The 143,006-nt window shown below is 45.2% G+C and overlaps 3 protein-coding genes and 1 pseudogene across 9 annotated transcripts in view; 2 read left to right on the top strand and 2 right to left on the bottom strand.

The window, feature by feature from the left end:
* The first annotated feature begins 2,392 nt into the window (after positions 1-2,392).
* ATP2A2 (ATPase sarcoplasmic/endoplasmic reticulum Ca2+ transporting 2) lies at positions 2,393-73,109 on the top strand. 3 transcript variants are annotated; one of them, XM_050749668.1, is made up of 21 exons: positions 2,393-2,512; positions 3,214-3,231; positions 3,315-3,397; positions 12,623-12,727; positions 17,261-17,399; positions 43,601-43,681; positions 47,009-47,094; positions 48,193-48,657; positions 52,995-53,083; positions 53,574-53,676; positions 54,721-54,852; positions 60,342-60,464; positions 60,564-60,782; positions 62,044-62,379; positions 63,958-64,178; positions 64,968-65,170; positions 66,944-67,029; positions 67,305-67,438; positions 68,052-68,169; positions 68,255-68,375; positions 72,317-73,109. In XM_050749668.1, exons 1-21 carry the CDS (start codon positions 2,395-2,397, stop codon positions 72,328-72,330), a joined length of 2,994 nt encoding a protein of 997 aa, XP_050605625.1. In that variant the 5' UTR covers positions 2,393-2,394; the 3' UTR covers positions 72,331-73,109. The 3 variants fall into 3 exon arrangements, with proteins under 3 accessions (XP_050605625.1, XP_050605624.1, XP_050605623.1); XM_050749667.1 differs by lacking the exon at positions 72,317-73,109 and adding an exon at positions 69,462-69,688; XM_050749666.1 differs by having other exon boundaries at positions 68,255-73,109.
* Positions 73,110-93,153: 20,044 nt separating this feature from the next.
* LOC126931514 (uncharacterized) lies at positions 93,154-95,681 on the bottom strand (annotated as a pseudogene).
* A 476-nt stretch (positions 95,682-96,157) lies between these two features.
* Positions 96,158-143,006, bottom strand: part of ANAPC7 (anaphase promoting complex subunit 7) — a 95,997-nt gene continuing 49,148 nt past the window's right edge. The window contains exons 1-12 of one of the 5 annotated variants that reach the window (XM_050749739.1): positions 125,565-125,673; positions 123,763-123,817; positions 120,284-120,470; positions 119,347-119,466; positions 112,163-112,274; positions 111,392-111,545; positions 110,184-110,326; positions 105,797-105,914; positions 104,201-104,397; positions 99,875-100,099; positions 98,742-98,892; positions 96,158-97,011 (exon numbers count right to left, since the gene is read on the bottom strand). In XM_050749739.1, coding sequence (XP_050605696.1) covers positions 96,822-97,011; positions 98,742-98,892; positions 99,875-100,099; positions 104,201-104,397; positions 105,797-105,914; positions 110,184-110,326; positions 111,392-111,545; positions 112,163-112,274; positions 119,347-119,466; positions 120,284-120,370 — 1,497 coding nt within the window. In that variant the 5' untranslated portion in view covers positions 120,371-120,470; positions 123,763-123,817; positions 125,565-125,673 and the 3' untranslated portion in view covers positions 96,158-96,821. Of the gene's footprint in view, positions 97,012-98,741; positions 98,893-99,874; positions 100,100-104,200; positions 104,398-105,796; positions 105,915-110,183; positions 110,327-111,391; positions 111,546-112,162; positions 112,275-119,346; positions 119,467-120,283; positions 120,471-123,762; positions 123,928-125,564; positions 125,769-125,955; positions 126,044-143,006 lie in introns of those variants that run through there. The other 4 variants (XM_050749738.1, XM_050749740.1, XM_050749741.1 and 1 more) reach the window with 4 other exon arrangements.
* Positions 138,564-139,163, top strand: LOC126931532 (zinc finger protein 706-like). Its single transcript, XM_050749959.1, is given in 2 exon segments — positions 138,564-138,650; positions 138,652-139,163. Coding segments are annotated over 2 exon segments (231 nt in total). The 5' UTR covers positions 138,564-138,626; the 3' UTR covers positions 138,859-139,163.

A 143,006-nucleotide genomic window follows, 5' to 3' on the forward strand; every position in this document is an offset into this window, starting at 1 on the left:
CTCAGCCTCCCAAAATGCTGGGATTACAGACATAAGCCACTGTGCCTAGGTAGCCACTTTAGACAGCAAAGACATCTCTGAGGAGGGGACATGTAAGCTGCGATTTGAAAAGAAAGAATGACACAAGTGAAGATCTGTGGGAAGAGCATTCCATACAAAGGCTGGGGTCAGGAACTCCTCCAGAAGCTCATAATTGCACCAGAGGTGCTTACAACCCCAAGCAGTGACAGTGGCACAGAATATTCAACATCAAATGCCTAAGCTAATTTCCAGACTGAGTAAGGTAAACCATCCTTCTCTTGCCTGCAGTCTTCTATCGGTCCTGAAAGAGAGAGAGGTAAGGGAGAAGAATTGGTAGGAAATGGTGCAGAGCTGGTCTCAGAGGGCAACAACAACCAGCCCTCCATGACCACACCCCCACCGTGCAGTCATGTGCCCCTCTTGAAGCGGCTTTGATCCTGTGACCTAACCAGTTTCCACCTGGCTTCTCTCAGTGCGTTGCCATACAGGAGAATTTTTGTTTGTTTGTTTCGTGTAGGGTTTTGTTGCTTCTTTTCCAAGTATCAATCAAAACTACATGCCAACCTCCACTCCTTGGAAATAATTAAATGACATGACGTGCCTCATTTTTTTCAGCTGCTGATGCACTGTAATTTGCACCTGTTGAAGGAATTTATCTTAAGTCCTGAAGCCTAGCCACTTGAGACAACTGAGGTGATTTTTCTGCTCTGCTTTTGCTCATGTGGATGGTGTATTATTGCTAAACACAAAAGTGGACTAAATGCTTCATTCTGCAACCTACTCCCTGAAGAAAGCTGCTCATCTTTGTGAAGCGAATATATTAATGTTTTGTTCATGAATTCCATGCAATTTCCCATCCCCTTGTTAAGTAATGTAGCTAATTTATATTGGCAAAATTCCCTTTATCTCGCTGTGACCTGCGTTTCGTCCTTCCAAGCAGAGCAAATCATCCGTGGCTTAACAGCAGGCTTTGGATTCAAGTCCCCTTTTCTCCTGTCGAGGGAAGTGAGTCTATGAACCGGCCTTCATCTGAAAGCCACAGCGAAGCACCTCCTAGCCCAAGTCTAGCTGCTGTGTGGCAGCTCCAGCGGTGTGACCTGTGACTGCCCTGCAGACACCTAACAAGCGCTGCGTGAGCTATTAATAATAAAATCAACTCTTCTCCCTCCCCCCCCGCGAGGGGGGTTCCCTCGTCAGGGCCCAGAACCCGCTGGGGTAGAATCGGGGCTGGCGTGCGAAGGAGCTGGCGGCAGGGGGTGTGGGATGCGGTGTTCCCGAGGAGACAGATGAAGGATTTGGGTTGTGTGGGAAGGGAACTGCGGAATTCCTCCCCTTGGTTCCTGAGGGGGGATCCGAAGGAGACAGATTAGGATGCAGAGCGCAGCCCGGGCGACCGAGGGCGAGGAGGCGAGCCAAGGACACCAGCCCGAGCGCGCCTCGAGGACGCCCCGCGTGGACCGCGCTCCAAGCTCCTCGGCCTCGCCTTCCAACCATCCGCCCACCGGCCCCAAAGCAGCGAGCGCACTGTGAGCGCCCCACCCTGCGTCCGCAGGTGGGTGGGCCAGAGAACCGCACGCAGCTAGGAGGGACCCCGGCTCCCCCTCCGCCAACCCCGGGACCGCGGCGCGCGCGGCCTCGATCCGGGTTCCTAGGGGCGGCGCGCGGGAGGGGGCGGGGCCTGCGCGGCAGCGTGGGCGCCAGGCGCGCGGGAGGAGGGAGCCGGGGGGAGGGGGCGGGGCCGCGCCGCCCGCGCCGCGCTGGGCGCTCTCGGCCAATGAGCGGCGTCCACATGCCGCGGCGGCGGCGAGAGGGGAGGCAGCGGCCGATAAATGCTATTAGAGCAGCCGCCGCGGAGCCGTCCCCGACGCCACCTCCTTCTCCTTCGCCGCAGTTTCCTCCGCCGCTGTCGTGCGTGCGGAGCTGAGGGACCCGGTCGAGCGCTGCCGCGCACAGCCCCGCCGGCTCGCCTCCGTTGCCGCGTTCCGCCCTCGGAGGTCGGCCGGGCGCCCCCTCCTCCGGCCCGGGCGGGGCCTCTGATCGCCTCAAGAGAACGGGGAGGGGGCTCGGGGGCCGCGGCCTGCGCTCCCCGCGGGCGGCTGAGGGCGAGGGAGGCCCTCCCTTCTGCGAGGGGAGGGAGGGTCAGGAGCCCCCCACCCGCCCTGCGGAGCTCGGGGCCGCGCGAGGGGCGGTTGTCTGGGGGAGGGGGCGCGGGGTGATTCAGCGCCCGGCGAGGCGGAAGCGGCCGCAGGAGGAGGAGGGGAGCGCCCGTCCGCGCCTGGGCTCCCGGGGTGGCACGAGCCCGCGGCCGGAGTGCGAGGCGGAGGCGAGGAGGCCGCGGGGACGGGAGGCGAGGCTGGCCGGGCCTCCGAAGCCATGGAGAACGCGCACACAAAGACGGTAGAGGAGGTGCTGGGCCACTTCGGCGTCAACGAGAGTACGGGGCTGAGCCTGGAGCAGGTCAAGAAGCTCAAGGAGAGATGGGGCTCCAACGGTAGGTGCCGGGCGTTCGGCTACAGGGGCCCGGCGCGGCCCGGAGAGCCAGGGAAGATGGCTGACTGGGCTCCACCTCGTGGGCTTCGGCTCCGCGCCCGCCGACGGCTGCGGGCGGAGGGTCGGGCCGGCGCGGCGGCCCCGCAGGGGAGAAAGGGGCTGCGGGTCTCGCCTCGCCTCGCCTCCCTTGGACCTCCTCGCGTCTCGGGCCCTGGATCTTCTCGGCGCGCAAGGCTCGGAGGCTTCTCTCCAGCAGCAGCCGGTCCCGGTGGAGGGAGGGACGAGGCTCCTGCAGCTGGGTTGAGCCCGGCAAGACGTTTTCTCGTCCCCTGCCGATTTATGAGGCGTCGAGGTCGTTGGAAAGCCTCTGACCGTTCTTGTCCTACCCAGAGTTACACATCTGGCAGAAGTGATGACATCGCTGAAACCACTCCTCGGTTCAGGAGCCCTAAGTGATTTCACGCTTAGGGCTAGACCTCAGGCCATTGATTACAAAGAGTGCATGCTTTCTTGAGATATCTTTGTAGTATACCTTCTGCTAAAAAAAATTGGATATTCCTATAGCTAGGTCTGTGTTTTGAAGATACTGATGCTTAGAATTGTAGCAGTTCTTTTTAGAAAGACGGAGTGCTAAAATGTCTCTCTCTTTCTTTTTTAACCTCCCTCTTGACACATTGCCTGGCGAATTTCTACATTCTACAGAGTTACCGGCTGAAGAAGGTAATCTTAACATTTTTTTTTTCCCTCTCTTGGTGAGCTGATGGTAAGATGACAGCTACAACACATGTGTTTGTTTCTTACAGGAAAAACCTTGCTGGAACTTGTGATTGAGCAGTTTGAAGACTTGCTAGTTAGGATTTTATTACTGGCAGCATGTATATCTTTTGTAAGTATGAAAAAATTTATTTTCTTTCCCCCAGAAAGGTGAAAGTATTCCATAGATAAATCAGAAAACAAATGGTGTCCATTGGGTGAAAACATATTGGGAGTTACAAGCTGTGTCTCCATGTTTAAAAACAATCTGGGCATTTTAAAATTACGAACAAAACACTTGAAGCCATTGATATTCAGAAAATAGATGCCTGACATTTATAATGCAATTAGGAGTTGTCCCAGAGTGTGGCATGGTCTTACAAATTCTTGTGGTTTATCAGCTTTTAATATCAAAAAGTTCTTCACTGGGAAGCCTTTAATGTTTTGGGTTCTTCCATTGTTACCGTGTTGTAAGATCATACTAAGATGATGTTGGACTCTTTGTAGTCTGTAAATAGAACTTACAAAAGGAATATTCCAGTTGCTTTCCCTTCCTGGTAATGGCAAGGTGACAGTTGTTCCTGACGGTGACAAGAATGATGACGGCTGTGATGGCACCCTTGTTGACCAAATTTGGTCACTGACCTTTAGGGTGGTATATTTATCTAAATTGGACCCCTGTCTTAAGTGATTCTTAGGTTGGAAGAACAAGGTTTAGTACAGTTGGTTTTAGATCTTAAAGGAAAAAAACCAGCATGGTGTTTTTTCTTGTTCTGTGTGTGCTTACCCACTTGAGTGCTATACGGTTGCTAAGAAACTAGTGAAATGCAAAGAACTACAGCAGAAAAAAGGTGTTGGGGTGGCAAGTATATTTCTAGGTTTTTAACTTTTTTTTAAATGTTCGGTATTAATTTTTTGTTGCATTTTTTTTTCCTTGGGCAGTAGACTGCTTGGTAGTTTTCCTAAAAATAATCATGAATAGGACACAGATGTTCCTAATCCTAGTAGCATGAGATGCCTTTTATTCTTGAATTACAGTATTACAAAAACCACAATAAGTGAAATTCACCCAGTGTAGTACTTCTTTCTAGTTAAAACAAAATTGACAAAACTTCACGGTTTTGGTTTTGTACATACTTGTATATGCAGGTCCCAGGGATCAGCCTCAGTCTTTGTGACAACCATACCATAGAGGGCTATTTTGAGAACAAAATAAAGCAGTGGGCATTTATCTAGTTCAGATGAGGAAAAGATTAAATTTATACCCATCTTTTAAGTAGATAGTGGCAGCAGGAAATAAATTTTTGGAATAATTTTTATGTAAATCCTGCTGTGAGACTGTATTAGGCCATATTAGCCAAGTGGTGTGTAGCCATTAATAATTCAGTCCCCAAGAACCTTTTCTGTGGTTTTCATTGATTAAAATGGGGACTTACATAGCAAACCATTCAGCATTGTGAGTCAATCACAGTGTACCTCTGACATAATCTGTTTCTCCTTGATTAAAAAATGTTCCCCCAGAAAATGGCTGCTGTTTTACCAATTAAGGGAAATGAGTAGAGCTGTTTGATTAACTGTAGTTTATCAATACATTGTCATGGGGCAAAATAAATAATACATTTGGAGGTAGTGTAAGATTTGTATTTAACTGGGTACATAATTCTGAAATAGCATTGGCAGTTAAATAATGGGATCTGATAAGGTCATTGGGAACTTCTTAGAAGTTAATCAGCTGACATATACGAGCCAGAAGCAAAATACAGTTTTATTGAATTCTGTGTGTTACAAGTTGAAGCAGTATAGGAAACCACGCTACTGGTGTTACTATTGAGGTTGCATTGGGTCTCTCTTTTGAGTGGCCAGTTTGATTTTATATTAGCATTTTAAATTAATGATGTGTGTGGGTTTTGTTTTTTACTTTGAAGTAATTAGAGGCTTTTAGTTTGTAGGCATTTCAAGCAGGTTTTTAAATAAATGCTTTAATTTTTTTGATAAGGTAGGACCTTGGCTTTTTGGAGCATTATAGAGCTATATTTTGGAGTTGAAATTTGAGTTCCTTTTTGGTAACTGTGGAGTTACTGCTCAGGAAATGAACTATGTTACATTTTTATTTTATGAGTTGGTAAATAGCAAAAGAATAAGTGTTTCGGGAATACTTCTATAGAATTAATTTGCTTTGGTTTGTTTGATCAAGGAATTGCAGATATAAGACCTGTTGTGTTGATTTTCTTCATGTGGGGTTGGGTAGTGCCGCTACATTGTCTTTAGTGTTTCATTCCTCTAGTCTATCTTTTAAAAGAAAGAGCCCTGACTCTTTTTTGTATCAGTTTGTTTATTCCTATTGATGTAACAGAAAAAACATGGTAGACTATTCAGGTTTTTTTGGAGAAGTGACTAGGGATTCTTATATACATCATGCATCATCAAGTCATGCTCATATTAAAAAGAATATTGGTGATTTCAAATATCTAAGTAGTAAATTGTTAACTATAGTAATATTTTGCTGTGGCATAAAATAGGAAGCTGCATTAATGTTTTATGCTTGTGACCTGTAGGGATCTAGTTTAATTTGTAATATTGGCCAAAGTGTTTTTTTGAAACGGTCACTTGGATTGAAAGAAGTAAGCTTCATCTCCCAGTGCATAGGAACATTAGAAATTGCTTAATTTGACATGCAAGACCCCCCGCCATCATTCACTTTATCTTTTCATTCTCTTCTTGATTACCAACTTTGCTCTAAATGTAACACATCATATGGTTGCTTGACTGGAAAGCCTGCCCTTTTCTCTCTTCCTGCTTTGTTAAGATATTTATTGAGCACCTGTCACAGACACTGGGGGTACAGTAGTGAATAAAACGGAGAGGGAGCCCTAGCTGGAGGATAATACTGTTGAGAAAAATAAAACAAGGGGGTTCGGATTATCAGAGCATGTGAAAGGCGGTACAGTTTTCAAATTGGGTGGTCAGGGAAGTCCTTGAAGGTGACATTAGCGAAAAGACCTGAAGGAGGTAGGCATTAAGGCCATGGTGGTCTCACTCCCATCTGTTTAAATCATAAAGTCATAATTAATATGGTAATAACTGCATAGGTTTCTCTACCTTCCACCCTCATTTCCCATGTCAGCTACTTAGATTGACCCTAAAATGCTAATAAAACTTTCTAGGCTATGGCACTTCTCAGCCTTTACATTACATTTGACCATTTGCATGTGTGTGTCTTTTTTCTTCCTACTAGACCCCCTTGAAAAGTACCTTATTTTTTTAGAGTTAGTGCTTTTTTTTTTTTTTTTTTTTTTTTTTAAATACGTAGACAGAGTCTCACTCTTGTTGCCCGGGCTGGAGCACAGTGGCGCAATCTCGGCTCACTGCAACCTCCATCTCCTGGGTTGAAGTGAATCTCTTGCCTCAGCCTCCTGAGTAGCTGGGATTACAGGTGTCCACCACCATGCCCAGGTAATTTTTGTATTTTTAGTAGAGACAGGGTTTCCCCTTTGTTGGCCAGGCTGGTCTCGAACTCCTGACCTCAGGTGATCTGCCCCCCCTCAGCCTTCCAAAGTGCTGGGATGACAGGCATGAGCCACTGCGCCTGGCCTAAGTTAGTGCTTTTGATGTCACAAATATTTGGGTGAGTTTGTTTCAGTAGAATTTTCTGAAAATATATGAGACCTTTTTACTGTAATTTCTCAGAAGAAAATACTCAAAGTATTTGATATTGGATTTGTAGTGATTTTAATTTTCTTCTGTTTCTTTTAATTTTTGATTTTAAAAATGGGATAAGAAGGGCAAATTACTGATTGGTTTAACTAGTTTATTTAGAGCTTTTCTTAATGGTTTGAAAGGTGGATTTAATAGAGTACTTTTTTAAAAGAAGATTGTTTTCTCATGCCTGCAAACATTGAATGTTTTTACATAGCTTTATATCTGGATCAGAAGAGAATGAGTTCTAATTCATACTTTTTATTTTTTCGCATTTTATTAATGACTGAAAGAATTGTTTCCCCCCCAGAAATTATCGTAACATTTATTGGTAATTCTTTGTATCTTTTTTGAAATGTTTAATTTCCATTTCCTCTTTTTTTTTAAAAAAAAACTTGATGTAAATTTCTTTATTTATTGAGCAATTGTTTGAGGGCCCAAAGGCACAGTACAAGTTTCTGAGAATACTAGGAGCAAAATGTGCTTATGATTTTTTTAAGCACTTTTTTCCTTTCATTTTCTTTTTATGATGCTAAGAGCTCTTCCTGTTATCACAGTGTATAGATATCTGAGTCACAACATCATGACTGTCTTCCAGTTTACAGCAGAACGTGCTTTTTACCTTGGATTAAAATTTGCTTTATTTGGCCGGGTGCAGTGGCTCATGCCTGTAATCCCAGCGCTTTGGGAGGCCGAGGTGGGTGGATCATTTGAGGTCAGGAGTTCGAGACCAGCCTGGCCAACATGGTGAAACCCTGCCTGTACTAAAAATACAAAAATTAGCCAGGCATGGTGGTGGGTGCCTGTAGTCCCAGCTACTCAGGAGGCTGAGGCAGGAGAATCACTTGAGCCCGGGAGGCGGAGGTTGCAGTGAGCCGAGATTGCGCCACTGCACTCCAACCTGAGCAACAAAGTGAGACTCCATCTCAAAAAAAAAAAAATTGCTTTATTATAGTTATCAGAAGTATAATGCAGTACAGAGTGTTGTACAGTATTTCAGTGCTGTACAGAGATTAATCTTGTAGATAATAATTGGAGGATACTCTATCCCTACTCTATTTTAAGCAGTTTAAAGTGGTTGAGTGTTCATTAGCAAATGGTTACCTTGAATAATACTGGCATATTTGAAGCACTGAACTTGTTTGATGTAAGTCCCAGAAGACAGGTATTATTGTATTTAGCACAAAGCAAAGGGAAGAAGGAACACTGTTTATGTCTAAAACTATGGGGCAGTGGTCTTCTGTTTCACTTTTCTTTGCTGCTGTTCATGAAGCTTGTTACCTTTTTGCTGTCTTTTTTTTGAGACGGAGTCCCGCTCTGTCACCCAGACTGGAGTGCAGTGGTGCAATCTCAGCTCACTGCAACCTCTACCTCTCAGGTTCAAGTGATTCTCCTGCCTCAGCCTCCCGAGTAGCTGGGATTACAGGCATGCGCCACCATGTAGAGACGGAGTTTCTCCATGTTGACCAGGCTGGTCTCCAACTCTTGGCCTTAGATGATCCGCCTGCCTCAGCTTCCCAAAGTGCTGGGATTACAGACATGAGCCACCTCACCCAGCCCAGATAATCCTTTTTACACATTGCTTAAAATTTTCTGTTTTCCTGGAAATAGGGTCTTCTGTCACCCAGCGGAGGAATGCAGTGGAGTGATTATAGCTCACTGCAGCCTCAGACATATGGGCTGAAGCCTGATTCTTGAGCCTCCCAAATAGGTGGGACTATAGGTGTGAGCCATCATGCTTGCTTTGTCTTTTTTTTTTTTTTTTTTTTTTTTTGAGACGAAGTCTTACTCTCACCTAGGCTGGAATGTAGTAGTGGCACGATCATCGCCCATTATAACTGCAAACTCCTGGTTTCAAGCAATCTTCCCGAGTAGTGAGGACTTACAGGTATGCCCTGCCATGCCCAACTAATTAAAAAAAATTTTTTTTTATAGAGATAGGGTCTCGCTATGTTACTCAAGCTAGTCTCCAATTCCTGGCCTCTAAAGATTTTCCCAAAACATTGGGATTATAGGCATGAGCCACCTCACCCAGATGAAACAGATAATTCTTTTTTTTCCCCCTTTGAGATGGAGTTTTGCTCTTGTCGGCCAGGCTGGAGAGAAATGGTGTGATCTCGGCTCTCAGTAACCTCTGCCTCCCGGGTTCAAGCGATTCTCCTGTCTCAGCTTCCCCAGTAGCTGGGATTACAGGCGTCCGCCACAACACCTCGCTAATTTTTTGTGTTTTAGTAGAGATGGGGTTTTGCCCTGTTGGTCAGGCTGGTCTTGAACTCCTGACCTCAGGTAATCTGTCCACCTCAGCCTCCCAAAGTGCTGTGATTACAGGTGTGAGCCACCGCGCCTGGCTTGAAACAGATAATTCTTTATATTCAGCCTATTGTCAAGATTTTTAGAAACATTTTCCCAGTTCCTTGTATAAATATACTTTGTATAACTTCTGGCAAACCATAATTATGAACTAACATTACTCCAGTGCTATAATACTGCAGTAAGGGATCTTGCATTTCAGTAATGTCACTCATCCAGTTTTCCTCCCCTTTCTCTTAACCCATCTCCCTCCCAGTCTCGTGGATTCTTTTGTCAGCAGTCCTCTTTCTCCTTATACAAGGCAAGAGGTTTTCTTACCAATAGAACAGAACTGTTAAGGACTGCCCAACATAATCTGATACGCTTGTTCTTCATTTTGGCCTGTAATATTTTAAAGCAGAGTTTTGCTCTGACAGTCCCATCACTGCTTGCTATTGTCTTTCCCTTTGCTCTAGCTGACAGGGGATATTGCTTTAAGTTTGTTCCCCAGGCTTTACTGCCAAGAGGGAAATTCATACCCACTTTAACAAGGTGTGAAGCTTATCTTACAGTTGCTAATGCCTCACTGACCTTTTGGAAAGGTCATAGTTACTCTTCAAGTTGAGTGATTTTTCTCCCCCAAGAGCGAATTAAAGTTTCTTATTTCTGATATGCTCTCCTTGGCAAATGTTTGAAAGTCTAATATCAGAGCAGCTGTGATCCTGCATCTATCAAAATTTATAACTTCCTAGAGAAGTTTTCATTCTGGCATTATTCCTGGCCTTAACACTAGAACGCCCTGTTGAGAGTATACAGTAACATTTATCATACTCATTCTGTTTTTCTCTTGCCTTAGCTTAATGGACGTTGGTGGTGATTGGCATCTGTCAGGACTTGGTTGGTCCTGGTGCCTCCTGTTTTTGTTTTTGTTTTTTTGTCCTGCTCAGATATTTCTTATTCATGGTTACCTTCTTCTAATGAGTCATTTGGATTCATTATTGCCATAAATCATTTGGAGGAGTGCTTTCATGATTTACTGAGTAGATCTTTTAAAGAAGATTGTGAAATATGCAAACATTTTAAGCAATTTTTTTTAATTAAAAAATTCGACCTCCAAGATTAAATCATTAGATATGGTTAACATTGTTTCTGGATTGGTAAGTTTCCACAAAAAGAGGTTTTAAAATTTTTAACCACATAGACCACTCTTTACCATATTCATTATTCTTAGTATTCATTGTGGTGGGTTCTCTCTTTTTACCACATTTATAGTTGTTGGATTGAGAAGTGCAATGTGACTCTTACTCTGTGGTCTTTAACTCTTAACAAGGTTATAGTTGTGTGAGCTAAAAGTTTAATCGTCTGCCCCTTTTTCTTGGGGCAGTGCTCTGTGACCAGTTACATTTTTGGACTTAAGTTATCTCTGAAGTGCTGTGTTGCTGTATAGATGTCTTATGGAAGATAATCTACAAAATACACTTCGGATGTCACAACAGCTTTGTGGTTCTAAAACAGCCTTCAGTAGTACCACTAAAAATAAATAGGGAATTAACTGGTTTTTTGTTTCTTTTATAGAGATGAGGGTCTCAGTATGTTGCCCAGGCTGGTCTCAAGCTCCTGGCATGAAACGATCCTCCTGCCTTGACTTCCCAAAGTGCTGGGATTACAGACATAAGCCACTGTTCCTGGCCTAGAATTAACAGTTTATATATGCTCTAAATAAAGTCAATGATCAGGTTGTTTATACTGTGAATTTATGTCACATGGATATTACTTAATATGAATAATAACCAAATGAACATGACTTAGATGATCACCTTTTACTTTAATCAAGAATTGAAGTTTTATTTTTTCTAAATAGATACATATAAAATGAATGGAATTTATTCCCTCTCCCCAGATTTTATTTGGATTCTAAAATGGAATTATTACATCAGAAGATAAGGTATTTTTAAGAAATGTAGTTGTTTTTTTGAGACTGAGTCTTGCTCTGACACCCAGGCTGGTGTGCAGTGGTGCGATCTCAGCTCACTGCAACCTTTGCCTCCCAGGTTCAAGGGATTCTCCTGCCTCAACTTCCCAACTAGATAGGTCTACAAGTGTGCACCACCACACCTGGCTAATTTTTTGTGTTTCTAGTAGAGGTGGTTTCACCTTGTTGGCCAGGCTGGTCTTGAACTCCTGACCTCAGGTGATCTACTTGCCTCGGCCTCCCAAAGTGTTGGGATTACAGACTTGAGCCACCACACCCAGCTAAGAAGTATAGTTTTTTGTTTGTTTGTTTTTTGAGTTTCGCTCTTGTTGCCCAGGCTGGAGTGCAATGGTGCGATCTTGGCTCACCGCAACCTCTGCCTCCTGGATACAAGTGATTCTCCTGCCTCAGCCTTCTGAGTAACTGGGATTATAGGCATGCACCACCATACCCCGCTAATTTTGTAATTTTAGTATTGATAGGGTTTCTTCATGTTGATCAGGCTGGTCTCCAGCTCCTGACCCCAGGTGGATCCCCCTGGCTTGGCCTCCCAAAGTGCTGGGATTACAGGGGTGAACCACCGCACCCAGCTTTTTTCTGTTGTTTTTTGAGACCGAGTCTTGCTTTGTTGCCCAGGCTGGAGTGCAATGGCACGATCTCGGCTCACTGCCACCTCTGCCTCCTGGGTACAAGTGATTCTCTTGCCTCAGCCTCCCCAGTAGCTGGGATTACTGACACGCACCACCATGCCCAGGTAATTTTTTTGTGTTTTTAGTAGAGAAGGGGTTTTGCCATGTTGGCCAGGCTGGTCTGGAACTCCTGACCTTAGGTGATTGCCCGCCTCAGCCTCCCAGAGTGTTGGGATTACAGGTGTGAGCCACTGTGCCCAGCTGAAGTATAGTCTTGACTTCGAATAATTGTTATGAACAAGATATAGCCGGTTGTTTATATAATTGCATTTTGCTACCATTTGTTTCTAGAGAAAGAAAATAGATTTTGTCTATCATAATCCCTTTAGTGCTAGCCACTTTTTTTTTTTTTTTTTTGCGTTTTCGCTCTTGTTGCCCAGGCTGGAGTGCAATGGCATGACCTTGGCTCACTGCAGCCACCGCCTCCCCAGGTTCAAGTGATTCTCTTGCCTCAGCCTCCTCGGTAGCTGGGATTACAGGCACCCACCACCATGCCCGGCTAATTTTTTGTATTTTTAGTAGAGATGGGGTTTTGCCATGTTGGGCAGGTTGGTCTGAAACTCTTGACCTCAGGTGATCTGCCTGCCTCGGCCTCCCAATGTTCTGGGATTACAGGCCTGAGCCACCATGCTCGGCCAGTGCTAGCCACTTTTTAAAAAAATGACATTAAGCCTAAAAAGACACAAATTCTAATGTGCCGTTTCTCTTCTAGGTTTTGGCTTGGTTTGAAGAAGGTGAAGAAACAATTACAGCCTTTGTAGAACCTTTTGTAATTTTACTCATATTAGTAGCCAATGCAATTGTGGGTGTATGGCAGGTAAGCAAAAATTCCTGTACTGCAAAATTTCAGTAAGTTATATAAGTGATTAGGGCTGTATTAATCTTTGTTTTTCCTGATGTATTGAGTAAAAATATGTCTGCGGGAAGTTTACATGTATTTTCCCTTTATTCCATTAATTAATTAATATTTTCTGACACAGTCTCACCCTGTTGTCCAGGCTGGAATGCAGTGGTGTGGTCTCGGCTCACTGCAACCTCTGCTTCCCGGGTTCAAGTGGTTCTTGTGCCTCAGCCTCCCAAGTAGCTGGGACTACAGGCATGCACCACCACGTCCAGCTCATTTTTGTATTTTTTGGTAGAGACAGGGTTTCACCATGTTGGCCAGGCTGGTCTTGAGCTCCTGACCTCAAGTGATCCGCCCTCCTCAGCCTCCCAAAGTGGTGGGATTGCAGGCGTGAGCCACCATGCCCGGCCCATTAATTTAATTAATTGCAAATGTTTGACCTTATGCATATAAACTTTGCAGTTAAGATTGCTCATTCTTCGCCAAGTGTGGTGGCACCGGCCGGTAGTCTCTGCTACTCAAGAGGCTGAGATGGGAGGGTTTGCTTGAACCCAGGAGGTCAAGGCTACAGTGAGCCGTGATCATACCACTGCACTCCAGTCTGGGCAACAGAGCAGCACCGTGTCTCATAAAAAAAATTGTTCATTCTTTTTGGTAGCAAGGAATTAAAGTGGGTGAGAGAAGCTGCTTAAGGAAATGAGAATGTGAGAACCAGTATCTATCTTTATGTCTCCTAGTTGCTTCCTGTGACAAACTTTAAAAGCTCCATGTCATTTTTATTCTCCTTGGGTTTTTTGGTAGGTTTAGCTATAAAAATTGTTTCCCTTTCAGTGCTTACTACAGACTCTGAGACTGAAGATTCATGTTAATTGTTGATCTTTTAGGTATTTGATGGATATAATCACCCCTTTGAGGACTGAAGTAGACACTTTTTTTGTTTTGTTTTGAGACGGAGTCTGTCGCCCAGGCAGGAGTGCAATGGCACGATCTCGGCTCACTGCAACCTCCGCCTCCCAGGCTCAAGCAATTCTGCCTCAGCCTCCTGAATAGCTGGAATTACAGGCGCCCGACACCACGCCAGCTAATTTTTGTATTTTAAGTAGTTTCACCATGTTGGTTAGGCTAGTCTCGAACTCCTGACCAGATGATCCACCCACCTTGGCCTCCCAAAGTGTTAGGATTACAGGCGTCAGCCACCATGCCCGGCCTTTTTTTTTTTTTTTGACCGACTTTCACTCTTGTTGCCCAGGCTGTAGTGCAGTGGTGCAGTCTCACTGCAACCTCCACCTCCCGGATTCAAGTGATCCTCCTGTCTCACCCTCCCGAGTAGCTGGGATTATAGGCGCGTGCCACCATGCACAACTAATGTTTGTATTTTTAATAGAGACGGGGTTTCATTGTATTGGTCAGACTGGTCTCAAACTCCTGACCTCAGTTGATTATTCCTCCCGCCTTGGCCTCCCAGAGTGCTGGGATTACATGCGTGAGCCACCATGCCCGACACATCTTATAAACATACTTAGTCCTGTTGAAATTGTAAACTTCTAATCTTTACTAATAAATGTTAATGATCTTTATGTGGTAGACTCATAGAAAGATGGCCTACTTAGAAATTTATAATTGTGCTATATTCTTCTCTCTCTTTTTTTTTGTTTTTTTTTGTTTGTTTGTTTTTGAGATGGAGTCTCCCTCTATTGCCCAGGCTGGAGTGCAGTGGTGTGATACTGGCTCACTGCAACCTCCGGCTCCTGGGTTTGAGCAATTCTGTTGCCTCAGCTTCCCGAGTAACTGGGATTATAGGTGCCTGCCACCACGCCTGGCTCTTTTTTTTTTTTTTTTTTTTTTTTTTTTGAGACATAGTCTCTCTCTGTCACCCAGGCTGGAGTGCAGTGGTGTGATCTTGGCTCACTGCAAGCTCTACCTCCCGGGTTCACGCCATTCTCCTGCCTCAGCCTCCCAAGTAGCTGGGATTACAGGCACCCACCACCAGACCCAGCTAATTTTTTGTATTTTTAATAGAGACGGGGTTTCACTGTGTTAGCCAGGATGGTCTGGATCTCCTGACCTCGTGATCCGCCTGCCTCGGCCTCCCAAAGTGCTGGGATTACAGGCGTGAGCCACCACACCTGCCTTTTTTTTATTTTTAGTAGAGACACGTTTCACCATGTTAGCCAGGATGGTCTCGATCTCTTGACCTTGTGATCCGCCAGCCTCGGCCTCCCAAAGTGCCGGGATTTCAGGTGTGAGTCACCGCGCCCTGCCTTCTCATGTTTTTCTGAAAAAAAATTACATTTGGTCAGGGCCTGGTGGCTCATGCCTGTAGTATCAGCAGTTTGGGAAGCTGAGGGGTGGATCACTTGAGGTCAGGAGGTCGAGATCAGCCTGGCCAACATGGCGAATCCCGTCTCTACTAAAAATACAGAAAGTTAGCTGGGTGTGGTAGCATGTGCCCCCAGCTACTTGGGAGGCTGAGGCAGGGCTTGAACCTCGGGGACGGAGTTTGCTGTGAGCCGAGATCGTGCCACTGCACTCCAGCCTGGGTGACAGAGCTAGACTCTGTCTCAGAAAAAAAAGATTTGAGTTTTTAGAAAAAGAACATTCTTAAGTCTTTAGTATACTGAATGGTATGAGCAGCAATAGAGGGTTCTGGCCTTTGGAAAGTAAGGAAAATTATGACAGTGTGAGGTAGTATGGGGGGCATGTTATTTTTTTTCTGACCAGTGTCATCAAGGAAGGCTTTCTTTCTTTTTTTTTAAGACGGAGTCTCGCTTTGTCATCCAGGCTGGAGTGCAGTGGCATAATCTCGGCTCACTGCAGCCTCCGCCTCCCGGACTAAAGAGATTCTCCCACGTAGCTGGGATTACAGGCGCGCACCACCACGCCTGGTTAATTTTTTGTATTTTTAGTAGAAACAGGGTTTCACCATGTTGGCCAGGCTGGTCTCGCACTTCCAACCTCAGGCGATCCTCCCACCTCAGCCTCCCAAAGTGCTAGGATTATAGGCATGAGTCACCATGCCCGGCCTTTTCATTGATTGTAATTGTCATCTTTGTCCTCAGAGTCAGAGATAATTTATCTTTTTTCCCCCCCAAGACAGCTTCACTCTTGCCAAGGCTGGAGTGCAGTGTCATGATCGCAGCTCACTGAAATCTCTGTCTCAGGCTTAGAGATCCTCCTCCCACCTCAGCCTCCTGAGCAGCTGGGTCTACAGGTGCATGGCACCACACCAGGATAATTTTTGCATTTTTCGTAGAGGCACTGTCTCGTTACGTTCAGCCCAGGCTGGTCTGGAACTCTTGGGCTCAAGCGATCCTCTTACCTCTGCCTTTCAAAAGTGCTGGGATTACAGGCATGAGCTACTGTGCTCAGCTCATAATTTAAGCATATGCAAAATACAGTGCTCATGGGATATTTGTTTAACCTTGAGCAGTCCAGTTAAATTCTGCCCAACATGATCTTGAAGAGTAAGAATGTCTGATTTGAGATTGATTGAATTTCCCAAATTTAAGGTTTTTTAATACTTTTTCAGGGGTATATACGTCAAAACCAAGGTACACGTGTTACCAGCTTTCATCTTTGTGTCGTTTGATTTTCTTTAGGCTGGTTTGATTCTACAACTTCCATTTTGAAATCGGGAAGAAAATTACGGTGACTACTAATGGTTGATAGTTCATATATGATGTCATGAGAAATATATAACTTGTGACTGGCAGTGCTCTGATGAGAGTTCAGCCATTCATTGGTCTTTACAACTGGAGGGATAGTTCTTAGAATTTGTGAGAGAGATTCATCACTCATAGCGTTTACTGTGTGCCCAAACACAATCTAAGCATGTTACATATGACTTCTTATCCTCACAAACCTTGAGGTAGGAGCTGTTAGTGTTGTCATTTTATAGAAAGTAAACTTGTGTGTTGTGTAACCTCTATACAGTAATGTAACTGCTAAGAGCCTGTATTGAACCCAGGCAGCTTAGCTTAGAGTTGGGTGGTTTTTTGTTTTTTGTTTTTTTTTTGTTTTTGACAGAGTCTTGCTCTGTTGCCCAGGCTGGAGTGCAGTGGTAGGATCTCGTCTCACTGCAGCCTCTGCCTCTCGGATTCAAGCGATTCTTCTGCCTCAGCCTCCCGAGCCCAGACTGTTAGGCTGTACTGCTTCTCATGAGACAGAATTCATTTTAAATGGCAGGGGGATTTGGCTAAAGGTGAAAGCTGTGTTTTACAGTCTTAGGGACAGCACAGTCTATAATTGCTTTCCTTCGTTGTTTTATCCCCTTACCTTAATTGAGTGTACTTACATTTTGTTTTTAATACAAAATAATAAGTGTCCTTGTGTCTGTTGCCGTAGATGTGAATTGTTTAGTGCAAATGTTACTAGTGGGCTTCTTTTTTTTTTACTTTTTTTTAAAATTTTTTTAAAAGATGAGACCTCTAAAATTTTATTCCTTGGGTTAGAAATAATTGCAGTGTCAGGCAGGTCTTTACTACTATTCTGTTTTCTTTTATACAGGAAAGAAATGCTGAAAATGCCATTGAAGCCCTTAAGGAATATGAGCCTGAAATGGGCAAAGTGTATCGACAGGACAGAAAGAGTGTACAGCGGATTAAAGCTAAAGACATAGTTCCTGGTGATATTGTAGAAATTGCTGGTGAGTTGAGTTGGTCATTTTTCTTTTATTCTAGATTGTATTTCCGAATGTAGTCTTTTTCTCAAGGCTCATAATTATATTTAAAATAATTGTTTTCATGTATCAATTAACACATTTTAGTGCCATTCATACAAATCCTGCATTCTCTAAAATTATTTTGAAGTGTTTTAGCACCTCCCTTCCTGTCATTGATAAGGCTTTTGGTTTTTATTTTTAAACAAGGTATTTTGAATTCTACTTGTTTAAATACATTGTAGAACATAAGTGCTAGAGAGGTAAAACCTAATGTTGATTTGACAATTAATTATAGTGAGCAATTTGTTAGAATACTGGCTAATGACGACACTGTTTTTCCTATTTTGGTTCTTGGCACAAATGTTAAGTCATACCTACAACTATCTAATTGAGTTCCTGGTCAAGGGTAATTTCTAGACTCTAAAAGCTATGCTTGGCCCAGCGTGGTAGCTCACGCCTGTAATCCCAGCACTTTGGGTTGCCGAGGCAGGCAGATCACGAGGTCAATAGATTGAGACTACCCTGGCCAACGTGAAACCCCGTCTGTACTAAAAATGCAAAAATTAGTTGGGCGTGGTGGCGCATGTTTGTAGTCCCAACCACTTGTGAGGCTGCGGCAGGAAGAATCGCTTGAACCCGAAAGGCAGAGGTTGCAGTGAGCCGAGATTGCGTCACTGCACTCCAGCTTGATGACAGAGTGAGACTCCATCTCAAAAAAAAAAAAGAAAAAGATACGCTTAAAAATACTTATGTGTTACCCTGAGCCAGGAGTCTCTGCCTGAATTCCAGAGATCAGCTTCAAAGAGTCCATGAATTCACTGTGAGTCCAGAACTCTCCACAGACCTCCAAGGGGTCAGTATCCTCACTGCTCTAGATTAGTGCTGTTGTTTTTTTATTTTATTTTATTTTTTTGAGATGGGAGTCTCTCTCTGTTACCCAGGCTGGAGTGCAGTGGCATGATCTCAACGCACTGCAACCTCTACCTCCCAAGCTCAAGCAATCCTCCCACTTTGCCCCCCAAATAGCTGGGACCACAGGAGCATGCCACCACACTCAGCTAATTTTTATATTTTTTGTAGAGGGGGGGTTTTGCCATGTTGCTCAGGCTAGTCTCAAACTCCTGAGCTCAAGTGATCCTGCCTTGGTGTCCCAAAGTGCTGGGATTACAGGTGTGCCCAGCAGTCATATTTCTGACAGTCCAAAATCACAACACCCCTGGGACCAACCAGAGTAGTCTAGCTGGGTTGCTCGTTTTGGCTGTTTCACTTAGAGAGTCATTACATGCTATTATTCAGATTATCTGGCTTTTCATACCTTTCTGAGTTAAGTATACTATTTACTTTGTTGCTATTTGTGAATTATCTCATAGTAATGCTTTTATACTGACTTGGGAAGGGTGTGCTTTGTCTCTTATTGTCTTACTCATTTTAATGAAAAGAATTCAAAGAGCTGCATCCCTTAACCCATGCTCTACAACTTTGGCCTCTGAAAGGAAATTGCCTTGTCATATTCTCTCATCCAGAAATTTTTGTTGTTCTTCCAGAATAAAAGGATAGTGTTACATATATGCCAGTAAATAGATTATTTGGGACTGTGTAGTATTTGTGTGTAAATGGTGTGTGTAAATGATTTAACACCTTCCTTAAGTATAGTGTTAAGAAAAGTACAACTCAGAATGAAGTGTCTTGGCTATTGGATTTTTTAAAACTTCCTGTTTTGACTGGGCGCGGTGGCTCACACCTGTAATCCCAGCACTTTGGGAGGCTGAGGCAGGTGGATCATGAGGTCAGGAGATCAAAACCATCCTGGCCAAAGTGGTGAAACCCCATCTCTACTAAAAATACAGAAATCAGCTGGGCGTGGTGGCTCCCGCCTATAGTCCCAGCTACTTGGGAGGCTGAGGAGGAGAATTGCTTAAACCCAGGAGGCAGAGGTTGCAGTGAGCTGAGATTGCACCATTTCATTTCAGCCTGGGCGACAGAGCCAGACTCCATTTCAAAGCACAAAATTTTCTGTTTTGACACAAATGTTAACATTTTATCACAGGTGTATTATTCTTTCACTCTGTGTACACACATTTTCGTATGAACTGTTGGAGGGTATATTGCAGACATGATGCCCCTTTACTCCTAAATAACATTTGTTTTATAACATCAAGGATGTTCTCTTATATAACCTCAGTATGATTATCAGAATTAGGAAATTGATACAATAGTATGTAAGATCTTATTCAGAATTTACCAGTTGTCACTTTTTTTGATGAGGGGAAGACAGGGTCTCACTCTGCCACCCAGGCTGGAGTGCAGTGGCACCATCACAGCTCACTGCAGCGTTGACCTCCTGGGCTCAAGTGATTCTCCCACCTCATCCTCCTGAATAACAGATCACAGGCACGAGCCACCACGCACCTGGCTAAGATTTGTATTTTTTTGTAGAGACGGGTCTTGCCATGTTGCCCAGGCTGGTATCTCAAACTCCTGGGCTCAGGCAGTCCTGCCTCAGCCTCCCAAAGTGCTGGGATTACAGGCGTGAGCCCACTGCGCCTGGCCCACATTTTTTTTAATAACAAAAAAATATTTGAGTTAGGGAATTCTGATAGTGATGAAGAAAATAGGTCAGAATGGGGAAGGCTGGAGATACAGGGAGGCTATTTTAGTAGTCTAGACAAGAGATAATGAGGACAGTAACATTAAGAATAATGAAGGAAAGATTTTTGAGTTCATGAATAGTGGCTCTTAAGCAGGAGTGCACATCAGAATCATCTGGGGGCACTCTTTAAAAAAGTTTTTGTCAGGTCTCAACCTAGAATATTAACTCTGAATCTCCACTGGGTACAGAATTCTGATCATGAGTAGTTCAAAAAGTAAGCCTCTGACTTAGTTACAAAGCAGCAGATTTTTTTGTTTTGTTTTGAGATGGAGTTTTGCTCTCGTTGCCCAGGCTGGAGTGCAGTGGCACCATCACGGCTCTTTGCAGCATTGACCTCCTGGGCTCAAGTGATTCTCCCACCTCAGTCTCCTGAATAACTGGGATCACAGGCATGAGCCACCACACACCTGGCTAAGTTTTGTATTTTTTTGTAGAGATGGGTCTTGCCATGTTACTCATGCTGGTCTCTCAAACTCCTGGGCTCAGGCAGTCCTGCCTCAGCCTCCCAAGTAGCTGGGATTACAGGCATGCGCCACTATGCCCAGCTAATTTTGTATTTTTAGTAAATACGGGGTTTCTCCATGTTGATCAGGCTGGTCTCTAACACCTGACCTCAGGTGGTCTGCCCGCCTCAGCCTCCCAAAGTGCTGGGATTACAGGAGTGAGCCACCACGCCCTGACTAAAGCAGTTCCTTTCTCCCTCCCTCCTTCCCTTCCTTCCCTCCACTTCCTCCCCTCCTTTTCCTCCTCTCCCTCCCCTCCCTCTTTCTGTCCTCCCTGTTTTCTTTCTTTCTGTCTCTCTCTCTCTCTTTTTTTTTTTTTTTTTTTTTTTGAGACGGAGTCTCGCTCTGTCGCCCAGGCTGGAGTGCTGTGGCCGGATCTCAGCTCACTGCAAGCTCCGCCTCCCGGGTTCCCGCCATTCTCCTGCCTCAGCCTCCCGAGTAGCTGGGACCACAGGCGCCCGCCACCTCGCCCGGCTAGTTTTTTGTATTTTTTAGTAGAGACGGGGTTTCACCGTGTTAGCCAGGATGGTCTCGATCTCCTGACCTCGTGATCCGCCCGTCTCGGCCTCCCAAAGTGCTGGGATTACAGGCTTGAGCCACCGCGCCCGGCCTTTTTTTTTTTTTTAACTTAGAAACAGGAGCTTGCTCTCTTGTCCAGGCTAGAGTGGAGTAGTGTGATCACTGCAACCTCAAACTCCTTGGTTTCAGGGGTCCTCCTGCCTCAGCCTCCTGAGTGGCTGGTAATACAGACACATGACACCATGCCCAGCGTTTTTTTGAGACGGAGTCTCGCACTGTTGCCCAGGCTGGAGTACAGTGGCACCATCTTGGCTCACTGCAAGCTCTGCCTCCCAGATTTATGCCATTCTCCTACCTCAGCCTCTCAAGTAGCTGGAACTACAGGTGCCCACCACCACGCCCAGCTAATATTTTGTATTTTTAGTAGAGATGGGGTTTCACCGTGTCAGCCAGGATGGTCTCGATCTCCTGACCTTGTGATCCTCCTGCCTCGGCCTCCCAAAGTGCTGGGATTACAGGTGTGAGCCACTGTGCCTGGCTCAAAACAACAAATTTTGATAACTGAATAGATAGGAGAGTATGTAAATCAAAGATACTGACGAGATTTCTAGTTTACGTGACTGGGTGTGATGGTACTCTACTACCTGTAGAAGGAAACATTGGAAAGGAGATTGTTTTTCCACAAATACATGTGGTGGGGGAGATTGTAGATGACATCACCTAAATATGTGTATGAGATTCTGTTTGATTTTATGCTTACCATTTCTTCAGCTGCTTCTTGTTTAATTTTTTTTAAAAAATAGAGACAGGGTCTGTCTATGTTGCTTAGACTGTTCTCAAACTCCTGGCCTCAAGTGATCCTCCTGCCTTGGCCTCCCAGAGTTCTGGGATTTATAGGTGTGAGCCACTACGCTTTGCCTTGTTGGGCTATTTTAGTGTGTTGAGTCTACTTGAAGACTTAGAGAAATTACCACCAAAGCTATTATCCTCAGTTAGCATCAGTAGATGGCAATGGTAGACAGCTTCAGAGGAAACCATAACCGTGATACCTCAAAGCACCATCCTTTTTGAAGAAACAAACAAAAGCCAACTTCTCTTCAATTGGTGACTTTGATTTCTCTGTATCTCTGAATCCTGGTTCTTGCCAGTCCTTCCCGTCTCTTGTAAGACACTCTAACCTAGTTAACTGAGAAACTTGGAAGTCATCTTGATGTTTTTCCCCCCTCTCTTATCCTCTGATTTGTCCGTAAGACCACTGATTCTGTCTCCAGAACACACCCAAGTTCGTGAACTCTGTTTCCTCAGTCAGCGCACTAGTCTAGCCATCATCTCACACCGCAGCTGTCATCATCTCCTAACTAGGCTCTGGCTTCCTTTGTTGTCTTCCTCCAGTCCATTCTCCACACAAGTGCCAGAGTGGTTTCTTAAAGGTTGTGTTATTTATTCATCTGCTGAAAAACCCTTAAGGGACTTTCCCATTGCACTTAAAATACAAAATTCTCTGACCTGATAAACTTTCTTTTTTTTTTTTTTTTTTTTTTTTTTTTTGAGACAGAGTCTGGCTCTGCCGCCCAGGCTGGAGTGCAGTGGCCGGATCTCAGCTCACTGCAAGCTCCGCCTCCCGGGTTCATGCCATTCTCCTGCCTCAGCCTCCCGAGTAGTTGGGACTACAGGCGCCCGCCACCGCGCCCGGCTAGTTTTTTGTATTTTTTAGCAGAGACGGGGTTTCACCGTGTTAGCCAGGATGGTCTCGATCTCCTGACCTCGTGATCCGCCCGTCTCGGCCTCCCAAAGTGCTGGGATTACAGGCTTGAGCCACCGCGCCCGGCCGACCTGATAAACTTTCATTGTGTGTGTGTACCTCCTGCCTTCTTCTATGATTTCATCTTATGTTGCTCCTTCATGCTGCAAACATCCAGGCCTTTTTTGCAGTTTTCAGTACCACCAAAGCCACATTTTTTTTTGGAAGGTTAGGCAAATTTTTTAGAATTTATTAATAAATTTGCTATGTGCACAGATCTCATAGTGGTGAAGCTTTGGTTATTACCCTGACCTATCTCGCTTTTCACACTGAAATTTCATTCTGTATATTGTAGTATAGTTTTGTTGTTGCATTTGATAGTTTAGAAAGGTCAAATAATGTTTGATCTGTAGTGTATGTGACTTAAGATTTTCAGTCTAATGGGATTTTTCCTTATTTATATTGTGGTAAAATATACATATTATAAAATTAGCCATTTTAACCATTTTTAAGCATGTAGTTCTGTGGCATTAAGTACATTCACATTGTTTTGGGACTGTCACCATCCAGAACTTTTATCTTCCCTAACTGAAATGTACCTCTTAAACGCTAACTTCCTGTTACCCTCTTCCCTGGCCGCTGGCAACCATTCCCTGTATTTGAATATTCAAAAGACAATGAATTTAATATTCAAAAAAACCCTGAGTTTAAATCCCTTAGGTGAATATACTACTACTACCAAGCGGAGTACAAATTTAAATCCATTTTCCTTTCACCTGTTTCTGAATCCTTCAGGGATAGTGCTGATTCTGGTAGTTATTTACCACTTTTTTTGCCCCAGCTCTTCCCCCACAATATGGTAATTGTTTAAAAGCATATACATTGCTTGGATGTTGGGCTCTTTTTCTTTAATTATTATCATTATTATTATTATTTTTGAGACAGGGTCTCACTCTGCTGTGCAGGCTGGAATGCGGTGGCATGATCTCAGCTCACTGCAACCTCTGCCTCCCTGTTCAAGTGATTCTTGTGCCTCAGCCTCCCAAGTAGCTGGGCTCACAGGTGTGCACCACCACACCCAGCTAATTTTTGTAGTTGTAGTAGAGATGGGATTTTGCTATATTGGCTAGGCTGGTCTCAAACTCATGGCCTCAAGTGACCCACCCATCTCGGCCTCCCAAAGTGCTGGGGTTACAGGCATGAGCCACCATGCCTGACCTACTATTATTTTAGTTAAGCCCAGCTATGTGAGACATTGGGCTCCTAAGTGCTGCTTGCTTGCTTCTTAAATTGTGACCTTTCTAACAGGAATGCAAAACAGACATCTAGGTTTAGAATACATGTGGACATTTTATTAAATACTGTCATTATACTACTAGTAGGCAGTGAGCACCTTAAGGACAGAACTGTCATATTAACAGTTGTAATGTTATCGTAAGTTCTCTATGAATGAAATTTGAAATCAGAAGTATATGATAGGTTCACCTAATGGAAACATAGTTGCTGTGCAGAAGAAACAGTTGAAGTGTATGTGTGTGTTCAATACGATTATTATTATATTATTATTATTGAGACAGAATCTTGTTAGGTCACCCAGACTGGAGTGCAGTGGTGTGATCTCGGCTCACTGCAATCTGTGTACCTCCCAGGTTCAAGTGATTCTCCTGCCTCTGTCTCCCAAGTAGCTGGGATTACAGGCGTGGGCCATTACGCCTGGCTTGCTTGCTTGCTTGTTTTGTTTGTTTGTTTGTTTGTTTGTTTGAGATGAGTCTTGCTCTGTCACCAGGCTGGAGTGCAGGGCATGATCTTGGCTCACTGCAACCTCCAACTCCTGATTCAAGCGATTCTCCTGCCTCAGCCTCCTGAGTAGCTGGGATTACAGGCATGTACCACCTCACCCAGCTAATTTTTGTATTTTTTAGTAGAGACAGGGTTTCACCATGTTGGGCAGGATGGTCTCAAACTCCTGACCTTGTGATCCATCCTCCTCGGCCTCCCAAAGTGTTGGGATTACAGGCGTGAGCCACCGCTCCTGGCCATGCCTGGCTAATTTTTTTGTAATTTTAGTAGAGGCAGAGTTTCGCCATGTTGGCCAGGCAAGTCTTGAAATCCTGGCCTCAAGTGATCCACCTGCCTCAGCCTCCCAAAGTGCTGGCGTGAGCCACTGCACCTGGCCTTCAATGCAATTATTGAATGCCAGATTATTAGTATATTCAAGGTCTGTGTGATCTTCATTATCATCTTAATTCCAGAACATTTTCATCACCCTCAAAAAAACTCATACCCATCAGCAGTTGTTGCCCTGTTTTCCTCCCACCAGTTCCTGACAACCACAGTTTATTATCTGTTTGGTGGATTACTATCTGTTTTTCTGGATATTGCATATAAATGGAATCAGTCTTTGTGACTGGCTTTCTCTTAGCATAGTGTTATATTTCATTCATGAATATAGCATGTATTTCATTCCTTATTGCTGAATAATGTTTATTAGTTGATGGAACTAATTTAAAAATGCAAGAATTTATTTCTAGACTGTCTGTTCTTACTCCATTGGTCTCTGTCTTTAGGTCAGTACCATGTGTCTTGATAGCAAGTCTTTGGATCCATGAGCATAGGGATGTCTTTCCTTTTTTTTTTTTTTTTTTTTTTTTTTTTTTTAAGGTCTGTCATTTCTTTCAACACTAGTTGTCAGTGTACAAGTCTTGTGCTTCTTTTGTTAAGTTTATTAAGTATTGCATTGGTTTTTTGGGGGAAAATATTTGTAATTGGAATAATTTTTTGTAACTTGAAATTGGCCTATTGGTGGTATTTATTTATTTATTTATTTATTTATTTATTTTTTTTTTTTTTGAGACGGAGTCTCGCTCTGTCACCCAGGCTGGAGTGCAGTGGCCGGATCTCAGCTCACTGCAAGCTCCGCCTCCCGGGTTCACGCCATTCTCCTGCCTCAGCCTCCCGAGTAGCTGGGACTACAGGCGCCTGCCACCTCGCCCGGCTAAGTTTTTGTATTTTTAGTAGAGACGGGGTTTCACTGTGTTAGCCAGGATGGTCTCGATCTCCTGACCTCGTGATCCGCCCGTCTCGGCCTCCCAAAGTGCTGGGATTACAGGCTTGAGCCACCGCACCTGGCCGGTATTTATTTTTAATTAAAATTTTTAGATTCAAGGTACATGTGCAGGTTTGTTACGTGGATATAAAGTGTGATGCTGAGGTTTGGACTTCTGCTGATTCTGTCATCCAGATGATGAATATAGTATTTCACAGATGGTTTTTCAGCCCTTGCCCCTCTTTTCCTCCTACTTTTTGGAGTGCCCAGTGTTTATAGTTACCATCTTAATGACCATGTGTACCCAGTGTTTAGCTCCCACTTACAAGTGAGAACATACGGTATTTGGTTTTCTGTTTCTGGGTTAACTCACTTAAGATAATGGCCTCTGACTGCATCCATTTCACTGGAAAGGACATGATTTCATTCTTTTGCATGACTGTGTAGCATCCCATGGTGTATATATACCACATTTATTTTTGAGATAGGGTCTCACTCTGTCGCCCAGGCTGGAGTGCAGTGGTGTGATCTCGGCTCAGTGCAACCTCCCACCTCAGCCTCCTTGTAGGTGGAACTACAGGTGCCCACCACACCCTACTAATTTTTGTGTTTTTCATAGAGACAAGATCTCACCACGTTGCCCAGGCTGGTCTCGAATTCCTGGGCTCAAGTGATTTACCCGCCTCGGCCTCCGAAAGTGCTGAAATTATGGGTGTGAGCCACCACGCCTGGCCACAATTTCTTTTTCTTGGGATATATACCCAGTAATGGGATTGCTGGGTTGAATGGTCATTCTGTTTTTAGTTTATTGAGAAATCTCCAAACTCCTTTCCACGGGGGCTGAGCTAGTTTACATTCTTGCCAGCAGTGTATAAGTATTCTCCTCCCCTTGTTTTTTCTTCTTGTTTTCTTTTCCTTTTTTTTTTTTTTTTTTTGAGGCAGGGTCTCAGTCTGTTGACCAGGCTGGAACGCAGTGGCATGATTATAGCTCATTGCAGCCATGGCTTTCCAGGCTCTAGTGACCCTCCCACCTGAGCCTTCCAAGTTAACTGGGACTGTAGGCACACACCACTATGATGGGCTAATTTTTAATTTTTTTCATAGAGATGAGGTCTTACTATGTTGCCCTGGCTAGTCTTGAATTCCTGGGCTCCAGTGATCCTCCCACCTCAGCTTCCCAAAGTGCTGGGATTACAAGCGTGAGCCACCGTGCCTAGCAGTAATAGTCACTCTGACTGGTTTGAGATGCTATCTTATTGTGGTTTTGATTTGCATCTCTCTACTAGTGATGTTGAGCGTTTTTTCGTATGTTTGTTGACTACTCGATTGTTGTCTTTTGAGAAGTGTCTTTTCATACCCTTTGCCCAGTTTTCAACAGTGATATTTGGGTTTTTTTTTGTGGATTTAAGTTCCTTATAGATTCTGGATGTTAGTCCTTTCTTGAGTGCATAGTTTGCAATTATTTACTCCCATTCTGTAGATGGTCAGTTTAATCTGTTGATAGATTTCTTCTGCTGTGCAGAAACTCTTTTGTTTAACTAGGTCCCAATTGTCAAGTTATTTGTTGCATTTGCTTTTGAGGCTTAGTCATAAATTCTTTGCTTAGGGCAGTGTTGAGAAGAGTATTTCCTAGGTTTTCTTCTAGAATATTTACAGTTTGCAGCCTTACATTTAAGTCTTTAATCTTCCTTGAGTTAGGAATTCTTTTTTCAGTTTTTCAATTTCATTTTCAGATTGTTCTTTGCTAGCATGTAGCAATACAGTTGTTTTTTATGTACTGATCTTATACTTTGCAATCTTGCTGAACTCATTCGTTTTAATAGTTTTTATGGGTTCCTTAAGATTTTCTGAATACAAGATCATGCATTTGCAAATGAAAATATTTTTACTTCTTTCCAGTCTGGATGCCCTTTATTTCTTGCCTAATTGCCCTGCTTAGAATCTCCAGTACAACGTTGAAGTACCAAGAGCAGACATCCTTGTCTTACTGATCGTAGGGGGAAAGCGTCCAGTCCTTCACCATGAAGTATGACATAGGTGTGGGTCTCATACATGGGTGCCCTTTATCATGTTGAGGAAGCCTTGTTACAGTTGTAATATTTATTTATTTTTTTTTGAGACGGAGTTTCACTCTTGTTGCCTAGGCTGGAGTGCAATGGCACGATCTCGGCTCACTGCAACCTCCGCCTCCCAGGTTCAAGTGATTCTCCTGCCTCAGCCTCCCTAGTAGCTGGGATTATAGGCATGTGCCACCATGCCTGGCCAATTTTGTATTTTTAGTAAAGACAGGGTTTCTCCATATCGGTCAGGCTGGTCTCGAACCCCTGACCTCAGGTGATCCACCCACCTCGGCCTCCGAAAGTGCTAGGATTACAGGTGTGAGTCACTGCGCCCGGCCCAGTTGTAATATTTAGGTTGTCAGTATGCTCTGGTGACCTTTCGTGGTGTTTGTAAACTTATATCCAAATTAGACATGATAGTTGGCTGGGTTACTAGGACCAGCCAGGTCATTGAATTGGGTAAGATGTAATTCTAAGGCATTTACAACTAGTGTGTGGAACATTTTGGAAAAGCTTACTGTGACTATGTAACCTGGGCCAGATAAATAGGTATTTATTTTATGAAGACTATACATGTTGAGCCTTTTAAACTTCTATCTCTTTTAGAATTAGTAATCAAATTGACCATGCAATCTAGCATTTAGCCTGATAATTCAGTTTTGTGAAAACTATAGAGTGAACTTCAATTCTGAATTTTTTCTTGTCAGTCGAAGTTATTATTTGCGTAGCCTGAAAGATTAAATGGCATAAATTGTGCTTTTAGACCTGGTAACTTTTATATTTTCATTTACATTATGAAATTGGATGTGAAGGGGTCTTTCAGATGTGTTGGAAAACTGGAGAAAGTTGTAAACTAATTTGAAGCTGAAAATAAAAAAGTACTGACTTAACTATTTTTATATTTGCAGAAAGGAACAGACCTTTTTGTAGTCACTGCTTGGAATGTAAGGGTCATCTTCTGACTTTAAAATTTCTTTGTCAGCTTTTGGAAGATATCTGGTAGGATGGTTCTGGCTGAATTTTTCAAAGACTAAGCTGGAATAGATGGTTTTTTGAGGGAGATATGGAAAGAGTTAAGGAAACTAAATTTTTTTTTTTTTTTTTTGAGACGGAATCTCACTCTGTCGCCCAGGCAGGAGTGCAAGGGCGTGACCGATTAGCTCACTGCAACCTCCATCTCCTGGGTTCAAGCGATTCTCCTTCCTCAGCCTCCCTAGTAGCTGGGATTGCAAGCACCCACCACCACACCCAGCTAATTTTTATGTATTTAGTAGAGACAGGGTTTCACCACGTTGGCCAGGCTGGTCTCTAACTCCTGGCCTCAAGTGATCCGCCCACCTCAGCCTCCCAAAGTGCTGGAATTACAGGCATGAGCCACCGTGCCTAACCGGGAAACTAAATTTTAGGTGTTGCTATACCAGTTAATCATTCCAAAGAGAAATCGGGTAAGCATACATAGCAAATGCTAACATGAATCTTAAGTATCTAGAACACAAGAGCCAAATGAAATTGATACGGCAAATAAAAACATGGAGAAAATAACCCACACACAGGCTGGGCTCAGTGGCTCACACTTGTAATCTCAGCACTTTTGCGGGAGGCCAAGGCATGTAGATCACTTGAGTCCAGGAGTTCGAGACCAGCCTGGGCAACATGGTAAAATCCCATCCCTACAAAAAATACAAAAATTTGCTAGATGTGGTGGTGCACACCGGTAGTCCCAACTACTCGGGAAGCTGAGGCCGGAGGATCACCGGAGCCCAGGAGGTCGAGGCTGCGGCAGTGAGCTGAAATTAAGCCACTGCACTCCAGCATGGGCAACAGAGTGAGACCCTGACTCAAAAAAAAAAAGAGAGAGAAAATGACCCACATGTTCACGTCTTATGAAGCCACAGTAATTCTGCGTTATCTTAAGGCCAAGAAAATATTTCTCTGGATGGATGGAAACCAAAAGTACATAATCTTGTGAGAAATGCACATCGTTTTTAAGCTTTCTGTATTGTCTGCTGACATTATGAAAGTGAATCAAGCTATAATAGCCTAAGTCGTTTCTGTTTTCTTTTTCCTTTTTTTTTTTTTTTTTTTTTTTTTTTTTTAAAGTAGAGACGGGATTTTACCATGTTGGCCAGGCTGGTCTCGAACTCCTGACCTCAAGTGATCTGCCTCCCTTGGCGTCCCAAAGTGCTGGGATTACAGGCATGAGCCACTGTGCCCGGCCATGGTTTTATGGGGTGTTTTTTTGAGACAAGGTCTCCCTGTATTACCCAGGCTAGTCTTAAACTCCTGGCTCAAGGGATCCTCTTGCCTCGGCCTCCCAAAGTGCTGGGATTACAGGCATGAGCCACCATTCCTGGCCAGAAGTCTTAGTTTTAGAATTTTGGGGCTTCTAGTATATGCCCCAGGGGTTATTTATTAACTTCTCAAGAACACTGTTTTCAGGGTTGTTTAAAACAAACTTTACGTATCTTGGTAACCCAGAGTTGATGAATAGCACTAGGAAATAATATCCTCAGATGACTTCTGTCTTGTAGTATATACTCTGGAGCGAATCATCTTGTAAGATTATGTAAGTAGTGGAAGTAACACGATCTTAACATAAAATTGCATTTGCTTAGCACTTGTACAGAAATTGATAATTTTATTTCCTAAAATGAAGACTTAATAGCCAACAGTGGTGCCAGCAATTTCAAGATTTACTTGGGAATAAAAATAATAATTCTTAAACTTGACAGCAATTTAAAGGAAGGAAAGTTTCACTTCAGACAGTCAACATGTAGTACTGAGATTTAGTAGCAAGTATAAACTGCATTTGAGACAGTTGAGTAAAAGGCAGAGTTGTGAAATAGATGACTGGATTCATATAAGAACCTGGATTATGATCCTAGTTCTGCATGACATTGGACTATGTACATTAACCTCTGCAGAATTAGTTAATTGGAGTAATGTTTTAAGGAGCTTTCTTGCTCTAAAAGTGTGATTTAGAGGCCGGGCGCGGTGGCTCAAGCCTGTAATCCCAGCACTTTGGGAGGCCGAGACGGGCGGATCACAAGGTCAGGAGATCGAGACCATCCTGGCTAACCCGGTGAAACCCCGTCTCTACTAAAAAATACAAAAAACTAGCCGGGCGAGGTGGCGGGCGCCTGTAGTCCCAGCTACTCCGGAGGCTGAGGCAGGAGAATGGCGTGAACCCGGGAGGCGGAGCTTGCAGTGAGCTGAAATCCGGCCACTGCACTCCAGCCTGGGTGACAGAGCGAGACTCCGTCTCAAAAAAAAAAAAAATGTGATTTAGATAGTATGTGGATTTTTTTTTCGCTTTTAGAAACCTGTTGGGATTGAAATTGATTGGCTTTAAACATTTAGCAAACATTAAATGCTCTTTAACACAAAATAGAGTATGCTGTAGAGCAGAGGAGTTGGCATACTATCTTTGTGGGTTGGTTGGTTTTTCGTTTGTTTATAGACACGAGATCTCACTGTGTCACTGAGTCTGGTCTTGAACTCCTGGCCTCAAGTGATCCTCCTGCCTTAGCCTGTAATCCCAGGACTTTGGCAGGCCAAGGCCGGTGGATCACGAGGTCAGGAGTTCAAGACCAGCCTGGCCAAGATGGTGAAACTCCCGTCTCTACTAAAAATACAAAAATTAGCCGGGTGCAGTGGCAGGCGCCCGTAATCCTAGCTACTTGGGAGGCTGAGGCAGGAGAATTGCTTGAACCCAGAGGGCGGAGGTTACAGTGAGCCGAGATCACACCACTGCACTCCAACCTGGGCGACAGAGTGAGACTTCATCTCCAAAAAAAAAATGCTGGGATTATAGGTGTGAGCTATAGCATCCAGCCAATATTTTGGGTTTTTTGGGCCACAACAATCTCTGTACCAAAGTCTTTTGTAAAACATGAAAATGAGATTTTTTTTTTTTAAGGGGATGTTGGCTGGGTGCAGTGGCTTATCCCTGCAATCCTAGCATTTTGGGAGGCTGTGGCAGGAGGATCACTTGAGCCCAGGAGTTTGAGACCAGCCTGGGCAACATACTGAGACCTTGTCTCTACAAAAAAGTTTTAAAAACTTGCGTAGGGAGGCTGGGCGCCATGGCTCGCGCCAGCACTTTGGGAGGCTGAGGCAGGAGGTTCACTTGAGCTCAGGAGTTTGAGACCAGCTTGGGCAACATGGAAAGACCCCATCTCTTAAAAAATAAAAAATGAAAATTTGCTGGGCATGGTGGCGCACTCCTGTAGTCCCCTCTTCTCGGAAGGCTGAGGTGAGAGGATCACTTGAGCCTGGGAGGTCAAGGCTGCAGTGAGTTAAGATTGTGCCAGTACACTCCAGCCTGGGTGACAGAATGAGACCCTGTCTCAAAAAAAATAAAAATAAAAATAAAAATTAGCAAGATGTGGTGGTGTGTACCTGTAGTCTAGCTACTCAGGAGGCCGAGGTAGAGGAAGATGGCTTGAGTCCAGGAGGCTGCAGTGAGCCGTGATCATCCCACTGCACTCCAGCCTGGGTGACAGAGTAAAACCCTGTCCCCCCAAAAAAGGGTGGGGGGTGGGGAGCCTTAAGATTTCACACACTGCTTAGATCAGTGTTTCTCTAACTTCATGTGTGTAGGAATTACCTGGGGATTTTGTTAAAATGTATGTTTTGATTGGTTCAGTCTGAAATGCGGTCTGCTTATTCTGCATTTCTAACACGCTCCCAGGTCAAGAATTAGAGTAGCAAAGCTCTAGAGCAGATCTTAATCATTTCTAGATCACAGTCCCTTTGAGAATTAATGAAATTTATGGACTTTCTTCCCCAAAAACATATATTGAAAATCTTATGTGCAACTTCAGGAGGTTCATTTGTCCTCCTCCTTAGAAAGTCCACCTCAGGATTCTAGCTATTTGGTTTTAAAAACTGAAGTACAGGCCGGGCGTGGTCGTTCATGCCTGTAGTCCCAGCACTTTAGGAGGCCAAGGCGGGCAGATCACTTGAGCCCAGGAGTTCGAGACCAGCCCGGCCAACATGGTGAAATCCCGTCTTCACTAAAAATACAAAAATTACCCGGGTGTGGTGGTGGGTGCCTGTAATCCCAGCTACTTGGGTGGCTGAGGCACAAGAATCGCTTGAACCCAGGAGATGGAAGCTGCAGTGAGCCAGGATTGCATGACTGCATTCCAGGACAGAGCGAGACTGTTTCAAAAGAAAAAAAAAAAAGAGAAATTGTTTCAGTTGTTCTGTAGATCCTGGAAGCCATACCTGTGTTTCCAAAGCCAGAGTATAACTTACTAGTCTAGAAAATGGATAAGCAGAAGAGCAAAATAGTCTAAAACGAAAATCAGCATAGATGAATTAGAAGCAGAGAGTTTTTGAGTTTGAGAGCTCCTGAGCACTGTCAGAATAGCTAAGACATTAAGAACTGTGAGAAATGAGAGATCTCAACCATCAGACCATGATAGGCCAGTTGATCTTGAAGCCTGACCTGGTTTTCATGGGGCTGGCATTTCCTTCCTGATTTCCTGTAATCACCTACTCTCCACTCCGCATGATTCAGTGGTAGTCACAGTACCAGGAAGTGCCAACCTTTTCATTCTTGCTACTGAGATGAAGATTTTGGACAAAGGAGAAGAAACCATGTGGTTTGGGAACCACCTTTTTTTTTTTTTTTTTTTTTTTTTTTTTTTTTTTTTTTTGAGACGGAATCGCTTTGTTACCCAGGCTGGAGTGCAGTGGCGTGATCTCGGCTCACTGCAAGTTCCGCCTCCTGGGTTCACGCCATTCTCCTGCCTCAGCCTCCCGAGTAGCTGGGACTACAGGTGCCCGCCACAATGCCCGGCTAATTTTTTGTATATTTTAGTAGAGACGGGGTTTCACCATGTTAGCCAGGATGGTCTCGATCTCCTGACCTCATGAACCACCTGCCTCCGCCTCCCAGAGTGGTGAGATTACAGGAGTGAGCCACCATGGCCGGCCATGGGAACCACCTTTCCTAAGCATTAATACTAGATGGCCAGATTTAACTATGACCAACTTTTATATTAAAAGATAATGGAACTTTTTTTTTTTTTTTTGAGACAGAGACTCTTGTCACCCAGGCTGGAGTGCAGTGGCACAATCTCAGACCACTGGAACCTCCACCTCCTGGGTTCAAGTGATTCTCCTGCCTCAGCTTTCTCATTAGCTGGGATTATAGGTGTGCACCACCCCACCTGGCTATTTTGTATTTTTTTAAATAGAGATGGGGGTTCACCATGTTGGCCAGGCTGGTCTCAAACTCCTGACCTCAAGTGATCCACCCACCCTCAGCCTCCCAAAGCGTTGGGGTTACAGGCATGAAAAACAAAGGGCTTGGTGGCCAGGTGCAGTGGCTTACACCTTGTAACCCCAGCACTTTGGGAGGCCGAGGCGGGCAGATCACCTGAGGTTGGGAGTTGGAGACTGGCCTGGCCAACATGGAGAAACCCTGTCTCTACTAAAAATACAAAATTAACTGGGCGTGGTGGTGCGTGCCTGTAATCCCAACTACTCGGGAGGCTGAGGCAGGAGAATTCGCTTGAACCCAGGAGGCAGAGGTTGTGGTGAGCCGCTATCGTGCCATTGCACTCCAGCCTGGGCAGCAAGAGTGAAACTCTGTCTCGAAAAAAAAAAAGGTAAAACAAAGGGCTTGGCATTACCAGTGCCAGAAAAATACAAGATTGAGAGAATGGGGAAATAGGAGGGACATAAACTTGGTGGGAGTATGTATTTGTATGCAAAAGTAAAAGATATGGGCAAAGATGTTAATCCTGTAACACTGTAAAAGGAAATGTTAGAAATAACTAGATAGCCATAAAAATGGAGGGTGATTCATTTAGTTCATGGTATGGGTGTGAAATACTGTGACCTTGAAGAGGTACACCTTTTAGTGCCTCATTTTCCTCATCTATAAACAGGGAGGGAGTAAAGATAATAGAGCCTTCCTTAGAGTTGTGAAGATTGAATTAGTAACCTATGAAGCTCTTCCAGCAGTACCTGGTCTAGAAATAATAGTCTCAAAATTTCACTGCTTATTATTACTATACAGCCACTTTTTAAAATGAGACAAGTGTGTATAAATATAAAGGATCTGATATTGGTTTTTTTTTTTTTTTTTTTTTTTTTTTTTTTTTTTTTGAGACAGAGTCTTGCTCTGTGCCCCAGGCTGGAGTGCAGTGGCTCGATCTCGGCTCACTGCAAGCTCTGCCCCCCGGGTTCACTCCATTCTCCTGCCTCAGCCTCCCGAGTAGCTGGGACTACAGGCGCCCGCCACCTCGCCCGGCTAATTTTCTTGTATTTTTAGTAGAGACGGGGTTTCACCGTGTTAGCCAGGATGGTCTCGATCTCCTGACCTCGTGATCCGCCCGTCTCGGCCTCCCAAAGTGCTGGGATTACAGGCTTGAGCCACCGCGCCCGGCCCTGATATTGTTTTAAGGACATTTTAGTAAATGTTACACATAAAGAGATGTTCAGAAGATATACTGTTAACTATATATATATTTGTTGAAAGAAGGGAAGAGGAATGGTGTTTGACCTTTTAAGTGCACATTTTTCTTTTGTGATAAAAATCTTGGTTGGTAGGTAGGCGGGAGTACTCTAACATTGCTTAGTGCATGGTTGCCTCTGCAACATCTAATGAATTGGTTACCTTTCTACCCCTTATAACTCTAGTAACTGGAAACTTGCTTGCTTAATGACCAATGTCATTTTTTTAGTCAGTTCATTATAAAATACTCCTTATGAGCTAAAGTATATTTTGTCTGTTTTGTATGTTAGCTTTTTAATTTGGGACCACATAGAAATCTTATTTATTACCAGTTTAGATCTGGAGGGGAGCTTATGAAACCTTATTTTAGGGGATGAGAAGACTAAAACTCAGAGTTTGTAACTTATCCAGGAGCATGTGGCAGTTTGTGGCAGTCCTAGGACTGTCAAATGTTAGCAGTATGTTGTATCCTAAAATTTTTATTTTTGGCCGGGTGCAGTGGCTCACGCCTGTAATCCCAGCACCCTGGGAGGCCGAGGCAGGCGGATCACTTGAGGTTGGGAGTTTGAGACCAGCCTGGCCAATGTGGTGAGACCCCATCTCTACTAAAAATACAAAAATTAGCCAGCCACATTGGCGCATGCCTGTAGTCCCAGGTACTTGGGAGGGAGGCAGGAGAATTCCTTGAACCCGGGAGGCAGGGGTTGCAGTGAGCCGAGATCTTGCCACTGCATTCCAGCCTGGGCGACAGAGTGAGACTTCATCTCAAACAAACAAAATTAGCTGGGTGTGGGGGTGAGCACCTGTAATCCCAGCTACTCGCGAGGCTGAGGCAGGAAAATCACTTGAACCTGGGAGGTGGAGGTTACAGCCAGCCAAGACCATGCCACTGCACTTCAGCCTAGGCAGCAAAGCTAGTCTCCATCTCAAAAAGTAAAATAAAATAAAATGTTTATTTCCAAGTTAGTCTTAGCGTTTGTTTCAAACCCTTTATCATCTTGGTAGTTCTCTTTGGTACCCAGATTGAATGCAGTTATGTAAATGGAGTCTGGTTGTCATTCTAGACATTTTTTGTCTTCTGACAGTCTATGGAAACTTCTTTGGCAGCCTTAATTACTCTACCAGCTAAAATCACAGTCTTTCTTGAGTGTTCTTCCCATCCCCCCATTCCTAAATTTCTAGACTTTTCCTGGCATGGATTATTTTGGTTTTAGTCTAACTGTAGAATTTAAACAACTACCATTATTGAACCTCATTTAGCTTAACCAAAGCTGTTATCTCTTTGGACCCTAATTTTTTATTGTTTCTAGCTTTGTGATGTTCTTCAACTTGGTAATTAGAAGTCTTTTGATACATGTATACTAAAGGAAATATGTGTACCAAGTACTTTATTCACTGACAAATATTTTATTCGACACCCACTGTGTGCCAGGTATAGTGGTAGGGCTAGGAAATCAGTGGTGTCTGAGTGACTCTGCCTTTATGGAGCTTTTGGTTTTAGTGGGGAAGATTCATGAAAACCATGTGAGTGTAAGGAAAGGACAGGATGCTCTGTGGGCACACAGTGAGGGATGCCAGCCTAATCTGGGAGTTAGAGGAAAGCCTTACTATTTATGGGAGAAGGAAGGGTATGTGAAGGCCCAGAAACAAGTTAGGGGAACTGAAGAGCATAGTGTGTGATGCTCAGAGGGAGGTGAGAGGGTGAGAGGCAAACAGCACTTGGGTCGTGGAGGCTGTTATAAGCCCGGGTTGGGATGCCAAAGAAGCTGTTGAAAGATTTTAGAACAGGAGGAGATCACATTTGCCATTTTAAAGACAGTACTGTCTAAGAAACAGATTGGAAGCAAACCATAGTAGTATACTATGGTATTGTGTAATGTTCCTTCCCTGTTCACCGTGAGGCCTGGAAGTAGTTTAAAGTAGTCAAGTAGAGCTTCTCAAATGAAGAATTTCATTCAGTCTGCTAAACTACAAAATTTATGACTCAAATTGGAAACACAGTGAAAATGTTTGAGTCACAAATGTTTAAGTAGTTTAGGATAATTCTGTTATGGCTTGCTTTTCCTAGGAGCCATTTAGATTCAAAAACAATAGTGGTATTTAGAAGGTAATTTCTGGTCTTACATAGTGTTTTTCATATAAAAGATTTTAATAACTCTGGTATTTGCCACAATAAATTAGGTTTTTTTAAATGCATAATACAATTGATTAGTAAAAAGAATTTTTAAAAAAAATAATGCTGGTTTTTGGTTTGTTTGTGTTTTTTTGAGATGGAGTCTCACAGTGTCACCCAGGCTGGAGTGCAGTGGCGCAATCTCAGCTCACTGCAACCTCAGCCTCCCGAGTAGCTACAATTATAGGCACCAGCCACCATGCCAGGCTAATTTTTATATTTTTAGTAGAGACAGAGTTTCACCATGTTGGCCAGGCTGGTCTCAAACTTCTGACCTCAAGTGCTTCGTCCCCCTTGGCCTCCCAAAGTACTGGGATTACAGGCATGAGCCACCATGCCCGGCCTGAATAATGCTAGTTTTAACCATCAGTATTTATATTTGACATAAGTGGTACACAAAATGTTTAAGTATCATGGCTTATAAACACTTCTTGTAAGGTTAAAAGAACGCTTGCATTGAGTTCTAAAATGTGGCAAACTGATAATTTAATGAACTCTTACTTGCACCCTTGGTAACCCAACTTCAAGTATACTGTGAGGATTTTGTTCAGATTGGAAATCTTTATTGTAATAGCAAATTAAAGAGCTGTGGATTTTCAAGAGCTGAATTTGAAAGGTGTCAGGTGTTAAACGGAAGGTAATTCAGAGTTTATTCTTTTATTATACCTGCCTCCATCCAAAGAGTCAGAGAAAAACTTTTGAAAGAAAAAATTGCGGAGCATCCCTTTGGCAAGAGTGAGAATTTTCCACTACCACTTGCCCTAAGGGCATTGACATGCCTCACTGGGGAAATGTTACAGGATGTGATCATCGGAACAGCCTTGCCTGCTCTTCATGTACAAAATCCTTTGTCTGAAATTCACAGAAGCCTCTCCAGACAAAGGGAGATTGTTGTGTCTTCACTTTAAAAGTATTCAGTGGACCTTTACTTTCATGGATCTTTTAACTCTAAGAGAACCTGTTTTCCTAATAGAGTCAACCCTAAATTGACTCTAATATCAACAAAAGGAATATAACAGTCACACAGCAAGTTAAACAAAGGTTTTCATTAATTGAGCTTCCTTAGAGAAGGCTCCTTTTACTTCCTAGCCTGAGTTCATGTGCATAAAATGAAGAGGACATTGATTGGTCAAGATGATGTGATGGTTCTTCTAGCTAAGAAAATACTAGAATATGGCAGGTTGGTTGGTTTGTTTTTGAGATGGAGTCCTCCACCCAGGCTGGAGTACAGTGGCACAACTTCGGCTCACTGCAACTTTCGCCTCGGGGCTCAAGCGATTCTCCTGCTTCAGCCTCCCACGTAGCTGGGATTGCAGGCACCCACCACCACGCCTGGCTAATTTTTGTATTTTTAGTAGAGACAGGGTTTCACCATGTTGGCCAAGCTGGTCTCGAACCCCTGACCTCAGGTGATCTGCCTGTTTCAGCTTCCCAAAGTGCTGGGATTACAGGCGTGAGCCACCGCGCCCAGTCTATGGCAGGTTTTTAAAACCGGTTTGGATTTACATTTCTTCAGTATCTTTCTACAAAGATCAGTTTCTAATAGAAGCCAATTAAACATAGAAACTCTAAGGTAGCACATTTCCCAAGTGTTGGGAGGCTTTGAAGCTTTTTAGCTTCGAGTTGGTGTGCCTGGTAGATGAGAAACAGCAAACAGAAAAGTGGTTCATAGGATCCATGACCCTAGTTACTACATTTTTCTGTTGTATTAATTTTTCTAGTATATTTGTAGAACTTTTTTAAAAATATGGATTCTTAATTTTAAAATTAGCCTGGTGCAGTGGCACATACCAGTAGTCCTAGCTACTTGGGAGGCTGAGGTAGGAAGATCACTTGAGCCCAGGAGTTCAAGGCTGCAGTTCACCGTGATCACGTCAGTGCACTCCAGCCTGGGTGACAGAGTGAGACCCTGTCTGTAAGAATAAAAAATGAAAAAAAAAATGTGGATTCCTAGACCCCACTCCAAATGCATTTAATCATACTCTTAAAGAATTTGTAAAAGACCCCCAGAAAACTCTTCTTGTTTTTTCTAAATATTTAATTGCCACTTAATTAGAATGCAAGTTGTAAGATGGAAACATTCACAACAGCTGTGGTCAGTATTTAAAGGCTTCCCAGGCATTTGACATTTGTTCCTCTGGCATTTGTTCCTCTAGCGTTGGCATTTAAGATGTTCCTCAGTATTTGGCCAACAGTTAAATGTGTATCAATACAATTTCTGCACAGCAAAGAAACACCTTTCATATATTTTAGTAGACCCTTAGGGAGAGAGTACATGTTGGTTTCCTTATAATGCCAGTATAAATATAATTTTTCATATACATAATATATAGTATATATTAATACTGAATATAATTTATTTATTTATTTTGAGATGGAGTCTCACTCTGTCGCCCAGGCTGGAGTGCAGTGGCGCGATCTCAGCTCAATGTAAGCTCCGCCTCCCGGGTTCACACCATTCCCCTGCCTCAGCCTCCCAAGTAGCTGGGACTACAGGTGCCCGCCACCACGCCCGGCTAATTTTTTTGTATTTTTAGTAGAGACGTGGTTTCACACTGTTAGCCAGGATGGTCTCGATCTCCTGACTTCGTGATCCACCTGCCCCGGGCTCCCAAAGTGCTGGGATTACAGGCTTGAGCCACCATGTCAGGCCTTACTGTATATAATAAATATATACTACACATACTGTATATTTATACTATACAACCAATAGGTAAGACCTATAGTCCTGTACTACCTGTTGGTCCTGTAGGTGTAACTATTAGTGTTAGGTAGGACCAATACTAAATATATATATAATAGTATATATGTACTATATTGTTAGATAACGATTGGATATCCCTAATCTGAAAAGCTTAAAGATCAGAAACTTTTTGAGCACCAACATATGATGCTCAAGGGAAATGCTTATTGGAGCATATCAGATTTTGGGCTTTTTGTTTAGAGATGTTCAATAGTAAGAATATAAATCAAACACTCCAAATTTCAATTTTAAAATTCTGGTTGCAAGCATTTTGGGTAAAGGATACTCAACCTGTAATATGTTGGCAGTGTTATCCGGGAAATTTAACCTTGGTATTTCTTACCTGAAAAATACATTTTCTATTTATTTCAAATCCTCTGAGCTTCCGCTGAAACACAGCAAAATACATGCCAAAACATTGCTTTTGCATCCTTTTGTAGGTTGTACTCAATTTAAATATTAGATTTGTTGGTCTTTTAAAATTTGTCAAGTATATGAGAGTATGAGCTAGGGTTTATATATTGAATTGTTTAAATCTGTGTTTATCAGTTACAGTGCAGAAATAAAATAGTGTTTATAGATTGACGACCACTATCTCACATTGGACAGAAGTCTTCTACTACTCCATAGGATCATGACATTGACATAAATCAGATCCTCAGACACCAAATGAACATTTGGAAATAAATTTTCCATTTAGGGTCATAATATTCATCATTGTACTTGTCCTCTTTTTGAAACGTTTGAGGGCATGTAAGATCAGGTTAATCATGACGGGCAGAAATAGTGCAGTATAGGGCGTGTTAGCTGTTAACACTAAAGACTACTAAAGTTTAGAATATAGTTACTTTGTTGTCGTAAATTATCTGTTAGATGTACTCTCGTCAGTGTAGTTAGAGCAGAATTATATTAAAATGAAAGGTTCTCATTGATTCAGTCTGAATATTGCTGTTCATTGCATAAGCATTTCCAGCAGGAATTTCACCTTAGCTTATGTGTCCCTGCAGTCAAATGCAAGGGTGATCTTTGCCTCTTGAGATTATATATTGACAAACTCTGTGCCACCTTGTGACCACATTGCTTACTTAGGCTATAGGGTTGTTTCTATGCACTCAGATTTAAAAAATAAATCATATTCTCCCAGAACTTAAGCTCCGAAGTGGAGAAAAATCAGAACTAATTTGAAGGTTTAAGAAGTTCAATGTTGGCCGGGTGTGGTGGCTCACACCTGTAATCTCAGCACTTTGGGGGGCCAAGGCGGGTGGATTGCCTGAGGTCAGGAGTTTGAGACCAGCCTGGCTAATGTAGTAAAACCCTGTCTCTACTGAAAATACAAAAATTAGGCCAGGTGTGGTGGCACACGCCTGTAGTCCCAGCTACTCAGGAGGATGACGCAAGGGAATTGCTTGAACCCGGGAGGTGGAGGTTGCAGTGAGCCGAGATCATGCCACTGCACTCCAGCCTGGGCGACAGAGCAAGGCTGTCTCTGAAAAGAAAATAAAAAATAAGAAGTTCAATGTTTACTTCTTGGACAGGAGTGTTATTTTGCCATTTTGTATATGACTGGTAACATGCAATTCAGTATGGAGAGTAAGTCTGAAAAATGATTTGACTTAAAAATGCCATCTGCAAGTATGGGAGAATTTGCTTATCTAATTTGTAGCTGCCCTTGCATAAGACTTAGAAAACCACATTAATTATCTTTCAGAAAATCACAGACAGCTGTTTTGTTGTTATTGTTGTTTTGAGACAAAGTCTCGCTCTGTCTCCAAAGCTAGAATGCAGTGGTGTGAACTCGGCTCACTGCAGCCGTCTGAGTAGCTGAGACTACAGGCACACCACCACTCCTCCCGGCTAATTTTTTATATTTTTAGTAGAGATGGGTTCTTGCCATGTTGGCCAGGCTGGTCTCAAACTCCTGGCCTTAAGTGATCCTCCTGCCTCAGCCTCCCAAAGTGTTGGGATTAGTGGACAGCTGTTTTATGTCCCAGCTGCTTCGTGTGATTGTGCACTCATTAAGCAATATTTGAATACCAGCAGAGGGCTGGGCACTATTCTCAAGGTGCATGGCTTTATCTGTTACTTGGGCTATGTTGTGGCATTTCACTTGATACACATCAAGGAAAGGGGCTGAGATTTGGGCCCTTTTAGAGCTATTAAAGGAACTTGTTGGCCTAGGAAAGAAGACTCAGTTGACTTAAAGATCTTCAGGTTATGCAAGAGGTTTATTATTCATTTAATTGATATTTCTTTTTCTTTTTTCTTTTTTTTTTTTTTTAATGAGACGGAGTCTCACTTTGTCGCCCAGGCTGGAGTGCAGGGGCGCGATCTCAGCTCACTGCAAGCTCTGCCTCCCGGGTTCATGCCATTCTCCTGCCTCAGCCTCCCATTAATTGATATTTCAAAAGGTATCAAAGGATATATGCCCCAGCTGCCCAGTGTTACTAGTTTGCTACACCTTCCCAGAGGTGTTTCTTTATACCTTGGGAAGTTGTCATTTTAGTATGATTAATTACGTGTTATACGAGCATATCAAAGGGTTTGAAACAGTGAAAGAGCTAAGACTAACTTGGAAATAAACATTTTATTTTATATTGCTTTTTGAGATGGAGAGTAGCTTTGTTGCCCAGGTGATGTGTATCTGTAGTCCTGCTTGGGAAGCTGAAGTGGGAGGTCAAGGGTGCGGTGAGCTGCGATTGCCCCACTGATCTCTACATCCTGGGTGACAGAGCAAGACCCTGTCTTTTAAAAAAAAAAAAAAGTGTTAGTGTATAGTTTGATTTTGCATTTGCTATGTGTTTCGTTGAGTATCTTTTTTAAAGGGGGCCATTTGCTTCCTGTTCGCAATAATTTAGCCTTTTTGATGGAATGAATCATGGCATACACAACTTTATTCTCTTTGCTGTGCCTTGTATATATGTAGTAAACCTAAGAAAATATGTCACTTCTTATTGCTAACTAGGAAAGTATTCTTTAAAGTGAAAGCTTAAAGGCCTCTCTGAAGATACAGAGCAAAACTTGTTAGAATAATGTATGTAGTTAGGTTTCCTTAAGCCTCATTCTCTTCCTTCCTAATTCAAATCTTGAATCCATCTAAAGCTTTTTATTACCCCAAGAAAGGCTGATCACATTGCTTGCTTTAACAGAATTTTATGTATTTGTATTATATGCAGATCATTTATTATCTTTAAAAATTGATTTGGAGACAAATTCATCTTTAGATAACATAGTTGTAAAAGTTGCTCATTTCAGCTGCCTTTTTTTTTCTCCTAATTAGTTGGTGACAAAGTTCCTGCTGATATAAGGTTAACTTCCATCAAATCTACCACACTAAGAGTTGACCAGTCGATTCTCACAGGTAAATATGATGTATTAGGTCATTGAATTTCTGAAGACCTTCTCATGTCCCATGCCAATAGAGTTGGCTCTTGCCTCACTGTCCCTTTATAGTATCCCATCTTAATCCTCTCTAAGATACTTATTTTGTCTCGCTCCGTTGCCCAGGCTGGAGTGCAGTGGCGTGATTGCGGCTCACTGCAACCTCCACCTCTCAGGTTCAGGATGTTCTCCAGTCTCAGCCTTCTGAGTAGCTGGAACTACAGGCTCCTGCCACCATGCCCAGCTAATTTTTGTATTTTTAGTAGAGACAGGGTTTCACCTTGTTGGTCAGGCTAGTCTTGAACTCCTGACCTCAGGTGATCCACCTGCCTCAGCCTTCCAAAGTGCTGGGATTTCAGGTGTGAACCACTGCACCTGGCTGCCAATATGGTTTTAAAGGCATGATTTAAAAACAAAATAAAATGGCTGGGCATGGTGGCTCACACTTGTAATTCCAACACTTTGGGAGACTGAAGCGGGCAGATGGCTTGAGCCCAGGAGTTAAAGACCGGCTTGGGCAGCATGGCAAAAGCCCATATCTACAAAAAATACAAAAATTAGCCAGGCCTGTAATCCCAGCTAGTCAGGAGGCTGGGTGAAAAGATCACTTGTGCCCGGGTCAGGGCTACAGTGAGCCACGCTTATGCCTCTGCACTCCGGCCTGGGCAACAGAGCAAGACTCTGTCTCCAAAAAAAAAAAAAAAAGTTGTAATTTGTTCATTACCATTGGTAATAATCTTAAGGTTGAATTGTCTGTTTTGTGGAAAGCAAATTACTTATTCGATGTCCTTTTTCCAGGCAAGAAAAATAGACTCCAGTGCTGTAATTTTTTTCATTGGAGGAGTGCTAATGTTGCGTCCGTCTTTACAATATCCAGATACACAGTTAACAAAAGTTAGCCCCATAAGAGATAAAAGTTGTACTACCTGGAGTTTGCACAATTGTTTGAAACATTTTCCCGTTTTTGTGTGATAAAAGTACAGTGTAGGGTGGAGGGTTCATATTAACTGGAAGTAAGTTTATCAGAAGAATTAACTTTAAATACAATGCTAACTTGGATTAAATAGTAAATATAAAGTCTAAAGGCTCTCAAGATTTATCTGATTATCGGTTTTGAAAAACAACTAATGTCGTGGAGACAGTGATGTGAGTAACCTGGGCTCTATTTTTTTTTTGGTATTGTTTCTTTATAAATAGCTTACTTATTAAAACTCTCATTAGCAACAACAAACTGGAGGCCAGTTAAGCCATAAAATGTTGGGGAAATGGTTGGGTTATATTTGTGAAATTCTCATAGTGTGCCCTAAAGACATAGTTGCCATTTAAAAACTTTTTTTTTGAGACGGAGTCTCGCTCTGTTGCCCAGGCTGTAGTGTAGTGTCGCGATCTCGGCTCACTGCAATCTCTGCCTCCTGGATTCAAGCTATTCTCCTGCCTCAGCCACCTGAGTGTCTGGGATTACAGGCGTGCGCCACCACGCCTAGCTAATTTTTGTATTTTTAGTAGAGACAGGGTTTCACTGTGTTGGTCAGGCTGGTCTCGAACTCCTGATCTTATGATCCGCCCGCCTTGGCCTCCCAAAGTGCTGGGATTACAGGCATTTAAAAACTTTTTAGGCTGGGCACGGTGGCTCATGCTTGTAATTTCAGGACTTTGGGACGCTGAGGCAGTAGGATCACTTGTGGCCAAGCGTTTGAGAGAGCAGTTATAGTCTCTATAATGAAAAACTTTTTTTTTTTTTTTTTTTTTTTTTTTAAATTAAGACAGAGTTGTACTCTGTCGCCCAGTGGCGCGATCTCAGCTCAGTGCAACCTCTGCTTCCGGGGTTCAAGTAATTTTCATGCCTTAGCCTCCCTAGTAGCTGGAATTATAGGCGCACACCACCGCACCTGGCTAATTGTATTTTTAGTAGAGATAGGGTTTTGCCCTGTTGGCCAGGCTGGTCTTTACCTCCTGACCTGAAGTGATCTGCCCGCCTCAACCTCCCAAAGTGCTGGGATTACAGACATAAGTGATCACACCCAGCCTATAATAAAAAACTTTAAAAGTTTAAAAAAAAAATTTTGAACTTCATAGAGGTTCTCGAATATTTTCTTTTGTTAAGTAATCATAATGTAGTTTTTGGCTAACTTGTGGAATCAATTTTTTTGGTCAAATATTGAGAGTGAAGTTTGCTACCTGTGACTTATTTAGAGACATATTTTACTCAGATTGACCCTAATTGTATATCTGTGACGTGATTTTTAAATTGAAATCAGCCGGGCATGGTAGCGCATGCCTGTAATCCTAGCACTTTGGGAGGTGGATGTGGGTAGATCACCTGAGGTCAGGAGTTTGAGACCAACCTGGCCAACATAGCAAAACCCGTCTCTACTGAAAATACAAAAATTAGCCGGGCATGGTGGCACATGCCTGTAATCCCAGCTACTCAGGAGGCTGAGGCTGGAGAATTGCCCGGGAGGCAGAGGTTTCAGTAAGCCGAGATTGTGCCACTGGACTCCAGCCTGGGCAACAAAGCAAGACTCTATCTCAAAAAAAAAAAAAAAAAAAAAAAAAAGAAGTAGTTCTTTATTTACCGTGTGATCTTTCCAGTACACTTGCTAATTGCTACTTCAGAGTATAGCCAGATGTGGTGGCCCACACCTGTAATTCCAGCACTTTGGGGAGGCCAAGATGAGCAAATTGTTTGAATCCACGAGTTGGAGACCACCCTGGGCAACAGAGTAAAACCCCGTCTCTCCAAAAAAATACCAAACAATTAACCTGGCATGGTATTGGGTGCCCTTCTGTTCAGGAAGCCACGTTGGGAAGATGGCTTGAGCCCGGGAAGTTGAGCCTGTAATGAGTTGTGATTGTGCCATTGCATTCCAGCCTGAGTGATAGAGCAAGACCCCTATCTCGAGGGGGCGGGGAAAGAAGTATCAGTATACATGTTAAAGTATTTATTAAAGTATACAACAAATATGTAAATAATATAGTCACAGTATCAGAGTATAAAATGATTACCGAAAAATGAATTAATTTGAACAGTTACTCCAGAAAATAAAGGTAATCAGTGAGGATTCTACTTGAAAATTCACTTTTTTATTTTGGAATTGTGTTGATTTTTATCCTGACACCCTTTGGTCTGGTATTAATTTCCATTACTAAATTTTCCCAGCTTACCTCCTTTGGATGAATTTGGCCTTTTGCCCCTTTTCTCACACTGACATTATCCCAAGAGTGGTAATGGGTGGGCATGAATGAGAGTCTAGGTTCTTGGTGTGGGTCTCAGAGATCTGTTTTTTCTGTCTCACAACCCGCTTAGGTGAGTCTGTCTCTGTCATCAAGCACACTGACCCCGTCCCTGACCCACGAGCTGTCAACCAAGATAAAAAGAACATGCTGTTTTCTGTAAGTACTTTATGAAATGTGTTTTTAATTAGAGACATTTCTAAAGACTCATGGTCCACAAATGTTACGTTTTTCACTGCCAGCCATCACTGGCTATCATTCTAAAGGATAATCACACTTTTCATGGTCAGTCTTAGCTGTCAGAATATGGCAGTAACATAACGTGTGAGTTAGATGTCTTTTAGTTGGCAAGTTTTGGGGGACCAAAAAAAAAAAAAAGACCAGCTCAAACATCTTCCAACTCTTACTTGCAAACATAGTTGAAAAGTAGATTTGTTTGGAAAAGCCTTAGCCAATAAAGGGTATTTTCAAAATTATGTAGATGACAGCTGCTATTTGTATGTGGTTCACAATAAGAAGGTGTGTGTTTAGAGAGAGAGAAAGCAAATGTGGCAAACAATACTGGTGAGTCTAAGTGCAAAGTATATGAATGTTCATTTTACTATTTCAGTTTTTCTGTTGATGAGAAAAATTTTTTGAAGAGTGAGGAAATGCATGGATTTTTGGTTTGGAATCTGTAATGATTTTAAGTTGGGGACATTTGTGGGTTTGTATGAGAGCCTGACTACTACCCATAGTAAGTAAATAGAGTTACCCTGAAAATAATGAAGCCATGTCCTTCTCTTATAACACTAGAAATTAAAATGGCATAGGAGAGACTGCTCGCACTTAATTTCATTGGTTTTTGGATGCTGGCACATGATTAGGGGTTCTCAAGATAGCCCATGGGGCTAGTTGCCTTTCCTATTACAGTGAGAAAAGTAGGGGCCTTGAGTTGTTGGAGCCAGAGGTGGAGAATGCTTAGAGTTGAACTATACGAGTTTGAAAAATTGGGAACACAGAAGGGTTAGAGCACTGCTTGAAGATGGTCTGCAAATAGAAATCTAGGTGGGTCATTACAGAGCTGCCTGGTATAAGTAAGTACCACATGGAGCATTGCCTGTTGTCACAGTTGTATGGCTGGTTGCTTGAACAGTAGCCAGTGGAAGGCCTAGTAGAATGTGTTGAGAATCTGGGTGCCCTAGTCAAAATCCAGTGTCAGTATTTAAGTTGGGATGTGGTACTCATCTTGTGACCAGTTTTCTACTTCTGTCCTAGGGTACAAACATTGCTGCTGGGAAAGCTATGGGAGTGGTGGTAGCAACTGGAGTTAACACTGAAATTGGCAAGATCCGGGATGAAATGGTGGCAACAGAACAGGAGAGAACACCGCTTCAGCAAAAACTAGATGAATTTGGGGAACAGCTTTCCAAAGTCATCTCCCTTATTTGCATTGCAGTCTGGATCATAAATATCGGTCACTTCAATGACCCAGTTCATGGAGGGTCCTGGATCAGAGGTGCTATTTACTACTTTAAAATTGCAGTGGCCCTGGCTGTAGCAGCCATTCCTGAAGGTCTGCCTGCAGTCATCACCACTTGCCTGGCTCTTGGAACTCGCAGAATGGCAAAGAAAAATGCTATTGTTCGAAGCCTCCCGTCTGTGGAAACCCTTGGTTGTACTTCTGTTATCTGCTCGGACAAGACTGGTACACTTACAACAAACCAGATGTCAGTCTGCAGGGTAAGAGGAGTAGTTTAGAATATTCCCTGTGGTGGTTCTTTGTTCATCCTACCAATATGCCTTCATGCCATCAAAACTTTTGATTTGTAATTTCATACCTTTCTGTGGGCTGTGTGTATAGCCTGAGCTTAATTTCTAATATTTGAGAGGATCTAATCTTTAATTCCTAAAACTGTTTCACGAAATACAGGACATCTGCATGGCTGATGTACTTGTATTAGATGTAAGAGAATTAGAGAAATTATATTTTCCTTTAATTAAAAAAAAAAGACTGGGCGCGGTGGCTCACGCCTGTAATCCCAGCACTTTGAGAGGCCAAGGCAGATGGATCACCTGAGGTCAGGAGTTTGAGACCAACCTGACTAATATGGTGAAACCCCATCTCTACAAAAAAGACAAAAATTAGCTGGGTGTGGTGGCATGCACCTGTAGTCCCAGCTACTCAGGAGGCTGAAGCAGGAGAATTGCTTGAACCTGGGCGGCAGAGGTTGCAGTGAGCCAAGATCATGCCACTGCACTCAATCCTGGGCGACAAGCAAGACTCCATCTCAAAGAAAAGAAAAAAAAGACACACAGCTGTGACTCACTTGTAGCCTCAACCTCCCAGGCTCAAGTCCTCCCACCCCAGCCTTGCAAGTAGCTGCAACCACAAGTGCATGACACCAGGCCCCACTATTTATTTTATTTTTATTTTTTTTGTAGAGATAGGTTCTCACTATGTCACCAGGCTGGTCTTGAATTCCTGGGCTCAAGTGATCCTCCTGCCTTGGCCTCCCAAAGAGCTGGAATTACAAGCATGAGCCACCACACTCAGCCTCCTTTGTTATTTTCCTGATCCTCTGTCTCTAGGTGTATGTTAACAGACAAGTTCTAGAGAAAGCTGCTAGTTAACCTCTCTACCTGAAGTCCTAGTTGGTTTTTCTATCACATGTTGAATGAAGCATGCTTTTTCCTAAAAAGTAGATACAGTCATCTCTCAGTATTCACTGGAGATTGGTTCCAGGACCTCCCTCAGATTCCAAACTCTGCAGATGCTCAAGTCTCTGAAATGAAATGCTTCAGTACTTGCATATAACCATGTTCATCCTCCTGTATACTTGAAATCATCTCCAGATTACTTACAATACCTAACGTAATATTATAAATGATATGTAAATAGTTAAACTGTGTTGTTTAGGAAATAATGACAAGAAAAAATTGTACATGTTCAGTATAGACGCAGTTATTTTTCTATCTGCTGTTTAGTTGACAGTGGATGTGGAACCCACAGATACAGAGGGCTGACTAAAATTGCTTTTAACTTGCTTTATTGTGTGTATTCATCATATATACATACATACATACATATATATATATATATATATATGTATATAGTTTGTTTTTGTTTTGTTTTGTCTTGAGACAGAGTTTCACTCTTATTGCCCAGGCTGTAGTGTGATGGCCCAATCTCAGCTCACTACAACCTCCGCCTTCTGTGTTCAAACAATTCTCCTGCTTCAGCCTCCCGAGTAGCTGGGATTACAGGCATGTGCCCCCCATGCCTGGCTAAGTTTCTGTATTTTTGTAGAGATAGGGTTTCTCCATGTTGGTCAGGCTGGTCTCAAACTCCGGACCTCAAGTGATCCACCCGCCTCCTCGGCCTCCCAAAGTGCTGGGATTATAGGTGTGAGTCCCCTTGCCTGGCCATCGTATATTTTTTGACCACCCTTGGATAAAATAAATGATTTAAACCTGCTGTTAGAAAAGTAACAACTGAATAAATGCAATAATTATACAGCTGAATTATAGGGAAACCTCATATAATATGAGCATTTAATAGCACAGTGTTATGTTTTCTTAGAATGGGCTTGTTAAATAATGCTTCTGTATGATATTGAAAGGATGTAGTTATCTTGGCCTTATCGTCAGATTTTAGATAATTATTTTTAACATCGGAAATTGTTTTATAATCAGTGAAGCCCTGTGAATTTTTATCTTGCCAATTTTAAGTTCATGATGATTTTTTAGATACAGGTTCTCCCTCCCCCGCAAGCTCCTTGTGAGTCCAAACCCACATTTAGAATTGACAGAACTGGGGTATTACAACTTTCAAAGTGAAAAGCTTCTAGGTTTATCTTAGGTTTCTCCAGGATATTAAGGTGTTTGACTGAGCTACTTAAGTTCTTACTTTTTGGAACCAAAAGGTTGGATGAATTGGCTAAAAAGTCAGGTTTATCATACTGGTTGTTTCAGGAAGAGAAAGGGAATTTTCTTATTTACTATTTTGTGTCTCACTTAGCCTGAAAGTGTTAATTCCTCAGAATAGTCTTTATGTCCATGAAAGTAAGCCATGTATAAAACTGTAATTTTTAAAATGTCAGTTTCCCAGTTCATTATAAAAATTCTTTTGTTCTATTCTCCCTTGAATGACTTGACTTAAAATGTTTTAATAAAGAAAAAGCTTGCCTGTTCTGAGTGAAGCTTTACCTCACAACAGAAAGCTGGTGCTAATTGGTATTCTGCAGGAGGCTTCTTGCAGTGGGTATTGCATAACTGCCCTTGACTTAGGAAGATTTTCATCCTGCATATCCTAAATGGTTGACTTGCTCACAGTCAAAAATGTCTAAGTACATTTAGATTTAGCTCATGTAGATTCATATTCTGAATGTCTTTTAGAATATTTTGGGCTTTGGTATAGACTCAGAGAATTTCACATTTTTGGCTGGGCGCGGTGGTTCACACCTGTAATTTCAGCACTTTGGGAGGCCGAGGCGGGTGGATCACCTGAGGTCAGGAGTTCGAGACCAGCCTGACCAACAGGGAAACCTTGTTTCCACTAATACTACAAAAATTAGCTAGCCGTGGTCGCAGGTGCCTATAATTTCAGCTATTGGGGGGCTGAGGCAGGAGAATCACTTGAACCTGGGAGGTGGAGGTTGCAGTGAGCCAAGTCATGCCATTGCACTCCATCCAGCCTAGGCGACAGAGCGAAACTCCGCCTCAAAAAAAGAGTTATTTTAAAATAAAGATTAATTTCCTTATTGAATGCAAGACAAATTGCTCTGAAATGATGTTTACAACATAGCTTTTTGTTGTTGGTGGTGGTGGTGGTGGTGGTGTTGAGTTTCACTCTGTCGCCCAGGCTGGAGTGCAGTGGTGCAATCTCAGCTCACTGCACCCTCCGCCTCCCGGGTTCAAGCACCTCTCTGCCTCAGCCTCCCGAGTAGCTGGGATTACAGGTGCCCACCACCACGCCCGGCTAATTTGTTGTATTTTTAGTAGAGGGGGTTTCACCATCTTTGCCAGGCTGATCTTGAGCTCCTGACCTCGTGATCCACCCACCTTGGCCTCCCAAAGTGCTGAGATTACAGGCGTGAGCCACCACGCCCGGCTCAACATGGCCTTTTTAACTTGAGTTTTACATTTTTAAAATTCCCCTTAGAGAATGATTTGATCAGATTATTAATTGCTCATATTTCAGAGAAAGCATGAGAAACTATAGTTTTGACATCACTTTCTGAATTTTTTCTTTTTAGAGGAGGTTTTAAAACTTTTCATTTGCAAAGAAAACACAAGCAAGCCTAAATCTTACTTTTCCAAACTGGGCTTCTGAATTATAATTTGTGATTGCAAATCAAGCAGTGGAAAAATTATCTTTAAGAAAATAGCTTATGTCACTTTAAAAAATAAAATTAATCCTTTCCTAAGCATGATTCCATCTGTATTGTCTAGGGAACATCAGTTCATTCAGCTCTGCGGGCTCCTTACTGTATACATATAGTTATGCAGCTTCATAGAACATGAGCTATTGCCACAATAAAAATAAGTGGGAAGGAGCAGAGAAGCACTTTGTCTTATTTTACTCGGGAAATGTTTATGCAACTCTGAAATGTGAGTTTATTCTTCCCAAGCTTTTGTGCTTAGCTCTAAGGCAGGACTGCCTAATACCACTCTCAAAGCCAGCCATTTGAAATCTGGAGTTCTGAGCAATCTAAAGAGTAACTTGTCTCTGGAACTGACCTTTTTGCTGACCGGTAGTCCTCATAACTTGGGTTTTGTGTGGGTTGTTTTGTCTTTGGTGCCACTGCTGCTCATTCATTCAGCACCTCAGTGATGCTGTTTTTCATACTGTTTGATTGGTCGGGGGTGTGATGGGTGAGGCAGTCTAATATAATTAAGCTAGTTAGAGTAAGGGACAGTACTGCTGATGCTGAGTGAGCCTCAGTGAGTTTTATTAAAGTTGTTTTTGTAAATGAAAAAGGTTGTTTGCCTTTGTCTTAAGCTAACAAAGGTAGTTTATTTGTGTAGTATTTCTTTAAAATCCCTTTTAAATACTGTGATGCCCTCTACCCCTACAGATGTTCATTCTGGACAGAGTGGAAGGTGATACTTGTTCCCTTAATGAATTTACCATAACTGGATCAACTTATGCACCTATTGGAGAAGTGTGAGTAACCCTCCTCCTCATTTAAAGGATCCCGTGTGGCAGTTTAGTATTTGTGTCGATTTGCAGCATGTCTACAAAGTTAAGACAGCTTTCTGAATGTGGCTCAAGACAACACTTATTACTAAAGTAGTAAATGTTTTTAAAACAGAAACTTTGAAAGATGAAACAAAGGTTATAATCCAGTCATCTTTTTGCATCTTCTGGGCTCCAAACTTTCAAGAGGGATCTGTGTTTGTTACTCGCTGATGCCAGTGATGGAAGAATTGAATTGACTAAGAATTTCTGGTCTTTTTACTGATTGATTTCTGATATCAGAGATGCATTCTCTCTTTTGTTTTTGTCTAATATTGGCTCTGGCATCAGATTCTTTGGAATTTTTTCCAGTATATTGTCCCAAAAATTCTGTTTTCATTATTAAACAATTGGGGGGCGGGGGGGAATCAATAGCGGCAACCACACCCTGCTCTAAGAGTGTTTTCTCTTTGGGCAGGCATAAAGATGATAAACCAGTGAAATGTCACCAGTATGATGGGCTGGTAGAATTAGCAACAATTTGTGCTCTTTGTAATGACTCTGCTTTGGATTACAATGAGGTAAGTCTCTTCATAAATTAGAAGAAATGGCTGTTCCTAGTTCAGGGGTGGGGTGGGTGGAATGAAAGTCTAGCCTTCCTTCCTCCCTTTCGAAAGTCACGGGTGCCTGATTTTGTTTCCCCTTTCCATTCAGGACCTTATGGCGGGGCCAGCATGACCTCACCAAAGAAAGCTGAGAGCCTTTCACATATCCTCTGTGACTGAGCATTGCAGTTAGTTAACTAAAAGTTGTAGTATTATGTGATGTTCTTATCTGTTGATAGCATACTTACTATAAATGAATAAAACCCAGGATAGAAAATGCTGTCCTGAAAGCAAAGGGTATGTTTCTGTCTCAAAGGCAAGCCAGTCCCTGTCAGAGACAGAATGTGAACTCTTCAGAATGATAAGCAGTGACATGGAATTACATTATTATGTGAAGGCGCTCTTTGAATTAATAGTGCGATCAGTGGCTTCTTATGTTTGGGTGAAATAATAAATAGTGTTGTTGATGTCATCTTATGTTTAAGGGAAATGAAAAACCTACTTATTAGAGTAAGATCACATGCATACCTGTACTTTGAGTATGTTTTTAATTATCTGGGTTACCTGTTCCAGAGAAGGATAAAAATGGCCTTACAATAATAATGTAATAGGGCCGGGCGCAGTGGCTCACGCCTGTAATCCCAGCACTTTGGGAGGCTGAGATGGGCGGATCACGAGGTCAGGAGATCAAGACCATCCTGGCTAACATGGTGAAACCCCATCTCTACTAAAAATACAAAAAATTAGCCGGGCATGGTGGCGGGCGCCTGTAGTCCCAGCTACTTGGGAGGCTGAGGCGGGAGAATGGCGTGAACCAGGGAGGCGGAGCTTGCAGTGAGCAGAGGTCGCGCCACTGCACTCCAGCCTGGGCGACTAAGCGAGACTCCCTCTCAAAAAAAAAAAAAAAAAAAAAGGTTGTAATAGAGGGCAGATTGTGCTTTTGTGGAAAAAAATATTAAAGAGAAATTTATCTATGTACTTCTCCCTTGTTTCTACTTTCTGTGCCTTTAACCAATACAGGCAAAGGGTGTATATGAAAAAGTTGGAGAAGCTACAGAGACTGCTCTCACTTGCCTAGTAGAGAAGATGAATGTATTTGATACCGAATTGAAGGGTCTTTCTAAAATAGAACGTGCAAATGCCTGCAACTCAGTAAGTATTTGAGCCTGGTTTATTGTTCATGCTGCTTATGAGTCGTACTATATACACTTAGTGTCTGCACTGTCCTACTCTCTTAGAAAACTGATTATACCTTATCTTCTCAAACTTACAATATTTCCTTCCCCATATTCCCTCTCACGTAAGATGCTCTTCCTGGGTATTTGACAAGAAAATAAAAGCAATGAATAGCTAATTTCCGTGAGCGACCATCTGTGCCCACAGGGGCTGCCTTCTCCCATAGTGCTGTGAACAGTGTTCTTGCTCCTAGCAGAAGCCACCTCCTCCCAACATCTTTGCTGCATTATTGATTTCCATCTCTACTAGATGTTCTTCAGCATAGAGGAAATAATAGTGTCTTTCTATCTTAAAACTTTCCTTTGACCTTATTTCCCCTGACAGCTATGACACTACCACACTTTCTTTTCCTGTTCAGTTAAACTTTTTTTTTTTTTTCTCTTTTGAGATGGAGTCTCTCTCTGTCGCCAGGTTGGAGTGCCGTGGCGTGGAGTGCTTGGCTCACTGCAACCTCCGCTGCTCAGGTTCAAGTGATTCTCCTGCCTCAGCCTCCCTAGTAGCTGGGATTACAGGCACACGCCACCACGCCTGGCTAATTTTTTGTATTTTTGGTAGAAATGGGGTTTCACCATGCTAGCCAGGCTGGTCTCGAACTCCTGACCTCAGGTGATCCACCCGCCTCGGCCTTCTAAACTGCTGGGATTACAAGCATGAGCCACCGTGCCTGGGCATCAAACATTTCTTAAATCATTTGATGAGACCAGCATAACCAAATACCAAAGGTCAGTGTGGTGGTGGTGGTGGCAGTGGCAGAGGGCACGGACATTGTGCACTATACACTGAACAAATGAGTGGCCTCTGAGCCTTTTTCTTTCTGCCTGTCAGAGTCTTTGAGCCAGGGCTCATTCGACCAGCATCACTATGACAAGGGCCAGTAGCAAGGATGGGAGTCTCCACAGTGAGTTGGACCTGAGTGTGAGGTTCCTGTCAAAGAGCTGCTACTCCTGCAGTACTGCCCTTAGATTTCTGTGGCCTCACAAGCCTGGGGAGCTTAGACCTCAGTAGAAACACTTTGCAATGGCTGCTGGTGGACACTGGCCATCCATTGAGTCTCTAGCACCTGGGTCTCCTTGAAAGACTCATCCCCCTGCCTGTCACTTGGCTCAGCTTAAGAACTTGAAATGGGCCAAGCGCAGTGGCTCACACCTGTAATCCCAACACTTTGGGAAGCTGAGGCGGGAGAGTCACTTGAGGCCAAGAGTTTAGGTTGCAGCGTCACTGCACTTCAGCGTTGGCAGCAGAGCCAGACCCCATCTAAAAAAAACTAAGGCCTGAAGTGGCTCAACTTGAAGGGTAACTCCCTTTATCCTATCCTGGCCAAAGTGGTAGATGATTGCTTGGATGAGAAGCGATATGCGGATAAGATGTTACAATACGGCCGGGCGCGGTGGCTCAAGCCTGTAATTCCAGCACTTTGGGAGGCCGAGACGGGCGGATCATGAGGTCAGGAGATCGAGACCATCCTGGCTAAAACGGTGAAACCCCATGTCTACTAAAAAATACAAACTAGCCGGGCGCGGTGGCGGGCGCCTGTAGTCCCACCTACTCGGGAGGCTGAGGCAGGAGAATGGCGTCAACCTGGGAGGCGGAGCTTGCAGTGAGCTGAGATCCAGCCATTGCACTCCAGCCTGGGCGACAGAGCGAGACTCCATCTCAAAAAAAAAAAAAAAAAAAAAAAAAAAAGTTACAATACACAAAGTTTGTGTGGGTCAGTCAGTCATGTGAGTGCCAGGGACAGGTGGGAGAGAAGCAGCAAGCTACAGAAGCAGCTCAAGAATGGGAACTGTGGAAGCTGGATGTATTGGAGGAAGGAGTGTGATGCCCTCAAAGCAGCCAAGGAGGAGCAGAAGGAGCTTAGGGACACAAGTCAGGCTCCCAAAGTCTATGTCTGGTTCTTGACCCCCACATACCACCACTCAGGAAACATCATTCCTGGGCTGTGTGGCGGCAGCAGCTGCTCCTTTTATATGGCAGATAGGCTGATTGCTTGTTGGGCAAGAGCCCTCCTACACTATCTTAAGAGTGAATACCCTCTGTCTGCAGTCCAGGGTCTGCACAGCCACATGGTCCTCTAATAGGTCCACCAGACCATTTGCCTACAAAGAGCCTCATCCTCAGTGCCCACTGTCTCCTAGCTGTGGAGCTTGGATTCCCATGGAATTGGGTTCTGCCGAACATACCTCTTTTTAGCGTCAGACCTACCTGTCTGTCATCACCATGGGGCTGCCAGTCAGTACTTGCGGCCTCTTTATAGGACATTGTTGTAACTTAGGGTTCCCAGGTAGAATAAGGAGCGATGGGAAGGGGAGAGGTCCTGCAGGCCTGAAGGAACAGGTCTGGGGAAGGAGAGGTAAAACTCAGCCTTTTCTAGTTGTCATACAAAGCTGTATAAAGGCAGGCCTCATTTAGCAAAATGATCAATTGTCACCACGTTTAATGCTTTTTGTATGTCATAAACTGTTTCATCCCTTCCTGAGTAATAACGGTAAATGAGGAGGCATTGTGTCATTGGGGGGTAGTACAGCCTGAGTTGGGTGGGGGAGGAGTATACCTGTTTTCTTCATAACCTCAGATGTCAAGCATTTTAGTGACCACACAGAATCTCAGGATGAAAAGTTCTAGAGCTTCCTGTCCAGCCTGCAGTTAGGGACACCGAGCCCTTCCATGACCTGTGTGGCATGGTCTTCCAGTTAGTGTGAGGCAGCGTTTTGTCTCCTTTGTACTGTCCTGAGAAAACAAAACTCACACTGGAATTGACTGTCTCAGCTGAAGTACAGATTTCCTTTTCAGTAAACTGATACACAATTCGCAAATAGCAATCTCAGAGCCATGAAGGCCTTGGACCACTCCTTTGGCTTCTTCCCTTTACCCATGTGTCTTCCATGAACCCGAAGCAGTCCAGGCTCCTTGCCTCCATTTTAGACCATTCACTCTGCCAGTAAGCAAGTAGGTGGATCCTGGCAGAGCCACGCTGCCTGTGATCTATTAGTTCGTATAACTAAAAATCTGAGGCAGCCTGAAAACTCAGTTCACAGATTGAGGGTTTGAGTCGTTCGATTCTAGACCTCTGACTACTCCTGCCCAGTGATGGGAAACAAGTCATGTCATAGGGCTGAACCAGCACTGGCTCACTAGCCAGTGACCACACAAGTACGGGCAACACTGTCATCCTCATGTCTCCCTGCTCCAGAGCTCCCTTGTCCCATCTTTTTCACATCCCTTCACCAAGGGATCAGAAACAGCTGTCATGCTGCTCGTTCACTAAGGAGTTCCAAACACAAGCTCTTTGCCTCCCTTCCCACTTGAGACAGCAGGAGCCCATGTGTAGTTTAGAAGCAGAGAGAGCAGGTCCAGTGTTTTGGCCCCATGGCTTGTTTGACTAGGTCTGTGGTTCTTGGCCAGCATAGTACTGAAAGAAAGTGATTTCCCTCCCCCACTCCCAGCCCAAGACCTCTCACCTGGGTAGGTCCACGCCTTCCTCAGAAGCATTGTGTGTTCTTCTAGTCATCCCAGTGCCATTAGTGCAAATGCTTAATTGAAACTAAACACACATGTGATTGAGATGATACAGAATCCAGCGTAGCACTCATACCCATTCCTTTGCTGCCTGAGGCAGTTCAGTGGCTGGCAGTCCAGCAGGATTGCTGCAGGGCCCTGATTCCCGTCTAGTCAGTTCAGCAGGTTTCAGTCCTCTTGTAGCGTCCTAGGTTAGATGCTGATGTTCTTGGGAATTTCTGTGATGATTTTTTAAATGTGTGTCAGTGGGAGCAAATTAATGTAATTAACTCCCTACATTAACCAAATTAAGGTGGAAAAAAATGGTAAGATCACCTCAGTAGGTGCATATGATGAAACTCATCTATCACAGCAAACTGAGACTGTAAAAGCATGTCTTCAACGCTGACGGTGTGTTTATACAGAGACCATGCTAACACAACAGAATTCTCACCATTTCTACTCAGTATTATACTGGCATTCCTGGTCTGTGTAATAGGCAAGAAAAGTATAAAAACTGGAAGAGAAGGGGTATCTTTAGTTGTAGGTAATGGTGTAAAGCCAAAGGTTAATTCTCAGTCCTCATCTTACCTATTTTGTTGGTGCTGTCACTCGCTCCCTCTTTGAAGCACCTCTTCACTTATCTTCCATGATCCCACACTTGCTCTCCCTCTCTGGCCTCTCATTCAAGGTCTTCTTAGCTGGGTCTTTCACATAGCACCAGGAGGTGAAGGCCCCATAGTCCTCAGCCATTTCTGTGTATAGTTACTCCCATGATCTCTTCTGGTCTCATGACTATAATCAGTAGGCACTAGCTATCTAAAACTACTTAGAATACTTTAAAAAAAAAAAAAAAAAACTATTTAGAATACCTAAAAACACTTCCTTAGGTGCCCTAGCCATATTCACTTAAAGTGTTTATCCATCACATGTGACGGCCACATGAACAGTGGCCACAGCAGTGCCATCTTTCAGAAGTTCTGGTGGACAGCTCTGCTTGGGGCCATCTCTTCACCTCTGATGTTACCTAGTTCAAGTCAGTGTCATTGTACTGAATGGCATTCCTTGTCTTGCTTCAGCCAATTCTTTTGTTTTTTGAGACGGAGTTTGCTCTTTCGTCCAGGGTGGAGTGAAGTGGCGCAATCTCGTCTCGCTAGAATCTCTGCCCCCACTGGCTTTAAGCGATTCTCCTGCCTCAGCCTCCTGAGTAGCTGGGATTATAGGCGCCTGCCACCACACCTGGCTAATTTTTGTAATTTTAGTAGAGATGGTTTCACCATGTTGGCCAGGCTGGTCTTAAACCGCTGACCTCGGGTGATCCACTGCACCTGACCACCTTCAGCCAATTCTTGACAACTAGAGCTTGAGACCCTCCATTGTCTTCCTTTTTTACTTGTCATAAAAGCCAAATGCCCCATAATGACTTTTGAAGTATTATGACCTGCTTCTACCGTCTTCTGCCATTACCTGTCTCACCTTTTGCTCATGTAAACTCTGTTCCAGCCACGTTGGCACTCCTTCACCATTCCAGGACTTGCCAGGCTGCACTTCCCGTTCTCTGCCTGGTGGGTTTTCACCACCACCCACTGGGTTCATGCACATCTTTTCAGGCCCCATGGGGCCATCTTTATTCAAATGTCACTGTCTTCTGACCACTTTAGGTAACAGTATGATCTGTACATACGCAAATTTTCTCCCCCTTCCCTTTTTCTCCATAGCACTTGTGTTACTTTTGCATCTTAGTCTCTCTCCCCCAAAATAGGGGACAAGTTTCATGAGGGCAAAAACTTGTCCGTTTTGTTTATTGCTATATCCCTAGCATCTGTCATGTAATAGGTGCTTACTGTTTGTTAGGTAAAAAAGTTCAGAAATTGCCACCCAGTAGTATTCCATATTTGTTCCCTTTGTAGGTCATTAAACAGCTGATGAAAAAGGAATTCACTCTCGAGTTTTCACGTGACAGAAAGTCAATGTCGGTTTATTGTACACCAAATAAACCAAGCAGGACATCAATGAGCAAGATGTTTGTGAAGGCAAGTATGGCAGATTGCAATTGAGATGTTCTTACCAGGGTTAAGATCCTGGTGAACCAGTAAAACAAAATTGTTGATCTAAATCTGTAACATTTCCAGGGTGCTCCTGAAGGTGTCATTGACAGGTGCACCCACATTCGAGTTGGAAGTACTAAGGTTCCTATGACCTCTGGAGTCAAACAGAAGATCATGTCTGTCATTCGAGAGTGGGGTAGTGGCAGCGACACCCTGCGATGCCTGGCCCTGGCCACTCACGACAACCCACTGAGAAGAGAAGAAATGCACCTTGAAGACTCTGCCAACTTTATTAAATATGAGGTTAGCTAATGAAAAGTTTCTTTGTCCACACCCGGCACGATTCATTGTGTTTAAACAGTACTCCTTCAAGCAAAAGGTCAAACAGTTCTCACTTTTGCCAAGAAAGAGGTGTGGTTATTTGTTTTTCTCCATGCCAGCTGTGTCACCCTTAAAATTTAGATTGCCGCTTCAAACATACATAGTTAGTAATTTCATAAAAGTCTGTTATTTTCAAAGTAGAATATTTTCAAAGTAGAATAATCAAGATGAGCTTAAATAAGCTTGTAAACCCCATTTTGCAGCTCATCTAAATCATGATTTTTTTTTTAAGTGGGGATATTTCTAGAATATTCATTAGTTACTGAAGGTCAAAAGGTCCAAGTTGGAGATTCCTTCCACTTTTCTGCTTAGAATAGAATTCTTTAAGATCAAGGATGTGACATCCTAAAGCTGTGAACAAAATGAAGAAGCTTTGGTATAGTGGGCTCAGAATAGCACAAGAGTTAAAGAATGGTTTGGTAACAGGAGTGTAGTGGTTTGTTTTTTTTTTTCCTCATAAGAAAATGCAGAAACTGGCCGGGCGCGGTGGCTCAAGCCTGTAATCCAGCACTTTGGGAGGCTGAGACGGGTGGATCACGAGGTCAGGAGATCAAGACCATCCTGGCTAACACGGTGAAACCCCGTCTCTACTAAGAAATACAAAAAAAACTAGCCGGGCGAGGTGGCGGGCGCCTGTAGTCCCAGCTACTCGGGAGGCTGAGGCCAGAGAATGGCGTGAACCCGGGAGGCGGAGCTTGCAGTGAGCTGAGATCTGGCCACTGCACTCCAGCCTGGGCTACAGAGCGAGACTCCGTCTCAAAAAAAAAAAAAAGAAAATGCAGAAACTGGCCAGGCGCAGTGGCTCACACCTGTAATCTCAGCACTTTGGGAGGCCGAGGCTGGCACATCACCTGAGTTCGAGACCAGCCTGACTAACATGGAGAAGCCACGTCCCTACTAAAAATACAAAATTAGCCAGGTGTGGTGGAGCATACCTGTAGTCTCAGCTACACTGGAGGCTGAGGCAGGAGAGTTGCTTGAACCCGGGAGGCAGAGGTTGCCGTGAGCTGAGATTGTGCCATGGCACTCCAGCTTGGGCAACAAGAGTGAAACTCCGCCTCAGAAAAAAAAAAAAGAAAAGAAAATGCAGAAGCCTGTCTCAATGTTTAACTGGGCATTTTTCAAACTGGGGGACAAAACCTAGAATTTGCCACTTTTATTTAAAGTGATGCTCTTATTTTAGACCAATCTGACCTTCGTTGGCTGCGTGGGCATGCTGGATCCTCCAAGAATCGAGGTGGCCTCCTCCGTGAAGCTGTGCCGGCAAGCAGGCATCCGGGTCATCATGATCACTGGGGACAACAAGGGCACTGCTGTGGCCATCTGTCGCCGCATCGGCATCTTCGGGCAGGATGAGGATGTGACGTCAAAAGCTTTCACAGGCCGGGAGTTTGATGAACTCAACCCCTCTGCCCAGCGAGATGCCTGCCTGAACGCCCGCTGTTTTGCTCGAGTTGAACCCTCCCACAAATCTAAAATTGTAGAATTTCTTCAGTCTTTTGATGAGATTACAGCTATGGTGAGCATGTTTGAACATGTACAGGTGACTCGGGCTACACAAGCACACAGTGAACTCTAATTTTGACCACTGGATTTTTTTGTCATAGTTCCCTAATTTGGAATTTGTCATGATTTGGGTATTTTCTCTAGAATTCAGTGAATCAGTGATTGGCATGTTGTGTGCTACTTGCAGGGAAGATCCTAGAGTCATTTAAAACCCTGAAGGGCCTTCCAGATCAGTCCCAGAGGAACAATCTGGTGATCCTAGTCTCTTTTTTAAAGGAGACGTGTTTTTATCTTAAGTTTTCCAAAAATTGAGGATGTAATCAGTCTGTCACCCTGTGTTTGGATTGCCCTGCTTTTAAGTTGGATGTTCTTTAAGAGCTGGCTGTTAATGACGCATTTCCAGTATTCTTCCCCTCACCTGATTTTCATCCAGATATATTATGTTAAATTTACTTTCTTCTTTTTTTTTTTTTTTTTTTTTTTTTTTTGAGACGGAGTCTTGCTCTGTCGCCCAGGCTGGAGTGCAGTGGCCGGATCTCAGCTCACTGCAAGCTCCGCCTCCCGGGTTCACGCCATTCTCCTGCCTCAGCCTCCCGAGTAGCTGGGACTACAGGCGCCCACCACCTCGCCCGGCTAGTTTTTTGTATTTTTTTTAGTAGAGACGGGGTTTCACCGTGTTAGCCAGGATGGTCTCGATCTCCCGACCTCGTGATCCGCCCGTCTCGGCCTCCCAAAGTGCTGGGATTACAGGCTTGAGCCACCGCGCCCGGCCAAATTTACTTTCTTCTCTTTAAAAAAAATACTAGTTTTGAAACATACTGTAAGTGTACTCTCCTCTCCCCCAGAGGTAACTGAAGTTGGAATTCAGCAAAAATATTAAAAACATGGGAGTGCTGTTTTTGTGTCTGTAGACAATATTATTTTTGCATGTTTTTGAAGACATATTTTTTGGCCAAGTACAGTGGCTCACGCCTGTAACCCCAACACTTAGGAGACCAAGGCAGGTGAATCACTTAGGGTCAGGAGTTCAACACCAGCCTGGCCAACATGGTGAAACCCTGTCTCTACTAAAAATACAAAAAATTACTGGGTGTGGTGGTGGGCACCTGTAATCCCAGCTACTTGGGAGACTGAGGCAGGAGAACCACTGGAACCGAGGAGGCGGAAGCTGCAGTGAGCCGAGAGTGCGCCACTGCCCTACAGCCTGGACAACAGAGTAGGACTCCATCTCAGAAACATAAAAATTTGCATATTTTTGCAATCTTCACCTTTCTACTTAAAATTTATCCATGTGGATACAAGTACTTCCTCTTGACTGCCACATAGGTTCTGTTTTTGTTTTTAGTAAGATAATACAGATAAATTTGAAGTCCCCTTTGTCCCACTTCAGTAAACTTATTTGGTAATTTTACATTTCCTAGGTAAAATGTGTTTTGTGACACCAACTTAAGAAACAAAAATTCTATAACTCTTTGTCAAGAGACCTACGGCTCTATTCATTTTCCTCCTGGTTCCCATTCAGTGGGCTTTTGCCCAGGGGTGTGAGTGTGCCATGCCAACTGGCTGACCCAACCATTGCTTTCCCTTTCAGACTGGTGATGGCGTGAACGATGCTCCTGCTCTGAAGAAATCTGAGATTGGCATTGCTATGGGCTCTGGCACTGCGGTGGCTAAAACTGCCTCTGAGATGGTCTTGGCGGATGACAACTTCTCCACCATAGTGGCTGCCGTTGAGGAGGGGCGGGCAATCTACAACAACATGAAACAGTTCATCCGCTACCTCATCTCGTCCAACGTTGGGGAAGTTGTCTGGTAGGTCTCTGTGACAGCATCACTTACTGTATGCCTTTATCTAAATGGGTCGTGGAGCCCAGTTCTCCCAGTTTGCTCTCCAGATTGCAGCAGCTTTGGTCTTTGTGCCTGAGTTGGAAGAGGGGAGTGGGCAAGACAGAAATGCCTTATGGAAGCAGTGGTGCTTTGGCCCTTGGGAGGGTTGTCTGCAGCTGCCGCAACATGCAAAGAATCCTCTTTAACATGAAACTGAGCTTAAATTAACCAGACAGTCATGTGAAATTCTTGCCCTCCAAAAGTTGGCTTTATCTCAGTCAGCTTATTTTTTTATTTTTATTTATTTTTTTGAGACAAGTCTCACTGTCACCCAGGCTTCAGGCAGTGGCACGATCTCAGCTCACTGCCCTCTCCACCTCCTAGGTTCAAGCCTTCCAAACAGCTGGGATTACAGGCATGTGCCACCACTCCCGGCCAGTTTTTTGTATTTTAGTAGAAATGAGGTTTCACCATGTTGCCCAGGCTGGTCTCTTAACTACTGAGCTCTGGTAGTCTGCCCATCTTGGCTTCCCATAGTGCTGGGATTATAGGCATAAGCCACCACACCCGGCCTCAGTCATCTGAATTTAAGTAATAAACTAAGTAAAAGTGAACTTTAATTCAAAATTGGGTATAAGTGTTTTACGGATTACCTGAAGTTATTTAATCGTTGTTGTCATTTATTTTTCTGGAGGAGGAGGGGGTGATGATGCTCTTTAAATAGTGGCCAGAAGTCATTTGGGCTCTCTGTCTTCTTTTCTCGATTGGAAACAGTATTTTCCTGACAGCAGCCCTTGGATTTCCCGAGGCTTTGATTCCTGTTCAGCTGCTCTGGGTCAATCTGGTGACAGATGGCCTGCCTGCCACTGCACTGGGGTTCAACCCTCCTGATCTGGACATCATGAATAAACCTCCCCGGAACCCAAAGGAACCATTGATCAGCGGGTGGCTCTTTTTCCGTTACTTGGCTATTGGCTGTGAGTACAATTTTTTTATATTACTGATGTTTAAACAAAATGTTTGTGATCTGAAATTTTGTAAATTCATCCCTTAAAAGCATATTTTTTCTTCTATCCCTGTATAGGGTAGCAAAAGACAGAGATGCCTTCTTACAGTTCGATGAACTATACACCCAGTTTACTAAAGTCCTTTCACAGCTAGTTCCAGTTTGAGCATCCTGCCCTTACTTGGGCTTTTGTGAATGAGCAATTAAACATCAGCATTTTCAGATTTAGCCCTGTGTGCAAAGGGATAAGAATGATTCATGCTGGGTTCTGCCTTCTAAGAGTTCATAGGTGGGATTTGAATAGATAATTGTCACCAAGATAAAAAAATGTAGTCCCTGTTTCCATAAGTAAAGAAGGACTGCGCAGTGGCTGGTCCCTTTTATACATAGATCATCTATTTAGCCCTCATATTCCTCACCCCAGGTGCCGTTGGTTCTTCCACATTTCATAGATTGGGAAAGTAAGGTGAAACCACTTCCCTGGGATCCCATAGGAAGGCATTGTGTTTTCATAATATATTCACATGACTTAAAATTCAAAAAGCACACAATGGCATAGAGTTGAAAGGGTTAGGGCCAGTCACTTCCCTCTGGCATTGAGGTGCTCATGTACCCTGTGCCCTTCCGGAAAGATTGCAGCATGCTGTGCACACCTCCATGCTGACCCTTGTCTTGCCTTCTTCCTGCTTGTCAGATTCTTCCATATCTGGACATGCGTAGCGCCTCATCCTTGCAGCCAGCAGCCTTCATGCTCCATTATGATTCGTGGGTTAGTGGGTATATGCACTTGTTATTTTTGGTGCTACCACATGGGGATATTCACCTCGTCTGTATTCTGTGTATTCTCTGCTGCACCTTGTTCTTTCTTTGCAGTAAACTTCCTAAACTCAAAGCTAATACTGGGGGAAATCCCAGGAGCTGCTGAGGGCAGGGCCATGCTGCTCAGTGTTCCACCCTAGCTCCTGACGGCATTTCCCTAGAAAGCTGCTGCTGGCCCTCTAATGGAGCAAATAAATCTGTGTACAAGTAGCAGCATTAGTTTGCCCAAAAGTCATGGTGTGATCTAGTCCCCCAACACTGTGCAGCCTTACGTGGAGGACACACACACTTGCAGCCTTGAAGTACTACCTGCTAGGCCGGGCGCGGTGGCTCACACCTGTAATCCCAGCACTTTGGGAGGCCGAGGCGGGCGGATCACAAGGTCAGGAGATCGAGACCATGGCGAAACCCCGTCTCTACTAAAAATAGAAAAAATTAGCCGGGCGCAGTGGCGGGCGCCTGTAGTCCCAGCTACTCGGGAGGCTGAGGCAGGAGAATGGCGTGAACCCAGGAGGCGGAGCTTGCAGTGAGCCGAGATTGCGCCACTGCACTCCAGCCTGGGCGAGAGAGCAAGACTCTGTCACAAAAAAAAAAAAAAAAAAAAAAAAAAGAAGTACTACCTGCTGAGAGGAGAAGGCATGGCAAGGGGAAAGGTTGGCACAGGATGGAGCAAGTGCTTTTTCTCACACATTCTGGAGGAAAAGTTATCCAGTTCTTAGGTACCAGAAATACCCCTATCCTTCAGAAACCAGGCTCTAGTTGCTCTGGCTACCAGGCGTGAGCAGATGGTGGTATCACCACAGGCTCTGGTTACCGTTACCGTCCCATGTCTTTAATCTTCATCCTTGTGGGGATTGGCCTGCATGGCCTCGGTGGCAGCGAGCCCTGCAGAGGCAAGTGCATCAGCGTCGTTATTTGTTCCCAGGTTACGTCGGCGCTGCTACCGTGGGTGCTGCTGCATGGTGGTTCATTGCTGCTGACGGTGGTCCAAGAGTGACCTTCTACCAGCTGGTACTCAGTCACTTTTCTTTTTGTACCTTACATGAGAAGTGTTGTGAGGCCTTGACCTTTCTGTAGTTTGGGTATCTGTCAAATCATCTTAAGACTCAAATGATAAACAGTTACATCTAAGATGATTCTGAAGGACCAGGGCTTCTCTGAGAAATTGGGGTGAACCTTTTGGCTGGCTCTGCACTCAGGCTGGTCTGTGTGCTAGGCTTGGCATGGGGTTGGTGCCTGGACTTGGAAAATACACTAGGCTGATAGGAATTCGGATTTTCTTGCAGAGTCATTTCCTACAGTGTAAAGAGGACAACCCGGACTTTGAAGGCGTGGATTGTGCAATCTTTGAATCCCCATACCCGATGACAATGGCGCTCTCTGTTCTAGTAACTATAGAAATGTGTAACGCCCTCAACAGGTTAGTGCACCTTCACGGCAGGCTGAGGCGAGCATGCTGCCAGGGCACTGGGGAATTGTGTGTAGTCACGGTTGATTAAGGATCACAGGACAGTTCTTCCCTTCCAAAAAGAAAGGAGAACAGGCAACACCAGTTTTAAAAGCATGAGCTGTCGTCACCTCCAGGAAGTAGTGGGAGTGCTTAGCCCTGTGTTTCTTTGGAGCTCTTCCTTAAAAGAAACCGTGGGGGGCCAAAAATAGGAACTTTGGTACCCCTGTATGCCAGCACCCACAGGGAAGGAACCTCACCCCTTCACACAAATGGTACCATCCAATTAAGCCCGTGACAAAAATGGAAATTTCTAAATAGCCCATGTCTCCAGGGCAATTGGGAACAGCTTTGAACCCACTAAGATGGGGTCTGCTATGCCAGAACATAGACATCAACTCAGTTTGTCCTACATTAGGACATTCTCTTCAGCTTTGCCACTGTAGAAAGTTAGTGGAGTTAGGTCAGTGGATGGTGCCAGATTAATAGCCACCTTACTGAAGTGTAGTCCAACAGGGTCTTACTACCACTGTGACATGTGCCTTGCCTTTGAGGGTACGTTCCCCCACCTCTCCTTGCTCTGCAGCTTGTCCGAAAACCAGTCCTTGCTGAGGATGCCCCCCTGGGAGAACATCTGGCTCGTGGGCTCCATCTGCCTGTCCATGTCACTCCACTTCCTGATCCTCTATGTCGAACCCTTGCCAGTAAGTGGTTGGGTGAGGCTTGGGCTGGGGACCAGCCACCTTCCTGGGGAGACTGGAGGCATGACGCATCTTCTCTGTGTGTCAGCTCATCTTCCAGATCACACCGCTGAACGTGACCCAGTGGCTGATGGTGCTGAAAATCTCCTTGCCCGTGATTCTCATGGACGAGACGCTCAAGTTTGTGGCCCGCAACTACCTGGAACCTGGTAAAGAGTGTGTGCAGCCTGCCACCAAATCCTGCTCGTTCTCGGCATGCACCGATGGGATTTCCTGGCCGTTTGTGCTGCTCATAATGCCCCTGGTGATCTGGGTCTATAGCACAGACACTAACTTTAGTGATATGTTCTGGTCTTGACTGACAGTTTTCCATAAAGAAGATGTTTAACTTAATCAATTAATTTTTTTTATTGTTTAAAGCAACTGTCTATTTCTGCTGAATTTTCACATGAACATACTGGCTGGTGATGGAGGTTTCATACTCTAGATTTTGTTTTGCTTTTTCTGACTCCAGTGGGGCAAGATTTTCCTTTTTTATACACATAATTAAAGTGTCCATTGACATGTACAGAGAACTAACACTATTTTATGCAAATATTTTTTTGTAGATGAAAAAGCATGTACAGTGTTCTGTTTAATACTCATCCTTGTATAAAAAAAAAAATAGTTGAGCCAGCAGACATTGTCAGCAAATTAATTGGCAGCAGATTTTAGGAAATGAATGTGTGTGGTTTTTTTCCTAAAACTAAATAGCATGTATTGTGTCTTTTGCATGATGATCTGGATTTAATTTGGTATCAGTCTAATTTTTATTCATAAGCCAATTTTTCTGCACTGAGCAGAGTCTTGCTACCTCAGTCAGTATTGTTTTGGTTTGCTACTTCCCTCACCCACTTCGGCCTCCGTTCACCCCATCCCCCCCCCCCCCCCCCCACCTCTCCCCACCTCACCCCTGCCCTGCTTGGCTGCTTCTTTAGGATTGCGATGGTTTGTTCAGTTTACATCAGTTTTAATGAGAGGTATGCCTGTACTCGCTTGTGCAGAAAACATTGTTTCAGATTCAATCGACTGGGTTTATGTCCCTTCACATAGTTTTTAAGGTTATTTATTTAAATGTCTAATGTATTTTATTGTAACAGACATTGTTTTGCCAACATTGCCTATTTCAGTGGCACATCACAATCTAGTTTTAAAAAAATAAAACATTTTAAATGGACAGAGAAAAATAACTGTCTTGTCTTTAACTCTTAAGTGGCTTACCTGGGACTAACAGACATGTCCAACTTTCTCTCCAGTTCTTAGCTCAGAACTTTAGTTGTACTCTGCTTGAGGGGAAGAAGGCTCCTGCTCTGCTGCGTAGGTAGTCATAGGAATTGTATTCTTAATGTACAGGCACTAATTGTCATCTGTGGTGTACATTTTATGCAAGTTTCTGCTGGCCTGGTGTAGAGAACATAAGGGCAAGTGTGCGTGTGTATGTGTGTGTTTTGTAAAATCTGTAAATAGCACATGACCAAATGAACATATTGTATAGAACTATTTTTATTTGAATGTGGCACTAACCACCACCACCGTTACTACGATCAATGTTTGCGCATGTTCAAGATGAGTCTCACCAACAGTGTGTAAGTCATTAACAGTCCTAACTGTGGTGTTTTCCTCCAATGCCTTCCAACATCCATCAACTAACGTGAGTATTTTCTTCCCTGGGATTTGGATGCTTTAGCCTAAAGGTGACTGCTACCAAGTGAGATAACTGTATGTCACTAACTTATAAGCCACCCCCATGTCAGAGGCTGCTGTGCTCCCTGATGTCCTGTGAGCAGCGGGGTTGCCTGTGGCACCTGCCATGTGACTTGGGTGCGGCATCAGCTGGCTGGAGGTGTGGCTTTCATAGACCTCCACAGGCTGCCTAGGACAGTGGCTCCACAAGATGACCGGGAGGGCCCAAGCCAGGCAAAAGCCAGAGTGGGGAGAGGCATTTCAGCCAAACCAACAGGCTGAAGGAGCTGTGCCGTCTGTAGTGCTAAAATGAGGGTTCACAGCTGCCAGGAATCATCCCAGAACATTGCTACTTGTTCATTAAAAAGCTAAAAACTAGTGAAAGCAAGTAACTGAACCAGTGAACTCTGGGTATCAATGGGTTCATCTTAAATAGGCCACTTCCCCACTCCCCCACCCCCCTTGCTTGGTCTTGTCCTTTGTGGCTAAGACGTATCACTCCAGGGGATGTTAAAGCACAGTTAGTAGGACATGGCTCTGCACAGCCCAAAAACCAACTTACTCCTTGGCCAGGGTGTGAGGCCTCGACTATATTCTTGAAATGGGCTCTGGTTACTGGGATGACCAGTAGATGTAATGCAGATGGAGTTTGGGGAGGGTTAGGAGACATCAAGCAGGACAAGGTGCTGCTTAGTTCAGAAGGCTATGTTCAAGGGGTGGAGGTGGAACCTGGAGACCGACTCTTAAAAGCACACTCCGTGGCTGGAAATGTGGTGGCTCATGCCTGTAGTCGCAGCCCTTTGGGGGCCACAGCAGAAGGATTGCTTGAGCCCAGGTATTCGAGGCAAATCAGGCTTACTGTGAGGCCTCCAAGGCTGCTTGCAGGCAGCTGTGGCTCTCGGGAAGGGAGGTTGCTTTGCCCAGCAGGGAACATTTGGGGCAGGGGGTAAATTTTGCCAGTTTGAGCATCATGAGATGTAACAGGAAATGGGTTGAATGGGCCAAATGCAAGGAATGCATCTCTGGGCTGCAAACTGACTTGAGTGCTGCACTATTACTATTCAGTGCAAACAAAACTCAGCTTTTCCTGACTCAGTTCCTTGACCTAGTGGCCTTTACAAAAAGTGTAGTGTGGCCTGCTGTCACACAGCCCCTGGCTAGCTTCATGGTTTCTCAGCTTCAGACCCCTCCCGCCCACAGAGGAGCCCATGGAGGGACCCACTTCCCTTGGCCCAGACAGCTGGGAGCGGGTTAGGCCCACTGCTGCTTTGAGCAGGGCCACTTGGTCCATTTCACTGTAAGGCTTTGCCGGGTGAAAACATTTCAGCATCTCCTCCTCAGGTCAATCCATAAAGACCAGGTCCAGCACCGTGGTCTTAGCACATCCCTGGCCTCAGGCCCTCACCCAGCAGTGAGGCAGCAACTGCCCAGCCCCACAGTGCGCCTACTGTCAGGCGGCTCTTGTTTGAAACTCAGTTCCACATTCTTTCCTGATGGGCAGGTGGCTGAAGGCCCAGCCATCAGTGTCACTTGTTGCCACCCTGTGCCTCCTCTGGCCTCTTTGAGCTTTGCCCAGAACAACAACAATCTCATACATAACCTAACTGGGAAATCATTACTGCAGAATGCAGATAATCCATTCTGGAGGAAGCCGTGCCTTGAGCTCAGTGAGCTCCCAGGCAAGCAGGGCATCTGGCCGACTTCCCTCACAACAGCTGCTCCCACATCCCCCCGGACTGGAGCCTCAGCCTTGATTGAGGCAGGCAGACCTCAGGAGATCTGAGACCACAAGCATTAGCTCAGTGTCTACCAAGCATCTAGCCACTGCCCAGGTCCAGAGCATACCACGTCTGCAGTGCCTGTGAGCAGAGGCAGCAGTTGCGCTGTGACTGTAACCACCAAATTGTCCAAACACCCCCTGCAGTTAGCAAGAAGGGTAGGCTTCACCCTCCCTTACTGAGGAGAATGATGTGGAGGAGTTGCCCCTCTAGGGCTAGGCAAGGCAGGCCAGCAGCCAGAGGCCGGGTGCCCACGGGGTAGGGACAGGAAGGCTGTGCTGCTACTGGCTGCTCACTTCATCAACCTCACCCTCTGCACCACTAACCAAGACCTTGTCCTTTTGCCTGTCTCGCTGCTTTCATACCTGCAATGATTGTGTCTGCCTCATGGGATTTTCCTCCAGAACCTTTATTCTGTAGCCAGACGACACGAGGAGTCTGTGTCACTGAGCCAGTGCTTCTAGATGCTACCCTGTGTGGGCGGCGCCTCAGGGACAGTAAATCAGAAATGCTGGTCTTGAAACCTTGAAAAGATCAAGCTGAATGTTCCTTTTCATCTGTCGCTATTGATCTTCATCTATTTAAATAGGTATTCTAACGTTTCCTCCCTGTATTTCATGAAGCTGATTTCCTCTCTCTTTCCTTTTCAGCAATACTGGAGTAACCGCTTCCTAAACCATTTTGCAGAAATGTAAGGGTGTTCGGTTGCGTGCATGTGCGTTTTTAGCAACACATCTACCAACCCTCTGCATGATTGATGTTGGGGAAAAAGAAAAGTAAAAAAGTTCCCAACTCACTGTGTGTTATGTGGAGGAAATGTGTATTACCAATGGGGTTGTTAGCTTTTAAATCAAAATAATGATTACAAATGTACAATTTAGCTTAATCAGAAAGCCTCTCCAGAGAAGTTTGGTTTCTTTGCTGCAAGAGGAATGAGGCTCTGAAACCTTATCTAAGAACTTGGAAGCCGTCAGCCAAGTCGCCACATTTCTCTGCAAAATGTCATAGTTTATATAAATGTACAGTATTCAATTGTAATGCATGCCTTCAGTTGTAAGTAGCCAGATTCCTCTCCAGTGACATTGGAACATGCTACTTTTTAATTGGCCCTGTACAGTTTGCTTATTTATAAATTCATTAAAAACACTACAGGTGTTGAATGGTTAAAGTGTAGGCCTCCAGTTTTCAGTTATTTTCTGAGTGTGTAGACAGCTATTTCGCACTATATTAAATGTAACTTATTTAATGAAATCAGAAGTAGACAGGTTGGTGCAATACAAATATTGTGATGCATTTATCTTAATAAAATGCTAAATGTCAATTTATCACAACGCATGTTTGACTTTAGACTGTAAATAGAGATCAGTTTGTTTCTTTCTGTGCTGGTAACAATGAGCGTGGCACAGACATGGTTTCAGGTAAATAAATCTATTCTATGATAAATTCTTAGTGTGGTGGTGACTGTTCTCCTGTGGGAGGGGGAGTGATGAGCACCAAGGGCCTCCACTCCACACCCGGGCCTGCCCCTCTGTGGGGAAGCAGGGGAGGCTCACACTGGGCAGGGAGGCCGTGTGACTGGAGGGGACAGGAACCTCTTGGACTTGACTACACAGTAGACAGGCCAACTGGTAGCAGGTCCGCCCATGTGAAGCCCACCCTGGCTCCCTGCCCTTTAAGGATAGGGAAGCTGAGTGTCACCAGTGGGGTCTTAAACACACAAGGCCTCACTCGTCAGTGTGGTGAAGAAAGCCAAGACTCCGCGCTCTACATTGTTAGCAGCCTGAAAAGATTTGGAGACTAGCAACGGAGAGATGCTTCTTAGGCTGTTCAGATCCAAAACTTCCACACTCCCCATTGCTGACAGGTATGGGATGGAGAGGTGAACAGACTGAATTCATTTACTGGTTACTTTAGTGCTTATTTGGCAGTGATGGGTTTGGGATTGGGCTTCTGGTTTTGCAAATTCCCTAAGATGATTCTTTTATCACTTTTAAAAATACCAGGATACAAGGATAGATGGATGATTATAAATCTAATTTTTAAAACTATCCATTCTGGGCAGGCGCGGTGGCTCACGCCTGCAATCCCAGCACTTTGGGCGGCTGAGGTGGGCAGATCACAAGGTAGGAGATCGAGACCATCCTGGCTAACACAGTGAAACCCCATCTCTACTAAAAACACAAAAAATTAGCTGGGCGTGATGGCAGGCACCTGTAGTCCCAGCTACTCAGGAGGCTGAGGCAGGAGAATGAATGGCATGAACCCGGGAGGTGGAGCTTGCAGAGAGCCGAGATCGTGCCACTGCACTCCAGCCTGGGTGACACAGCTAGAGACTACTGATCAGTTCTGCTGATGGAGAAAAAAAAATTTGATAAAATTTAACATCCATCTTCTAAAAATTATCCCTATGTACCATTTATTATAACAAGAAACCAAAAGTGTTAACGCTTTAGAGTTGCATTCCAAGTCCACTGTTGCCCACTACCAAACACTCTTCTAGAGGTGCTAGTCAGTACAATCGGGCATGAGAAGGAAAAAATGCCTTGGAATGAACAAAAAACAACCAAGGGTCATACTGGGTCAATGTTCCTAGATAGGAACTATATTGTTCCTATACAGAAATGTTTAATGATTCAGGGAAAATTGACAGCTGAATGGGAATGACACATAATTCATACTGATATATGAGAATACCAGTGGTGGCCTTAGGCCGATCCTAACAAACGTCAGGCAGACAAAAACCAAGGAAGCACACCAAACTCTTAAAGCTATAGTAATTCAATGCATCACTTGAGAAAGGTGGTGTTTCAGTTTAGTAGGTAAAAGTTGGATTATTATGTGGGTGGTCATCTTGAGAAAAAGCTGTATCCCTTATACCCAATAAATTGCAAATGGATCAAAATATTTGGAAAATGCAACTACACCCCCAAAAGAAACATGGTTAAATGGTATAAATGAGAGAAAATGAATAGCTCATGTGAGAAGATGCTCAACTCCACTGGCAAATTAAAATCACGAGGTAACATCTCGAGAAGTGGGTCTTCTGATGCCAAGGATGGAGCAGCTTGCGAGCGTGCATTCTAAAGAATGACCAAAATCACTCAGCCTAGACGTGCTCTCAACACCCTCACCCCCACCCCCACCCCCACCCTAAGCAGGTCCACTCCTAGATACGCCTAGAGAATCACACATGGGGAAGAGCCACAGCAGAGTTTTTGGAGAAAAATGAAACCAGCAGGAAAATGGGTGAGTACATTCAGGCCTATGATACTCGGCTATGAAATAAGCTAGAACTACAGTATCAACTTAAATAAATCCTGAACAGCGAAGCCAAGTGCAGCAAAATATCAATATGCACAATAATACCACGTCATATTCTCTAAACGTGGCCCACAGGCCAAGCTAGCTAAGGAGAGAAAGCGTGTACACCAGAGCGTACGTCAACGTGGACTGATACCAAACAGATTGGTAACGAGTCTGTGGACATCAGCCAGAGGCTGTGAAAGCCCGAGTCGACAGTGGTTAATTCAGTGAGGGAGACGGGCTGAGACGAGGAAAGGCAGGTAGAGCTTTTACCTATCAGGAAGGTGTAGATGGAGGTGTTCATTAATGCCTGTTTGTGTGTCAGATTTTCATTTTTGGGGAGCGTGGGAGGTGACAGTCTCTCTCCCAGGCTGGGGTGCAATGGTGCCATCATGGCTCGCTGCAGCCTCAACCTCCTGGGCTCAAGCGATCCTCCTGCCTCAGCCTCCTGGGTTGCTAAGTGCGTACTACCACACCTGGCGAATTTTATAATTTTTGCTAGAAATGGGATCTTGCTACTTGCCCAGGCTGGTCTTGAACTCCTGGCCTCTAGTGACCCTCCCATGTCAGCTCCCCTAGTTGCTGGGATTACAAGCATAAGCTACCACACACAGATTTCAGATTTTTAAACATCTGTATCCTTTGATCAAGCATTTCACTTTCCTGAAATCCTCCCTTATGTTCAAAAAGTATAATCCCTACTGTACGCTTGTAGCAGAAGATTGGAAATAAGCTGATGTTCATCAAGAGGCAAGAACTGAATAAGTTAAGAGAGCATTCAAACCATGGAATACCATGCAGCCTTTGAAAAAGACAAGGTACACGTGTGTACGAGCAAGGAATGATGTCTGATATACGTTGTCTGCCCAGGGAAATATTCAATTACAGAGTAGTTTGTATTATAATCTACCATTTTTAAAAAACGGAAGTTAACAGTTTCTAGTAATGACAGTTGCTGAGAATAACAAAATGCTGCATATAGATGGCAGATGGTGGAAGCCAGGTTTCTCTCTGTTGGAGTGGGAGGAAATAGGAAGCAAGGGGAGAAGCTAAGATAAGCAAGGGGAGGAGGCTAGAATAATCCATGTGGTAATGAATTAGAGCTGGAGATACAGGATGAAGTCATATTTAGCTTCATATGTATGGATGTTTTCATATAGAAATACTGATAGTGATGAGGCACAGTGAGTGACTCATGCCTATAATCTCAGCACTTTAGGAGGCTGAGGCAGGAGGATAAGAAGCCCAGCAGTTGAGACCAGCCTGGGCAACACAATGAGACCCCGTATCTACGAAAAATTTTAAAAATGAGCCAGGCATGGTGGTGCATGCCTGTGGTCCCAGCTACTCTGGAGGCTGAGGCAGGAGGATCACCTGAACCCAGGAGAACAAGGCTGTAGTGAAGCCAAGATCACACCACTGCACTCCAGCCTGATGCAGTGAGAGCATGTTTCAAGAAAAGGAAAAAAAAACTGCTGACTGATGTGTATATACACAGGTCACTGCACACATGCATTTCCTTGTACTGTCAGCTCAGACGGCAATGAACACACTGGGCTCCCCGTGTTAGGTTTTTTTTTTTTTTTTTTGAGGCGGAGTCTCGCTCTGTCGCCCAGGCTGGAGGGCAGTGGTCAGATCTCAGCTCACTGCAAGCTCCGCCTCCTGGGTTTACGCCATTCTCCTGCCTCAGCCTCCTGAGTAGCTGGGACTACAGGCGCCCGCCACCTCACCCGGCTAGTTTTTGTATTTTTTAGCAGAGATGGGGTTTCACTGGGTTAGCCAGGATGGTCTCGATCTCCTGACCTCGTGATCCGCCCGTCTCGGCCTCCCAAAGTGCTGGGATTACAGGCGTGAGCCACCGCGCCCGGCCCCAGTGTTAGGTTTCTAATGCCATTCTCCAATAAAAAAGGGCTCCTTGGAGAAATGGCTGATTCTAGAGATGGGACAGAAAACGTACAGCACGTGCCTGGAGAATACCGGAGCGCCAGAAATGAAGGGCTCAAAAACAGCAAACAAACATGTGGTTATGTGAAAGGGACACAGGAGCCAACTGAAAAAGCCGCAACAGCCAAAGCCGAAGAACGTGAGCAACAAAATATAGTATTAGACTAGAATCCAAAGTATAAATATCCACGAGTCCACGCTGACATAAACAAATAAATAAATGGGGGTGACTACAAATCTTCCATGCAGAATTCCAAGTAATTTACATGGACACTGCCTCAGGAGGTGGAGGCTCGCCTCCTCTGTGGGCTGCGCAATGTCCCAAAGAGCACATACAGTGGGGATGGGAAAGTGCCCGTCACTGTGGAGACCTGACATGCTACCTCAGCCAAGAGGTGTCATCTTGAAAGCATGGGCCCTTGATCTCAAGTGATGAAAACGGAATTTTACCTCTGTGGTCTTCCTCCCAAAATACACAACTTCAGTCTAATCATCGAGAAAACACCTGACCAATCCCCAACAATCCTCAAAATTGTTGAGGTCATCAAACCAGGAAAGTGAGAAAAGTATAATCATCAGAATGTAAAAATGAATGGGGCCACTTGCAATGGCTCACGCCTGTAATCACAACACTTTGGGAGGCCAAGGTAGTTGGATCACTTGAGGTCAGGAGTTCAAGACCAGCCTGATCAACATAGTGAAACCCCATCTCTACTAAAAATACAAAAGAATGAGCTGGGCATGATGGCACATGCCTGTAATCCCAGCTACTTGGAAGGCTGAGGCAGGAGAATCGCTTGAACCCCGGAGATGGAGGTTGCAGTGAGCGGAGATCAAGCCACTGCATTCTGGGCTGGACGACAGAGAGAGACTCTGTCTCAAAAAAAAAAAAGGCTGAGCACGGTGGCTCATGCCTATAATCCCAGCACAGGGAGGCCAAGGTGGGCGGATCACGAGGTCAGGAGTTTGAAATCATCCTGGCTAACATGGTGAAACCTCGTTTCTACTAAAAATACAAAAAAAAAAAAATTAGCTGGGCGTGGTGGTGGGCACCTATAGTCCCAGCTACTTGGGAGGCTGAGGCAGGAGAATGGCGTGAACCCGGGAGGTGGAGCTTGCAGCGAGCCCAGACTGCACCACTGCATCCCAGCCTGGGCAACAGAGGGAGACTCCGTCTCACCAAAAAAAAAGGTTGGCCAGCCCAATATAGTGAGACCTCGAATCTGCAAAAAATTTAAAAATTGGCCAGGCACGGTGGCTCACGACTGTAATCCTAGCACTTTGAGAAACTGAGGAGGATGGATCACAAGGTCAGCAGTTCAAGACCAGCCTGGCCAAGATGAGGAAACCCCGTGTTTACTAAAAATACCAAAAAAAAAAAAAAAAAAATAGTCGAGTGAAGTGGCAGGCACCTGTGAGCCCAGCTACTTGGGAGACTGAGGCAGGAGAATCGTTTGAACCCAGGGGGCGGAGGTTGCAGTGAGCCAAGATCGCACCACAGCACTCCAGCCTGGCTGGGCGATTGAGACTCCATCTCAAAAAATAAAAAAAATTAAAAATTATTCTGGCATAGTAGCACATGCCTGTACTCCCAGCTACTGAGGGGCCTGAGGCGGGAGGATCATGTGAGCACAGAAATTTGAGGTCACAGTAAGCTGATTGGACCACTGGACTCAAGCCTGAACAGAGCAAGACGCTGCCTGTCTCAAAAAAAAAAAAAAAGAAAAAAAAAACTTCATGGTTGTATGTGGCAACAGAATTGACAGAGCAAAATAATGAATGAGGCTGGGTGTGGTGGCTCACACTTGTAATCTCAGCACTTTGGGAGGCCAAGGCAGGCGGATCACCTGAGGTGGGGTGTTTGAGACCAGCCTGACCAACATGGAGAAACCCTGTCTTTACTAAAAATACAAAATTTGCCCGGCATCGTGGCAGAAGCCTGTAATTCCAGCTACTTGGGAGGCTGAGGCAGGAGAATCACTTGAACCTGGGAGGCAGAGGTTGCAGTGAGCTGAGATCGTGCCATTGCACTCCAGCCTGGGCAACAGTAGTGAAACTCTGTCTCAAAAAATAATAATAATAATAATAATGAAACGGTCGATGAGAATAAATTAACTAGAACGCAGCAGAAGGTGAGGATGGGGGAAAAGGCTAGAAAACATGCAAGAAAGGTAAGATATCTAGAAGACAGACTGAGAAAAATGACAAAGTCAAATATACATTTCATTGTACCATCAAAAGGGGGCCAGGCACAGAGGCTCATGCCTGTAATCTCAGCACTTTGTGAGGCTGAAGTTGGAGGATCACTTGAGCCCAGGAGTATGAGAATAGTCCTGGCTACTTGGGAAGCTGAGGCAGGAAGATCGCTTGAGGCCAGGAGGTGGAAGCTGCAATGGCCATGAGCATATGACTGCACTCCAGCCTGGACCACAGGCACATGCTGTCACATCTGGCTAATTAAAAAACATTTTTTTTGGCCGGGTGCGGTGGCTCACGCCTGTAATCCCAGCACTTTGGGAGGCCGAGACGGGCGGATCACAAGGTCAGGAGATCGAGACCATCCTGGCGAACCCGGTGAAACCCCGTCTCTACTAAAAAATACAAAAAACTAGCCGGGTGAGGTGGCAGGCGCCTGTAGTCCCAGCTACTCGGGAGGCTGAGGCAGGAGAATGGCGTAAACCCGGGAGGTGGAGCTTGCAGTGAGCTGAGATCCGGCCACTGCACTCCAGCCTGGGTGACAGAGCGAGACCCCGTCTCAAAAAAAAAAAAAAATTTTTTTCACTAGGTGTGGTGGCGCATGCCTGTGCAGCTACTCAGTAGGCTGAGGTGGGAGGATCGCTTCAGTCCAGGATACAGGATAAATAAAAAGAAATCCAGGCTGGGTACAGTGGTTCACATATGTAATCTCAGCACTTTGGGAGGCCAAGGTGGGAGGACTGCTTGAGCCTAGTACTTTGAAACCAATCTGGGAAACAGAGCAAAAACCCATCTCTACCAAAAAAAAAAAAAAAATTAGGTGGTCATGGTAGTACATTCCTGTATTCCGTATTCCCAGCTACTTTGGAGGCTGAAGTGGGAAGATGGCTTGAGTCTGGGAGGCGGAGGTTGCAGTGAGCTGAGATTGCACCACTGCACTTCCAGCCTGAGTGACAGAGCCAGATCCTATCTCAAAAAAAAAAAAAAAAAAAAAAAAAAAAAAGGAGAGAGAGAGAAGTCAATCATTCCAGCCCTAGACATAGTATAATAAACTGCAGAAAACCAAAGAAAATCTTAAGAGCAGTAGGGGACGGGATGGGGCAGGGGTAAACATCATCTTCAAAGGAGACTGACGTTAGAGCAGTAACAATGAAAGCCAGAAACCAACGGGATGACAGCTTCATGTGCTGAAGGCGATTAATGGCAACCTGGAGAGAGTATGTAGTATTTAAGCATATAGTATTCAGGGTGAAATAAAGATATTTTCAGACAAAAACAGTTCTTCAGGCCGGGCGCAGTGGCTCATGCCTGTAATCCCAGCACTTTCGGAGGCTGAGGTGGGAGGACCATTTGAGGTCAAGAGTTTGAGACCAGCCTGGCTCAACATGGTGAAACTCCATCTCTACTAAAAATATAAAAACTAGCTGGGCGGTAGTTATGCACATCTGTAATCCCACCTACTCAGGAGCCTGAGGCAGGAGAATCACTTGAGCCTGGGAGATGGAGGTTATGGTGAGCCGAGATCACACCACTCCAGCCTGAGCAATACAGTGAGACCCTGTCAAGAATGGAAAGGAAAGGAAAAGAAAAAGGAAAGGAAAAAGGAAAGGGGAAAGGAAAGGGGAAAGGAAAGGAACAAACAATTCTTCATTGGCAGACCCACACTAAGGGAAACTCCAGATGGGGATGGAGGTAAACAGAGTCTAAATGATCTGAGAGCTTTTGTCATCCAAGAGGACAGACAGTAAAGACATCAGTTAACTTTAGGTGTGGATACGTTAAATAAGTACATTGCAATTCCTAAGATAACCACTAAAGGAACAGAAACACAGGCAAGACTAGCAAGCTGGCTGAAGGAAAAAAGGAATGTAAAATTACAGAATAGAAAGGATAAGATGATAGATTCCAACCTCAAATATAATCAATAACAACATTTTAAGAATATACTAAATATGTTATTCCTGTTCCTCTATTCCAAGAGAATGATTTTAGCATGCCTGAGACGTTCCTATTTTGGAAAGCAATCTGTACTACTATTTTTTTTTTGAGACAGAGTCTCGCACTATTGCCCAGGCTAGAGAGCAGTGGCACCATCTCGGCTCACTGCAAGCTCCGCTTCCCGGGTTCACGCTATTCTCCTGCCTCAGCCTTCCAAGTAGTTGGGACTACAGGCACCCGCCACCACGCCCGGCTAATTTTCTTTTTGTATTTTTAGTAGAGACGGGGTTTCACTGTGTCAGCCAGGATGGTCTTGATCTCCTGACCTTGTGATCCGCCCGCCTCAGCCTCCCGAAGTGCTGGGATCACAGGTGTGAGCCACCACGCCCAGCCTAGCATCTGTACTTCTAACAGGGCTCCCTGCAGGGGGAGGAGAGAAAAACACGTCCAGTCGTGAGCCAGTGAGTGTTGGTAAAGTTTAAATTGGATGTTTTTCCATCAAAATAAGTAGAGGCTGGGTGCAGTAGCTAACACCTGTAATCCCAGTAATTTGGGAGGCCGAGGCAGGAGGATCACTTGAGCCCAGGAGTTTGAGACCAGCCTGAGCAACATAGTGAGAAACTTGTCGCTACAAAAAATTAGCCAAGGCCGGATGCAGTAGCTCATGCCTATAATCCCAGCACTTTGGGAGGCTGAGGTGGGCAGATCACGAGGTCAGGAGTTCAAGGTAAACCTGATCAACATGGTGCAACCCCATCTCTACTAAAAATACAAAAGTTAGCCAGGCATGGTGGCGCATAAATAGAAATCATAAAAAAAATTTTGTAAGTTTGGAAATTACTAGGTGAAAGAGCAAGACTCCGTCTTAAAAAAAAAAAAATTAGCCGAGTGTGGTGGCGTGTGCCTGTAGTCACAGCTGTTAGGGAGGCTGAGGCAGGAGGATCACTTGAGCCCGAGAGGTTGATGCTGAAGTGAGCCACGATCATGCCACTACACTCCAGCTTGCACAAGAGTGAGACCTTGTCTCAAGAAAATAAATAAGTAGAAATCATAAAAATGTATTTTGTTAAGTTTGGAAATTACTCAAAATGCCTTGATTTGTGACTAAGAATGTACAAACTTTAACATTTATATTTTTTGATATTTATCAATCATAATCTATTAAGAAATAGATTCTATTAAAAACTGAGACTTAACCAGGATTGTGTCTCATGGCACAATCTTGGTTCACTGCAACCTCCATGTCCCAGGTTCATGCAATTCTCCTGCTTCAGGCTCCCGAGTAGCTGGGATTACAGGTTCATATCACCAGATCCAGCTAATTTTTTGCATTTTCAGTAGAGACGGGGCTTCACTATGTTGGCCAGGCTGGTATCAAACTCCTAACTTCAGGTGATCCACCCACCTCAGCCTTTTTTTTTTTTTGAGACAGAGTCTCGCTCTGTCGCCTAGGCTGGAATGCAGTGGCGCAGTCTCGGCTCACTGCAACCTCCACCTTCTGGGTTCAACCAATTCTCCTGCCTCAGCCTCCTGAGTAGCTGGGATTACAGGCACGTGCTACCACACCCAGCTGATTTTTGTACTTTTAGTAGAGACGGGGTTTCACCACGTTGATCAGGCTGGTCTTGAACTCCTGACCTTGTGATCTGCCCGTCTCGGCCTCCCAAAGTGCTGGGATTACAGGCATAAGCCACCATGGCCAGCCACAGTTTTTTTTTTAATTACAAGGTCTCGCTATGTTGCCCAGGCTGTAGTGCAGTGGCTATTCACAGGCATGATCCCACCACTGATCAGCACAGGAGTTCTGACCTGCTCAGTTTCTGACCTGGGCCAGTTCACCCCCCCTTAGGCAATCTGGTGGCTCGCTACTCCCCGGAGGTCACCATATTGATGCCAAACTTAGCGCGAACACCTGACTGGCATAGCGCACTGCAGCCCAGAAGTCGGGGGCTCAAGCGATCCTCGCACCTCAGCCTCCCAAGTAGCTGGGACTACAGGCACATGCCACTGTGCCTGGCAAAAAAATTTTTTTTAATTAGCCAGATGTGCAGGCACCTGCCTGTGGTCCCAGCTAAGTGGGAGACTGAGGTGGCAGGATGGTTTGAGCCCAGGAGGTTGAGGCTGCAGTGAGCTGTGATCACGCCACTGTACTCCAACCTGGGTGACAGAGTAAGACACTGTCTCAAAAACAAAAAAAGAAAAAAAATATGAGAGTTTTGGCTGGGCGTGGTGGCTCAAGCCTGTAATCCCAGCACTTTGGGAGGCCGAAGCGGGTGGATTATCTGAGGTCAGGAGTTCAAGATCAGCAAGGCTAGCATGGTGAAACCCCCGTCTCTACTGAAACTACAAAAATTAGTCTGGCGTGATGACAGGTGCCTGTAATCTCAGCTACTTGGGAGGCTGAGGCAGGAGAATCACTGGAACCCAGGAGGCAGAGGCTGCAGTGAGCCAAGAGTGCACCACTGCATTCCAGCCTAAGCAACAGAGCCAGACTCCGTCTCAAAAAAAAAAAAAAAGACTTTTTGTAAACTCTGCTGATTAACTGTGCAAATATAAAAGGGGGGTGACATATGCATATCCACTTACGTGATTTCAAATTATTTCTGGAAAAATACATGAGAAATTAGTAACTATGGTTGCTTCTAGAGAGGCAACTAGAAGGTAGGCAGGGTGGGGAAATTTCATAATTTCCCTTTTTGAAAATTGCTGTCTAGTCTATTTAGAAAGAAAAAAAGAAAACTGTTCTGACTTATTATGTGTGAATCTTAAAAGGATACATATAGTGCCACGAGTAATGGCTCATGCCTGTAATCCCAGCACTTTGGGAGGCTGAGGTGGGCAGATCACGTTAGGGCAGGAGCTTGAGACCAGCCTGGCCAACATAGCAAAATCCCATCTCTACTAAAAATACAAAAAAATTAGCTGGGTGTGGTGGAGCACGCCTGTAATCCCAGCTACTCGGGAGACTGAGGCAGGAGAAACATCTGAACCTGAGAGGAGGAGATTGCAGTGAGCTGAGATCACGCCACTGCACTCCAGCCTGGGCAACACAGCAATACTCTGTCTCAAAAAATAATAATAAAAACCAATAAAATTGAATCCCTACATCATATTATAGAGAGTACATTTTGACCTTGAGTAAGTAAGGATTTCTTAAGAATTGTAAAACACAGGCCGGGCACGGTGGCTCATGCCTGTAAATCCCAGCACTTTGGGAGGCCGAGGTAGGCAGATCACGAGGTCAGGAGATCAAGACCATCCTGGCTAACACGGTGAAAACCCGTCTCTACTAAAAAAAAAAAAAAAAACAAACAAAAAACTTAGCCAGGTGTGGTGGCACACGCCTGTAGTCCCAGCTACTCGGGAGGCTGAGGCAGGAGAACTGCTTGAACCTGGGAGGTGGAGGTTGCAGTGGGCAGAGATCACACCACTGCACTCCAGCCTGGGGGACAGAGACTCCATCTCAAAAAAAAAAAAAGAATTGTGGCCGGGTGCGGTGGCTCACGCCTGTAATCCCAGAACTTTGGGAGGCTGAGGCAGGTGGATCACAAGGTCAGGAGATCGAGACCATCCTGGCTAACACAGTGAAACCCCGTCTCTACTAAAAATATAAAAAGTTAGCCGGGCGTGGTGGCAGGCGCCTGTAGTCCCACCTACTTGGGAGGCTGAGGCAGGAGAATGGCGTGAACCCAGGAGGCGGAGCTTGCAGTGAGCCGAGATGGTGCCACTGCACTCCAGCCTGGGCGACAGAGCAAGACTCCGTCTCAAAAAAAAAAAAAAAAAAAAAGAAAAAAATAATTGTAAAGCACAACCACAAAGAAAGATTCAACTATATTAAAATTAAAACCCTCTGCTAACCAAAAGATACTATAAAGAGAATGACAAAGACAAGTCATAAACTGGAAGAAGATATTGCCAACTCGTGTTCTGAACTATATCTAGAATATACAAAGAATGACTATGAATGAGAACAAGATAATCCAATAGAAAGGTAGGCAAAACAACAGGAATTTCAGAGAAGAGGAAATCATTCCTCTGCAAAAATCATTCTTAAATATATAAAATATTGTTAAATATCATTACAGAACAGGAAAATCTAAATTACAGTAACTATGTCATCTCACACACAATGTGTTGGAGAAAATTATTAGTAAGACCCAAAGCCAGTGAGGAAATGGAACCAAGTGCTCCAGGTGAGCATGCTGATTTGTACATTACATATTTCTGTAAAAATAAAATACATTGCAGAAGCAGTTTTAAACAAAAAGTTAGAAAAAAAAAGTCCATCAACAGAATAAAATGGATACCTTATATCCACGCAGATTCTTATATCGCAATGAAAAATGAATAAGGCACCCTACAAAACCCTTGACCAGTACTCCTCAAAACTGACAAAGTTAGTAAAAAACAAGTGTGAGAAACTGACAGCCACGAGGAGCCTAAGGAGACATGATGACTAATGTGGAATCTTAGATGAGATTCTGGAACAGAAAAAGGACATTAGGAAAAAAACTGAGTAAATCTGGGCTGGGTGTGGTGGCTCATGCCTGTAATCCCAACACTTTGGGAGGCTGAGGCAGGTGGATCACCTGAGGTCAGGAGTTTGAGACCAGCCTGGCCAACATGGCAAAACCCTGACTCTACTATAAACACAAAACATTAGTTGGGCGAGGCAGGAGAATCGCTTGAACCCAGGAGGTAGAGGCTGCAGTGAGCCGAGATGGCACCACTGCACTCCAGCCTTAGTAACAGAGCGAGACTCCATCTCAAAAAAAAAAAAAAGCAAATCTGAATAAACCATGGACTTCAGTTAATAATAATGTATCAGCCGGGCATGGTGGCTCACGCCTGTAATCCCAACACTTTGGGAGGCAGAGGTGGGCGGATCACAAGGTGAGGAGTTCGACACCAACCTGGCCAACAGGGTGAAACCCCGTCTCTACTAAAAATACCAAAAATTAGCTGAGCGTTGTGGTGGGCGCTTATAATCCCAGCTACTTGGGAGGCAGAAGAACTGTTTGAACCCAGGAGATGAAACTTGCAGTGAGCCGAGATTACGCCATTGCACTCCAGTCTGGGCAATGGGGCGAGACTCCATCTCAAAAAAAAAAAAAAAAAAAGTATCAATGTTGGTTAATTAATTGTGATAAATCAATGTTCCATGGTACTGTAAGATATTAACAATAGGGGAAACTGTGTGGAGGGAACATGTGGTTACTTTCTGTGCTATGTGCCCAATTTTTCTGCAAATCTAAAACTGTTCTAAAAATAATCTATTAAAAATAGTCTAGGCAGGGTACAGTGGCTCACACCTATAATCCCATTACTTTGGGAGGCCAAGGCAAGCAGATTGGTTGAGCTCACGAGGTTGAGACCAGCCTGGCCAACATGGTGAAAGCCCATTTCTACAAAACATTAGTCCAGGTGTGGTGGCTCATGCCTGTAATGCTAGTACTTTGGGAGGCTAAGATGAAGGACTGCTTGAGGCCAGGAGTTTGAGACCAGCCTCCTCAACATAGTGAGACCCCATCTCTGTTAGATGCTTTTTTTTTTTTTTTTTTTTTTTTAATAAAAAGAAAAAAAAAATAGGGGCCAGGAGCGGTGGCTCACACCTGCAATCCCAGCACTTTGAGAGGTTGAGGTGGGCAGATCACTTAAGGCCAGAAGTTCGAGACCAGCCTGGCCAGCATGGTGAAACCCCATCTCTACTAACAATATAAAAATTAGCCTGGTGTGGTGGCATATGCCTATAATCCCAGCTACTTGGGAGGTTGAGGCAGGAGAATCACTTGAACCCGGGAGGTGGCGTTTGCAGTGAGCCAAGATCGCCCTACTGTACTCTAGCCTGGGTGACAAAGCTAGAGTCCATCTCATACATACATACATACATAAAAGATACCATGGAACAACATACAACAAAGTTCAAAACAAGCAAATAATTGCCGGGCACAGTGGCTCATACCTGTAATCCCAGCACTTTGGGAAGCCAAGGTGGGTGGATCACGAGGTCAGGAGTTTGAGACCAGCCTGGTCAACACTGTAGAACCCTGTCTCTACTAAAAATACAAAAAAAAAAAAAATATTAGCCGGGCATGGTGGTGCACACCTGTAATCCCAGCTACTTGGGAGGCTTAGGTGGGAGGATTGCTTGAACCCAGGAGGCAGAGGTTGCAGTGAGCCGAGATCGTGCCACTGAACACTCCAACTTGGGCGAGAGACTGAGACTCTGCCTTAAAAAAAAAAAAAAAAATTAGCTGGGCATGGTGGGGTGGGCACCTGTAATCCCAGCTACTTGGGAGGCTGAGACAGGAGAATTGCTTGAATCTGGGAGGCAGAGGTTGCAGTGAGCCAAGATCACACCACTGTACTCCAACCTGGGTGACAGAGCAAGACTCTGCCACAAAAGGAAAAAAAAAAAAAAAAAAAGCATTGTTTAGGATAAAAATGTGGTAAAAATAAAAATGAAACAAGGGAATAATGGTATTATTTTACAGACAAGAGAAATGAGGTTGTTATTTACTCAAGCTTCAAAAGACTTTCAGGGTCACAAAATAAAGGAAGTAATAAAACAAAATTCAGACTCATGGGTACTTCTGGCAGGGGTGGGGCTAGAGGGGTAGGGCCAGCTGGGATCAGCCTGGTGCACAGGCATGTGGGGGTCCTGGAAATGTTCTGTTTTGTTACCTAAGTGGCGGTGTACATTTTTCCTGTGGTTTTGTAAATACTTTTACTATGCTTTCACATGTTTCTGTATGTACGCTGTATTTCACCAATGTCCCATTTTTATTAAAATAATCAAGAAATCCCTGCCAGGCCCCAGGCAGGCTCGTGGCCTGGGCTCACTGGAGGTTCGTTATGCATGGGGACCACTCTCCCAGATCTGCCCAGGGGTCTCCACACAGCCTTGACTCAGAGAGGGCCCCTCCCTGGCCTCCCCTAGGAGGACAGAAGCTGCCCCCAGGTCACTGCGTGGCATGTGTATACGCCCAACATTCTGGAACAAGTTCCAGTAGGGGGATGTACACGGGGTCACCTCTGTCCCTTCCTGTCACACTAGTAGGCTTCACCAAACAGCAGGAGCACAGATTTGGGAGTGGCCTGGGCCTGCAAGGGTCCTGGGGTCAGCTCGTTTGGGCCCCTCAAGGCTTGGGCTTCAGTCTGGGAGCCACCTTTTCTGAAGGACAGACCCCTGCTGGCTGTGGTTCCTACTCAATTTCTAGACCAAACCTCTGTTGCCCCGTGGAGACGGACAGGGAAGATGGGCCTGGGGGCCGAGGGGCCAGCTGACTAGGTCATGGGTAGAGGATGACCCAAAAATGAAAAAAATAACTTCCCTGGGCCTCTTGCTTATGCAAGACCAGGCCCAGCACTTAGGGGTTCAGGTCAAATCCACTGATCTAGTGCCAAAGGGGTCCTAGCCCACGGGGCAGAAGGCAAGGTCACCATCCTCAGGGATGCTGTTCTGACGAGGACAAAGGTTTAGCCCTCAGAGGCTGCTCCCTACCCAGGGCTTCAAGTGCTGCCACCCCTGCTACAAATCCCCTTTCATGTTATGCCCCCACCTGACAACAGGGTGGGGGACCCAACTCTCTGAGTCCTGTACCAAAGGAACACGGAGGCACTGAGAACCTAAGGGAGCTGCCCACAGCCACACAGCCAGTGACAGGCCATGAGGTGGAGGCTTCCCCTGAGGGTGGAGAGAGGCCCTCCCCCAGGCCTCAGCCCTCCTAGTGGGGAGGGTGGGTACCTAGGAGGTGGCACTGAAAGAAGGAGGGGGACTCAGGGATGATACAAGCAGCCAGCTCCTGCCCCCCCACAAAACCTCATCAAGCGCAGTCTCCCTCACCCCTCAACAGGGGAGGAACTGACTTCAGTCCAGCAAACACCCCAACTGCAGAGCCAGGCAAGGGGGAGGGACCCCAAATCCCACAGCCTGGAGAAGCCTAAGGGGGAGGCCTGGGAGGACCGCAGAGTGCACAAGCTCCCAGCTCCAGCAAAAGGAAGCATGGTAGACACTCAAAGACTGCAGAGCTCCTGGTTTGCCCCTAACCTGAAGCCCAAGGAGGGGCTCCCTGGGTAGACAGGGAGGCTGCCGGGCCAACCTGGGCGTATGGGTTTGCCACACAGAGAGGACAAGCCAGTCAGGCCCCTTGAAAGTTCCAAAGAAGATTATACTGTCACTCCAAAATTCCCCTGCTGAGAATTTACCCAAAGAAGGAGAAAAAATAGCACAAAGGAGGTCACCAGAGGGTTGTTTACAAAGAGAGAGACACTGGAAGATTTAAGGGGCCAGCGAGAGCTGTGTCGTGACACACTGTCCTTGCCAGACTGTCTGCAGCCTTTAGACACAGCAAGGCTGAGGCCTGCAGCAACAGACGGTGAGGCGGGCTTAGTGCGGCTGTTTTCTCTGGAACAGAATATATTATACAATTGTGGAGAGATCCATTAAGACCATACTAAAGCTCCAGGGCAGGAGGCTCTGGACAGACGAAAACAGCTAATGTGTCCATCTGAGACTCAGTGTGCTCATCTGTGAAAGGGGCCAATTCTACCTCTCCAACTTCAGGGGGTATGAGGCTGAGATGTGGTAATGTAGGCAAAGGCCATGTCTCGTGGGCTTGCTCAGAGCAGTACTCACGAAATAGCAGCTAGGGACTGGGCGCCACAGCTCACACCTGTAATCCTAGCACTTTGGGAGGCCAAGGCAGGCAGATCACAAGGTCAGGAGTTCGAGACCATCCTGACCAATATGGTGAAACTTCGTCTTTACTAAAAATACAAAAATTAGCCGGGTGTGTGGCACATGCCTGTAATCCCAGCTACTCGGGAGGCTGAGGCAGGAGAACTGCTTGAACCCAGGAGGTGGAGGCTGCAGTGAGCCGAGATAGCACCACTGCACTCCAGCCTGGGTGACAGAGTGAGACTCTGTCTCAAAAAAAAAAAAAAAAAAAAAGAAAGAAATAGCAGCTAGGGGCCAGGTGCAGCGGCTCACACCTCTAATCCCAGTACTTTGGGAGGCCAAGGCAGGCGGATCACCTGAGGTCAGGAGTTGGAGACCAGCCCAGCCAACATGGTAAAACCCCATCTCTAGTAAAAATACAAAAACTAGCCAGGCATGGTGGTACAAGCCTGTAGTCCAGCTACTCAGGGGGCTGAGGCTGAAGAATCGCTTGAACCCGGGAAGTAGAGGTTGCAGTGAGCCAAGATCACGCCTCTGCACTCCAGCCTGGGTGACAAAGCAAGACTCTTGTCATACACACAAAAAAATAGCAGCTAGTCAGGGCGTGGTGGCTGACACCTGTAATCCCAGCACTTTGGGAGGCCGAGGCAGATAGATCACTTGAGGTCAGGAGTTTGAGACCAGCCTGGCCAACATGACAAAACCTCATCTCTGCTAAAAATACAAAAATTAGATGGGTGTGGTGGCACATTCCTGTAATCTCAGCTACTCAGGAGGCTGAGACAGGAGAATCACTTGAATCTGGGAGGCAGAGGTTGCAGTGAGCCAAGATTGTGCCACTGCACTCCAGCCAGGGCAACAGAGCAAGACTGTCTTAGGAAAAAAAAAAAAAAAAGGCCAGGTGCAGTGGCTCACGCCTGTAATCCCAGCACTTTGGGAGGCCAAGGCAGGCAGATCACCTGAGGTCAGGAGTTCAAGACCAGCCTGACCAACATGGAGAAACCCCATCTCAACTAAAAATACAAAATCAGCCAGGCGTGGTGGCACATGCCTGTAATCATGTGCCAGAGAGAGAGTGAAACTCCGTCTCAAAAAAGAAAGAAAGAAAGAAAGAAAGAAAGAAAGAAAGAAAGAAAGAAAGAAAGAAAGAAAGAAAGAAAGAAAGAAAGAAAGAAAGAAAGAAAAAAGAATAGTAGCTAAAGCAAATAAAAGCAAGGGAGTACTGATCAAATCTGAGGTTGGAAAAACAATAAAAACCAAACGAAAGCACCTAATGACAGTGGTGCTGATGAGGGGCATGCAAACAGACACTCACACCTGTTACTTGTTGGAGGGTAACCCGACAGCACCCATGAGACATGTCAATGCACACACTCTGAGACCCAGGAATTTCACTGCAAGGAACTTGACTTATGCATATCCCTGGAATATTATGGCAAAACATGTTCATGACAGCACAGACTGAAATAATTATGTACAAGACTGGAAAATAAGTGTTCACCAGTAGCAGAAGGGTTGCAGAAATTGTTCCTTCTGCAGAATGGATTCTGCAGTACGACGGTTAAGGGGTGCACTGACACTGCACAGAATGTCCCTATGCACAGCACGGCCTCTTATTTATTTATTTACACGGAGTCTCACTCTGTCGTCCCAGCTGAAGTGAAGTGGCACGATTTCGGTTCACTGCAACCTCCACCTCCTGGGTTCAAACAATTCTCCTGCCCCACCCTCCCAAGTAGCTGAAAATACAGGCCCCCACCACCACGCCCAGCTAATTTTTGTATTTTTAGTAGAGACGGGGTTTCACCGTGTTAGCCAGGATGGTCTTGATCTCCTGACCTCAGGTGACCCACCTGCCTTGGCCTCCCAAAGTGCTGGGATTACAGGCATGAGCCACCGTGCCTGGCAGAATATTTTTTATAATATATATAGTTAAGAAAAAGCACAAAACTATTTTTACAAAAGTAGAACCAGAAACTTATTTTGGGGAGAGACAATAAATTCAGTGGATTGGAAAGTACATGTATTTCTAATTTTATGCCTTTCATGGTTTAAATTTTTTTTTTTTTTTTTTTTTGGAGAGGGTGTCACTGTTACCCAGGCTGGAGTACAGTGGTGCAAACACAGCTCATTGCAACCTCCACCTTCTGGGCTCAAGCGATCCTCCCACCTCAGCCTCCTAAGTAGCTCCCGTGTGCATTGAAGCTGGGACCATAGGGATGTATCACCATGCCCAGCTAATTTAAAAATTTTTTTGTAGACATGGGGTCTCACTATGTTACCCAGGGTGGCCCTGAACTCCTGAGCTCAAGTGATCTGCCCATCTCGGCCTCCCAAAGTGCTGGAATTACAGATGTGAGCCACTGCACCTGGCCTGAATTTTTTAAACCATGTGTAATTTTTTTTTTTTTTTTTTTTTTTTTTTTTGAGACGGAGTCTCGCTCTGTCACCCAGGCTGGAGTGCAGTGGCCGGATCTCAGCTCACTGCAAGCTCCGCCTCCCGGGCTCACGCCATTCTCCTGCCTCAGCCTCCCGAGTAGCTGGGACTACAGGCGTCCGCCACCACGCCCGGCTAGTTTTTTTTTTGTATTTTTTTTTTTAGTAGAGACGGGGTTTCACCGTGTTAGCCAGGATGGCCTCGATCTCCTGACCTTGTGATCCGCCCGTCTCGGCCTCCCAAAGTGCTGGGATTACAGGCTTGAGCCACCGCACCCGGCCTAACCATGTGTAATTTTATGTAACACATATATATTACAAGTACACACCATATTTCACATAAATTAAGATGTGTTCACTGGGGTTATCCAGATGGCAGGCTTACAGGCCATTTTTTTTTTAATTGTCATAAAACATATATAACATAAAATGTGCGACCATCTGCACCATATCCAGAACTTGTTAAACATTCTAAGCAGAAATTCTGTCCCTATTAGAAACTAAGTCATTCCTTCCCCTCAGCTCCTGGCAGCCTCTAATCTACTTTCTGTCTTTATGAATCTGACTGTGCCAGGCACACCTCAGATTCATGGAGTCATACAGCATTTGTCCTTTTGTGATTGGCTTCTACTACTTAGAATAACGTTCTCAAAGTTCCTCCACGTTGTAGCATGTGTCACTTGCCTTTACAAGGCTGAGTAATATTCCATTGTACCGAAAGACGCACCTTGGTTTGTTTATCCACTCATCTAAGGACACGTGGGTTGTTTCCACTTTTGCTACTGTGGACAGTGCTGCGTGGACATGGATGTGCAATCTTTTGGTGTTCCGGCTCTCACTTCTTCGGGTATACACCCGGAGGTGGAACGCTGGATCCTAAGGTAGTACTGTTTGAATTTCTGAATCGCCAGACTGTTCTCCACAGTGGTTGCAACACCTTAAATTCCCACCAGCAGTGCATGGTGGCACTGTTATTTTAAAATTCATGTTTTCTTTTCATGGCTGCTGTGGAGGCTGCACTGTGGGCTTCTTAGTTTGTTCCTGACCTTGCTGGTGCCGAGTGCTGTGCTGCCAATGACCTTCCACAGCAATCTGGGAAAACCCCACACCCTAGACCAGGCTGGTGGTGGCCCAGGTGCGGCAGGGGCAGGGGTGCTGAGGTTGCCCAGGCCTGGAGGCGTCTGGACGGCAGACCTGCACCGCACCCCAAGAGGGGAGGTGACAACTGAGGCCACTCCTGCTGCCCTGGGGCAGAGAGGCTCCTGCAGAAAGTGGAAAACCTTAGTAAGGCACTTACCTCAATGGCCCCTCCCAGCACAGGGCTTCCTGGTGACCTGGCCACAGCCGTGCCTGGAGGACGAGGTGAGGTGCATGTGGAGTATGGACTCACTGCCTGTCGTCAGCAGGGAATGCAGGCCTGAGCACAACCCCAGAGAGCTGCTCACAGGGCCAGCTCACCTGAGCTCTGGGAAGCAGCTCCGCACAGGCCCTGGCCTGCCACAGGTAAGCCGGTGTAGGACTGGGAACGCAGGAAGCCACAGGTGAGGCCTTCGGAGGCCGGTTCTTCCCACCCACGGGCAGCTGCAGAGTGTATCTCCTAAGGGCCCTCTGGGGTCAGGCCTGCAGCTGCTGGGAACTTCGAGCTCCCCTCTCCCAGGTTTCTCAATATTTGTTCAGGGAACACCTGCATAGAATAGAAGTCAGGGTGGGAAGTGAAAGCTGCAGACCGCTGGGCCTGGGCCAGGCCTCTGGATTCCAATAGAAGTTTGGTGCTGGGCCTGGGAACCTGCATCAGAGACGCATGCTCTAGTTTGCGGATTGCAGATTTGGGCAAAAGCTGGCCTCATTTCGAGGAATTCAGAGGCAGGAGTGTGGCCCCCAAGCTGTGGCTGCAGGGAGAGCTCCTGCCATCAGCCATGAGTAGGGTACACACCTATCAGGTTCCTGGAGCCCAGCAGGGGTTGAAAAGTGAAAAATGAAAGGTCTCACTGAAGGGCAAGGCTCACCCCGACTCTGGAGCCTGCCTCCCTGCTTGGCTGAGGGTCCTTCAGGGACAAGAGGGCTCCAGGAGGACAGAACCACCCCCAGCTCCCCAGGGAGGCCTGGCCAGCTGGCATTCCCCCTGTGAGGATGTCACAAAGGGTGACACGCTGAACGCCACACGGGCTCATTTAGTCCTCACCCTAGGAGGCAGGGGAGGCAGCAGGGGCTGCATAGCTAACTGCCCCAGCAGCCCATGGGTTCTGAGGGTGCTTTTCAGACCCAGGTGGTCTCTGAACAATCTGGAAGGTAGAGAAATGACTCAGTTAAAACACCCCCATACTGGCATGTGGGACTCCAGAACCCAGAAAGAACTTGTGGTGACTGGGAATTTGGGGGCTGTCCTTGGTCAGGGGCCTGGTCTCCTGGCAGGTGGCTCGGCAGGAGAGGCACAGGGCTGAGCAGCCTGGTTCTGTCCCTGCCTCCTGGAGCTCCCTGCCCTTGAGGTTTTGGGTTAGTGAGAGAGACGGTGGCAGTGCCAAGAGACAGCTTCAGCCCCCTCCGAGCACCACTCTTTGATGCGGACCGAGTGTTTTCTCAATCCCGTGTGAGGTGGTTTCAGCTTCAGCCACCTCTTCCAACCTGGCTGTCACCTTGCGGCTGGAGCTGCAGGGAGAGGATCCGTCCTGGGAGGTGCTGGGCCGGAAGAGCCAAGATAGCACAGGGGCTCTCAGCAGAGCTGAGGGGCATGTCAAGGAAGGGGACGGTGGGAGGGTGCCAGCTGAGGACGATGCATGGGGCCTGGGCTCTGGGACCCTGATCCAGTGGATGTGAGTGTGGTGGCGAGCTTGCCATGCAGAGATGAGACTGCGTGGTGGGGCTGGTGCTTCCTCCTAGAGTCAGGGGAAAGGCAAAGAGGCTTCGCCTCTCCTCTCTCATCACAGTAATGACAGGTCCTGGAGCTGAGGAAGCCCATGAGGTGAGGCTGCATCCGGGAGAGCATGTCTAGGCCAAGGGGCAGGCAGCTTCTTCTCCTGGCCGCACACTCACCTGGTGTGACCCCACTATCTGTGGGGCTTTTTTTTTTAAACACTGTCTCTGTCGCCCAGGTTGGAGTGCAGTGCAGATCCTGGCTCACTGCAACCTCCACCTCCTGGGTTTAAGCGATTCTCCTGCCTCAGTCTCCTGAGTATTGAGTAGCTGGGATCATAGGTGTGTACCACCACGGCCAGCTAATTTTTGTATTTTTAATAGAGAAGGGGTTTTGCCATGTTGGCCAGGCTGGTCTCAAACTCCTGGTCTCAAGTGATCCACCTGCCTCGGCCTCCCAAAGTGATGGGATTACAGGTAAGCACACCCCGCCTTATATGTCTCTTCAGAGGTGGCTCAGATCAAGTGATGTTGTGCAGGCTTTGGGTTTTAGACCGACTCACAGAAACTTTTTGCCCATTTTAAATTGCAGTTATCAGATGTTCTGAGCTCATTAACTACTGTACACTTACAGTTTTTACATTTTAGGATACGACTTTCTATTGACATCTAATTTATATTTTGCAGCACCTTGGACTAAGTTTTGAATTTGGGATTAGCTGTGACACCCACCCCCCACCTCCGATTAATTGTATACTCAGAGCCATCGCAACTTAAGACACAAGGGAGAGGGTGTGGGAAGAAACTCCCAGCCCCAGAGCTCAGGGTATGACACTCAAGCTGACCAGTGACAGACTGCTGGAACCAGACCCCAATCTCCCAGCTGCAGCGAAAGAGCCAGGCAGACTCAGCTGAAATCTGGTCAAAGACTCTCAGGCTCCAGGGAAATTTACCTATCCAATATGCAAACAGATGAACCAGCTCAGGGTTCCTGAGCTTTCCAACCCTCCTGGCTCCCAACACTAGGGGAAGAAAGTCTATTTTTGGCAAATACTTCTGGGGCTGAATCAATGCATTCTGAGTAAGACAGAAATACTAAGAGTCTATTTTAAAAAGGGCTTCCATTCTGATCACCCCAACACCATGACTGTACAAACCAGTTTTATTAGGGAACTGCCCCAGGTGCATCTCTGTTCATGCTCTCATCACACCTGTTTCTCAGATCAGCCCAGGCTCGGAGGGAAGTTACCAGCTAAGCAAAGAGGAAAACTGTTCTGCAAAATAGCAACTGTCAGCTTAAGGCATTACTAACATTGCAGAAGGAAGCAAGATTACTAGGGACGTCTGGATAGCCCAGGACAGTGACTTCTGGGAACAGGAAGCTCCCTAGGGCCAGATCGTGCTGCCATCCAACTTGGGAGATGACACTATCGTGCTGGGATGGTGGGTAACTCTTTCAAACCCATCCATGTCACAGAACACTGTCTATTCCTTGAGCTTTTGGATTCAGAAATTAGTTATATAAAAAGTACTCTTGGCCCAGAAGCCCCAACATGTGTGTGGGTCTTGGGGCACTCCCTCAATCCTCCCTGGCTGGAGCAGGGGAGGATGGAGATACATGGAAGGTTGGTCAGGCTCTGTTTTAGAAATGAAGTCACGACTAGGAATCGGGAGCGAGGGGGCAGAGACCCCTGCTGCAATCACATGCTGAATCATTGTCCTCCTGAGAGCAGGCTCCTACGGTTCCTTCAGTCCACGGAAGTGCTCAGAGCAGGGCAGGCCAGTGCGGCCATGGAGCTGCCGCCCCCTCATTGCATGCCGAACCACTGCTCCTGGTCAGCCCACTGGGCCGCCTCACTGTCGCTGCCCTCCAGGTCCCCTTCTTCCCCACTCCCTTCCATGTCGTCCACATCCTCCTCCTGAGTGGCATCCGTGGGACTCTCCTCCTTCTCCATCTTCTGCATCCCCTCTAGAGACTTCTGGTCATTGGGGTCCAAACTAGGGGACAACAAAACAAAGGAGACGCCTGAATCTCTGCCTTGCTCTTGCTGGCTGATTCGTCATCTCCCTGGCCCGGCAGTGAAATGACTACACAGTCCCAGAGAATGTGCTAAAGCCTGGGCTCGCAACTCAGGCTTCCAAGGCTGGGTTGAGGGAGTCCACCACCAGAAGTGCAAAAAGGAGTCTTTTCCTAATTTTTAGAATGCTCAATTTGAGTTTTTCTCCACAAATTTCTTAAATTTTTTCATACCTATTACCCCTAGCATGCTGCTAGAGGCAGCTACCAGATAACACAAATGAATAAGTGGCAAACAAACATTAACAGGTAAATTCAAATGTAATTCCCAGAAAGTTGGGTTTTTGAGCTACAGGGTTACAAAAAATAGGAATTTCTCTGAGTATAGGTGTCCCATGTTCTTATGATGTAATTAAACATATCAGTATTTCAGGAGCCAACCAAAAACATCACGCTGTACCATGGAACAGACTTGTAAACACCTAGGTTAGACCCCAGGACCCAAGGCTACCTCTACCCAAGCATTTGCATTTAGCAGCTGAGTGTCAGTACATATGCCACCCCCACCCCAAAGTTCAGAGCCTCTAGAACATTCATTTATTTGCCTCCTAAGCAATCTTTCCTCTTGCCTTGGTGACCATCACCCAAGCCAGCAGGTGTCCCACCCCTAGCAAACTCCACCTCTAATGGAAGTCTGGTATTTTATTTTCTCACTTGCTTCTGGGATTCTAAAAAGCAACTAAAACCCACGTTGGCACCCTGTTTCTACCGATACAAATGCGGACCGATCTGTAACATCTCCTCATCTCCTGGTTGAAGCCTTCCACATCCTGTACTCTGAAGCTGTCACCCAAACCCAGGGGTCTTGCCCTCTGGACTCCCATCTTCCCTTCTACAGACTGCTATGAAAGCCCTTAGCACGTGGTATGGTCAGTCTGCATGTCTGAGACTGACAGCTCCCGAAACACAGCATCTCCAGTCGTCACTGAGATCCTAGGCACACAAGTGGTGCTTAACTGTGCGCTGAACAACTGAATGTGATCAGACTCTATATTAAAGACAGCCCTTCACCATAACCTTACAGACACACAGACAACCCTCAAAGAAACCACTTCTGTATTAAACAGTAAGAATACCACTATTTATTTAGTATTTACTATGTACCAGGCACAGGGCTAAGAGCTTTACATGAAATAATCATTTAACCCTCATTCGATCATTTAATATCTAATAAGGTAGCTAGATATAAACAAGGAAATGTGTTAGTAACTTGCCCAAGATCACAGGTGGTGAAGGTAGTATTCAAAACTTCAGACCTCAAGTTCTTAATGACTACAGTAGATAGAAACATGGGAAAGTACTTACAATACTTTGATTTGAAAAAGAATATAAAATATATACTAGGTACAACCCTATAAAAATATGTGTGGGCAAGGACAGAAGATGAGCTATACAAATGAACACAGATGTTATAGTGGTGTGGGATGGTTATGAGTGAAACAGTTCTCTAATGTTGTTAATATATTTTAAGAAAAATTTTTAGAAGTCATGAATCCACAAATAACCCCTCTACCATTACTATTATTATTCTGCTTTCAACCATGGACACAAAGTGTGTGTGTGTTTCCATAACTCCATAACTCCTGTGACGCAGCTCACTGCCTCCTCTACCCTCCTCAGTGGCCTTCCCCCAAGGGAGGCTAGTGCCTACCTTAGTGCTATACTATACTGGTCCATTGCCTCCTGATACTCATTGACAGCTACAAGGAAATCTCCTAGGATCCGATGCAGGACACAGTCACTCTGATTAGCCAGTGCGTTCCTCAGCAAAGCAATTCCATCTTCATATTTCTGTTCTCTGCCTGGTGGAATAAAAAAGACCCTCACTGTCCTACTTGAACATTTTGAAAATATATTCCCATCTTAAGTCACGTACAAAAAAAACACAACTACCATTCTGACAATCTCTTTGCAGACATCAAGATAACACCGGTACAACACAAAGCGAGGGCAAGCACACCTGATGTCCTATTCAGTTAAGAAATCTGCCGTTTGAATTACAATGTTTTAAATGGGCTCTTAACTTTAAAAAGCCAAATTGCATTTGCCAACTAGCCCAAATTCAATGAACCAAATTATGAGTTCATCATAAATCAGGACTGAAAAAAAAAAAAAAAAACAGGGCCAAATGAGAAGTCATAAAATAATTCAGATAGCACCAAACAGTTCAAACTGGCTAAAACCAGTTAGTTAGATTCAGCTCAAACTAATTCAGGACAACTCAAACCAGATAACAGTGAGCCAAGGCTGGACGCAGTGGCTCACGCCTGTAATCCCACCACTTTGGGAGGCCGAGATGGGTGGATCACGAGGTCAGGAGTTCGAAACCAGCCTGGCCAATATGGTGAAACCCTGTCTCTACTAAAAAAAAAAGAAAAAAAATTAGCTGGGTGTGGTAGTGCATGGCTGTAGACCCAGCTACTCAGGAGGGTGAGGCAGAAAAATCGCTTGAACCTGGGAGGCAGAAGTTGCTGTGGGCTGAGATTGCGCCACTGCACTCCAGCCTGGGTGATAGAGCGAGAGGTCGTCTCAAAAAAAAAAAAAAAAAAAAAAAGTGAGCCAAACAGATACCAACCAATTATAGGTGGCTACAGCCAAGCCAAGCAGGTCTAAGCCAGCTACATTTGGTTGGGCTAAATATAAACCAATCCAAGCAGGCTCAGACCTGCTGCAAAACACACACACCTGTCTGGTCATCTGTAACTAGCTGGGACAAGGGTGTCCAATGAGGTCAGGTTTCATAAAAATTAATGATGAATAGGGCAGAAAATAAGACACACTTACTAAGCAGTTCTGCTTTTTTCACCACAGCCTTAATGTAATCTGGCCTTTGGGTCAGGGCTTTATCTAATAACGTTTTGGCTTTCTCCTGTGTCACTGGGTCTTCAAGACAAACGGTGGCTAAAAGGGTAAGGGTCTGTGCATTTGCTCCCAGAGTTTTGTAAACGTTGTTAGCCATTACCATTGCTTCTCGAATACTGTTGGAGGCTAAGTAACACTCGATAAGACCTGAAAAAAGTAAAACACATTAAGACATTCAATGCCATTACCACTCCAACCCATGCTTCCACTCTGACAGCTCTCCAAATTGCTAACCTTCAAAGTTTCAGACGAACGGCAGGCCAGGGGAAACTGATGGTGAGATTAGACAGGCAAGTGTGTTGATGGAATAGCTAAGAAGTGCTCTTCCCCAGAGCACTTGATGGATGTGGAAAAAGACTGCCTTCAAAGGCACCTTCAGTTTAGGGAAGGAAACAAGCACATGTAAGGAACTCACAGCATGTGAGCACCCCATCTGACCGCTGGAAGAATAAATGCGACACTAATGATTAGTTTGTCATATGGCCAAGAGATCAAAGTAGTGAGAGATGATGTTCCCAACAAAACCCAAGGTTTTGCTGCCTCTTAACAAGCTGTTATTCTCCAGCTGCATTCGGTCACCTGCAGGGCTAGGTTTAAGATGGAAGGCTCCTAGGGTCTTTTTTTTTTGAGATGGAGTTTCGCTCTTGTTGCCCAGGCTGGAGTGCAATGGCACCATCTCCACTCACTGCAACCTCCGCCTCCCGGGTTCAAGTGATTCTCCTCCCTCAGCCTCCCGGGTAGCTGGGATTACAGGCATGCGCCACCATGCCCGGCTAGTTTTGTATTTTTAGTAGAGACGGGGTTTCTCCATGTTGGTCAGGCTGGTCTCGAACTCCTGACCTCAGGTGATCCGCCTAGCTTGGCCTCCCAAAGTGCTGGGATTACAGGTATGAGCCACCGTGCCTGGCCTGGCTCCTAGAGTCTTTAAGTGAATTTCCAGTTTGACAAATAAAGGACTTATTGTCAAGCAACCTAGGGAGAAAGACTCTTTTATTTGAAACATAACAGCTGTCTCAAAAGGCACTTGCTGAGGGCTTCCCTAAACTAGATCAAGAATACTTTATCAGGTGCACCAAACAGACTGGAACTGGCAGCCCTTGCCTCTTTCCACACCCACAGCGAGATGTCCTATGAGGAGGCCACCTTGAGAAGAGTCAACTCTCAACTCTTCACGCCAAGAAGTTGAGGAGAACAGAGGAATAACTTTTTGGCACAAAGCGCTCATCAAAACAAAAAAACAGCTTAAACCCCAAACCCACACAATCCTTGGCAGATTTTCTCTGCATACTCCTCCACCCTAGCAGCATTTATAACATTCATGCACACCCTTCCACACACTACGGTTACTTAACCAGAAATTATCTAACTCTTTTTTTTTTTTTTAAGAAACAGTCTTGCTCTGTCATCCAGGCTGGAGTGCAGTGGTGATATCTCAGCTCACTGCAACCCATGTCTCCTGGGTTCAAGCGATTCTCCTGCCTCAGCCTCCCAAGTAGCTGGGACTACAGGTGTGTGCCACCACGCATGGCTAAATTTTTTTCTATTTTTAGTAGAGATGGTATTTCGCCATGTTGGCCAGGCTGGTCTCGAACTCCTGACCTCAGCTGATCCACTGGCCTCGGCCTCCCAAAGTGCTGGGATTACAGGCGTGAGCCACCACACCTGGCCAACTACCTAACTCTTAATCCATGCTGGATTCCACACACAGTTGTTTGCAATTACTTATTGAATAGTTTTAATTCCCTGCTAAAGCCCTACTGGAGCTTAAGAAGAAAACAGAATGCACTTGCCTAACCTAAACCTCTACCAGCAAAAGAAGGAAGCTCCCACTGGAAACTGTAAGAAACCTCAAAGGGTGTAGTCAGAGTTGCCCTGACCCAAATCTCCAAATGGCAGCTTAAGAAGCCTCACTGGCCAACTGGGAAACATCTGCTGTCCAAATATTATAGGACAGGCTATTCAACTGCATCCCTGATCTCTGGTGAAATAAGCATGCAGTATAATGGAATTAACATGATAACAGCAGCTGGGAAGATAGGGAAGTTACAGTTTCAGGATCAAGAAGTTAATCTGAAATCAATGGCTAGTTTGCTGGAGCTTCTTTAAAAACAAAGACAATCCTCTTTCCCCCCAACAAATCCAGAGGCATAGCTCTCTGGCTATATAAGCAGATCTGTTCTCTTTCCCAACATCCAAATTTTATTTCTCAAATTTGAACTCATCTTCCTGTTAAGAGCAAATCACTCCTAGACTCCTGGGTATATTTTTAAGTGCTTATAAAAATATGTTTTGGAGGAACTGCATCTTGTAAGATCTATTTTAATGTCTGTGGCTGAGTCACCAAACGTTGCTGAAGCTGGCACAGGTCCTTTGAACTCCTAGGGTCAGTTCACATGAACTTAAAATATTACGTAACAAAACAAAGTTGGGCCCCGATTGTGCCCACTCTGGAGGTCACAATGAACAGACCCATTCCCACAGCCAACACTATCATACGGATGTGGAGTTATCCCATGAGTACTAACTCTGGCCCAAGGTAAGATGGCCACAAAAAAGAATAGGCCTAACAGGCCATGTACAGTGGCTCATGCCTGTAATCCCAGCACCTTAGGAGGCCAAGGTGGGCAGATCACTTGAGCCCAGGAGTTTGGGACCAGCCTGGCTAACATGGCGCAACCCCGCCTCTACTAAAAATACAAAAATTAGCTGGGTGTGGTGGTGCACGCCTGTAATCCCAGCTACTCAGGAGGCTGAGGCAGGAGAATCACTTAAATCCAGGAAGCAGATGTTGCAGTGAGCTGAGATTGCATGGCTGCACTCCAGCCTGGGCGACAGAGTGAGATTCTATCTCAAATAAAAATAAAAAAAATAGGCCGGTTGTGGTGGCTCATGCCTGTAATCCTAGCACTTTGGGAGGCTGAGGCAGGGAGATCATGAGGTCAGGAGTTCGAGACCAGCCTAGCCAACATGGTGAAACCTCATCTCACTAAAAAATACAAAAATTAGCCAGGTGTGGTGGTGGGCGCCTGTAATCCCAGCTACTTGAGAGGCTGAGGCAGGAGAATCATTTGAACCTGGAAGGTGGAGGTTGCAGTGAGCCAAGATCATGCCATTGCACTCCAGCCTGGGCAACAGGGTAAGGCTCCGTCTCAAAAAAAAAACAAGGCCTGGGCATAGTGGCTCATGCCTGTAATCCCAGCACTTTGGGAGGCCGAGGTGGGCAGATCACGAGGTCAGGAGATTGAGACCAGCCTGGCTAGCACAGTGAAACCCTATCTCTACTAAAACTACAAAAAATTAGCCGGGTGTGGTGGCTGGGAGTCTGTGGTCCCACATGCTCAGGAGGCTGAGGCAGGAGAATGGCATTAACCCGGGAGGTGGAGCTTGCAGTGAGCCAAGATTGTGCCACTGCACTCCAGCCTGGGCAACAAAGTGAGACTCTGTCTCGGAAAAAAAAAAAAAAAGGAATTAAAAAAAAATAGGCAAACTAAGTGATCTCGCATGGTGCCTGACACAGAGAGATTCATATTAATGAGTATGCCACATTGGATGGGGGCGAGGGGTGGGAGGACAAAAAAAAAACCCCATCCCAACTCTCCCCTCACCAAAAACCAGAAAAAAAAAATCAGAAAAAATGGATTCTGAAAGTACAGGGTGACAAATCCATTGAAAGCCCTAAATAAATGTAAAATGCCTAGTGCAGTGGTTCCCAAACTTGTCTGCACATTGGTAACACCTGGGGACCTCCAGAAATGTCAATGTCTATTCCCAACTCCATATATTTCCATCTACATTGGAGAGATGCAACATCAGGATTTGAAAAGCTTCCCCAGATGATTTTTTTTTTTTTTGGGAGGGAGTCTCACTCTGTTGCCAGGCTGCAGTGCAGTGGTGTGATCTCAGTTCACTGAAACCTCTGCCTCCCAGGTTCAAGCAATTCTCCTGCCTCAGCCTCCCAAGTAGCTGGGACTACAGGCGTGCACCACCATGCCTAGCTAATTTTTGTATTTTTAGTAGATGCGGGGTTTCACCACGTTGGCCAGGATGGTCTCAATCTCTTGACCTCGTGATCCGCCCAGTCTCAGCCTCCCAAAGTGCTGAGATTACAGGCATGAGCCACCACATCCGGCCAGCTTCCCCAGATTATTCTAACAGAGTTTGGGAAGTGCTGGCCTAATGAAACCTTCCGTCTGAGGACTGTTGCCACACCCACAGATTCATACCATTCACCTGTGTTTTCTATCTTACCTTCATAACAATCTAAGCGACAAGGTGCGAGCCGTATGGCCTCCCGAAAGTGGATTATTGCTTCTTGGACTCTGCCCATGTTCCTAAGTGCTGCTCCCTTAAGTAGCAAAGCTTGAACACTATTACTGTTCAGCTGAATGGCCTTGGCTCCTAAATAGAGGGCCCGTGAGTAGCGTTTGCTATAGAAGCTGTGACAGCTGGAGACAACAAAAAAACAACAAAAAAACCCCAGAAGTTATTTAAGAGAAGACTACAAAGAAACTTCATCCAAAAATCATATTGAAGGCCCTGAACATAATCCTTATTCCAAACCACACTTACAGTTTTAACCTATGATATTAGTAGAAAAGCAAAACAAACCAAAAAATCCACTAAATATTTATTTTTAAGGGGAAATCTTGATACGGAAGGGACAAATTATGAAAAAGAACCTATGATCTATATATTAGTTATTAGCAGAGAGGCATTAGGAGAATTTGTAAAGCCAGGTTAATAACAAAGGAGCATCTTCTGGCCCCATCACTGATGGCTCAGTACTAAGCACAACGCATTCACCAACTCAGTTAATGCTTAACCCTAGAAGGAGAGGTTATTAGCCCATTTTCCAAATGAGAATACAGACCTAGATAGATAAATAATGCATCCAGAGTCATAAACCATGATTTGAATCCAGGACTGATTATCCTTTTAAAAATATATACATATACTTATATGTGTGTGTGTGTGTGTGTGTGTATATATATAGAGAGAGAGAGAGAGAGACAGAGAGAGAGAGAGAGAGAGAGAGAGAGAGAGAGAGAGAGAGAGAGAGAGAGAGATTGAGAGAGAGAGAGTCTTGCTACACTGCCCAGGCTGGTCTCAAACTCCTGGCCTCAAGTAATTACCTCTTTTAATTTTATTTATTTATTTCTGAGACAAAAACTCACTCTGCTACCCATCTGGAATGCAGTGGCACGATCTTGGCTCACTGCAACCTCTGAGTCCTGGGTTCAAGCGATTCTCCTGTCTCAGCCTCCCGAGTAGCTGGGATTACAGGCATGCGCCACCATGCCCGACTTTTTTTTTTTTTTTTTTTTTTTTAGATGGAGTCTTGCTCTGTCACCTAGGCTGGAGTGAAATGGTGTGATCTTGGCTCACTGCAACCTCTGCCTCCCAGATTCAAGCAATTCTCCTGCCTCAGCCTCCCAAGTAGCTGGGATTACAGATGCCTACCACCGTACCTGGCTAATTTTTGTATTTTTAGTAGAGATGGGGTTTCATCATGTTGGTCAGGATAATTTCAAACTCCTGACCTCAAGCGATCCACCCACCTTGGCCTCCCAAAGTGCTGGGATTACAGGCGTGAGCCACCGCACACAACTTTTGTATTTTTAGTAGAGACGGGTTTTGCCACGATGGCCAGGCTTGTCTCGAACTCCTGGCCTCAAGCAATCCGCCTGTCTCAGTCTCCCAAAGTGTTGAGATTACAGGCATGAGCCATCATGCCTGGCCAGGCGATTACCTCTTAAACCTGAGCTTTCAATTTATATTCTCTTCAGGAGCAACCACAATCTCTTAATCTACTGACAACTGGGGAGAAAGAAGGCATAATCATACCCAGAAACCACCCACGGTTCTGCATGCTGATCAGAGATATTGAAAAGGCGGCATCCAAGGTTCTCAACATCCTCCAGCCGCCCTTCTCGTGCCAATAGGTAGCCATATACATCCATTCCTAAAAAAGGAGGACACAGAAGAGGTGTTTTAAGCAGAGAAGCAGGGCTCCCACATACAGGAGTAGCACCCAATATCAGACCCCATGTTGAGGCCCCAGCTCCTGCAGGGGCTAAGCCCTTTCCACCATCACAGGCTCCTCCCACTACTATTTCCAGTTTCCTACAAAGTGACTATTAAAATGCAAAACCCAGGCCGGGAGCAGGGGCTCACACCTGTAATCCCAGCACTTTAGGAAGTCAAGGCAGGTGGATCATGAGGTCAGGAGATCAGGACCATCCTGGCTAACACAGTGAAACCCTGTCTCTACTAAAAATACAAAAAATTAGCTGGGCATAGTGGCACGCGCCTGTACTCCCAGCTACTTGGGAGGCTGAGGCAGGAGGATCACTTGAACCAGGAAGGCGTAGGTTGCAGTGAGCCGAGATCACGCTACTGCATTGCCTGGGCAACAGACTGAGACTCTGTCTCAAAAAAAAAAAAAAAAAAAAAAAAAAAAAGAAAATGCAAAACCCAGCTGGGCATGGTGGCTCACACCTGTAATCCTGGCACTCTGGGTGGCGGAGGCAGGAGTATCACCTGGGCCCAGAAGTTCAAGACCAGCCTGGGCAATATGGTAAGACCCTGTTCTCCACATAAATTTTAAAATATTAGCCAAGTGGTTGGGTGTGGTGGCTCATGCCTGTAAACCCAGCACTTTGGGAGGCTGAGGCAGGCAGATCACGAGGTCAGGAGTTCGAGAACAGGCTAACAGGTGAAATCCCATCTCTACTAAAAATACAAAAATTACCTGGGCATGGTGGCGTGTGCCTGTAATCCCAGCTACTCAGGAGGCTGAGGCAGGAGAATCGCTTGAACCAGAGAGGCGGAGGTTGCAGCGAGCCCAATCACACCATTGCACTCCAGCCTTGGCTACAGAGCGAGACTCCATCTCAAAAAAAAAGAAGGGCCAGGCGTGGTGGCTCATGCCTGTAATCCCACCACTTTGGGAGGCCAAGGCAGGTGGATGACGAGGTCAGGAGTTCAAAACCAGCCTGGCCAAGATGGTGAAACCCCGTCTCTACTAAAAATACAAAAAATTAGCTGGGTACAGTGGCAGGCGCCTGTAATCCCAGCTACTCGAGAGGCTGAGGCAGGAGAACTGCTTGAATTCGGAGGGCGGAGGCTGCAGTGAGCCGAGATTGCACCACTGTACTCCAGCCTGGGCGGCAGAGTAAGACTATGTCTAAAAAAGTAAATAAAATAAAATAAAAAGAAAAAAAAAATTAGCCAAGCACAGTGGCACATGCCTTTGGTCCCAGCTAGTCAGGAGGCTAAGGCAGGAGGATTGCTTGTGCCCAGGAGGTCAAGGCTGCAGTGAGCTATGTTTGAGCCACTCCAGCCTGAGTGACAGAGTGAGACCCTGTCTCTAACAACAAAAACAAAACCAAAAACCAAAGGAGGCTGGGCATGGTGACTCACGCCTATAATCCCAGCACTTTGGGAGGCCGAGGCGGGAGTTCAAGACCAGCCTGGCCAAGGTGGTGAAACGTCGTCTCTACTAAAAATACAAAAACTTCGGTGGCTCAAGCCTGTAATCCCAGCACTTTGGGAGGCCGAGGCGGGCGGATCACAAGGTCAGGAGATCGAGACCACAGTGAAACCCCGTCTCTACTAAAAATACAAAAAATTAGCCAGGCGCGGTGGCGGGCGCCTGTAGTCCTAGCTACTCAGGAGGCTGAGGCAGGAGAATGGCGTGAACCCAGGAGGCGGAGCTTGCAGTGAGCCAAGATCGCGCCACTGCACTCCAGCCTGGGCAACAGCGTGAGACTCCGTCTCAAAAAAAAATAAAAAATAAAAAATAAAAATACAAAAACTTGCTGGGCATGGTGGCACACACTTGTAATCCCAGCTACTCAAGAGGCTGAGGCAGAGAACTGCTTAAACCCGGGAGGTGGAGGTTGCAGTGAGCCGAGATCGCGTCACTGCACTCCAGACTGGGCGATAGAGTGAGACTCTGTCTCACAAAAAAAAAAAAGACAAAACAAAAAAACAAAAAAACAAAGGAGCAGAACAACCTACCTCACAATTTGAAAGCCTGCAAGTTTCAGGAAGTGTTTGCCCCTCTCTCCTGTGGCGTGATATACAGCTACCCGAACCCAACCCAACCAGAAAAGGCCCAAAAAAAGGCATCAAGTAAGGTTTCTCTTTCAAGAGTTCTAGACCATCAGAAACATGCTGCTGAAAAGCCAGTCAGTCTCAGAAAAAGTTGGCCTATTCCCAAAAAACTTGTAGTTCTATCCAAAATGTAGTTCATTAAAGATCACCACCTCGGCCAGGCGCGGTGGCTCAAGTCTGTAATCCCAGCACTTTGGGAGGCCGAGGCAGGCGGATCACGAGGTCAGGAGATCGAGACCATCCTGGCTAACACGGTGAAACCCCGTCTCTCCTAAAAAATACAAAAAACTAGCTGGGCAAGGTGGCGGGCGCCTGTATACAGTCCCAGCTACTCGGGAGGCTGAGGCAGGAGAATGGCGTAAACCCGGGAGGCGGAGCTTGCAGTGAGCCGAGATCCGGCCATTGCACTCCAGGCTGGGCAACAGAGCGAGACTCCGTCTCAAAAAAAAAAAAAAGATCAGGCCGGGCGCGGTGGCTCAAGCCTGTAATCCCAGCACTTTGGGAGGCCGAGATGGGTGGATCACGAGGTCAGGAGATCGAGACCATCCTGGCTAACACGGTGAAACCCCGTCTCTACTAAGAAATACAAAAAATAGCCGGGCGAGGTGGCAGCGCCTGTAGTCCCAGCTACTCGGGAGGCTGAGGCAGGAGAATGGCGTGAACCCGGGAGGCGGAGCTTGCAGTGAGCTGAGATCCGGCCACTGCTCTCCAGCCTGGGCTACAGAGCGAGACTCCGTCTCAAAAAAAAAAAAAAAAAAAAAAAAAAAAAAGATCACCGCCTCAGGCTGGGCACAGTGGCTCAGGCCTGTAATCCCAACACTTAGGGAGACCGAGGCAGGTGGTTACCTAAGGTCAGGAGCTGCAGACCATCCTGGCTAACATGGTGAAACTCCCGTCTCCTCTAAAAAAATACAAAAATTAGTTGGGTGTGGTGGCGGGCACCTATAATCCTGGCTACACGAGAGGCTGAGGTGAGAGAGTCACTTTAACCAGGAGGCAGAGGTTGCAGTGAGCCAAGATTGTGCCACTGCACTCCTGCCTGGGCGACAAGAGTGACACTCCGTCTCAAACAAACAAGCAAACAAAAAATCACTGCCTCTCCCCAGTCCCCGTTTTATTCTCACCCACATTCTATAAAAAGGGACCTATGCTCACTGTTACCTATCTCTTGCCACCATTCTCTTCCATCCCTTGTTATCCCCCTTCAGATTCCCATGAAAATTCCTCTCAAGCCAAGATTACTACAATGCTCCTGCTGGCTCCTGGGCCTTGGTCTGAGATTCCAAGCTGCCAGCTGCTGCCAGACTAGTATTTCTAAAACACCATTTTCATCATGGGTGCAGGGAGCTTGCAGAAGAGGAATAAGCACTTGAGGCGAGAGGGAGATCTTGTGTAAACAAATCCGTTTTTCTAGATCTGTTTCCTCATCTAAATGCTTGGGATGGCCCCTTCCTAGCTCCGCCATTCCCCTGGGTTAAGAGCTCACAAGACTTTATTGTCACAAGGCCTTGTTTTTCTGATGGCCTTTTTTGGGCCTTTACAAATAGACAGCATATCTATCTGACCTTATTTCCCACTATTCCTGAGTACTCACTGCCAGTGTCCCAACTGCCATCTCTTGGAGGTCCCTGTGAAGATTACCTGTCACCTGCAATCTTTTTTAAGATCAGTGATTTTTCTGTTGTTCACGCCTAATTACTGTCTTTAATCACCTTATCCCTTTCTTATTCCTTTTTAATTATACTAAGGATACGGTAAAACAAAATTCCCTAAAAGGATATTATGGTTTTAGGGATGCCATCCAAATTCTCAGTCAGGCACATCATAAATTTGTAAGTCATAAGGAGGAGCTATGATCCCCTCAAAAGAAAAAAAGCCAAATAATGATCTGTGGGGAGAAGACACTTGAATTCAATCAAAAACAACTGCTTAAATGGAATTACCTAAGTGTTAGAAACATGTGTCATGACCTAAAAAAACTAAAAGACTACTATAAGTTTTATACACTATTTCTATGAAACTTGGTATCGAGCATTCATGCTGCATATTCTCCCTATTATCTCTGATCCCCCTCAACAACAGCCACTGTCTTCCTGCCCCAAGAATTACTTACCTTTTATCAGATAAGGATCCAACATCTGTGCCTGTTCAAACTTGAGGACAGAGTTTTTATTGTCTCCGGCTCTGAAGTACAGATCTGCTAAGCTTCCCAGTAGGTCCACGTTATCTCGCAATAAGGATTTTTTCTCTAGTGAACTTTAAGATATTTATTAAACACTGAACCTTTAAATCTATTATAAATCCTCTTAGTTGTTGAATCTGGATTTAGTTGTTGAATCTGGATGATTGGTCATACAGATAGTATTTTCTTTTGCATAAATATAAAAGTCTTCATAATAAAAAACTTTAAGCTTATGACTTTAAAAAAAGTTATATAGGACAGGATAGCAAAAATACAGAATAAAGCAGAAATCTCTCAGTACAAACAAATAACTTTGTGGTGGCAGTTCTTCAGAACACAACATACGCTACATGGTGTTAAAAGTAATGTCATTCACAAGTGACACCTATTTATTACTCAAGTAAATGACTTTGCATAACACAAGCCCAAGCCTCTTCTTGTCCTTGAACTTTATCTGAATATAAAGAAAATCCCTAGTCCCAAGAAGGCAAGCCAGGTTAGATGTTGCAATAAACTAAGCTTCTGGTGAGTGCAAAATGATTTTCTTCCACAAGGCCAGACATAGTGGCTCACGTCTATAATCCCAGTACTTTGGGAAGCCCAGGTGGGAGAATCACTTGAGCCCAGGAATTCAAGACCAGCTTGGGCAACATGGTGAAATCCCATCTCTACAAAAAAAAAATACAAAAATTAGCTGGGTGTGGTGGCGTGCACCTGTAGTCCCAGATAATCAGGAGGTTGAGCAGGGGGATAGTTTGAGCCCAGGAGATTGAGAGGTCAAGGCTACACTGAGCTGTGACTATGCCACTGCACTCCAGCCTGGGTGAGAGAGAGAGAAATCTTGTCTCGAAAAAAACAAAAAAATGACACACCAAGGTAGCCGGCTTTGCTTCGCAAGGGTTACTACCTATGCAGGTGCAGAGCTAAACTCAGTCAGATTTATATTTTTACAGGTCCCCAACAGAGATGATTACATGATTATATTTGGGACCATTCAGTGTAAAAGACTAACACATCCCAGAGACTGGCTGCAGCACCAAGAGAGAAGCATCTCATTTTTCTTTTTGTTACTTCAGATACACCAGAATTCCAGACAAGCAAAGGCCTCAAAAACACTGAATTAACTTTGTGGCTCTCACCAGATGGTATTGATTGCTCTTGAGTTGTCACCGGTGTGCACAAAAGCATACGCTTTGATCCACACAGATAGCCAGTCCAAGTTAGGCACGGTTTGGATCACATTCATTGTCATGGACGCCACCTCTGCCCCTTTTACAGAAAGGGACAGCAAGCCTAAACCAACAAAAAGCAGAAGAAAGAAAGTAAGGCACGATATCTCTCTTCCACATGCAAGGAGCAACGAGCTATGTTTTCCCTCGGCTAAAAGGCAACTGCTTCCCTATTCTGAGCAATGCATGACAGAAAAAACATATTTTAGTATTTCTTTTCTTTTTGAGACAGAGTCTTGCTCTGTCCCCCTGGGCTGGAATGCAGTGGCACAATCTCAGTTCACTGCAACCTCCACTTTCCTGGGTTCAAGTGATACTCATGCCCCAGCCTCCCGAGGAGCTGGGACTATAGGCATGTGCCACCATGCCTGGCTAATTTCTGTATTTTTAGTAGAGACAGGGTTGTGCCATGTTGCCCAAGCTGGTCTTGAACTCCTGAGCTCAGGCAATCCACCCACCTCAGCCTCCCAAAGTGCTAGGATTACAGGTGTGAGCCACTGTGCCCAGCCAAAAACCATGATTAAGTATTTCTTGACTGAATATGTGACAACAGAATCCTATTAAATCACTCTCTGGAGGGGAACTTTTAAAAAATAAAGTTATTCTAATGTACAGCCAAGATTGAGAACTACTATCTTTGACAGTAAACATGCCATGAAAACAGGCAGAAAATATCTCTACCTAGAATGGCATCAAGGGCTAATGGGCACTGCCTCAGCACCTCCTTATAGCTGGTGACTGAAGGGCGCTCCTGACCAGCCTTCTTGTACAGGTTTGCCAGCATCATGTTTATCTGTATAAACACAAACAACAGATAGTAAAATAAGTGTATACTGCAAAGAAAATCTCTCACCATGAAGAAGTCCTAATTTTCATTACCAGTTATTTACTTTTTACTGGAAAATCTACCCACAACCCTGTGCAAATAAAGGGAGACTGACCCCATTCTTCAAAAGAAAGAATTACTACCTTTCCTTTCCCTAGCTCCTCCCATCCCTAAGAGGAAAGTCACATTTCCTTCCTACAAGGCCCAGTAATATCTGAACAAAAGACGCTGCCCTCTGGAAACTGGAACATTCATTTAAGAAATGGTAGAGAATGCTAGTTAACTTGATTCTTTCTTGATCTTAAAACAGAAGATGAACTATCTCACATAAGAAAGTGAGAAACTCCTGACATAGCTAGTTAAGAAGGATCAGATCAGTCTTTCCTAAAAAGGAAATGATACAGAAAGACAGATAAAGAAGTGTAATACCTGGCTTTTCTCTGACAATTCGACTTGTGGCTAGACTCTAGCCTAACACTTAAGGCTTTGGCCCGTAGGTACAGTCTAACTCACTAAAGTAATGCTACAAAAATCAGCTACACTATTTAAATCCAGTGAGTGCAGACAGCTGCATTTTAGCATAATTTAAATATGTAATTCATAAAGCTAAATTAAAATAATCCTACCTAACATGCAACTGGGAAAACTCAAGAAAATCTAAAAGTTCTAGCCAGATGTGATGGGTCACGCCTGTAATCCCAGCACGTTGGAAGGCCGAGGTGGGTGGATCACGAGGTCAGGAGATCGAGACCACCCTGGCTAACACGGTGAAATCACGTCTCTACTAAAAAAACACAAAAAATTAGCTGGACGTGGTGGCAGGTGCCTGTAGTCCCAGCTACTCGGGAGGCTGAGGCAGGAGAATGACGTGAACCCAGGAAGCAGAGCTTGCGGTGAGCCGAGATCGTGACACTACACTCCAGACTGGGAGACAGAGCGAGACTCCGTCTCAAAAAAAAAAAGAATATCTAAAAGTTCCAAAGAATGCAGAAGTTATAGGCAAGTGATAAAAGACTTTCCTAATAGTACACAGATAAACACAATATTCCAATTTAAAATTAGATTTTTTCTCTTTTTCTTTCTGAGACGGAGTTTCACGCTTGTCACCCAGGCTAGAGTGTGATGGCGCCATCTCGGCTCACTGCAACCTCTGCCTCCTGGGTTCAAGTGATTCTCCTGCCTCAGCCTCCTGAGTAGCTGGGATTACAGCCACCCGCCACCACGCCCAGCTAAATTTTTTTGTATTTTTAGTAGACACGGGGTTTCACCATGTTGGCCAGGCTGGTCTCGAACTCCTGACCTCAGGTGATCCGCTCACCTCGGTCTCCAAAGTGCTGGGATTACAGGTGTCAGTTACCGTGTCTGGCAAAATTAGTAGATTTTAAACACAACAGTATTTGCTAGATCATTGACCTAAGGAAGCAGTCAGTGTGAGGGCACAAAAGAAAAAAGGTCAACCCCCAATCTCTTTGATTATCTGTGGCTTGGTACGCCAGATATTTACTAGAAAGAGTGGCTCTGAAGATAAAGAACATCTGTTGCAAGATAAAGAACATCTGTTGCAATTATAGACCTACATTACATAAAACAATCTAATATAGCATTAATTCACACTAATTCAAACAATGGAATAATGAAACACTAAAAATAAAACTATTTTTTACTTGGCCTCAGATTTTCCGTATTAGGCTACTATTTTGAAAATGCAAAGAAGGCCGGGCGCGGTGGCTCAAGCCTGTAATCCCAGCACTTTGGGAGGCCGAGACGGGCGGATCACGAGGTCAGGAGATCGAGACCATCCTGGCTAACACAGTGAAACCCCGTCTCTACTAAAAAATACAAAAAACTAGCCGGGCGAGGTGGCGGGCGCCTGTAGTCCCAGCTACTCGGGAGGCTGAGGCAGGAGAATGGCGTAGACCCGGGAGGCGGAGCTTGCAGTGAGCTGAGATCCGGCCACTGCACTCCAGCCTGGGTGACAGAGCGAGACTCCGTCTCAAAAAAAAAAAAAAAAAAAAAAAAGAAGAAAATGCAAAGAAAAATACTTAAAGGAAAACTCCAGGATTGATGTCAATACTTGTAAAGAATAAAAAGTTAAATCTAAGATCCTTTCTTGACTGCTGGTTATATTAACAAACTATGACTGATGGACTATCTGTCTCAACAAATATCAAAATTTCCTTTAAGCTACTTGACTGTCACTTTAAAAGAATGAGTTTTGAGTAATACCTAATGAAAAAGTCAGTTATTGGCCGGGCGTGGTGGCTCACGCCTCTAATCCTAGCACTTTGGGAGGCCAAGGCGGGTGCATTACAAGGTCAGGAGTTCGAGACCAGCCTGGCCAACGTGGTGAAACCCTGTCTCTACTAAAACACAAAAAATTAGCCAGGTGCAGCAGCATGCGCCTGTAGTCCCAGCTACTCAGGAGGCTGAGACAGGAGAATCGCTTGAACCCAGGAGGCGGAGGTTGCAGTGAGCTGAGATCATGCCATTGTACTCCAGCCTGGGCAACAGAGCGAGACTCCATCTCAAAAAAAAAAAAAAAAAAGTCAACTATTTTAAAAATAGATCCTCACTTAAGAACATCATAAAGCCACATTCCACCAGTTATAAAAACAAGCAGTCATCATTTTCTAAAAACTGAGTAAGTGGCCGGGCGCGGTGGCTCAAGCCTGTAATCCCAGCACTTTGGGAGGCCGAGACGGGCGGATCACGAGGTCAGGAGATCGAGACCATCCTGGTTAACACGGTGAAACCCCGTCTCTACTAAAAAAAATACAAAAAACTAGCCGGCCGAGGTGGCGGACGCCTGTAGTCCCAGCTACTCGGGAGGCGGAGGCAGGAGAATGGCGTGAACCCGGGAGGCGGAGCTTGCAGTGAGCTGAGATCCGGCCACTGCACTCCAGCCTGGGTGACAGCGCGAGACTCCGTCTCAAAAAAAAAAAAAAAACTGAGTAAGAAATTCTATGTTGGTATGTTTACTCTTAAAATGTGAACATTTACCAAGATTTAATAATCTAACACTGAAATTTTCCTTTAAAATGTGAGGGAATGGGCCGGGCGCGGTGGCTCAAGCCTGTAATCCCAGCACTTTGGGAGGCCGAGGCGGGCGGATCACGAGGCCAGGAGATCGAGAGACGATCCCGGCTAACACGGTGAAACCCCGTCTCTACTAAAAAATACAAAAAAACTAGCCGGGCGAGGTGGCGGGCGCCTATAGTCCCAGCTACTCGGGAGGCTGAGGCAGGAGAACGGCGTAAACCCGGGAGGCGGAGCTTGCAGTGAGCTGAGATCCGGCCACTGCACTCCAGCCTGGGTGACAGAGCAAGACTCCGTCTCAAAAAAAAAAAAAAAAAATGTGAGGGAATGTGTGGCGATGTTTACCATATATTAACAGACATTCATTTAGACATATTTTGACTCACTTCCTTGTCCTTTACACAGACTGAGAAGCCAGTTAACTCCCTAACGGACAAGAAAGAAAAACTGTAAATGTTAAAGGTTTATGTTCGAGGCACACATCTTTGCTCCTAGCTATAAGAGCACTACAGAATGAAGGATACGTACTACTGACAAATGCAGACTCATACAGTTGCTCTAAGAATGATGGCAATGAAAATCAAGCAGTGGATGCTATAAAGCTGAGATGCTTTGCCATTACTATTTTCCAAAAAAAACTCCTACAAATATCCACAAGTCATTTGGAAGGAGATTATGGTATATTTCTAATAAGGTAAGGAATAGTATCCTTCAAAGTTTATAATTAAAATGGCTTCTTGGCCGGGCATGGTGGCTCACACCTATAATCCCAGCACTTTGGGAGGCCAAGGCGGGCGGATCACCTGAGGTCAGGAGACCGAGATCATCCTGGCCAACATGGTGAAACCCTGTCTCTACTAAAATGCAAAAAAGTAGCCAGGCGTGGGGGTGTGCGCCTGTAGTCCCAGCTACTCGAAAGGCTGAGGTAGGGAGGTGGAGGTTGCAGTGAGCCGAGATCGTGCCACTGCACTCCAGCCTGGCGACACAGCAAGACTCCGTCTCAAAAAAAAAAAAAAAAGGTTTCTTACAAAAGGAAGATACCTTGAGTATTGCAGCAGACATTCTTTATCTGTGCAAAAAGATTATTCTTGGAGTAAGAGAAGACTTTCATAGGTTACCAGAACAGGATTTGGTATACAACATCCAAGCTTATTATGAGAGAGGTTAATTCATAATAAACTTTCAAGTGTTTTTAACAGCAGCCAAAATCATACTGAAAAAATAGCTTCAAAAACTCAGAAAACAGTAAATAATACCTTAATATGAGGAGGTGCTTAAACATGTTCTCATCAAGTTTGGTTACTTTTAAAGTTCAGCAAGACTTGGATGAAGCAGCACTAACTAAAATACACCAGGCCCCTACTGCTTAGATTTCCTATCTTTTAAAGGCAGGAGGATGCACACGTCATTTTACCTATAAAATTCCTTATTATTAAGCAAAAGTTGCACAAAACAGTTTTTCAATAAAGTGAGCAGGGCGGGAGACATGATAGTATTCTTAGAATATTAAATACTGATATATTCTCACATTCATGAACTTATTCAGCATTTATAAAACTAACAGAAAAAATACTATTCTTCTCATTTTATAAATAAAAAAGTAGTAAAGCTCACAAATTAGTAACATGCCCAAGTTTGCACTGCACACAGCTTATATGCCCTAAACTCAAACTAGACACCAGATATTTTAATTTTAATTAAAGGGGTTTTCTTCACTGTAATATGCTGCCAAATCAAACACAAAGACATATTCTACACATAAATAAGGATAAAAGAATCTTACAGTATTAAGTTTCAAAACAAAGGAATAAAACCACCCCCATTACCAAAGGAGTACACCTATGGAGGGCAAAAAATGAAGTTCTAAAAAAGTATGTTTACCACCTGGAAGTGTTTTACAAATAAATCATTATTTCCTATAATAAGAAACATCAAAGGCTTCTCTGCCTATGGAGTAGCCATTCTTTATTCCTTTATTTTATTAGTAAACTCACTTTCACTTAAAAACAAAAACACGAAGAGGCCAGGTGCAGTGGCTCGCACCTGTAATCCCAGCAATTTGGGAGGCTAAGGTGGGAGGACAATTTGAGCCCAGAAGTTTGAGACCAACCTGGGCAACACAGTGGAGACTATCTCTTAAAAAAAAAAAAAATATATATATATATATATATAGATAGATAGATAGATAGAGAGAGAGAGAGAGAGAGAGAGTGTGTGTGTGTGTGTGTGTGTGTGAGGGGCTGGGTGCGGTGGCTCATGCCTGTAATCCCAGCACTCTGGGAGGCCAAGGCGGGTAGATCACCTGAGGTCAGGAGTTCGAGACCAGCCTGACCAACATGGAGAAACCCCGTCTCTACTAAAAATACAAAATTAGTCGGGCATGGTGGCGCATGTCTATAATCCCAGCTACTCGGGAGATTGAGGCAGGAGAATTGCTTGAACCCAGGAGGCGGAGGTTGCAGTGAGCTGAGATTGTGCCATTGCACTCCGGTCTGGGCAACAAGAATGAACCTCCCTCTAGAAAAAAAAAAAAAGGCCAGGCATGGTGGCTCACGCCTGTAATCCCAGCACTTTAGGAGGCCGCAGCAGGCAAATCACAAAGTCAGGAGTTCAAGACCAGCCTGGCCAATATGGTGAAACACCACCTCTACCAAAAATACAAAAATTAGCCAGGAGTGGTGGTGGTGGTGGTGGTGGGTGCCTGTAGTCCCAGCTACTTGGGAGGCTGAGGCAGGAGAATCACTTGAACCTGGGAGGTGGTGGCTGCAGTGAGCCAAGATTGCACCACTGCACTCCAGCCTGGGAGACAGAGCAAGACTGTCTCAAAACAAAAAAAAAAAAACAAAAATAAAAAATAGGCGTGGAGTGGTGTCTCACACCTATAATCCCAGCATTTTGGGAGGCCAAAGTGGGAGGACAACTTGAGCCCAGGCATTTGAGACCAGCCTGGGCAACACAGTGGAACCTTGTCTCTACCAAAAATAAAAAAAATTGGCTGGGCGCAGTGGCTCCCGCCTATAATCCCAACACTTTGGGAGGCCGAGGTGGGCGGATCACCTGAGGTCAGGAGTTCAAGACTAGCCTGGCCAACATGGCAAAACCCCATCTCTACTAAAAATACAAAAAAATTAGACTGGTATGGTGGCAGGTGCCTGTAATCCCAGCTACTCGGGAGGCTGAGGCATGAGAATCGCTTGTACTTAGGAGACGGAGGTTGCAGTGAGCCCCCATGCTATTGCACTCCAGCCTGGGCAACAAGAGCAAAACTCCATCTCAAAAAAAAAAAAAAAAAAAAAAAAATTAGCTGGGTGTGGCAGCTTGCAACTGTAATCCCAGCTATTTGGGAGGCTGAGGTGGGAGGATTGCTTAAGCCTGGGAGGTTGAAGCTGCAGTGAGCCAGAATCACACCACTGCACTTTAGCTTGGGTGACGGTGAGACTCAGTCTCAAAAAATACTAAGTTAAACATTAAAAAAGAAAAAAAGGGCCGGGCGCGGTGGCTCAAGCCTGTAATCCCAGCACTTTGGGAGGCCGAGACGGGCGGATCACGAGGTCAGGAGATCGAGACCATCCTGGTTAATACGGTGAAACCCCGTCTCTACTAAAAAGTACAAAAAACTAGCCAGGCAAGGTGGCGGGCGCCTGTAGTCCCAGCTACTTGGCAGGCTGAGGCAGGAGAATGGCGTGAACCCGGGAGGTGGAGCTTGCAGTGAGCTGAGATCTGGCCACTGCACTCCAGCCTGGGCGACAGAGCGAGACTCCGTCTCAAAAAAAAAAAAAAAAAAAAAAAAGAAAAAACCAAAGAATAAGCATGTGTAGTATTCTCCAGTTATCATTTTCAACAGCTGAATTTTCAGGGTCCCCCACTCCATGAAGAGGAAGAAAATGAGAATTAGAATCATGGGTAAAATGTTCAGATGGACTCCTTAATGCATGAGAAAACATGGAGGGAGGGAGCAAGGTTAGGAGGGCTGAGGAGAAAAACACACAAACATTCAACTTACTTTGGGAGTTCTTTGTCTTGAAGGGATCCCATCAAGTATAGCAATGGCATCTTTATCTTGTTTTAGCATTGTGTAACATTCAGCCATTTTGTATTTCACTTCAATTTCAGATGGAAGACACTAAAAGACAATGAAAATATCTCTTTGAAACATTATTCCAACAATATGAAAGTACCTCAAAACGTTAAACACAGTTATCATATGACCCAGTAATTCTTTTTTTGAGACAGGGTCTCGCTCTGTTGCCCAGGCTGCAGAGCCCAGTTGCCAGGCTGGAGTCCTGCAATGCAGTGATGCCAACATAATTTACTGCAGTCTTGAACTCCTAGTCTCAAGCAATCCTCCCACCTTGGCCTCCTCAGTAGCTAGGACTACAGGTGTGTGCCACCATGCCCAGTTGTGTAAAGACAGGAGTCTCACTATGTTGCCGAGGCTAGTCTCAAACTCCTGACCTCAAGTCCTCCCACGTTAGCCTCTCGAAGTGCTTGGATTACAGGTGTGAGCCACTGTGCCTGGCCTCATCTTTTACAACGAATCAGCTATCATCTAAATCAGCAGTCCCCAACCTTTTTGACACCAGGGACCAGTTTCATGAAAGACAATTTTTCCACAGATGGGGAGTGAGGGGGTGGTTTCAGGATGAAACCGTTCCACCTCAGATCATCAAGCATTAGTCAGATTATGATAAGGAACACACAACCTAGATCCTAGCAAGTGTAGTTCACAATAGGGTTTGTGTTCCTGTGAGAATCTAATGCTACAGCTGATCTGACAGGAGGCGGAGCTCAGGTAGTAATATTCACTAGCCCTCCACTCACCTCCTGCTGTGCAGCCTGGTTCCTAACAGACCAGGCACTGGGGCCTGGGGAGCCCTGTTCTAAATTTTTGGAGTCTTTCTCAAAAAAAAAAAAAAAATCACAATTCTATCTTCGATTACCTGACTTTGTGGAGTAGATGCAGAATTTCCAGTTGAAGGTCTCACTTTTGAAGTTTTACTTAGTGCTTTCTTCTGCTGTAAAGCCATGGTATACTTACTCACAGCATTCCGATATTCCTTATCATGAAAGAGAGAATCTGCATGATACACCAAAAGCTGGTACTTCTGAGATGGGGAGAATAACTCACTAGAAAACAAAGAAAGTATATCCCCTACATAGGTTATTTTGAAATTTTAGAAGGAACACTGTTAAGTGTCTACATAAGCCTAGCGCAAAGCCTTGTATAATGACAGCTTACAAAAGAGTCAATGTACCCTGAGTGCTAGTCCCTAAAGTAAGAAACATGAAAGTTGAAAGCTGAACTCTATGCTAATATGATAAATATATCTATTGCTCAATATAATCTTCCTTTATTTAACATTAAAGCAATGATACCTATGAATCAAATCCAGTAGGAGATAGAGAAAATGTAATACATCTTTTCCTCCCTTTCAATCCAAGCTCCCCCAACTTTTTTTTTTTTTGAAATGGATTCTCACTCTATCATCCAGGCTGGAGTGCAGTGGCGCAATCTCAGCTCACTGCAACCTCCACCTCCCAGGTTCAAGCGATTCTCCTTCCTCAGCCTCCAGAGTAGCTGAGATTACAGGCACGTGCCACCACGCCCAGCTAATTTTTGTTTTTTTTTTAAGTAGACACAGGGTTTCGCTATGTTGGCCAGGCTGGTCTCAAATTCCTGACCTCAAGTAATCTACCTGCGTCGGTCTTCCAAAGTGCTGGGATTCCAGTTACAGTGAGCTGAGATTGCACCATCGCACTCGCACTCCAGCCTGGCGACCGAGTGAGACCCCATCTCAAAACAAAACAAAACAAAAACAAAAAAACTAAAGAAAATGCCACTATAAAAGGAGAAAGGGGGGCTGGGCGTAGTGGCTCACGCCTGTAATCCCAGCACTTTGGGAGGCCAAGGCAGGCGGATCACCTGAGGTCAGGAGTTCAAGACTAGCCTAACCAACATGGTGAAACCGTCTCCACTAAAAATACAAAATTAGCTGGGCATGGTGGCGCATGCCTGTAATCCCAGCTACTCGGGAGGTTGAGATAGGAGAATCGCTTGAACCCGGGAGGCGGAGGTTGCTATGACCCGAGATTGCGCCACTGCACTCCAGCCTGGGCGACAAGAGTGAAACTCTGTCTTTAAAAAAAAAAAAAAAAAGGCCGCGCGCAGTGGCTTACGCCTGTAATCCCAGGCCACAGGGTTTCTTTTCGTTGAGGTAATGAAAACTTTCTGGAATTAGATCATGGTGATGACCATACAATTTTGTAAATACTCTAAAACCCACAGAATTGCATTATTGTGGCCATGCACTATGGCTTACGCCTATAATCCTAGCTACTTAGATGCTGAGGCCGGAGAATCACTTGAACCCGGGAGGCAGAGCTTGCAGTTAGCCAAGATCCCGCCACTGCACTCCAGCCTGGGTGACAGAGAGAGGCTCTGTCTCATAAATAAACAAACAAACAAACAAAAAACGGCCAGGAGCGGTGGCTCATGCCTGTAACCCCAGCACTTTGGGAGGCTAAGGTGGGAGGATCACTGAGGTCAGGAGTTCGACCAGCCTGGCCAGCATGTTGAAACCCTGTCTCTACTAAAAATACGAAAATCAGCCAGGCGTGGTGGTGGGCACCTGTAAACCCAGCTACTTGGAAGGCTGAGGGAAAACTGCTTGAACCCAGGAGGAGGAAGCTGCAGTGAGCCGAGATCACGCCACCGCACTCCAGCCTTGGTGACAGAGCGAGACTCAGTCTCCCCCCCAAAAAAAACAACACAACAAAAAAGTATAGTCTAGATGACTTAAGTTCTCTTCAAACTCTGTGATTCTATGTATGTAGTGAGAAATAACCATCTGATGCCTGGATACAAAAGTATTATTACACCCACAGAAGGCATTCAGATACTCATATAACATACATGTCTACTTACACATGCATAAGTTACCTCTGTAATGACACAGGAAAAAATAGTTACTGCCTCTGGAGAAAGGAAATGGTGGGGTGAGGTTCAAGACTCAGGGAAAGATACTGATCTGCATGCCCCTTCTCCACTGTTTGAATTTAACAGTGTCTACTGCCTATTCCACAAGAAATTTTAAAGTATAAACCATGAAGGGCAGAAACCTGAACATGTCCTAAAGCTAGGAAACTGCCAATCTAATCTAACATGAAAAAGCATGGGCTAAACTTAGTCTAGCCAGAGAATTAAACTGTTTCAAACTCTCCTGTAACATCTTTGAGAACTAAGAGCAAGTAGGGCCTAAATCTCCAAACGTGGAAACTATGCTTTGACAAATCACTCAGAACCAAGAACCAAGTGAAAGGTTCCAGAATAAACACAGAAGGCTGACAGAGACCAGGGCTCCTGTCAACATGAAGTGGATGGTGGCAAAATGATGGGTCTCACTAGTAAGGTCCAAAGCACACTAATGAGGCCAGGCTCGGTGGCTCACGCCTGTAATCCAAGCACTTTGGGAGGCCTAAGTCATGGGGATCACTTGAGGTCAGGAGTTCGAGACAAGCCTGGTCAACATGATAAAACTCCATCTCTATTAAAAAAAAAAAAAAAAATTGGCCGGGCGCGGTGGCTCAAGCCTGTAATCCCAGCACTTTGGGAGGCCGAGACGGGCGGATCATGACGTCAGGAGATCGAGACCATCCTGGCTAATATGGTGAAACCCCGTCTCTACTAAAAAATACAAAAAACTAGCCGGGCGAAGTGGCGGGTGCCTGTAGTCCCAGCTACTCGGGAGGCTGAGGCAGGAGAATGGCGTGAACCCGAGAGGAGGAGCTTGCAGTGAGCTGAGATCCGGCCACTGCACTCCAGCCTGGGTGACAGAGCAAGACTCCGTCTCAAAAAAAAAAAAAAAAAAAAAAAAATTAGCCAGGCGTGGTGATGCGAATCTGTAATCCCTGTTACTCAGGAGGCTGAGGTGGGAGGATCGCTTGAGCCTGGGAGGTGGAGGCTGTAGTGAGCCAAGATCGCACCACTGCACTCCAGCCTGGGCAACAGAGCAAGACTCTGACTGAAAAGCAAAACAAAACACCAAAGCACACTCATGAAAATCCAATGGGCAGCAGCAGCTGCATTGTAAGCACTTTAAGGACCTTTCCCTTCTGACCTAGACCAGCTTCTATAGCAGGCCAAACACTAATACATCTACAGAGTAGAAGTTTCCATGATAATGCCATATGGAGGTAGCAGACTGGTGGCTCAGAATGGAGACTCTCCAGTCAGAGAAGACCAGGTCCAGACATTGTACTCCTCCATTTATTAGATGTGTGAACTCAGACAAGGGTATTTCACCTCCCTGAGGTTGTACTCACTTCCTCAACACACTCAATAAGCATGTGAGTGCTTAATGCGCACATCCACTGTGCTTTCAATTGCTAGGCTATGCGAAGGGTAGAAAAGTGGGAGTACCTGAGAGTCCTGGGAGTCAGAGAAGGTTCTCTAGGAGAGATGTTCAGGCTAAAACCTGAAGGAGGAGGCAGCGCTGAGATAAGGACCGTTGCAGCAGGAACAGCAAGTACAAGGGCCCAGAGAACACGCTTGGTACATTCAAATAACACAAAGAGGCCAAGCGCGGTGGCTCACGCCTGTAATCCCAAAATTTTGGGAGGCCGAGGTGGTGGGATTACCTGAGGTCAGGAGTTCAAGACCAGACTGGTCAATATATTGAAACTCCGTTTCTACTAAAATTACAAAAATTACCTGGGCATGTGGCGCTCGCCTGTAATCCCAGCTACTTGGGAAGCTGAGGCAGGAGAATCGCTTGAACCCAGGAGGCGGAGGCTGCAGTGAGCCGAGATCGCGCCACTGAACTCCATCCAGCCTGGGCGACAGAGCAAGGCTCTGTCTCAAAAAAAACAAAAATAAATAAAAATAAATAAATAACAGAAAGAATAGCCAGAGAGGCTGGAGAGCAGTGAACACAGTAATGAGATGAAGTAGCAGAGAGTGAAGGACAGATAATTCCTTTCGGAGGCCATGGGAAATAATTTTCATTAGTGCAATAAAGGATTTTTTTTTTTTTTAAGACGGAGTCTCGCTCTGTCTCCCAGACTGGAGTGCAGCGGCGCGATCTCGGCTCACTGCAAGCTCTGCCTCCCGGGTTCCCGCCATTCTTCTGCCTCAGCTTCCCCGGTAGCTGGGACTACAGGTGCCCGCCACCACACCCGGCTAATTTTTTTGTATTTTTTTTAGTAGAGACGGGGTTTCACCGTGTTAGCCAGGATGATCTCGATCTCCTGACCTCGTGATCCGCCTGCCTCGGCCTCCCAAAGTGCTGGGATTACAGGCTTGAGCCACTGCAACCGGCCAGTGAAGGATTTTAAGCAGGAGAGGGACATGTACTTAAGGATGGACACTCAAGGATGGAATCAGCCCAGTGCTTCAATGAAACAAGAAAGGCGCCACGCCCACCCATTAATGGAATCTCCCGTTTCTTTTTTGAGACAGGCTGTCGTTCTGTCGCACACGGTAAAGGCCAGTGATGCGATCACGGCTCACTGCAGCCTCGACCTTCTGGGCTCAAGCAATCCTCCTGCCTCAGCCTCCCGAGTAGCTGGGAACTCAGGCACGCACAATCACGCCCGGCTAATTGTTTAATTTTTATTTTTCATAGAGGCAGGGTCTCCCTATGTTGCCCAGGTTAGTCTTAACTCCTGGGCTCAAGCGATCCTCCCGCCTCGGCCTCCCAAAGTGCTGGTATTAGAGGCGTGAGCCATCGCGCCCGGCCCCGTTTTCAGGGGTTTCCCAAGGCGAGAAAGTGGACCCTCCTGATACACTTAATGGGGTGACCAATCTCAGATGCGGGGCTAGAGCATAAAAACCAGGAGGCTGGGTCCCGGAGCTGCAGCGAGAGAAAAAAACGTTCTCTGGAAGGAGCCGAGAGGGGAGGATTCGGCCCAGCGATGTGACAGTCGCGCTACCCCGCGACAGGTGCCTCAGAAAACCCTCGCCTGGGTCGTCCTCAGAGCCTCTGCCTTCTATTTCTCCAAGCCGCCGCTCGCCACATCTCCGCAGGGACTTGACGCCGGCACCCAGTGAACCCAACTTGCGCTCCGAAGTCTGCTCCGCTCCACTACGCCCTCGCAGACGCCGGAGCCTCCGCTGGTGCGGGAGGCCGCTCCTTCCCGCCTGTTCCCGCGTGCCCTGAGCCCCCGGTCCCAAACCACTGCCGCTTTCTCCTCAGCCCCAGGCCGCTCCCCGCCTCAACTCACGGGTTGTTATTACTCATTGTAAGTAACAAGCTGCTGAGGAGCCGCACGTTGGAGTGCAGCCCCGCGGCCGCCATGTCCCGCACGTGGTCTATCACATTCATCCTGCCCTGCAAGGCCGCGGGCAGCGGCGGCAGCACTGTCTCGAAAAACCGGTAAGGGATCCTTAGGGAAGACTCCAAAATGGCCGCGTCGCCGGGGTCCATCGGGTCCACACGCGGCACCGCCCCCAAGCAAGAGGTAACTACTGAAGTGCCCGAATAAAAAGAAACTCGAGTCCCTGCTCCTGTCGTGGTCCCTTTCCGGTGAAATGAGTTGTTACTTTTACGCAAAAATTACGTCATCATCCTAAACTGCAAAATTTACTGAGGACTTACAATGAGACAAAAGTCACCTTAGTAAGACTACTTGGTCAATTTGAATGAGTCTGAGAGGAATTTGGGCCTCTCAGAAATTAAAATGTGTGAGCATTTACCAGAAATAAAATATAGTAAGGTGAGGAAAAGCGCTCCAACTGGAATTAAATATTCTAATCGGGCGCCAGGGACAGACCTAACGGCTTTTACAGTTGCGCATGCGCGCCAGGCAGGGGCCGCCGCCTCCCTGCTCAGGTGTTTTGTGTTTCTGCTAAAGTCAGGCTTTGTCCCTGGATGAACTTGTTAGTTCGAGGGGCGTATTTTACCATGTAAAATGATTCCCTAAATCCGTGGAAATAAAGACTAGATCCAGGAATTAGCTGATACCCATATAAACCAGCATGTGTCTGGCACAGTTAACTTTTTACAAAAGTTTTACACAAGTTATTGGACGTTCACAACAATCCATAAAGTTGAAGTTGTCTTTCCCTTCTCACAAGGGAAGAAACTGCCTGCTTAAATTTTGTGCTCAGGTTGTTAAATGGTTGACTTGGAATCAGATCGCCAGTGGTTAAATGTGATGGATCGCAAACTCGAAAGTATACAGAGACCAGGGAGGTAACTGAGCCAATGAGGCAGTTTAGGTATTTGAATCAGAATCCCAATATCCTCCACAATCACCCTCTCAGATATAGCCTTTCGCTCCTTTCTTGAAGGAGACAGTTGTTTTGGTCTATATTTTGTTTTCATTTGATTTTTAGAGTAACAGATGCAAAAAAAAAATGCTCTGAAAAAATCACGGTATATCTTCACCAGTCAACTTTTTCAGCTCTTACATTTTGTCACAGTTGAAGCTCCTGTGATCCTTTTCCCATCTCATCCCCTACTCTAGTTTTCTGGATGTATGAGACCTTTGATGTGATTTTGGTAGGCATGATCACTGTGAACTTTTTTTTTTTTTTTTTTTTTGAGATGGAGTTTTGCTTTTGTCGCCCAGGTTGGAGTTCAAAATCTCAGCTCACTGCAACCTCTGCCTCCCGGGTTCAAGTGATTCTCCCTGCCTCAGCTTCCTGAGAAGCTGGGATTACAGGCACCTGCCACCACTGTCACGCACGTCCGTGTGAAGAGACCACCAAACAGGCTTTGTGTGAGCAACAAGGCTGTTTATTTCACCTGGGTACAGGTGGGCATGTAGGAGGATGAGCCGCAGACAAAACTCCTCAGAAACCAAATTAAAGAAGGAAGGAGTTTATTCGGCCAGGAGCATTGGCAAGGCTCCTGTGTCAAGAGCTGAGCTCCCTAAGTGAGCAATTCCTGTCCCTTTTAAGGACTCACAACTCTAAGGGGGTCCATGTGAGAGGCTCATGATCGATTGAGCAAGCAGGGGGTACGTGACAGGGGCTGCATGCACTGGTGGTCAGAGTGAAACAGAACAGACCGGGAAGTTTCACAATGTCTTTCTATAATCTATAGATAACATTAGTTGCTAGGTCAGGGGTCGAATTTTAACTACCAGGCTTAGGTAAGGCAGGCCCAGGCCTGGTTTTGGGTCTGGTTCCTTGGTTTTTGGTCTGGTTCCTAGGTGCCGGGTTACCTGCTTTATGTTTTGCTTTTCTTTCCTTTTCTGAGTTTAAAACAATATAAAACCATATGAGAGGCTGGGCGCAGTGGCTCATGCCTGTAATCCCAGCACTTTGGGATGCCAAGGCAGGTGGATCACCTGAGGTCGGGAGTTCAAGACCAGCCTGACCAACATGGAGAAACCCCTTCTCTACTAAAAATACAAAATTAGCTGGGCATAGTAGCACATGCCTATAATCCCAGCTACTAGGGAGGCTGAGGCAGGAGAATTGCTTGAACCTGGGAGGCGGAGGTTGCAGTGAGCCAAGATCGTGCCATTGCACTCCAGCCTGGGCAACAAGAGTGAAACTCTCTCTCAAAAAAAAAAAAAAAAAAAAAAAAAAAAACACCTATATGAGAAGGTCTGTCTGTCTTCTCTCAGGCTGAGTTCAAAAACAGAGTCAGCAAAGGGAGATAGGGGTGGGGCCGTTTTATAAGACTTGGGTAGGTAGTGAAAAATTACAGTTAAAGGGGGTTGTTCCCTGGCGGGCAGGGGCAGGGGTCACAAGGTGCTCAGTGGGGGAGCTTCTGAGCCAGGAGAAGGAATCTCACAAGGTCATGTCATCAGTAAAGGAAGGAACAGCCATTTTCACTTCTTTTGTGTTTCTTCAGTTACTTCAGGCCATCTGGATGTATACCTGCAGGCTTGGGCTCAGAGGCCTGACATTCCTGTCTTCTTATGTTAATAAGAAAAATAAAATGAAATAGTCATAAAGTATTGGGGCAGTGAAAATTTTTGGTGATGGTATGGAGAGATGATGGGTGATTTTTCTCAGGGCTGCTTCAAGCAGGATTGGGGTGGTGTGGGAACCTAGAGTTGGAGAGATTAAGCTGAAGGAAGGTTTTGTGGTAAAGGGCGATAGTGTGGGGTTCTTAAAAGGAGCATCTGTCGTATAGAATGATTGGTGATGGCCTGGATGCCATTCAATTTTGTATGAATTGAGAAACTAAATGGAAGACACAAGGTCTGAATTAAGAGAAGGAGAAAAACAGGTATTAAATGACTAAGAATTGGGAGGACCCGGGACATCCAATTAGAGAGTGCCCAAGGGGGTTCAGCATAATTACTTGCTTGGTTGGTGAGTTTTTGGGCTCTATCCTTGACAGAGTCCTCCTTTTTAAATTGGAGGCTGAGCTTGGTGAGGTGTGTTTTTATTTTATTTTTTTTTTATTATTTTTTTTTTGAGACGGAGTCTCGCTCTGTCGCCCAGGCTGGAGTGCAGTGGCCGGATCTCAGCTCACTGCAAGCTCCGCCTCCTGGGTTTACACCATTCTCCTGCCTCAGCCTCCTGAGTAGCTGGGACTACAGGTGCCCGCCACCTCACCCGGCTAGTTTTTTTGTATTTTTTAGTAGAGACGGGGTTTCACTGTGTTAGCCAGGATGGTCTCGATCTCCTGACCTCGTGATCCGCCCGTCTCGGCCTCCCAAAGTGCTGGGATTACAGGCTTGAGCCACCACGCCCAGCCAAGCTGTGTTTTTAAAAGACCATTAGTCCATTCTATCTTTCCTGAAGATTGAGGACAGTAAGGCGTATGAAGTTTTCACTGAATACAAAAAGCCTGAGAAACTGCTTGGGTGATTTGACTAGTAAAGACCCATCCGTTATCAGACTGTATAGAGGTGGGAAGGCCAAACCAAGGAATTATGTCTGACAAAAGGGAAGAAATGACCGCGGTGGCCTTCTCAGACCCTGTGGGAAAGGCCTCTACCCATCCAGTGAAAATGTCTACCCAGACCAAGAGGTATTTTAGTTTCCTGACTTGGGACATGTGAGTAAAGTCAATTTGCCAGTCTGGGCAGGGGCAAATCCCTGAGCTTGATGTGTAGGGAAAGGAGGGGTCCTGAACAATCCCTGAGGAGTGGTAAAATAGCAGATGGAACACTGAGAAGTGATTTCCTTGAGGATAGATTTCCATGATGGAAGGGAAATGAGAGGTTCTAAGAGGCGGACTAACAGCGTGTAACCTACATGGAAGAGGTTATGAAATGATGACAGAATAGAATGGGCCTGTGAGGCTGGAAGGAGATATTTTCCTTGGTCCAAGAACCATTTGCCTTGTGTGGGAAGAGATTGATAAGTGGAAGTTTTGGTGGGGGAGTAGGTGGGAGTGACCAGATGAGAAGGAGAAAAACTGGCCGTGAGGGACCGAAGTTAGAAAGCTAAGCTGCGTCTTTAGCTACCTTATCAGCATAAGCATTGCCCTGAGCAATGGGATCTGATGCCTTTTGATGGCCCTTGCAGTGAATGACTTCAGCTTCCTTTGGAAGTAAAGCAGCCTTGAGAAGGGTTTTTATTAAAGAGGCATTAATAATGGAGGACCCTCAAGTAGTGAGGAAACCTCTTTCAGCCCATAAAACAGCATGGTGGTGCAGGATATGGAAGGCATATTTGGAATCAGTATAAATATTGACGTGTAGTCCCTTTGCAAGAGTGAGGGCATGAGTTAAGGCAATGAGTTCGGCTTGTTGAGCGGTAGTGCAGTGGGACAGAGTGGTAGTCTCAATGATAGATGTGGAAGATACTATAGCATAGCCTGCCTTTGCTGGTGAGTGGTGATTAGGCCTGGTGAAACTGCCATCAATAAACCAAGTGTGATCAGGGTGAGGAACAGGAAAGAAGGAAATATGGGGAAATGGAGTGAATGTCTGGTGGATCAGAGAGATACAGTCATGGAGATCAGGTGTGGTATCTGGAATAATGTGGGGGCTAGCCTAAAACAATAAGGTCAAGTTGTTTGGACAGAAAGGCTACAGGGCACAGCCCCAGCTCTTGTGAAAGAATTTTGACCGCACAGCCCTGTACTTTGGCTATGTGTAATGAAAAGGGTTGGGATGAGTTAGGGAGAGCTAGTGTGGCAGCAGCTTCTAGGGTTGTTTTTAAGGAACAGAAAGAGGAGTGGTAAAAGGATTTAGGATCTATGGGGTCAGCTAGGTTTGCTTTTGTGAGTTTATATAATGGTTTAGTCAGGATGGTAATACTAGGTATCCAAAGGTAAAGTACCTAACCATGCATAGGAAGGAAAGGAGTTGTTTTGTAGAAGGGGTTGGGGTTTGGGAGATTAGCCAGACACAGTCAGCAGGGAGAGCACATGTGTTTTCACAAAGAATTATGCCAAGATAGGTTATGGATGAGGAAGAAATTTGGGTTTGACTGAAGTAATGGGAGCTGTCTGTGAAGCCTTGTGGCAGTACAGCCCAGGTAATTTGCTGAGCCTAATAGGTGTCAGGATCAGTCCAAGTGAAAGCAAAGAGAGGCTGTGATGAAGGGTACAAAGGAATAGTAAAGAAAGCATGTTTGAGATCCAGAACAGAATAATGGGTTATGGAGGGGTTGTGGAGGGAGGTATTGAGGATAGGAGAGTCTATGGCTTTGGTATCATGGGTTGGATAGGCAAGACAATTTGGTTGATAAGCCACAGATCCTGAACTAACCTGTAAGGCTTGTCTGGTTTTTGGGCAGTTAAAATGGGGGAATTGTAAGGAGAGTTTACAGGCTTTAAAAGGCCATGCTGTAACAGGCAAGTGATAACAGGCTTTTATCCTTTTAAAGCATAGCGGGCTAAGGGTGATTAGGTTTTAATGGGAAGGTAAGGGGTGCATGATCGGTCTCCAAGGAGCGAGTAGAGGTGTCATATACTTGTGGATTAAGGTGGGGAGATACAAGGGGAGGATGCGAAGGAGGTTTTGAACTGGGGAAAGGGCAGTAATGAGGTGTAGCTGTAGCCTAGGAATAGTCAGGGAAGCAGATAATTTAGTTAAAATGTCTCAACCTAATAAGGGAGCTGGGCAGGTGGGGATAAGTAAAAAGGAGTGCATAAAAGAATGTTGTCCAAGTTGGCAACAGAGTAGGGGAATTTTAAGAGGTTTAGAAGCCTGGCCATCAATACCCACAACAGTTATGGAGGCAAGGAAAACACGCCCTTGAAAAGAAGGTAATGTGGAGTGGGTAGCCTCCATATTGATTAAGAAGGGGATGGACTTACCCTCTACTGTAAGACTTACCCAAAGCATCTGTGATGGTCCTGTAGGCTTCTGAGCCGATTGGGCAGCATCAGTCTTCAGCCGCTAAGCAGAGAAGATCTGGGAAGGAGTCAGTTAGAGAGTCTTAGGCCAGAGTTCCAGGGGCTCTGGGAATGGCTGCCAGGTCGGACAGTCCGATTTCCAGTGGGGTCCCGCATAGATGGGACATGGCTTAGGAGGAATCCAAAGCTGCAGCCAATCCTTGGCCCAGTGGCCAGATTTCTAGCACTTGAAGCAAGATCCTGGGGTAGGCAGGGTCAGGTCTCTGAGCCCAAGCTAAGCCATCATATCCCCTGTGACCTGCATGTATACATCCAGAGGGCCTGAAGCAACTGAAGATCCACAAAGAAGTGAAAATAGCCTTAACTGATGACAATCCACCACTGCGATTTGTTCCTGCCCACCCTAACTGATACGATATAGTCTACTCTGCCCTTAAGAAGGTACTTTGTAATATTCTCCCCTGCCCTTAAGAATGTACTTTGTACACCTATCCCAAACCTATAAGAACTAATGATAATCCCACCACCCTTTGCTGACTCTCTTTTTGGACTCAGCCTGCCTGCATCCAGGTGAAATAAACAGCCTTGTTGCTCACACAAAGCCTGTTTGGTGGTATCTTCACATGGACGTGTGTGACAGGTGGTCCTGGAGGAATGCCTGGCTGCTGTGGTTCAGGTGTTTGGAAGTTCTTGTGTGCTGGAGATGTGGCTGGGGTTTGTCTCACAGTGGAGGCAAGGAATTGCAACTTAGAAATACGTTGCTACTTGGCTGCCTCTACTCTATTATTGTACATCATGAAGGCAAGGTTAATTAAGTCCTGTTGTGGGGTTTGAGGGCCAGAATCTAATTTCTGGAGCTTTTTTTTTAAGGTCGGGAGTGGGTTGGGTAATAAAATGTATATTGAGAATAAGACAGCCTTCTGGCCCTTCTGCGTCTAGGTTGGTAAAGTATCTAAGGGTTGTTGCCAAACAGGCCATGGACTGGGCTGGGTTTTTTGACAAAACCCATTTGACGAAAAAGAGCCTAAATGCTAACTGATTTGGGAGAGGTCGGATAAAGAAAAAGAAGCATTAACCTTGACTATGCTTTTAGCTCCAGCCACCTTTTTAAGAGGAAATTGTTGGGCAGGTGGGGGAGGGCTAGTCATGGAACAAAACTGTAAGCCAGACCGGGTATGAGGAGGGGAGGTGATAAAAGGATTATAAGGTGGGGAAGCAGAGGCTGAGGAAGAATTGGGACCTGTCTCAGCCTGGTGAGGAGCAACCTGGGGAGGAGAGGTCAGATGGGTCTGTAGAAAAGGAAGATTCAAAAGACTCAGTGATGCTTGGGGTTGGGACTGAAGGGACAGGCAGGAGGGAAAGAAGGAGGATTTGGGATGAGTCACATTGGGAACAGAGACTAGGGAGGGACCAATATGTAAAAGAATGCCTGGACATCAGCCACCTTAGACCATTTGTCCATTTTTCGACAAAAATCATCCAGCTCTTGTAAAATGGAGAATCAAAAGTGCCATTTTCTGCCTATTTAGAACCATTGTAGAGTTTGTGTTGGGGCCAAGTGGTGTTGCAGAAGAAAATAAGATGCTTACGTATTTAGGTCAGGTGAGAGCTGAAGAGGTTTTAAGTTTTTTTTTTTTTTTTTTTTTTTTTTGAGACGGAGTCTCGCTCTGTCGCCCAGGTTGGAGTGCAGTGGCCGGATCTCAGCTCACTGCAAGCTCCACCTCCCAGGTTTACGCCATTCTCCTGCCTCAGCCTCCTGAGTAGCTGGGACTACAGGCGCCCGCCACCTCGCCCGGCTAGTTTTTTGTATTTTTAGTAGAGACGGGGTTTCACCGTGTTAGCCAGGATGGTCTCGATCTCCTGACCTCGTGATCCGCCCGTCTCGGCCTCCCAAAGTGCTGGGATTACAGGCTTGAGCCACCGTTTTAAGTTTTTAAGAGCACAGGCTCTAAGGCTTCTGAGACAGGAGAAGGAATTTCACAAGGTAATGTCATCAGTTAGGGCAGGAACCAGCCACTTTCACTTCTTTTGTTATTCTTCAGTTACTTCAGGCCATCTGGATGTATACCTGCAGGCTTGGGCTCAGAGGCCTGACAACCATGCCCAGCTAATTTTGTATTTTTAGTAGAGACAGGGTTTCTCCCTGTTGGTCAGGCTGGTCTCCAACTCCCGACCTCAGGTGATCCGCCCACCTCAGCCTCTTAAAGGGAGAAGATGGGGGAATGGAGGGCAGAAGGTTGCCCGTAGTGAAGGAGGTAAATTTAAAGAGAAAGGTAGAGACATGGAGAAGGGGGATGGTGAGCAGCCCTGGGCTGCAATGTGGATGAGCAGCCAAAACAGGTGTCCCCACAATTGACTTGCCACCAAGGGAATGTGGGTGAATGACCAAGGCAGGTGTCCCCGCAGTGATCAGACACCAATGGACTGTGGGTGAATAATCAGGCAGGTGTCTCTGCAGTGATTAAACAGCAAGGGAAGGCTGCCTTCCCAAGTCTGTGACCCGCACCGGAGTTTTGGGTCCATGGATAAAATGTGTCTCCTTTGTCTCTACTAGAGAGGAAAAAGAACTGGAATTGGAAGGACAGGGAGATTGAAGGGTAGCGAGAGAGGGAGATTGAAGGGTAGCAAGAGAGGCTGGAGAAGAGAGTGAAAAGACTGCTCATCCGATTTGAAATTCATGAGATATTCCTTGGGCTGGTTGGTCTGAGGACCCGAGGTCCTCATGGAGTGAGGGTGACGACAGCGGACTGGTCTCCCGAAGGAGTCCTCCTGTCCCGGGTTTTGGCACCAAATGTCATGCATGTCCATGTGGAGAGACCACCAAACAGGCTTTGTGTGAGCAACAAGGTTGTTTATTTCACCTGGGTGCAGGCAGGCTGAGTCTGAAAAGAGAGTCAGCGAAGGGAGATAGGGGTGGAGCCATTTTATAAGATTTGGGTAGGTAGTAGAAAATTACAATCAAAGGGGGTTGTTCTCTGGCAGGCAGGGCCATGGCTCACAAGGTGCTCAGTGGGGGAGCTTTTGCGCCAGGAGAAGGAATTTCACAAGGTCATATTATCAGTTAAGGCAGGAACTGGCCATTTTCACTTCTTTTGTGATTCTTAGTTATTTCAGGCCATCTGGATGTATATCTGCAGGCTTGGGCTCAGAGGCCTGACAACCACGCCCAGCTAATTTTGTATTTTTATTTATTTTATTTATTTATTTTTTGAGAGGAGTCTCGCTCTGTCGCCCAGACTGGAGGGCAGTGGCATGATCTCGGCTCACTGCAAGCTCCGCCTCCTGGGTTCACGCCATTCTCCTGCCTCAGCCTCCCAAGTAGCTGGGACTACAGGCGCCCGCCACCACACCCAGCTAATTTTTTGTATTTTTAGTAGAAATGGGGTTTCACCGTGTTAGCCAGGATGGTCTCAATCTCCTGACCTCATGATCCGCCCACCTCGGCCTCCCAAAGTGCTGGGATTACAGGCGTGAGCCACTGCACCCGGCCTAATTTTTTTTTTTTTTGAGACGGAGTCTCGCTCTGTCACCCAGGCTGGAGTGCAGTGGCCGGATCTCAGCTCACTGCAAGCTCTGCCTCCCGGGTTCACGCCATTCTCCTGCCTCAGCCTCCCGAGTAGCTGGGACTACAGGCGCCTGCCACCTCGCCCGGCTAAGTTTTTGTATTTTTAGTAGAGACGGGGTTTCACCATGTTAGCCAGGATGGTCTCGATCTCCTGACCTCGTGATCTGCCCCTCTCGGCCTCCCAAAGTGCTGGGATTACAGGCTTGAGCCACCGTGCCCGGCCCTAATTTTGTATTTTTAGTAGAGACAGGGTTTCTCCATGTTGGTCAGGCTGGTCTCCAACTCCTAACCTCAGGTGATCCGCCCACCTCAGCCTCTCAAAGTGCTGGGATTACAGGCTTGAGTCACCACAACCAGCCGAACTTTTTTTTTTCTTGAGACAGAATCTCACTGTCACCCAGGTTGGAGTGCAGTGGTGGGATCTCTGCTCACCACAACCTCCGCCTCCCAGGTTCAAGTGATTCTCCTGCCTCAGCCTCCTGAGTATCTGGGATTAAAGGCATGCACCACCATGCCTGGCTCATTTTTGTATTTTTAGTAGAGACGAGATTTCACTATGTTTGCTACTCTGGTCTTGAACTCCTGACCTCAGGTGATCCTCCAGCCTCGGCCTTCCAAAGTGCTAGGATTACAGGCATGAGCCACCATGCCTGGCCTTCTGTGAACTTTTAAATACTTTTTCTTTTCTTTCTTTTTTTCTTTTTTTCTGAGATGGAGTTTCACTCTTCTTGCCTAGGTTGGAGTGCAATAGTGTGATCTTGGCTCACTGCAAACGCTGCCTCCTGGGTTCAAGCGATTCTCTGCCTCAGCCTCCTAAGTAGCTGGGATAACAGGAAGGTGCCACCATGCCCAGCTAATTTTTGTATTTTTAGTAGAGATGAGGTTTCGCCCTGTTGGCCAGGCTGGTCTTGAACTCCCGATGTCAGGAGATCCACCCACCTCAGCCTCCCAAAGTGCTGGGATTACAGCCGTGAGCAACCGTGCCCAGCCTTAAATACTTTTTCTAAATATGTATATATCCAAAACCAATATATAACATTGTCATCTTGACAAATGGCAATTGATATCACCATTCAGCACACTGGGAGGAGCAGGGAAGTTGTAACCAACTGGAATGTGCCCTATCTACATGGGCAGCTGTAACTTAATTTCAACATATTAGTCCCAGGCAGCTGGGAATTTTCTGTATCATTTGACTTTTTAAAAGAATTCATAGTCATAAATCTGGATTTTAAAATTTGAAGTAATCCAGTTTTTTTTTTTTTTTTTTTGAAACAGTTTCACTCTGTCACCCAGGCTGGAGTGCAGTGGCACGATCTTGGCTCATTGCAGCCTCTGCCTCCCAGGTTCAAGCGATTCTCCTGCCTCAGCCTCCTGAGTGGCTGGTACTATAGGCATGCGCCATCACATCAGGCTAATTTTTGTATTTTTGGTAGAGACAGGGTTTCACCATGTTGGCCAGGCTAGTCTCAAACTCCTGACCTCAGGTGATCCACCTGCCTCCACCTCCCAAAGTGCTGGGATTACAGGCATGAGCCACTGTGCTTGGCCAAGTGTTCCAATTTTTAAAGGTTGGCCAAAATGAAAATAAGGAGAACTCTCTATGTATAGAAGACCAAAGCCTTGAAACATATTGTTTATACATTAACAGAAGAATGGATACATTCTGCTACATTTATGCAAGGAAATGCTATGCAGCATTTAAAACATAAATGAGGCCTGGTGCGGTGGCTCAAGCCTGTAATCCCTGCACTTTGGGAGGCCGAGACAGGCAGATCACGAGGTCAGGAGATTGAGACCATCCTGGCTAACATGGTGAAACCCCGTCTCTACTAAAAATACAAAAAACTAGCCGGGCGCGGTGGCGGGCGCCTGTAGTCCCGGCTACTCGGGAGGCTGAGGCAGGAGAATGGCGTAAACCCAGGAGGCAGAGCTTGCAGTGAGCTGAGATCTGGCCACTGCACTCCAGCCTGGGCGACAGAGCGAGACTCTGTCTCAAAAATAAATAAATAAAATAAAATAAATGAACTCTAACACATGTATTAATGTTAACATGGATAAATGTAAAAAGTTTATTGAATAAAGTAAGTTGTAGAATTGTATCACTCTATGATATCATTTAAATAAAGTTGGAAAATATACAGGATATTATACATTGTTTTTGGATACATACATATTTAGGAAAAGTAAAAGTTCACAGAGAAGATGCCCACCAAAATAAAATTGAAGCTTACATCTAGGAAAGGAGAGTAGGGAATGAGATGGGAAAAGGATCTATGGGAGCTTCAACTGTGGCAAAATGTAACAGCTAAAAAAGTTAAATGGTAAAGATACAGGTATTCTTTTTGTGTGTGTGTTTGGAGATGGAGTCTCACGCTGTCACCCAGGCTGGAGTGGAGCGGTGCCATCTTGGCTCACTGCAACCTCCACCTCCCAGGTTCAAGTGATTCTCCTGCCTCAGCCTTCCAAGTAGCTGAGACTACAGGTGAGGGCCACCACGCCCAGGTGATTTTTTGTATTTTTAGTATGCGGTTTCACCGTGTTAGCCAGGACGGTCTCGATCTAATCTCGTGATCCGCCTGCCTCAGCCTCCCAAAATTCTGGGATTACAGGCATAAGCCACCGCACCTGGCCGATACAGGTATTCTTTACATTGTGCTTCATAAATGGCAGTGGGGAGCCATTAAAAGCATAGAAATAGGCACTAGACTGCCTGGGTTTAAATCTCATTTTTGCCATTTATTATCTTAATTTAAAACTCACTTAATTTTCCGGAACCTTAGTCACCCCTTCTGTGAAATGGGGGAGATATAACAGCACCTATTTAATGGGATTGTTATAAAGATTAAATTAATTCATGGTGGGAAGCTTATTAAGGGCAGCATGGTAGAAGTGATCCACCCCAGGGCATAGGTCAGAGAGGGGTAGGTTTGCACCACTGCACTCCAGCCTGGGCAACAGAGGAAGACTCCATCTCAAAACAAAACAAAACAAAACAAAACAAAACAGGCCAGGCACGGTGGCTCACACCTGTAATCACAGCACTTTGGGAAGCTGAGACAGGTGGTTCACCTGACGTCGGGAGTTCAAGACGAGCCTGGTGAACATGGTGAAACCCTGTCTCTACTAAAGATACAAAAATTAGCTGGCTGTGGTGGCAGACGCCTGTTGATCCCAGCTACTTGGAAGGCTGAGGCAGGAGAATTGCCCAAACCCAGCAGGTGGAAGTTGCAGTGAGCCAAGATTGAGCCACTGCACTCCAGCCTGGGCAACAGAACAAGACTCTGTCTCAAAATAAAATAAAATAAAAAATTATAATATTATATAATAAATAATATATATTATATAATACTATGTAATATATATTATATTGATATTGCCATATTCCCAGGCAGACAATAAAATATATAATATATATAATATAGCCTCTCCCTCCGGCGTCCTCTCCTGGCCCTCTCGCACTGTGCAATCTCTCTGACGCAAGACTGTCCCAGCCCGGATATGGCTCGTGGACAGCAGAAAATTTCAGTTTTAGCAGAAAAATGCCAAAAAGCAAGCTGGACAAAAGAAGAAACAAGGACATGACCAAAAGGCTGCTGCCAAAGCTGCCTTAATATATACCTGCAGTGTCTGTAGGACACAAATGCCAGACCCTAAGACCTTCAAGCAGCACTTTGAGAGCAAGCATCCTAAGACTCCACTTACTCCAGAATTAGCTGATGTTCAGGCATAAGGTTGTTTACAGGTGAATTCATGACACCTTTGACTCTTCTACTGTCTCAGACCTTAGGTAACATACCTGCAGCTGCTTTTCTAACAAACTGTTGATCAGCAAAAATAAAGGGGCTACAGAAACACTCATTTTTATGCTGTTCCCTTTTGGACTTCATGCAAAGACAATTCTGTGTAAATGTACAGTTGACTCTGATTTGGAAATCTGAAAATCAGTCCATCCTTGTTATAAAAAATTTTTTTACAACTGTAATTATATTGATGCTCATGTTGTATAAAATAACTCATTTAATAAAATAGTACTTTGATTTATAAAAAAATATATAATATAAACTATAATAATATTATATATAATATATAATATAATAAAAATAATAAAATAGGCCATGTATGGTGGCTCAGGAGGCTGAGGCAGGAGGATCCCTGAGTCCAGAAGTTCGACCCAGTCTAAGCAACACAGGGAGACCCCATCTGGAAAAAAAAAAAATTGGGCTGGGTGTGGTGGCTCACGCCTGTAATCCTAGCACTTGGGAGGCCAAGGCGGGCGGATCATGAGGTCAGCTGATCGAGACCATCCTGGCCAACACAGTGAAACCCCGTCTCTACTACAAATACAAAAATATATCTATATAGATCTATATAGATATAGATCTATATAGCGCTCTCTCTCTCTCTCTATAGCTATATCATAGCTATATCTACCTCTATATCTATATCTATATATAGATACATATTTGAGATGGAGTCTCACTCTGTCACCCCGGCTGGAGTGCAGTGGCACAATTCTCCTGCCTCAGCCTCCTGAGTAGCTGGGATTACAGGCGGGTGCCACCATTCCCGGGTAATTTTTCTATTTTTAGTAGAGACGGAGCTTCACCATGTTGGTCAGGCTGGTCTTCAACTCCTGACCTCGTGATCCACCCCCCTCAGCCTCCCAAAGTGCTGAGATTACAGGCATGAGCCACTGTGCCCAGCCATAAATATATTTATATGTGTATATACACACATATATACACAAATATATAAATGTAATTTAAAAGCATTAATTCGTTACCTTTTTTACCATAATATTAATTTGAGTTTTTTTTTTTCTTTTGAGACAGACTCTCACTCTGTCATCCTAGCTGGAGTGTAGTGGCATGATCTCAGCTCAATGCAACCTCCACCTCCTGGGCTCAAGCGATTCTCCCACCTCAGCCTCCTGAGTAGCTGGGATTACAGATGCACACCACCATGCCCGGCTAATTTTTTTTTTTTTTTTTGAGAAGGAGCTTTGCTCTCGTTGCTTAGTCTGGAGTGCAATGGCATGATCTCCACTCACTGTAACCTCCACTTTCTAGGTTCAGGTGATTCTCCTGCCTCAGCCTCCTAAGTAGCTGGGACTACACGCGTGCACCACCACGCCCAGCTAATTTTGTATTTTTAGTAGAGACGGGGTTTCTCCATGTTGGTCAGGCTGGTCTTGAACTCCCGGCCTCAGGTGATCCACCCACCTCGACCTCCCAAAGTGCTGGTATTACAGACTAATTTTTATATTTTTAGTAGAGACAGGGTTTCACTATGTTGGCCAGGCTGGTATTGAACTCTGGACCTCAGGTGATCCACCTGCTTCGGCCTCCCAAAGTGCTGGGATTACAGGTGTGAGCCACCATGCCCGGCCATGAAATTCAATAAAGTAAAACTTTCACTGTTTCTTTTCTGGCCATGATTATTAGTCACTTCATTTCAGATTATTGCTGACTATAATTTTGTTATGAAAGACAGAAAATATTTTAAAAATGAGCTGCTCTGGTGGTTGAACCAGCAAGGTGTTCCACCATATCTAAGACACTTAGAACAACACCTGGCACACTGTGAGCACTAAAGGAGCAAAGGACATGCCATCCCAAAATACGCCAGATTGGACTGGGCATGGTGGTTGTAATCCCAGTACTTTGGGAGGCCGAGGCAGGCAGATCACTTGAGGTCAGGAGTTCAAGACCTGCCTAGGCAATATGGCAAGACCACGTCTGTACAAAAAAACACAAAAATTAGCCAGACACGGCGGTGCTCATCTATAGTCCCAGCTACCAGGGAGGCTGAGGCAGGGGAATCACTTGAGCCCAGGAAGTGGAGGCTGCAGTGAGCCATGATCCCACCACTGCACTCCAGCCTGGGTGACAAAGAGAGACCCTGTCTCAAAAACAAAAACAAAAACAAATCCCAAAACTCCAAATATGCCAAATCGATATATCAATTATTGAGTTAAAAAGCGTTAGAGAGGCCGGGCGCGGTGGCTCACGCCTGTAATCCCAGCACTTTGGGAGGCCGAGGCGGGCGGATCACGAGGTCAGGAGATCTAGACCATCCTGGCTAACACGGTGAAACCCCGTCTCTACTAAAAATACAAAAAAATTAGCCGGGCGTGGTTGTGCGCGCCTGTAGTCCCAGCTACTCGGAGGCTGAGGCAGGAGAATGGCGAGAACCTGGGAGGCGGAGCTTGCAGCGAGCCGAGATCGCGCCACTGCAGTCCAGCCTGGGCGACAGAGCGAGACTCCGTCTCAAAAAAAAAAAAAAAAAAAAAAAAAGCATTAGAGAGGCTGGGCACGGTGGCTCATGCCTGTAATTCAAGCACTTTGGGAAGCCGAGGCAGGCTGATCGCTGGAGCCCAGGAGTTCAAGACCATCCTGGCCAACATGGTGAAACCCTGTCTCTATTAAAAATACAAAAATTAGCTGGACGTGGTGGTGCATGCTACTCAGGAGACAGGGGCATGGGAATCACTTGAACCTGGAAGGCGGAGGTTGGAGCGAGCCTAGATTGTGTCACTGCACTCCAGTTAGGGTGACAGAGTGAGACCCCATCACAAAAAAAAAAAAAAAAAAAAAAAAAAATAGAGAAAGTAAAGTTTCAGAAACAATAAGCTGACCACTGTTTTCCTGCATGTAACAAGTGATGAGGATTTATCTGGAGAAGGTACCCTCTCCATATAAGAGCAAGAAAATAGCCTTTATCTCCAGAGACTCAAAACTAAAGGCTACAATGGACCTCTGTAAACATACTTCTCAAAGTTACCCTTACTTCCACTAGTTTGGCACTCCCCACCATTTATCGCCTAGTGACTCCCCTGAAAAATTTACTGCCCCAGCCAGATTTTCTTTGTCCTGTCATTTCTTCTCAAATGTATTGCTCTTTGTCTAAAACGTAAAAAGCATCTTATTTGACCACTTCTTCAGACTTCACTCTTTTGTGTAGACTGCCCCGTACATGTGAAACAAAGTTTGTACACTTTTCTCTTGTTAATCTGCCTGGTGTCAGTTCATTTTCTAGATTCAGCTCAAAAACCCGCTAAGAGTTAAAAGAGGGGCTGGAGGAGATCTCTGGGTCCCTTGCAGTGTAGCAGGATAATTTAGGAATCAAAGAGACCGAGGGGTTGAGGAGGATACTTATTATTTATTATTTTGGTGCATCGATCCAGTTGGATTTACATTCAAAGGACTGAGCCCCTAACAAGGAGTCAAGTTACCTTTTAAGCATTTTGTGGGGGGGGAGATCTGTGCAGGGGGAAGCATATTACAGAAGTGAGAAACAAAGACAGTTATTCAGTTGAGACATGCATTACATCATTTCTTACTTTTCTTTTTTTTTTGTTTTTTTTGTTTTTTTTTTTGAGACGGAGTCTCGCTCTGTCGCCCAGGCTGTAGTGCAGTGACTGGATCGCAGCTCACTGCAAGCTCCGCCTCCCGGGTTTACGCCATTCTCCTGCCTCAGCCTCCCGAGTAGCTGGGACTACAGGCGCCCGCCACCTCGCCCGGCTAGTTTTTTGTACTTTTTTTTGTACTTTTTAGTAGAGACGAGGTTTCACTGTGTTCGCCAGGATGGTCTCGATCTCCTGACCTCGTGATCCGCCCGTCTCGGCCTCCCAAAGTGCTGGGATTACAGGCTTGAGCCACCGCGCCCGGCCCATTTCTTACTTTTCAAGGAAAAACATGTTTTACGACTTGAGTTTATCTGTCTAGTGACCTTGCAGCCACACAGCTAGAGAAACAGAGTCTTTACATAGCCTGGGAAAGGGAGAGATAAGGCACACTAGCCACAGACAGAAAAACAGGCAGTTAAGTTTTAAAGGACTCCGGCTCTTTCTCTTCCTCAGGGGGAATTGGTTTTTTT

The sequence above is a fragment of the Macaca thibetana genome, chromosome 11, assembly GCF_024542745.1.
Source record: "Macaca thibetana thibetana isolate TM-01 chromosome 11, ASM2454274v1, whole genome shotgun sequence".
Taxonomy (NCBI): domain Eukaryota; kingdom Metazoa; phylum Chordata; class Mammalia; order Primates; family Cercopithecidae; genus Macaca; species Macaca thibetana.

Excerpts from the sequence above, each read along its gene's own strand:
- ATP2A2 (XM_050749666.1), top strand. The coding sequence starts at position 2,395 with ATGGAGAACGCGCACACAAAGACGGTAGAGGAGGTGCTGGGCCACTTC. Across the intron at positions 60,465-60,563 it reads TGAGCAAGATGTTTGTGAAG|GGTGCTCCTGAAGGTGTCAT; the intron begins GCAAGTATGGCA and ends TAACATTTCCAG. Across the intron at positions 65,171-66,943 it reads CCGTTACTTGGCTATTGGCT|GTTACGTCGGCGCTGCTACC; the intron begins GTGAGTACAATT and ends ATTTGTTCCCAG.